Source organism: Akebia trifoliata, chromosome 2, assembly GCF_017979445.1.
Source record: "Akebia trifoliata isolate Shusen 1 chromosome 2, ASM1797944v1, whole genome shotgun sequence".
NCBI lineage: Eukaryota > Viridiplantae > Streptophyta > Magnoliopsida > Ranunculales > Lardizabalaceae > Akebia > Akebia trifoliata.
Window position 1 is genome coordinate 22,310,957 of NC_141376.1, and position 144,179 is coordinate 22,455,135.

Here is a 144,179-nt window from a genome sequence, read left to right on the forward strand (position 1 = left end):
AATTCTGATGAGACTATTATTGTTCTTCTCACCGGAGTTAATAATAATCTTACTTTTACCTTACTTGTGGGACAAGTAGGGGATCGAACTCAAGAGAAAGGAGGAATAGAGTTAAGCTAAGAAGATAAAATTCAAATTAACTAAAAGGAATTAAAATTATATTTCTTTGTATTTTTGAACTTATAAGAAGATGTAAAATTGCTAGAAAATAAATTAAAGTAAATGAAATTAAAAGCAAGTAAACTTATGAAATTAAAACACCATTGGAGGTGGATCTACCTAGAACATGTTGATAAGCAATTCCTAGTTTCTAGTCTTTTTATAACTCAATCATAAGGGCTTGGTGTTAGCTCCTTAGGTCGGAAAGTTTTGCAAATGAAATGAAATAAGGGAATATAAACAAAATAGAATTCTTTGAAAACTTCATACTACCAATTATCTAGTTTAAGCATACTTTATCTTGATCTAATCTAAGCATAAAGTATCTATATTAAGAATAAAAGGTGCAAGAAATCTAAAGAGAACTTATAAGCATTTTAAATAAAAGAAAGCCATGAAATTAGAAATAATACAAGAACTTGCTCTAGGCTTTTTCACTCTCCAATGGAGGGGAACTTAGCCTAATGTTATTGCAAGAGATGGAAGATAAGAGATGAAATAACTTTCTTCATTTCATAGAGAAACTTATAACTTTTTCTTCTTCTAGTTCTTACAAAACTATTTAGCTATAAGAAAATAACTAGAAAATGAAAATACAAAAAATAAGAGAATAGGCTAAGAGCCTTAGATTAAAGGAGTCTTTGATAAGAGAACTAAGATTGGACCCTTTCTCTAGAGTTTGAGACTTTATTTATAGAGAAAAATGTGTGTAAAAGAGTCTAAAAGTAGCCTCCACTTTTTTTTTGCACAAAAAGATAAAAGAGGAGAATATGAGTTAAGGATTAGGGCATTGCAAAGTGGGTCCAAATGCTTTTACCTTTAGATTTTTATTCTAAATTGTTGATTTTTTGTACAAGAAACACACGTAATTAGATTTATCTAGTAAATAAATTTATTTATATATATTTAAGCCTAATTAACATGCAACATGGTATTTTGAGGCTTATCATGATTATTACCTTAATATGAAAAAATAGGTACAAAAATAAAGATAAATATTCGAAAAATGTGTGAATAATTGAGTGTTTGGAGATATTCATCACATACATCAGTTATTGGAAGAATGAAAGACTAGAGATGAAAAGTTGAAGCATTATCATGAGTATCTGTTAAACTTAGTGAGTAAGTTTAAAGCTATCCTGTTCCAACACTTGTCAAGGGAAGATAATAGATTTGCTAACTCTTTAGCCACTCTATTTTCAATGATCCATTTACCTTCTGGTATGGAATTGAGGCTGATCACTGTCGAAGTAAAAAACAAACCTACATATTGCCATCAGATCAACATTGCTACTCGATTACCTGATGCAAAATCGTGGTACATAGACATTAAAAGAATATTAAAAAAATAAGAATTCTCGGAAGAAGCATCGAGGAAGGAACGACAAACCCTACTAAGATTGGCATCTCAATTCATCTTGTGCGCATGAAGTTTATACAAAAGGTCTTATGATATGATTCATTTGTCGTGTGTTGATGAAGATTAGGCGGAACAGATAATGGTTGAACTACATTCAGGGGAGTATGGCCCTAGTATAAGTAGGAAAATGTTAGCTAAGAAAATTATGAGACAAGGGTATTACTGGCCCACGATGAAAACAGATTGTCATCACATGGTCAAGACCTGCCACAAATGCCAAATACATGCAAATCTCATACATGTGCCATCTTCTCAATTAGTTGGCCTGACTTCACCGTGGCCATTCTCAGTTTGGGGAATTGACATTATTGGTAAAATATCGCCTAAGGCATCAAATAGGCATGAATACATTCTAGTTGCTATCGATTATTTTACTAAGTAGGTTTAAGCTGCCTCTTATGCTATCCTCACTGCGTCTCGAGATACAAAGTTATCCAAAAGAACATCATTAGTCGGTACAAGGTACCTTCGGAATTGATTTCTGATAACGGGTCACATTTCAAAGCTGAGGTTATTACATTGTGTTCAAAGTTCAAAATCTCATACGACAAATCATCTCCTTACCGCCCTCAGACCAATGGAGTAGTCGAAGCAGCTAATAAGAATCTTAAGACTATTATCATGAAAATGTGTCAATCACATCGAGATTGATCAGAAAAATTACCATTTGCACTATGGGCATATCGAACTTTAATTCGATCCTCTACTAGAGCTACTCCCTACTCCTTAGTGTATGGCATGGAAGCAGTCTTACCAGTTGAAATGGAAATTTCGTCTCTTAAGGTCTTGTTGGAAAGTCAGCTGTTAGAAGCATATTGGGTTTGTCAATGGTATGAAGAATTAAATTTGATTGAAGAAAAATGACTAAGAGCTTTGCATCACGTGCAAGCTTATCAAAGAAGAGTCGCCTGTACGTTTGACAAAAAGATTAAGGCCCGTCACTTACAAGTCTGGGATTTAGTACTCAAAGAGAATCGGGTACCTATCTTTGACCCTAGAGGGAAGTTCAAACCAAATTAGGGAGGTCCGTTCATCATCAAAAAAATATTACCAGGAAAAGCTGTCAGGCTTCAAGATCATGATGGAATCGAATTACCAGAACCAACCAACCTTGACCAAATCAAACGGTACTTCATTTAAGGAGGCCATCTTTGGCCGAATCAATTCTCCTATTACCTAGTTCAATATATCCTTTCTCAACCCCTTTGTAGTCTTTTCAAACAGAAAAAAATTGTACATTTTTATTTCTTAGCCGGTTTACCTAACCTAAGGAAGGGAAGATTTCGAACTACGTTTTGGTCTAATCCCTAAATTTTGGGGTACGTAGGCAACCTGAGAAGTTACTTCACGCTCGACCACATCAAAATAAAAAAAATCTATTTCCCCACACAAAAAAAAATAAAAAAAAAAATTAAAAGAAAAAAAAAAATATATCTTCAAAATAGAGAAGAAAATTCAAAGAAATGCCATACAAGGGACATTCAGGTTTTTGAGCCTCAAAATCCCTTTATTTTTATATCCAGTCTTAAGCTTACCAATAAAGTCCTCCTATGTACCGTGCAAAAAGTCAAGGGAGATAGCAAAGCATAATCATAAAGCCATTCCATAAGGAAGAAAAGAAAAAAAGGCCTGCTAGGTTCAAAACCCCAAAAGGGCGACTTAGGCAAAAATTAAGGCAAGTTCGCAAGGTTGAAAATCTGAAAGGACACCTTTGACAACAATTAGAGCAAAGAAAAAAGAAAGCTCACTAGATTGAAAACTTGAAAAGGCGATCTAGGCAAAAGTTAGAGCAAACTCACTAGATCGAAAATCTGAAAAGGCGATTTAGGCAAAAGTTAGAGCAATAAAGAGAAACAGAAGAAAATGTAAGAGCAGTCCGAGTTGAAACATCACAAGTCCAAATAATCAAGTTCAATACTTAGCTTAAACCAGGCACGGACTCAGAAGCCACAAGTATCTTGTCTATGATCGATTTAAAAATTTTTACTTCTCGAAGTGAACTAAGGGAGAAAATGGTGAATTCTATGATGAGTCTCAAAATGAAATATTTTATTTTCTTAAGCCTGACTCAAAATCTTCTATAAAATTAATCAAAATTAAAAGTTGGATCTTTATTGCACTTGTGGTAATCAAATATTTCAAACCTTCACACAAGGGGCATTTTCTTTTTTCTCTTAATATGTAGTTTCCCCCTTATGCTAGGGGTATTTTTTTTATAATGTACTCAATTATCTCCAATGCCATGTTTATTGTCAAACTAGGGGCATTTTGTTTTTGAACAATGTTAATCTTAAAAGATAATGAGAACCCCAAACTTAAAGTTACCCTCTTGATAACAGTTTTTCGAAAAACCCTTGAGGTTCAAACAAAAGCATTTTGGATCTCACATTTGGTTGTGCCAAGAGATTAACTCATAACCCTTTCACCTAGAATAGGAAATAGGGCATTCATTCCCAGATTCAATTACTATTTTCCAGATTCATTTTCAATCGTTCTTTCCCAGATTATTCCTTCATTCTCAATTTTACTCAGCCAGATACAGCCGAGGGTTTCTCGAAATTTTGCTCAGTTATCGCTGAGGATTTTCTCAGAATTATGCTCAGAAACGCTCGAGGGTTTTCTCCAAATTATGCTCAATAACCGCCTAGGATTTTCTCAGAATTATGGTCAGTTATCGCCGATGGTTTTCTCGGAATTATGCTCAGTTACCGCCGACGATTTTCTCGGAACTATGCTCAGATGCCGCCGAGGGCTTTCTCGTAATTATGCTCAGTAACCACCGAGGGTTTTCTCATAATTATGCTCAGTTACCACCGAGGATTTTCTCGGAACTATGCTCAGATGATGCCGAGGATTTTCTCAAAATTATGCTTAGATGTCGTCGAGGTTTTCTCGGAACTATGCTCAGATGCCGCCGAGGGTTTTCTCGGAACTATGCCGTCGAGGAATTTCTCGGAACTATGATCAGATGCCGTCTAGAATTTTCTCGAAACTATGTTTAGATGCTGCCGAGGGCTATCTCAGAATTATGCTCAGATGCCGCCGAGGGTTTTCTCGGAATTATGCTCAGATACTGCTGAGGGTTTCTCGGAATTATGCTTAGTTTATGCTCGGTTGATGCTTAGTTTATGCTCAATTTATATTCAATTTATGCTCAGATTTGACTCAGTTCTAACTTAAACTCTTTGAAATTTTTCTCAGATTTTAAGTCCACATTTGCACAGTTGTTACATTAGTCAAGGAGAATTTTCTAAAATTCAAGGATCTAACAATATTAGTGAGAGCTCTCGCTTAAGGACCTGACAACTTTTTAGTTCGGAGAGAGTTTTACCCTCAAAGATCTGAACGTCCTGACGAATTGCTAAATCAGACTGCAAAATGAATTGTCACTAGCTTTGGCATTCAGATATCACACTATCTATCAAAATAGATTTGGTATCTTGTTTGCTTCAACCCTCTGCCAAAGAGGGGCATCTGTAGACACCCCTTTTTTTGCACTCGCCTGATTAATCAACTCGTTAACCCAATTGCAACGGTTCTCAATGATGGATGATATTCCAATGCTTTATTTATTACTAGATGTGTTTCAGAAATCCAGATGAGGTATCTCAAATTATCAAAACCTTAGAAACCATGCTACGCTAGAAAAATATAACTCCCAAAACATAGAAATTATTATTTTTTAACAAAAATAAACTTTACGATAAAAATCACTAAAAAATGACCAAATTACCAAAATATCCCTAACCTCAAAACATCCTTAGAACCTACATTACGCTTAGAAAAACCCTTTCAAACACATAAAACAACAAATCGAAACCAAATAAGTAATTTCACCAATTTTCACAGAATTCTACAAAATTATGACAATGCCCCTCATAAAGTTCACGACCATTTCACACAAATTTTTTTTATATAAATGATAAAAACTAACATTCCTATTGAATTCCTTACGAAAAATCGATCTCAAAGCATCCTAAAACATCAAAAATCGATTTAAAACGTAAAAAGTCCTCTTCGAGGATAAAACGGTAATTTTATAATTTTAATAATTAAAAATTTTGAAATTAATAATTAAAACATTAATTAATGTATAGAGAAATCCTAATTAAAATTAAAGTCAATAAAGTAAGACTAAATTCAAAATCTTAAAAGTCAATCAAGTTAGACTAAAGTCAAGACCTTAAAGTCAATCAAGTAAGACTAAAGTCAAGATATTAAAGTGAATCAAGTATGACTAAAGTTAAAATTTTAAAGTCAATCAAGTAAGACTAAAGTCAAAATATTAAAGTCAATCAAATGAGACTTAAAGTCAAAACCCTAATAGAATTCTAATTAAATAATAACTCTATCTAAAACAATCCTAATTCAATAATAAGTCTATTTAAAATAATTCTAATTAAAATATAACTCTACCTAAAACAATTATAATTAACAATAACTCTTTTCAAAAGAATTATAATTAAATACTAACTCTATCAAAACAATCACTTAAAAAAAATCTATAAATAGGGGTCCTTACAACCTATTTTCGTATAAAAAAATAATCCCTAGTTTCCCATAAACCCTAATTTTGAAGTCCTAACTCCTTACCTAACACCCATACGTCAACTTTAGCTCAAAAAACACCTAGAAGCCTTTTAAAAACACTCAGAAATTCATAAACAGATTCGAAGAATCCAGATCTAAGAAAGAGATACCTTGCCTCGGAGCTCAGAAATCAGATCAGGAGACAGAACGAAGTGAGGAGTACTGTACAAGGAGTTACTCTATCAGATCTGAGGGAACAAGACAGTTGTCTTCAGAAAGGTATCTATTTATCATTATTTTTTATTACTTAGGTCTTTTAGTAATGTAGTTTATTTGGGAATTAGTAGAGATCGGTGTTTGTCGAGCGGGGTTGGTGCCTAACACCTTCCAAACTCATAATATGATCTCTGAACTCAATATTTGTTAGTAGATTAGTTGATTTATCCGTTTAGAGTCGATGATCGATTCGTAGACCATAATAACTAGGTGGCGACTCCCAAACCTCAAAGGTCAAAAGCGGATCCGTGCACCCCGCGGATCAATGGCGCTTTCATTATCATGGGTGTTCCTAAGTTGTTTATTGAATGGGACCTTGTGAATGATGAATGTATGTAAGTAATGAGATCAGAGTGTATGTGAATGATTAGAATGTATGGTTGTCCTCAAAGATTAAAGTTTTTTGCTTTACCTGATTAAAATGGGTGCACCGACCCAATAAAGAATCAATTTCTTGCAATAATTCATAATGACCCAGTCCATCTCGATCCAATAATCTTGATGGGCCGAGCCATTTAAATCAAAATGGAAATCAAATTCTTCTCTAAATTTGGGTTTCAACCCATTTCCAAAGAAGAAAAATGATTTCCAAAAGGAAAGTATTTTCCAGGAAAAATGTTTTCTAGAAAAAGTATTTTTTAGAAGAACAAGATTTTCCAAAAGAAAATGTTTTACGAAACAAAGAAGATAAAGGAAATTACAAATTTATTTCTTTAAATAAATATTTTACATGGACCTTGGAAGTGTACTAAAATACCCTTTTGTGTCAAACCAGGATATTAGCCGTCGACAATAACCCAATCGATCAATTTGTCAAAACAACCATCATAGGGATGCACTTTGTAGAGAAGATCAATTTTGGGAGATTCGTATTGAGGAGTACTCTTTACTTCCATGAATTTGAGATAGATTGGAACCTCTTACGTGTTGTGGCTAAGCGTTGGAACCCTTACCTTCACATATTCCATATTGGGCATATGACTTGTGCTCTACTCACGATGATTATTATGGCATTATGGGGATATCCACTTCAGGACCTCTAGTCAAGCCCTCATTGAAGACATGATATTCTGGTGACCTTGTCACAGGATTGAACATTTCAAAGGAAGAAGCCAAGGCTCTAGTCCATAACGGGAAATTGAACTTAGTACCTTTACTGGGCCTGTATCCTTCTCGCAGTCATCCCGTCAATGTAAAACTAGAAACCTGGCGAGCCACTAGAGACTATCGATAGTGCCTAGGAATCCTAACCCGATACATACTGACCTCCAAAAGTGATGGCCAAACCATCATTGAGTCCTTCATAGATATAGCCTCTCAACTCTCAAAGAAAGCCAACCCAATACCTCTAATCCATGCTGAAACTTTCTCAGGTTTAAATTGCATAAAGAATGGTGAGAGGGTAAGCTTCAAAGGAAGCACACACCTACTTTATATGTGGTTGTGTGATCGTCTCAAAATATTGGATGTCCCTTCAAACCTCAAGTATGGGCCAAAATACTTTTCTAAAAGAAACCTGTTAGTGCATCACAACTTAATCAAGGCTTGGACCAAATGGTTGGATTCTCGCTTAGCCCGTTATATCGGTTTAAGATGCCCTTGGTGGTGACTGATTTTCCTGTTCTAGGAACCAAAGGACCTATTATATTCGTTTGATCAGACTAGAATAAACATCTTTTTATAAATCTACATTGATCCCAGAGTAGTACGACGTACCTATAGAGTTATCTATACCTCGACACAAAGTTTTTTTCCCTCCTGAGCCATTGACTGAAAAGTTAGTGCATCTCATTGAGAAGGTTTTGAACAAACGTACCTTACGGTATCCAGACGGACCAGCAGAATTCAAAGAACTAGTTGTTATAGCCAAAATGATCAAGCCCGATAGCAATCCTAATGACCATTAAGAAAATGCTAAGCGTCCATGTAAAACATAGTTTAAGTCAGATTTATTAAAAGATGTTATAATGCGAACATTTCTTTGTTAATAATTTTCAATAAAGTTATTTTTTCTTTGGAATAAATATTTATTTCTCTTTTGAATGATCATTGCGTGAATGGATTAATTAATGGATTGGTGTACAAACTTCAATAAAATGACTTATTAAAATGTTATCAAGGGGGTAACACTGAAATTGATTAAATTTATCTTTGATGGGGTATATAGGATTATCATTGCACCCAAACTTAAGCGTCCACCTCCTAGTTGGAGTCGTAAGTCCAAGCAGTTTGAACGAACGACAACACCAAGTCAACATACAGAAATGGCTTCCAAATCTGAGCCTATAGAGATCCGTAAGATTTTGGTAGCTTTTGCCAATGATATCAACAGTATAAAAAGGCAAAGTGGAAGTTTTAGAACAGATTTCAGAATCAACTGGTAATCCCCTTGATGATCCACACAGGGAAAAATGGTAGAAGAAAATGCAATGAGACGTGCACATGAGGTCTTTGAGCTTGACGGAGATGAAGAACATTTCGATGAAAATCCGGTATTAGCCAACAGGATGTCTCAGTTAGAGTTAGTTATGAAGAGTATAAAGGGTATCGATAAAATTGCAATGGGCATTGAAGCTCTGAACCGTATCCCTAGAATTTATTTACCAGAGAAGTTTGTGATGCCTAAAATGGACAAGTTCAATGGGGTAAGATGTGCAAAAATGCATCTTAAGGTGTATGTTACTAACATGGGCGTTATGGGGTTCAATGATGAACATATGACATTGCTATTTCAGCGAACACTATCAAGATCAGCTCTACGATGGTTGATGTCTCAAGATTCAACTGTAGTAAGTACATGGGTGAAGATGTAAAAGGCTTTCTAGCATTAATATAAGTACAGTACCAAGATTAAAACTTCAAGAAGAGATTTGGAATCAACTAAATAGAAAAATAGGAAAACTTTTACTGATTTCATTGACCATTGGAGGGCCAAAACTGCCCAAATGTGGGATATGCCATCAGAAAAGGAACAAGTAGTCATTATCCTGAAAAACCTTACCTAAGGATATGCTTAACACCTAGTCACCCAATATCTCCCTACTTTTGAGTCATTATTACAAGTCGGAAGCCAACTCGAGAACGCCTTTGTCTCTGGGGTTCTTTCTAACCCCTCTGACAACAAGTCTAAGAAACCCTATGTTCCCAAACCTAGTGCCAACCATGTTTACATAGCCAACACATCAGCTACCCCAATTAAACCTCCAGCCTGATCTAATAATCAAACTCACCCAGGTCAACCCCGAACTCCTCGTCAATTTACCAATTTAGGGATGACTCTTACTGTAACCTTTCAAAATTGTTGAAAAAAGGTCTTCTCACATCGATACAACCCCGACCATTACCAAATCCCCTACCAATCAGACATAATTCTAATTTGATTTGCGAATTCCATCAAAATACTGGCCATCACACTGATCGTTGTATCATTCAACGTCATGCCATTCAAAATCTTATCGATGCCAAAAAGGTCACAATCCCTAGCCCAACATCACCAAATGTCACCACTAATCCACTGCCTACCTATCAACCTCCACCAACCCTGAACATAGTTTCCAACACCCAGTTACCATTCGACTATGTCTCTCTCATCCATCCCATCCAAGTCAAACCACCCAATTACCCCATTGTCAGAATAACGTTCACCGACGAAGTTTTCACCATAAGTTATGAACCTCTCGATCTAACCCCAGATGATGCATACCGTCTATCCCCACCTCGTTATGATAGCCATGCATTGACTAATTATCTTTTGGCTTAAATGAATTTGAAAAATCCTATTTCATTGACAGAGGAAGATCCATACTTACTGATTGAAGACAATGAGTCTTTCTTCCTTTCTTATGATAAAGTCAGACATGTGACTCGAGGGGGAAGAGTTTTTAAACCACAAGAACTTTGTGTCGATAATCTTGCAGCCTTGGCTAGAAAAGGAAAAGAAGATCCTATCAAATAGAACATCGAGGAAGATGACACTGTGATCAAGCAGTTGAAGAATCAGGGGCCAATATCTCAGTTTGGGGTTTACTCATAGTTTTCATGTCCATAGGGAGGCTGTTCTCAAAGTATTAAACACAGCCCAAGTTTCCCTTGATACTTTCCTAGATCAGCTAGCCAGTATAGTAGGGGCGACTTATGTAGAAAATATCATATCCTTCTCAGACTTAGATCTCCCAAAAGAGGAAGTAAGTCATACTAAGCCGTTGTACATCACAGTCGACTGTAACGGGATGAGAGTACCTCTAATTTTAATTGATAATGGAAATGCATTGAATGTTTGTCTTTTGAAGACTGCTACTTACCTTGGATTTAAAGTTGAAGATCTCAAGCCCACTAATCAGGGTGTTAGGGCATATGATAACACCAAGAGGGATGTATTGTGAATTTTACATCTTCGATTGTCCACAGGCATAGCTGAATTTCTTGTGGAATTTCAGGTTATTGATATCCAGTCTTCTTTCAAGTTACTATTAGGAAGATCATGGTTACACCAGATCAAAGCCATACCTTCCACGCTACACAGAAAGTTAAATTTATCAAAGATGGACTAGTAATTACCTTTCATGGAGATACTGAGATTGTGGGGATTGTAAATAGTACTGAAGTCAAGAATGAACCGTAACTCGAGATTTAACCGGAACAACATGGGTAGAGCTCAGTGGGTTTGAATTTGAAAAGATATGCCTAATCCAATGGGATAACTCGGTGAAAGAATATTTCTCTATCGAAAATACCTCTAACTGTTACATGGCCAATATGTTCAAAAAAATGAGATTTTTTCCTGGTATGGGCCTAGGTCACAAGCAACAAGGTATTAAAGAGGCACATTGATTAAATAAGTCATCGACACATTCGAATTAGGACATAAGCCTACTAAGGAAGATTGGGTGCAATATTGGAAGATAAAACGGGACAAGGCAATTGCAAAAAGGCAATGGTGCACCACGGATCTAATTAAAATGAAGTCTTATCGTAAAACCCTTAATGACTATTTCGTGAAAGAATGAAAATATTTTCGTTATTGTGGGTTCCCAGAGCCGTTCATTGATTACATCATAGGTACTCGTTTGCCGGGGTTTGAAATCTTCTTTGGTATGGATTGGCCTGAAAAGGAAGCAAGCACAAGAGCAGAATAAAAGAAAACTGAAGACTAACAGCTCAACCTGGACTCTCTGAACATTGATTAGTTGTTTATTGATGATCGTAGTGTCTTAGTGTTGTCAATTGGGAAGGGGACCTCAAATCCTCAATCTATAATCAAACCCACGGTCGGGTTTTTGGCTAATTATCATGTAATAAGTCATGTGCTACATGTCGAGACTGGTTCTGTCAGTCCTGTTCAGTCCGACACGATTGATGAGTCCTCTATTTCTGTTGAGTCAGGTAACTTAGTTGATTATGCTGAGTCAAGTGAGTCTGTTATTTCTATTGAGTCAAGTGAGTTCGCGAAGTCTGCAATAAATCCTATTACCCCATATTTTATTAATGAAATGAAAAAATTTTGTATTACCTTGAGCGCAATGATAATTTAACTAATAATCTAGCTTCGGAGGGAGAATCTTTTGACGAAGAACCTCCTCTTGAAATAATCAAATTACTTGAACAAGAAAATGAACATTGGGCTCAACCTAGAGGAAGTAGATGTTATCAACCTCGAAATAAAAGAAAGTCCTCAAGAGATGCGGATTGGAATCACCTTATCTCCTAATGAACGTAAATGGATAGTAGACTTGCTCAGAAAGTTCAAAGACGTGTTCGCGTGGTCTTACGAGGATATACCAGGAGTAAGCACAGATATTGTTCAACATCGGATTCCATTATATCCTGATGCTCGACCAATTAAGTAGAAATTTTGACGTATGAAGCTAGAATGGACTCTAAAGATCAAAGAAGAAGTTACAAAGCAAATTAACGCATATTTTTTGGAAGTAGTAGAGTACTCTGAGTGGATTGCTAATGTCGTCCCAATGCCTAAAAATGATAAAAAAGTCAGAATGTGTGTAGACTTCAGAGACTTAAACAAAGCGAGTCTAAAAGACAGATTTCCTTTACCACACATAGATGTTCTAATAGATAGTACGACAGGGCACGTTTTGTTGTCCTTCATGGATGGTTTTTCAAGGTACAATCAGACAAAAATGGATCATCGGGATATACTAAAAATGTTCTTTATCACACAGTGGGGAACTTTTTGCTACAAGGTTATGCCTTTCAGCTTGAAGAACGCTGGAACCACTTATCAAAGAGCAGCTACTACTTTACTGCACAACATGATACACAAAGAAGTCGAAGTTTATGTAGATGATATGATAGTCAAGTCTAAGGAACGATTGGGACACGTTGTTGCAGTAGAAAAGTTTCTCATAAGGATTCAAAAGTATGAACTCCGACTCAACCCGTAGAAATATGTATTTGGAGTAACTTCTGAAAAATTATTGAGATTTGTGGTTAATCAAAGAGGGATCGAAGTGGACCCTGTGAAGATTAAAGCTATCCAAGAAATGTCATCGCCTGAGACTGAAAAGTAGATTCGAGATTTTTTAGGCAGAATCCAGTATGTTAACAGATTCATTGCTCAACTCATTCATGTCTGCAAACCTATTTTCAAGCTTCTCAAGAAAAATGAACCAACAGCTTGGAATGAACAATGTCAAAAGGCTTTCGATCAAGTCAAGGAATATCTCTTGAACCCACCTATTTTGGTTCCACTTACACTGGGTGAACCACTTCTTCTTTATCTGTCAGTCATAGAAGAAGCTATGGGATGCATGCTTGCACAATATCAATAAAAAGATGTTAGAGTATGAATAAAAGTATTCAGTCATAGAAAAAACTTGTTTGGCACTGGTATGGGCTACTCAGAGACTCCGGTACTATATGCTATCTCATTTAGTTATCTTGTTATCTTAGAGGGATCCTCTCAAATATCTTTTCGAGAAACCAGCACTGAAAGGGAGAACCGCTCGATGGCTGTTGTTGTTATCAAAATTTGACATTACGCATGTCACGCAGAAATCTATCAAGGGGAGAGCTGTGGCAGAATACTTGGCAGATCATCCAGTGGTAGAAGGAATAAGGCCTGTTGATCAGTTCCCAAATAAGAATATCTTGCATGTTGAAGAAGAACCACTCAAACATTGCAGCTATACTTTGATGGGGCCGTCAATCAGAATGGTGTGGAATAGGGGCAGTTCTATTTTCTTTGGAAGGATGCCACATTCCTATCGCTATTAAGTTAGCCTTTTCTAACAGTAATAATACAGCGGAATATGAAACGTGTATCATTGGGCTTGAAGTTGCTTTGAATCTAGGCATTACAAAAATTGAAGTTTTCGGGGATTCAGCCTTAGTCATACATCAATCGTTGGAAGAATAAAAAATTAGAGATGAAAAGTTGAAGCCTTATCATGAGTATTTATTAAACTTAGTTAGTAAGTTTAAAGTTATCCTGTGTCAAGGGAAGATAATAGATTTGCAGACGCGTTAGCCACTCTTTCTTCAATGATCCATTTGTCCCCTAGCATGAAATTGAGGCCGATCACCGTCGAAGTCAAAGACAAACTTGCATATTGCCATCAGATCAACATTGCTACTCGATTACCTGAAAGCCATGGTATACAAATGTCAAAAGAGTATTGGTAAAACCAGAAGTCCTAGAAGAAGCATCGAGGAAGGAACGGCAAACTCTACTAAAATTAGCATCTCAATTCATCCTGTACACAGGACGTTTATACAAAAGGTCTTATGATGGGATTCATTATTCATGTGTTGATGAGATCAAGCTGAACAGATAATAGTTGAACTACATTCAGGAGACTGTGGTTCTCATATTAGTGGAAAAATGTTAGCCAAGAAAATTATAAGACAGGGGTATTACTGGCCCACAATGGAAACAGATTGTCATCACATGGTCAAGACCTGTCACAAATGCCAAATACATACAAATCTCATGCATGTGCCACCTTCTCAATTAGTTGGTTTGACTTCACCATGGCCATTTTCAGTTTGGGGAATTGACATTATTGGTAAAATATCGCCTAAGGCATCAAACGGGCATTAATACATCTAGTTGCTATCGATTATTTTACAAAGTGGGTCGAAGTTTCCTCTTATGCTTTCTTCACTACATCTTGAGTTGCAAAGTTTATCTAAACAAACATCATCAGTCAATATGGGGTACCTTCGGAACTGATATCTGATAATGGATCATACTTTAAAGTCGAAGTTGTTACACTGTGTTCGAAGTTCAAAATCTCACACCACAAATCGTCTCCTTACCGTCCTCAGACCAATGGAGCAGTTGAAGCGGCCAATAAGAATCTAAAGACAATCATAAGGAAAATGTGTCAATTACATTGAGATTGGTCAGAAAAATTGCCATTCGCACTATATGCATATCTGAAAGTGCCCTCAATCAGTGGAGTATGCGGATTCACTTTTGACCTTTGAGGCTTGGGAGTTGCCACCCAGTTATTACGGTCTAGAAACCGAACATTGACTCGAAACGGATAAACAAACAACTAATCTACTAAAAAATACTGAGTCCGGGGATCACGTTACGGGATTGGAAGGTATTAGGCACCAACCCCGCCTGGCAAACACCGGTCTCTACTAATTTTTTCAAGAATATTACCTTGCAAAATAGACCAAAAATAACAAATAATAATAATAATAAATAAAAGAAAGTTACCTTGTGGGTTACAACGATTCCCTCAGCACTGACAGAGAGCATCCTCGTATGTATTTCCTTGCTATTCTCCTGTCATCGTACCTGCTTCTGATCTCTGAGTTGATGTATCTTCTTCTTAGATATGTGAGTTTTCTGATTTTTTTTATAGATTTATGGTTGTTTTAGAAGGATTTTTGGCTATTTTTTGAACAAAATTTGAGGTTTGAATGATAGGTAAGAAGTTAGGGGCTCAAAATTAAGATTTTGGGAGGGTTGGGAAAACTTTTTGACTACTTTTTCTAGGGTTTATTTTTCATACGAAAATAAGTTGTAGGGACCCCTATTTATAAATTTTTTAAGTGCTTGTTTTGATAAAGTTATTGTTTAATTAGAATTGTTTTAGGCAGAGTTAGTGTTTAATTGGAATTATTTTAAATAGAGTTAATGTTTAATTAAAATTATTTTAAATAGAATTATTGTTTAATTAGAATTATTTTAAATAGAGTTATTGTTTAATTAGAATTATATTAGGGTTTGACTTGACTTTAAGATTTTGACTTTAGTCTTACTTGATTAACTTTAAGATTTTGACTTTAGTCTTACTTGATTGACTTTAAGATTGATTGTAGTTTTACTTGATTGAATTTAAGATTTTAACTTTAGTCTTACTTGATTGACTTTAAGATTTTGACTTTAGTTTTACTTAATTGACTTTAATTTTGACTTTAGTCTTACTTGATTAACTTTAAGATTTTGACTTTAGTCTTACTTGATTGACTTTAAATTTAATTAGGATTTCACTTTACATTAATTAATACTTTAATTATTAATTTGAAAATTTTTAATTATTAAAATTGTAAAATTACCGTTTTGTCCTCGGAGAGAATTTTTTGCGTTTTAAGTGGTTTTTCAATGTTTCAAGATGTTTTGGAATCAATTTTTCGTAAGGAATTCAATGGGAATATTGGTTTGTGTCATTTATGAAATTTTGTGTGTGAAATAGTCGTGAACTTTATGAGGGGCATTTTCGTAATTTTGTCAAATTTTGTGAAAATTGACGAAATAGATTATTTTATTTCGATTTTTTATTTTATGTGTTTGAAAGGGTTTTCCTAAGCATAATTTAGGCTCTAAGGATGTTTTGAGATTAGGGGTATTTTGGTAATTTGATCATTTTTTAGTGATTTTTATCGTAAAGTTTCTTTTTGTCTGAAAAATGAAGATTTTTATGTTTTTGGGGTCATATTTTTCTAGTGTAGCGTGATTTCTAAGGTTTTATTAGTTTGAGATACCTCATCCAAATTTCTTAAACACCTAATAAAAAATAAAGCATTGGAATAAACATCCATCATTTGGAACCGTTGCGATCAGGTTGACGAGTTGATTAATCAGGCGAGTGCAAAAATGGGGTATCTACAGTTGCCCCTCTTTGACAGAGGGTTAAAGCAAACTAGATTGTAAATCTATTTTTGTAGATTGTGCGATAACCGAATGCTAAAGGTAGTGACAGTTCATTTTGCAACTTGATTTAACAATTCGTCGGGATGTTCGGATCCTTTAGGATAAAACTCTCCCCGAACTAAAAAGTTGTCTGGTCCTTAAGCGTGAGCTCTTACTGACAGTGTCAGATCCTTGAATTTTAGAAAATTCTCCTTGACTAATGAAACAAATGTGCAAGTGTGTGCATTTAAAATATGAGATAAATCTTAGAGGGTCTAAGTGAAAACTGAGTAAAATTCGAGAAAACCCTCGACGGCAATTAGTTAAGCATAACCCTTGGTAGCAATTGGCTGAGCATAATTTGAGCAAACCTTCGGCAGCAACTGGCTGAGCATAATCCGAGCAAACCCTTGGCAGCAGCTAGCTGAGCATAATCCCAGAAAACCCTCGGCGGCAACTGACTGAGCATAATCTGAGCAAACCCCCGACGGCAATTGGCTGAGCATAATTCGAACAAACCGTCGGAGGCATCTGGCTGAACATAATTCGAGCAAACCCTCGGCAGCAACTGGCTGAGCATAATTCGAGCAAACCCTCGGTGGTAACTGGTTGAGCATAATCCGAGCAAACCCTCGGCGGCAACTGGTTGAGCATAATCCGAGCAAACCCTTGGCGGCATTTGGCTGAGCATAATCCGAGCAAACCCTCGGCGGCAACTAAGCAAAATGAATAAATCTGGGAGATAATGGAAGAATCTGAGAAAGAATGAATAAATCTGAGAAAGAATGAATAAGAAAAAGAAGGATTGAATCTGGGAATAAATAGATCTAGGAAAGAATGATTGAAAATGAATTTGGAAAAGAATGATTAAATCTGGAAAAAATCAGGGAAATAATGAATGAATCTGGGAAATAATAAATTAGGGAAAGAATGATGAATTTGGAAAATTTTTGAGTAGAATAAAACTTGATGGTTGAGAAAACCTCTGGGAAAAGATCTGAGTTATCAACAAGTCTGGCAATAATTTTATCCCTAAACAAAAAATTAAATAATCAATAATGAAAAGAAAGTTTAAAAAGAAAAACCTTGAAAACTTCTGTTCAAAACATATTAGGCATCTCATTCTCTTTGGGCACATGTTTCAAATCGATCTTTAAATCAGAATTTCTTTTTTTTTTTATAAACTTGGTTGACAATATCTGGATTTATTGAGATGGTCAATTTTTATTAGGTCAAGATTGCTCAACGAACACCTTGAACACATGAAACTTAACAAGAACTTCTACGACTGAGATAAAAAATGCCCTTATTTAAAGATGATAAAGAATAGACGAACATGCTTGACTCAAATGACCCCATCCTTTGAAATTCTGAGACTCTTAAGAGCTTCATATTTGCAACTTTGAATAGATGAACATTGTTTGGAAAACTCAAAATTTGATGAACATTGAAAGTTTGAAATTTTCTTTTCAAGTTTGAAATTAATCCGTCTTTCTCCCTTTTAGATCATTTAATCAGATGAACATTCCTTCGAAAATTAAAGATGATTTTGATGTCTTCTGAGTTTTTATCAACTTTGACTTCGATATTGTCCTTAGTCTGATCTTTCTAATACGGCACGAACCTTGAAGGAAGTTTATTAGATTCTCTTCTCCGACTTTTCTTTTATGGTGCCTTAACTTTTGAAAGTTTGAATTTTTATATGTTCTTCTTTTTGCTTAGATCGTCCTTTCAGATTTTCAACCTAACGAGCTTTGAATTTTTTTTTTTTTTTTGCCTTGACTTTTGCCTAAGTCACCCTTATGGATTTTCAACCTAGTAGGCTTTTACTTTTCTTCATTAAGAGATCCTTATTGGCGATAGCACAAACTTCCCTTGACCATTTTGCGTAATACCCAGGAGGACTTTTTAGGTGGGCTTAGGAATGTTTAGAAAGAAAGGATATATGGTTCAAAATCCCAAAAAAATGCCCCTAGTCTAATGTACTCTCCATTTCTAAGTATTTTTTTTCTTTGATTTTTTTTTTATTTTAAAAAAATGCCCCTAGTTTGGCATTCTTGATTTTCTTTCTTCTATACTTTGGATGAAAGATTTTTCTTTGAAAAATACTCCATTCTTTATTCATTTTTTCTGTGTTTATTCTGAGAGTAAAGATTTTTTTTTTCTTTTAAAAAAAAATCGGGCTTTAAGTAACTTCTCAGGTTGCCTACGTACCCCAATTTAGTTTGGGATCAGGTTTAAACGTAATTCGAAATACCCTCCCCTAGGTTAGTTGGTTGGTGTGGTTAAGAAAAAAATGGTTATCTTTTCATATTGGATAGAGGGGCTAGCAAAAGAAAAAAAAAATATATTTTTTTGAAAAAGGGTGAGATCGGGAAAAGTGCATCGATCAAAGAAAGGCCTCCTTAAATGGGGTATCACATAATTTGATTGAGGTTAGTTAATGTTTTACCTTGTAAGGTTTCTTTGATGATAACTGATCTGCCCTAGTTGGGCTCAAACTTTCGTTGAGTACTTGAGCTGGCCTTCTCTTATAGTGTTGACTTTCAATTCTAGCTCTTAGAAATAGTAAAGGCATCCATTATATAATGTTCATTTCCTTGATACCTGTTCTGACTCTTAGAAATAGTAAATGAAAAAATCTTTGCCCCTTGCTTGATGTTTCCTTTTTGGCATCCATTATATAATGTTCCTTTCCTTCATACATGGGATGATAAATTTTGAACATTATAATGGAAAATTCATTATCTTGAAGTGTTTAATCCATTTTGATGGATTACTTTGAGTATTTGAACTCATAGGTGACATTCAATTCTTCTGAGTGTAATTCATGCTTTGAATTTCTGTCTCTTGATCGTGACTCCCTCGAGGTGCGATGTGTCTTCGAACTATCAGAATAACCTTCAATTCTAGAGATATATGCCTTGCCCATATCACTAGACCAAAGATTCATTGTTGAAAAATATTAGTGCTCACATTAGGCGTATCCTCATAAGGTCATGCGAAAACATCTCTGAACTCCTTAAGTAAGTCTATTATTTTCTCATGTTCCTCTAGGGATTGAACAGTTTTGATTCGCACTTCTAAAGAATTATCCTTAGATTCAATTTTTAATCAAATTCATTTTCAAAAATTTGAAGAATTGTTACACACATGATAATCGAAATAATCTTTTTATTTCATTAGAATGGAAGGATTCACTTATTAACCTAGAACAATGACTCTTGTAAAAAGAAATACTCTTTGAAACTTGACACTAATTGAAAATTAACGAGACAAGAAATAATGAAAAGACTAACTTGATGGTGTTTTATCCAACAGACTCAACATTTCACTTAAAGATTATCTTCTCGGCGTCGACGAGGTCTTGAATAGCATGGCGGAGAGATATACATTTATCGGTGTAATGACTTGTAACTTGGAGAAACTCGCAGAACTGGTGACTTTCGTCATTACTTTGAAGGGCATTGGTTACGGACTTAGGCCATAATAGTCATTTCTATGTTAACATCCTCAAGGCGATACTCAAGGTCATCCCGAGATTATCAAACTTTCTTTTAGGCTTGGATAGCTTAACATTAACTGTCGATTGTGTTGGATTTGAATTAGCGACCTTCAGACTAAAATGCTTTAGAAACTCTTCCATGATTTCTTCCCAAGTATGAAGTCGAGACTGTATTAGCAATGTAAGACATTCAAGAATGGGTCCTTTGAGAGTAGTGCAAAATGATTATGCCATTTTTCACTCCCTAAACCTCGAAGATGCATGTCCTCGACATACGAGTATAGGTGAGTTCTTGGACAGGAAGTTCCGTCGTATTTAGGCATGCTTAATAATTCATATTTTTTTGAAGTATCGATTCTAGTCATTGAATCCCCTCTATGTTTGTCTTCGTTATCTTGGTATGCCTTCATCGGATGGCATTGGCAAGTATGATTCATCTGGTTTATAAAATTTTGCATGGTTTGACGTAGATTAGCCGTGTTAAAGATTGATGATCCTTCGAAAATAAATTAGAGATCACGATCAACAAGGGCAAAGGATTTGACCAAACATAGAGACTATGCTTAGACGGCTGAAAGCGCCCTCGATTCGCGGGGTGCGCGGATCCGCTTTTGACCCTTGAGGTTTGGGAGTCGCCACCTAGTTATTATAGTCTAGGAACCGATCAATGACTCTAAATGGATAAAAAACTAATCTAAAATAGAAAAACTGAATTCGGGGATCACATTACGGGGTTGGAAGGTGTTAGGCACCAACCTCGCCCGGCAATGCCAGTCTCTACTTATCCCAAATAAGACTACATTGCTAATGACAAAACCTAGATAAAAAATAACAAAAATTTTACCTTCGATACGCAAAGGTTTTATTCCCTCAGATCTGATGAAACTGTTCCTTGTATCGTACTCTGTGCTTCGTTCTGTCTCCAGATCTGATTTTCGATCTCCGAGGTAAGGTATCTCCTTCTTGGATCTGGATTCTTCGAATTTGTTATAGATTTTGGGGTGTTTTTGAAAGGCTTCTAGGTGTTTTTCAGGCTAAAATCGAAGTCTGGGTGTTAGGTAAGGAGTTGGAGCTTCAAAATTCAGATTTTAGGGAGGTTGTGGAGGCTTCTTCACCTACTTTTTCTAGGATTTTTTCTTTGATACGAAAATAGGGTGTGGAGGCTCCTATTTATAAAGTTTTTTTAGGAAAATTAGGGTTTGATTATGGTTTCTTTAAGGGTTTCAATTAGGGTTTAGATTTTGGTCTTATGAGATTGACTTAGTCTTTAGAATTTTAATTTAGGGTTTTGATTTTAGTCTTATGAGATTGACTTAATTAGTTTAGATTAGAGTTTTGATTTAGGGTTTTGGCTTTAGTCTTTTGATATTGACTTGATTAGTTTAGATTAGGATTTTGATTTAGGATTTTGACTTTAGTCTTATGACATTGACTTTAATACTTTGACTTTAGTTATCTTGGTTGGCTTTTAATATCTTGACTTTAGTCTTACTTGATTGACTTTAAGATTGACTTTAGTCTTACTTGATTGACTTTAATTTTTTAAACCCCCTTTTATTATATCTTTAATTCCTTAGCCTCCAGATGGAGGGGTCCTTGAATAAATATCCTAGCAACCATCAACAATTTTGCCCGAAAGTCTGATTGATTGATTTTTTTGTTCAAATTTTTAAATTAATTTTATTAATATTTTTAAATTAATTTTATTAATGTTTCACTTTACATTATTTAATGGTTTATTTATTAATTTCAAAAATTTTCATTATTAAAATTATGAAATTACCATTTTAGCCTCGGAGATGATTTTTTCCGTTTGAAGTCGTTTTCAATGTTCTAGGATGTTTTGGAATCAGATTTTCATAAGAAATTCAATGGAAATGTTGGATTTTATCATTTATGAAGTTTTTTGTATGAAATGGTCGTGAACTTTATGAGGGGCATTTTCGTAATTTTGTCAAATTTTGTGAAAATTGGCAAAATGATTTATTTGATTTCGATTTGTTGTTTTATGTGTTTGAATGGGTTTTCTTAAGTGTAATGTAGGCTCTAGAGTTGTTTTGATGTTAGGGTATTTTGGTAATTTGATCATTTTTAGTGATTTTTATCCTGAAGCTTCTTTTTGGTTTGCAATATGATGATTTCTACGTTTCTGGGGTTGTATTTTCCTAGCGTAGCGTGATTTCTAAGGTTTTGTCAGTTCGAGATACCTCATCCAGATTTCTGAAACACATCTAGTAACAAAATAAAGCACTTGAATAAACATCCATCATTGGGAACCGTTGCGATCGGGTGGACGAGTTGATTAATCAAGTGAGTGCAAAACTGGGGTGTCTACAGATGCCCCTCTTTGGCAGAGGGTTGAAGCAAACTAGATAGCAAATCTATTTTGGTAGATAGTGCGATATCCGAATGCCAAAGCTAGTGACAGTTCATTTCCAGCCTGACTTAGCAATTCGTCAGGGCGTTCGGATCCTTGAGGGTTAAACTCTCCCCGAACTAAAAGGTTGTCAGGTCCTTGAGCGAGAGCTCTCACTGATGGCGTCAGATCTTTGAATTTTTAGAAAAAATTCTCCTTGACTGATGTAACAACTGTGCAAGTGTGTGGACTTAAAATCTAAGATAGATTTCAAAGAGTTTGAGTAAAATCTAAGTACAAAGTGAAAATGAATTAAGTATAAACTGAGCATAAACTGAGCATAATCTGAGCATAGACTGAGCATAAACTAAGCATAATTCTGAGAAAACCCTCGGCGGTAACTGAGCATAATTTCAAGAAAACCCTTGGCGGCATCTGAGCATAATTCTAAGAAAACCTTTGGCGGCATCTGAGCATAATTCCGAGAAAACCCTCGGCGGTAACTGAACATAGTTCCGAGAAAACCCTCGGCGACATCTGAGCATAATTACGAGAAAGCCCTTAGCGGCAACTGAGCATAATTCAAATAAAACCCTTGGCGACATCTAAGCATAGTTCTGAGAAAATCCTCGACGACATCTGAGCATAATTCCAAGAAAACCCTTGGCGGCATCTGAGCATAATTTCGAGAAAACCCTCAGTAGCATCTGGCATAGTTTCGAGAAAACCCTCGGCGGCATCTGAACATAATTCTGAGAAAGCCCTCGGCGGCAACTGAGCAGAATTCCAAGAAAACCCTTGGCGGTATCTGAGCATAATTCCAGGAAAACCCTTGGGGATATTTGAGCATAGTTCGAGAAAGCCCTCGATGGCATCTGAGCATAATTCTGAGAAAATCCTCGGCGGTAACTGAGCATAGTTTCGAGAAAACCCTCGGCGACATTTGAGCATAATTCCAAGAAAATCCTTGGCGACATCTGAGCATAATTCTAAGAAAACCCTCGACGGCATCTGAGCATAGTTCCAAGAAAACCCTCGGTGGTATCTGAGCATAATTCCGAGATAGCCCTCAGCAGCATTTGGCTGAGTAAAACTGAGAATGAAGGGATAAATCTGAGAAAGAACGATTGAAAATGAATCTGGAAAAGAGGGGTTGAATCTGGGAATGAATTGATCTGGGATAGAATGAATGCCCTATCTCCTATGTGAGATCCAAAATGCATTTGTTTGAACCTCAAGGTTTTATCCTAAAGTTTTATGAATCTAAAACCTACGTTTGAACCTCAAGAGATTTTCGAAAAACTATTATCAAGAGGGTAACCTCTAATTATCTTTTAGAATTAACATTGCTCAAAAATAAAATGGCCCTAGTTTGACAATAAACATGGCATTGAAAATAACTAGACACATCATGCAAAAATTAAAAAATGCCCCTAGTATAAGGGGGAAAAGTTACATATTTAGAGGAAAAAGAAAATGCCCCTTGTATGAAGGTTTGAAATATTTGATTACTACAAGCGCGATAAAGATCTAACTTTTGATTTTGATTAATTTTATTGAAGGTTTTGAGTCAGGCTCAAGAGAACAAAATTATTTCCTTTTGAGACTCATCATAGAATTCACTCTTCTCTCCCTTAGTTCGCTTGGGGAAGTAAACATTTTCAGATCGATCGTAGATAAGATACTTGTGACTTCTGAGTCTGTGCCTGGTTTAAGCTAAGTATTGAACTTGATTATTCGAATTTCTGATGTTTCAGCTCGGACCACTCTCAGCTTGGGATTTTCTTCTGTATTTCTTTATTACTCTAACTTTTGCCTAGATCCCCTTTTTCAGGTTTTCAATCTAGCGAGCTTGCTTTAGCTTTTGCCTAGATCGCCTTTTCAGGTTTTCGATCTAGCGAGCTCTTTCTTTATTCTTGGCTCTGATTGTTGCCAAAGTTATCGTTTCAGATTTTCAACCTTGCGAGCTTTCCTTAATTTTTGCCTATGAATAATGGCCTATCATAATTAATTAGATCTAATCATCGCAATAGGCACAAATTTTGCAATTTTCATAGTCCAATCAAGGGTCATTTTGGGGTGACCCTAACCAAATTGATATTTCTGAGGATATTGGATCAATAATGAAGTGACAGTTGTTGGGATAAGAAGTTATGATGATCTTTAACAAATTGAGAGAGAGAAAAAGAATACAAAAGAAATGAGACATTTTAGAAAACAAATCGGTTTTTTTTTTTTTTATAAACAAACTTAAAAGAACACATTTTTTTTTAAACAAAAAACTATTAAAAGGACAACAAGCAAAAACAGTAAAAAAACTAAAAAATAAATAAAACAAGAGGCAATTTGGTAAGGTGCTAATAGCAACCATCGTATTCAATAAAAGAGGGTGTGTCCTAAGTAAAATGAAGATTTTATTTAACCCTCACACCATCTTCTCCATCTGTTTTCAGCCATGTTCATGTTTATTTTTTTTACAAAAACTGATCTAGACTCTCAATTCGATCGGTTGAGGTTAGTTTGATCGATTTAAAACTCCTCGTTTATCACCGATCTCCTGTGATTTCAAACCTGGATTAAAGAAAAACCGCTGCCATTAATGATTTTTAAAACTCAAAACCGATGCAGAAAACACAATGGAACCCACGGTTTTCGTTCAACCTCTAACATCGACTACAAGATCCCTCTTTTTCGATCGAAACACGGCAAGATTTAAATTCAAAACCCACAATCAGATTTTCGCTAAGACCCGAAACAAACCAAAATGATTTTTTTATAGTGATCTCTTAACCTTCATCTGCCATTACCGTTCTGTTGCAACCCAAAACCGTCGCAAAAAACTCAATGGAACCCACAGTTTTCAATCTCTATCATCGATTACAAGATCCCCCTTCTTCGATCGAAACATGGCAAGATTTAGATTCAAAACCCACAATCAGATTTTCACTAAAAGCCCGAAACAAACCAAAGGATTTTTTTTTCGGTTGATCTCTTAATCTTCCACTCAAAGTAATAGGAAAAAATCGATCAGATTTAGGGGTGAACATCAATCGGCTGAAACTTCTCCAATCTTTGTTAGAGACAACAGAAACGTTTGGGAAAGACAAAGTAATCAAATGAAAATTGATTTTTAAAAAAGGGTTTAATAATTAAAAAATCAATTTTCACTTGGGACACACCAACCAATAAAAAAAACGTTACTGTCCTTAATTACTTGTTGGGATTTTTTTCTTCTCTTTTTTTATTAAAAAAAAAACCATCTAGAAACCTTTTAAAAAAAAAAAAAAACTTGCTGCTATTGCTAACAGCATGTTGGTCATGCAAATTTTTTCTAAAACAGCCCACCATCCACCCTTTTTATTTTTTAGTTAGGAACAACATGACACAAGTAATAAAAAAAACGATTTGAACATTGAGAAAGAGGGCTTGAAGACAGAAGAATAAATATTTATTTTTTCTTTGATGCTATTCATTATGTACCGATTGAGAAAGGGGAAAAAGAGAGAGAGAGAAAGAAAAAAAAATGAGACAAAAAAATAAACTAAAATAAAAAATAAAATAACTGCATGACGAAAAGAGAAATTTTTTTTTATCACTCCCTATCCCAACCACCTTTATTCCATCCTTCAATAAAATGAACCTCTTGAAATCTTACATCATTTAGGGTCACCCTAAGTAACCATCGATTGAACCAAAGAAAATAATATGGCAGGATAACATACTCTAAATCGAACCAAATAATACTAAAGATGATACAATCCAAAAATTATAAAATAAACAAAATAAAAAATAAAATAAAATAAAATAAAAAAACTAAGTCTAAAACTAGGTCTAAATGGCAATGTTCCCTTATTTGGGGTTTTTCAAGTTTGACCCTCAAAAAGTCCCCAACGAAGTTGCCACTGAAAGCGCCCTCGATCTGTAGGATGCGCGGATCTGCTTTTGTCCCTTGAGATTTGGGAGTCGCCACCTAGTTATTACGGTCTAGGAACTGATCAATGACTCTAAACGGATAAAAAACTAATCTAGAACAGAAAAATTGAATTCGGGGATCACATTACGGGGTTGGAAGGTGTTAGGCACCAATCCCGCCCGGCAATGCCGGTCTCTACTTATCCCAAATAAGACTACATTGCTAATGAAAAAACCTAGATAAAAAATAACAAAAATTTTACCTTCGATACGCAAAGGTTCTATTCCCTCAGATCTGATGAAACTGTTCCTTGTACCGTACTCCTTGTTTCGTTCTGTCTCCGGATCTGTTTTTTGATCTCCGAGACAAGGTATCTCCTTCTTGAATTTGGATTCTTCGAATTTATTATGAATTTTGGGGTGTTTTTGAAAGGCTTCTAGGTGTTTTCAGACTAAAATCGAAGTATGGGTGTTAGGTAAGGAGTTGGGACTTCAAAATTAGGGTTTTGGGGAGGTTGTGGAGGCTTCTTCACCTAATTTTTCTAGGGTTTTTTCTTTGATACGAAAATAAGGTGTGGAGACTCCTATTTATAAAAATTTTTAGGAGAATTAGGGTTGATTAGGATTTCTTTTAGGGTTTCAATTAGGGTTTAGACTTTGGTCTTATGAGATTGACTTAGTCTTTAGGGTTTTGACTTTAGTCTTATGAGATTGACTTGATTAGTTTAGATTAGGGTTTTGATTTAGGATTTTGACTTTAGTTTTATGAGATTGACTTGATTAGTTTAGATTAGCGTTTTGACTTTAGTCTTATGAGATTGACTTTAATACTTTGACTTTAGTCTTTTTTGGTTGGCTTTTAATATCTTGACTTTAGTCTTACTTGATTGATTTTAAGATTGACTTTAGTCTTACTTGATTGACTTTAATTTTTGGAGAACCCCCTTTTATTATATCTTTAATTCTTTGGGCCCCTAGATGGAGGGGTCTTTGAATAAATATCCTGCCAACCATCAACAATTTTGCCTGAAAACCTGATTGATCGATTTTTTGGTTCAAAATTTTAAATTAATTTTATTAATGTTTCACTTTACATTATTTAATGATTTATTTATTAATTTCAAAATTTTTAATTATTAAACTTGTGAAATTACCGTTTTGCCCTCAGAGAGGATTTTTTACGTTTTAAGTCATTTTTCAATGTTCCGGGATGTTTGGAATCAAATTTTCTTGAGGAATTCAATGGGAATATTAGATTTTATCATTTATGAAGTTTTTTGTATGAAATGGTCGTGAACTTTATGAGGGGCATTTTTGTAATTTTGTTGAATTTTGTGAAAATTGGCGAAATGATTTATTTGGTTTCGATTTGTTGTTTTATGTGTTTGAATGGATTTTCCTAAGCGTAATGTAAGCTCTAGGGTTGTTTTGATGTTAAGGGTATTTTGGTAATTTGGTCATTTGGTCATTTTTAGTGATTTTTATCGTGAAGCTTCTTTTTGATTTGCAATATGATGATTTCTACGTTTTTGGGGTCGTATTTTCCTAGCGTAGCGTGGTTTTTAAGGTTTTGTCAGTTCGAGATACCTCATCCGGATTTCTGAAACACATCTGGTAACAAAATAAAGCACTGGCATAAACATCCATCATTGGGAACCGTTGCGATCGGGTGGACGAGTTGATTAATCAGGCGAGTGCAAAAATTGGGTGTCTACAACGGCAAGTTAGATGACTTGATAGAATGATCAAGGTAAAGACACAAAATAGGATGATGTAGAATGTCTTAGAGCAATTTCGATCAAATAAAATATTTCCTTATTTATTGAATCTGGATGCATCCTTTATCATTACCAAGTTTACCAAAATAAGAAATTAATATAATGACCTACAGTCCGATGGGCAAAGTGATGTGACCAATTTAATTCATTTGATTAGATACAATAATAGAAACCTGTTGATTTAACTAGTTCCATGAATGAAACCACGCGTCCAATCAAGTTGTTAATTCTATTTAGACTAATCTAACCTAATGGACTAAATTAGACTTTTCCTTGCTTGTAATCAATTGATCCATTTGATTTTGTAAAAATTGATCAAAATGCTTGTTCCAAATGGGCCAATTGATTAGTTACGAACTATTCAGATCTATTGAGAGGAATGGAGTAGTTTATCACCAAAAACCAATCAGTCTAATTGATTCGATGTAATTCAATAAGACCTATTTTCAATTGGGCTGACTGGTTGGTTTGATGTAAACTAAGTTCAACCCAATGGATTGGCAGAGTTAATCTATTAAGATGATTTTATTGGGTCAGACCGATATTGCAGATTTAGTCTGAACGTTCTGGATCGGTCCACCCACTTACTAGTTGGTTGGATTGAATTGAGCAACCCGGGAACACCCATGATAGGTTCGAGTCGTGACCTATAGGGAGGTTTCTAGACTCTAAGTTAACTATGTGCAATGCATTTTTATTTGGCCACCCTTGTCCAAGTATACCTATATACCTTTCGAGCGTACTTAATCAGACGATACGTGGTGACTTGGTTTGATATACCGTATAGGTGATAATTTAAAACTTCAACTCACTTCTCTAAAGCTAAAAGCAGCCAATTTAATCCCCAGATCAGAGGTGGCGCGCGATGCTTGAGCAAAGGCACTCTTAAATCACCTCTTTTCTAGAATAGACGTAGTCTATCCTCCTAGTACCGTAGTACATCGAAGCAGGATCTAGTTTAGGCACTGGTTTTGACCAAGAAGTGCAATTGATGTATTTATATTATCTTTGATATACCTATGAGTACGAGTCAAGAGTTGTAGTTTTCATAAATGGTTTGACATTCCACGAGGGAACCGACCACGTTCTAGTACTACGTTGGCAAACGAGACATGTGACTGTGCGGCTTACAATAGGTCAAAGGCTCAGGTCGCTCCAGCCTGGGTGCATCGATATACCTTTCAAAGTCACCTGATCAGACGGTACTAATGCCCCAGTTTAATACACCCTAAGGTACATGACTGGAGTTGTGGTTTTCATGAATGTCATCGTATCTCCGAAGAGACTAGGCCATGCACTAGTGCCACGTTAGCTATATTGGGACATGCAAGCGTGCAAAATAGTAAACATGCATGTGGTGTGTGCAAAACAAGGTGGGGTGTGCCCGGGGCCTTTTCTAAACAAATGGGCCCATAGGCTAGATCAAATCATTAAAATATGAATATTAGAAAAATATGATCACCAAACATAATAATATCCATAACATCAATCAATATTAATGCACACACATCAAAGATACATATCAATCAGGATTACGACATATTAGATAGGCAATCACAAGATATTCAATCAGATCTAACATTGAAATTAGCATAGAATGAATCAAAATTTTTTTTATGTTTTTATGGTCCAATCAATGATCACTTTTGGTCAGGATCAAACTCGGTTGACTAACATGATAAGATTTCAAAAGTTTACTAAGGGTCATTAGGCCATGTGGCCGTTCATGTAGGCAATCCAATGTCGTAACCTTCTAGATTTAATGGAAAAAAATATGGATCTGAGAATAAAATTCAATTAAAATAATAATAATAATAATAATAATAATAATAATAATAATAATAAATAATACTTAGATCCAATGTTCTGGAAAATGGGTGGCTAAGAAATTCTATTGAAATTTAGAATCAAAATTGTATCATGAAGTATACAATTATAAATGATAAAATTCTAAGAACTTTAAAAATGATAAATTTTCAGCATCGGACTTCTATTTTCAAATTTGTAGATCATAGCCTAACTTTCAACATCTAAGATTAAGATTAATATTTTATTTTATTTTATTTATTTATTTAAAAAACTGAGTTTTTTTTTCAAGAAATCTAAAGGCTGCGACATTAAATTTCTAATTTGATGTTCCATGTGGACCAATGACACCTAGTAAGATTTAATATCTTACTAAGTGAGCCATGATAGTATGGCCAACAAAATGAGTTTCTATTCAATTTTTTCACTATTGTGTGGCTAAAATACACACAACGTGTTGCCAGCATACAACACATTCAGCATTTTTTTCTCTTTTCTTTTAATGTTGCCAGCAACACTCCAACACATTCAACATTTTTTTTATTTTCTTTTAATGTTGCTGCCAGCATAACACCTACAAATAGAAAAACATTTTTTTATGTGTGTTACTGCCCCAAGAGTATGTTCATATGCTTCAACAATCATCATCCTTGTTGATGTCCCGTTTCGTGCTATACCGTAGTCCACAAGTTTCACCTTTTGGTGGTTTTTAATCGAGACAAACTTCAGATCACTATGAACGATCTCATGCGAGTACAAGCACTTCCTTACTTGGACATCGTTGAATGCAAACATGCATCAAAAGTATAAAATTTGAAAGTAACAACAGATAGTCCGAATAGGAATTTCAAGCTGATGAATCCTTCTCTGTCAACCTATTTTTTCATATATTCTAACCATATCAGAAAACGTCAGTTTCTGCTTTGAATCAGATTATAGAAGCTGTACTGAAGTTTTAAATACCATATTGAAACATGTTCAAATAGATCCAATTTATATTCTTCTGTTGAATGTGAAAACAGATGAATCCAAAAATTGAAAACCACAACGGATCACTATTGTCCACTTTAAATCACACTTCAAAACTGCCTCATACGGCAAAACGTCGAGGTTGAGTCTCCTCCAATGGATTTTTTTCAGAAAAAATTAGATTTTAAAGTTTCAATCAGAAAAACTATTTTTTTTTCACAAATCCAACCATTGAAACAGCCCTCGATCTTACAGCAAAGGCAGGGCTTAAAATTTTTCAAAACCTGAAATTTTCAATGGATTTTTCAATAAAGAAATCACGTTTTTTTTTTCTTTTTTAATCGACTTGAATCGCAAAGGGAAACCGGATCGTTTAGGATCGAAAGAGAAGGAAAAATAAAACAAACAGAGTGTGAAGATTTTGTTATCACCCTTTGAATCCACGAAATGGGTTAATGACCCACCTCAAAATCTGCTCAAAACTCTAAAACAGCCACGATCCATTGCTTTTGATCCCTTTTATCTCTCTATATAGAATCAAACCATGCTCATGGACGGTTTACCGAGCTTTGCTCTTCTAAGTATACTCCCTCAGCTATGATTTTTCTTCTTAATAGAGGCGCACAACAGAGAGAGAGAGGGAGAGACGAAGAAGAGAGGTGTCACCTCCCTACTGTTTCTTCTTTCTCAAGTTGAGAAGAAGATAGAAATAAGAAAACCCATCTTATTATAATGGCACACCACATATCTATTTAAAACATTAAGGGTTTTACACTTAAAAGTGAGTTTCTACTATGGGCACACCATTCTGAAAATTGATCTTAACCCAACGAGAGGATGCGGTTTGCTAAAAGCATAAAAAAAAACCTTTTTTTTTAAAAAATTTGCTGTCAATGGACAACACGACTTGTCTAAAAAATTATTAAATATTTTGAAAAAAATCAACCAACAGTTTAAACGCACACTAACAAAATTTTTAAAAACTAAAAAAAATTGTCGAAAGATGAATCGCACACACCTAAAAAAAAAAAATCTACACATGTTTCTTAAGAGAAAAATAAAAATAAAAAATTCATTGTCCAACCATCATCATCCCATTTTCAATGAAACCAACCCTTGAAATCTCACATTATTTAGGATCATTCCGAATGGTACCAAGTAGAGAACCGAATGATTAATGATCGGACCAACAAGAATAAAAAAATTGATAAACAAACAATAAAAAAGAAACTAACTAGAAATTAAATAATAAAAAAAAAACTAGGTCATTGGCAATGTTCTCCTACTTGGGACTTTTCAAGTCTAATCCTGAATAGTCCCCAGTGGAGTCGCCACTGAAAGCGCCTTCGATCCGCGGGTATGCGGATCCGCTTTTGACCTTTGAGGTTTGGGAGTCGCCACCTAGTTATTATGGTCTAGGAACCGAATATTGACTAGAAATGGATAAACAAACAACTAATCTACTAAAAAATACTGAGTCCGGGGATCACGTTATGGGGTTGGAAGGTGTTAGGCACCAACCCCGCCCGGCAAACGTCGATCTCTACTAATTCCCAAGAATATTACATTGTAAAATAGATCAAAAAAATAACAAATAATAATAATAATAATAATAATAATAAAAAGAAAGTTACCTTGGGGATTACCACGATTCCCTCAGTACTAACAGAAAGTATCCTCGTATGTATTTTCTTACTAATCTCCTATCACTGGATCTGCTTCTAATCTCCGAGTTGATGTATCTTCTTCTTCGATCTGTGAGTTTTCTGATTTTTTTTTTTTATGGATGTAGGTGTTTTAGAAGGGTTTTTGGGTGTTTTTTGAACAAAATTTGGGGTTTGGATGATAGGTAAGAGGTTAGGACTTCAAAATTAGGATTTTGAAAAAGTTGGGGAAGCTTTTGGCCTACTTTTTCTAAGGTTTATTTTTTCATACGAAAATAGGTTGTAGGGACCTCTATTTATAGATTTTTTTAAGTGCTTGTTTTGATAGAGTTAGTGTTTAATTAAAATTATTTTAGGTAGAGTTAGTGTTTAATTAGAATTATTTTAAATAAAGTTATAGTTTAATTACAATTATTTTAAATAGAGTTAATGTTTAATTAGAATTATTTAAAATAGAGTTATTGTTTAATTAGAATTCTATTAGAATTTTGACTTTTAGTCTCACTTGATTGAGTTTAAGATTTTGACTTGAGTCTTACTTGATTGACTTGACTTTAGTCTTACTTGATTGACTTGACTTTAAGATTTTGACTTTAGTCTTACTTGATTGACTTTAATTTTGACTTTAGTCTTACTTGATTGATTTTAAGATTTTGACTTTAGTCTTACTTAATTGACTTTAATTTTGACTTTAGTCTTACTTGATTGACTTTAAGATTTTGACTTTAGTCTTACTTAATTGACTTTAATTTTAATTAGGATTTTAGTTTACATTAATTAATGTTTTAATTATTAATTTTGAAATTTTTAATTATTAAAATTGTAAAATTACCATTTTACCCTCGAAGATGACTTTTTGCGTTTTAAGTCATTTTTTTATGTTCCATGATGTTTTAGAATCGATTTTTCATAAGGAATTCAATGGGAATATTAGTTTGTGTCATTTATGAAATTTTTTATGTGAAATAGTCGTGAACTTTATGAGGGGCATTTTCATAATTTTGTCGAATTTTGTAAAAATTGGTGAAATGGTTTATTTGATTTCGATTTGTTGTTTTATGTGTTTGAAATGGTTTTCCTAAGCGTAACGTAGGCTCTAAGGATGTTTTGAGGTTAGGGGTATTTTGGTAATTTGATAGTTTTTTAGTGATTTTTATTGTAAAGTTTATTTTTGTCTGAAAAATGATGATTTTTATGTTTTTGGGGTCATATTTTCTTAGCGTAACGTGGTTTCTAAGGTTTTGTTAGTTTGAGATACCTCATCCGAATTTCTGAAACACATCTAGTACCAAATAAAGTATTGGAATAAACATCCATCATTAGGAACCGTTGCGATTGGGTTGACAAGTTGATAAATCAGGCAAGTGCAAAAATGGAGTGTCTACAATATCGAACTTCAATTCAATCCTCTACTGAAGGTACTCCCTACTCTTTAGTGTATGGCATGGAAGCAGTCTTGCTAGTCGAAATAGAAATCCCATCTCTCAGGGTCTTGTTGGAAAGTCAGTTGTTAGAAGCAGATTAGATTCGTCAACGGTATCAAGAATTATATCTGATCGAAGAAAATGACTAAGAGCTTTGTACCACGTGCAGGCTTATCAAAGAAGAGTCGCCCGTGCATTTGATAAAAAGATCAAGACTCGTCACTTACAAATCAGGGATTTGGTACTCAAAAAGAATCAGGCACCTATATTTGACCCTAGAGGGAAGTTCAAACCAAATTGGGGAGGTCCATTTATCATCAAGGAAATATTACTAGGAAAAGTTGTTAGACTTCAAAACCATGATAGAATTAAATTACCAGAACCAACCAACCTTGACCAAATCAAACGGTACTACGTCTAAGGAGGTCATCTTTGACCGAATCAATTCTCCTATTACCCAATTCAATATAGCCTTTCTTAACCCCTTTGTTGCCTTTTTTTCAAAAGAAAAATACATTTTTTTTTCTCAACCTGATTACCCAACCTAGGGGAGGGAAAAATTCGAATTACGTTTTGGTCTAATCCCAAAAGTCTGGGGTACGTAGGCAACTTGAGAAGTTACTTCAAGCCCGACCACATCAAAATAAAAAAAATATATATATATTTTCCTAAAAAAAATAATAAATAAATAAATATATTGTCAAATAGGAAAAAAATTCAAAGGAAAAGAGAAAATGCCACACAAGGGGCATTCGAGTTTTTGAGCCTCAAAATTTCTTTCTTTTTATATCCAGTCCTAAGCTTACCTATGAAAATCCTTCTAAGTACCATGCAGAAAAGTTAAGGAAGGTAGTAAAGAATGATCAGATAGTAACTCTAGAAGTTTAGAAGGGAAGAAAAAAAAAGAAAAAAAAAGTCTGCTAAGTTAAAAACTCGAAAAGGGTGACTTAAGCAAAAATTAAGGCAAGCTCGCAAGGTTGAAAATATTAAAGGACGACTTTGGCAACAATCACAGCGAAGAAAAAAGAAAAGAAAGCTCACTAGATTGAAAATCTGAAAAGGCGATCTAGGAAAAAGTTAGAGTAAGCTTGCTAGATCGAAAACCTGAAAAGGCGATCTAGGCAAAAATTAGAGCAACAAAGAAAAATAGAAGAAAATCTTAAGAGATTCGAGCCGAGACATTTGAAGTCTGAATAATCAAGCTCAACACTTAGCTTAAACTAGGCAAAGACTCAGAAGCCACGAGCATCGTCTACGATTGATTTGAAAATTTTCTACTTCTCCAAGTGAACCAAGAGGGAAAATGGTGGATTCTACAATGAATCTCGAAAGGAAGTATTTTGTTTTCTTGAGCCTACTCAAAATCTTCAATATAAAAATTTAAAATTAAAATTGGATCTTTATTGCGCTTGTGGTAGTCAAATATTTCAAACCTTCATACAAGGGGCATTTTCTTTCTTCTCTAATATGTAGCTTTCCCTCCTTATACTAGAAGCATTTTTTTTTAATTTGTATATGATGTGTTCAATTATATCCAATGCCATGTTTCCTGTCAAACTAGGGGCATTTTATTTTTGAGCAATGTTAATCCTAAAAGATAAAAGGAATCCCAAACCTATGGTTACCCTCTTGATAATAATTTTTTGAAAACCCTTGAGGTTCAAAAGAAATAAAAACTCAGATTTTAAATTCGTAAAAATTTTGGATAAAATCTTGAAATTCAAACAAAAGTGTTTCTGATATTATATTTGATTTTTCTCAAAAAATAATTCAGTACTCTTTCACCCTGAGTAAGTAGAGTAAAACTTCTTGATCCAGTCATTCTTTCCTAGAATTGTCTATTCTTTCTTGAATTATGTTGTCATCGAGGGTTTACTCGATGCCATCGAGGTTTTGCTCAGATTATGCTCAACTAGATGCCACCGAGGGTTTGCTCGGATTATGCTCAGCCAATTGCCGCCGAGGGTTATCTCGAATTTTGCTCAATTGTCGCTAAGGACTTTCTTGGATTTTGCTCGGATTATGCTCAGCCAGTTGTCGCCGAAAGTTTTCTCGAATTTTACTCAGTTTTCACTTAGACCCTCTAAGATTTATCTTAGATTACCTAACATCCATATCCCAACTTTAGTTCAAAAAACACCCAAAAACCTTTCCAAAACACCTTGAAATTCATAAAAAATCAAAAAACTCACAAATCTAATAAGAAGATACCTCAACTTGGAGATCAAAAATCAGATCTGGTGACGGGCAAATAGTAAGCAAGTACATATGAGGATACTCTCCACCAATGCTGAGGGAATCGTTGTAATCCGCGCGATAATTTTCTTTTTTATTTTTTATTATTTGTTTTTTTGGTCTACTGTGTAATGTAATCATTTTTGGGAATTAGTAGAGATCGACGTTTACCGGGCGGGGTTGGTGCCTAACACTTTCCAACCCCGTAATGTGATCCCCGGACTCAGTATTTTTTTAAGTAGATGAGTTATTTTTTATCTGTTTCAAGTCGATGTTCGGTTCCTAAACCATAATAACTAGGTGGCGACTCCCAAACCTCAAAGTCAAAAGCGGATCCGCATACCCAGTGGATCAAGGGCGCTTTCAGATACAATCAGATTGGATCAGACCAATGATGAGATTGCCTAACAATTTGCGAAGTTAAGGCATATGAAATATAAGATGGTTGAGGATGGAAATCGTTTAGTGACCACATAGTTGCTTTACGACATTGTCACCCATCTAAAGAAAGTTTTGGTGATTGTTTCTATTTTCGACATCTTTAAGTTCTCTCTGGGGACCAGCTTGGCCTTGGAAATTATGTTGTCATAGGCTCTAACAAAGAGAAATGAGGTATTGTTTGCGAATGAATTCTAGAATCCATTAAACCTAGAAAGGAGGTTTTATTTACCAAGTACGTGAGAAAGTCAAGAAATTTGTTTAGTTGATGAAGAAAGGTCAAGTTTCCAATATGGAAAATATGACCAACAAAAGGGGGTTGATCTTTTTTTCTAACAATGGTTTGTCTATGCAACTTCCCTGCAATATGTCTCTATACATCCAAGTAATAATAAGTGATGTGCTCATGAAGTGAGCCCTAGTAGACACTAAAAGTTCTAGGAATATTCTCTTTGTCTATGCTAAAAGTTTTTTGATTCCCCACTAATAAGATCAAGGTAAAGGGTTCACAGATTATCCAAGGTATTGGTAAAATGTTGTAATAGACTAAAGGGACCATATAATTATTCCCCCTTTAAATTGATCTATCTTTAAATATGGAAATTTTATTTTTGTGAATTGGAGGGGGGTAACATGAATAGTTCTTGATTAATCTTGTCCCCATTACAAAGAGAAAGGATTAAGGATCCAACCTCGCAAGTAATAAGGTGATCGGATTCATTTTAAATTCTGATTACTTTATATTCTAAGATTTAAGGCTAGATTAGGAAATTTGACCTCACCATTGGATTCAAAATGATCGAAAAACATACTTTAGCCTATAAGCAAGTTCAAATGCGAATTCGAACATAAAAATTATAAAATCCTCGATTACTGAGTCGGACTAGGTTAAAATAATGACTTTTTGCTAGAACAATAATGATTAAGATTCGATTATACCATTGGGTTTGTAACGAAAAATTATTGAACAAGGACTAGCTACTTATCATTTTTTGAGCACAAAAAGTCAAATTATTATCAAAAACAAAAATGACGTCAATTTTAGAGTTCCATTGGGCTAAAAATGTAAATTTTTTTAGAGAAACAATTTGTAGAAATTGACCATGCCATTAGATCCAGAGAAAAATTAGATAAAATAGAGTATTCATTTATTAGTTTGGAGTCCGGATGGTCAAGTTATCATCGATCAAAACAATAGGCAAAATACTGATTTCGTCCCAAAATTTATATAAATAAATTTTTTAATTTTTTTTTCATCATCTTCCCCAACTCGTTTAAACAGCCACAATATTTGAAACAAAATTTTTATTTTTTTTACCGATCTTCCACCCTAGATTTATTACAAACGGCTTGCCGTCAAGTTCAGTCGTAGAAAAGAGAAACGTCCATAAGCTCGTTCTCTACAAAATCCACCCAACCTCTTTTCGTTTCACTTTCTTTTTCACTCCATATTGTTAAAAATCAATCGTATTTATATACGGGAGTTTTGAAACTTCGACCTCGGATTTCATCCGTATCTAGATTAAATCGTCCTCCGTCGCAGAAAGGAGAAAAGACGATGGCGTCGAGATATTCGAAACCACCCGGTTAGATTCGAAAATTAGTCGTTTTGAAGTTCAAGTCATCTCAATTTTTGTGCCAATTATCTCGATTTTCGTGTACATGTTTCAATTTCATTTTCTAGAGATTGTAAGGAACTCTCAATTTCTATTAGTAATTGTAGATTGTGAAAATTGCATTTAGAATTTTATTAAAAATTTGTGGTGTGTTTCTAAAAATATAAAATTCTTTTTGTTATTTTAAATTCAAGCCAGAACTTGCATGTTTGATATGTTTAATTGTATTTTATAATAAAATATACGTGGGTAGGATATCTCACTAGGTTATTTCCGTCAGTTGGGTCCTATGCACCGTTCGAACCCCGTTTTGATTTAAGTTTTGATACTTTTCCAATGTTATTGATAAAAATGAATTTCATAGTTGAAAAAATGATTTAATATTCAATGAACTCAAATTGAGTTGATGAATATCAGAAAGTGGATTTTTTATTTGAAAGATTGTAAATGATAAAAATTAAAAAAAGGAAAAAAGGGTATGAAACGATAAAATGTCAGAGTCACACCCGAGGGGTGATGTCTGCATTTTACATTGTTGTATTGTGTGTAGGTTGGTGAACGAATATCCATGGATAACGTTACTGGTTGCATGTTTATTACTTTCTATTAGCGCGAGGCGCTGTTTACTTTTCTGTTCCGTAATTTATTTTAGGTTGGGTGGCTACACTTGCATGGTATGAAACTGGATATCCATTCTCAACCTTGTATTGTTAATTTTTCTTTTGTTTTCAAAAGAAAATAATATATATATATATAATATATATATATATATATATATATATATATAATATATATATATATATATGTAGTTATTTTATGAGTTGGTAAAGAGTCTGTGAATGCCTAAAGGGATAGTGCGTCATATCATCTGGAGTGGTGTACTATCCTGGGATGTACGGTAGAGACCACCAAGCTCATACGTGGTATGGGACGCGTATGAGAGTGGAGTCACAACTGGAATTCCAGTTATTCCTCTCTATCTTTACCAGTGAACTTGTAATGTAAAGGTGATCGTATACGAATGGTTTGTATATTTGAGAATCACATGCACGCTTGATAGGCATAGACGAAGATGATTAGTTAGTGATCACTAATAATCTATACTAGTCAAATGTTCTGACACATCGAAAAGAGACCCATTACTTACGATCAAGTCAAACGGCCAGCCTGAGCCAGATAAATGGTCCCGCAAGTGTGCTAAACAGCGACCATCCACAAAATTAGGAACTAATACTTTATTATGAAACATTATGTCCCAACTGGGAACGATCCAGTCGTGAATCCCAACTCTCTAATTCCACTACTCCACCATTATGTATTATGTATCTGTTGTCTTATTTTGATATATAAAATGAAATGCTTGTTTAATATTTTCACTTGATCAATTAGTCTTGTATAAAAAGAAAATGTTATAGTGAGTACTGCTGATCGATGTAATGTGAGTTTTAAAATGTTTAGTTGCTTATCCCTGATTATATGTACCAGTTAATCGTAGTTTATTCGATAAAACTTTACTTATTTTAAAATGATTCAGTACGTTTATTCGTTCATGTTTGGAGAGATTATTGGTAGAAATTATTTTCTTTCTTACTGGGTAACTATTGTTACTCACCCTTTCCTTCTCTATTTTTTAGTTTCAGATCCGTAGCCTGACGAGGCAGGTATAGAAAATGAGTGAGAATCATCTGGTGGGTCAGATAGACAGCCATAGCTGTCACATTTGGTAGTATTGGGGTTATACCCCTAATGGTGTCAGATTCGTCTAGGAGTATTATGGGTTTTTTTTATCGAGCGTTAGGACTTTTGTTAGAGTGAGGAAATAGTTGTATAATTTTGTATTTTTTATCTTTCCACACTCTGATCTATCATACGTTATTAGATGTATGTAGGCTTTCGCTATTGTGATATTTTGTATGTATATATACAGGATTGTATGTCGTTTATCAGGTGTAGGTTGAACGCCTTGGAATACTAACATAAACAGAAGGGACCATGCCGAAATTTCAAGGCGCCACCTTGTTCCTCGAGATCTGACATGGGGCTTTGTATTAGTGTTTGGCGGGGCGCCACAATGAGAAATCAGAATTCATGATTGGAAATCAAGATTAATGATGAAAAATCAAATTGGTAGTTAAAAAATCTGAATCGATGGTGAAAAACAGATTTAATAATAAAGAAATTAAAATTCTTGATGAAAAACAAGAATTAAATATGAAAGATCAAGATTAATGAATTTTATCACACATTTGACTTTACCTTTTCTCATTTAGAGGAATTATGATAGATTTGAACGAAGACCTTTATTTGATTCTTTTTTACAAAGATTCTCCATGATTATTGGGGAAAATTCTCTCAAGATTTGAAAATCTCTCCATAGATATGGATTTGACGGTTTAAAGGATTAAGCCTCAATCTACAACGAGTTTTAGAAGTTGCCATTATTCAAGATTTAAGGTGGTAGGCACCTTATCATACTCATCAAATGATGGTTACCAAAATATGGCCACAAGTGAAGTAGAATGTTTTTTTTATTATATTTTTTTGAAGTTAGAATAGATAATAATGGAGTTAAGAGCAAAATGGACTACTGTTAGGTTTGTTAAATCAAACAAAAGAGGTCATGAGCCAACTAAATATGAAAGAGGGCACTTGCTGCATTTTTTTGTTGGCTTGAGATTTGAGTGCAAATCCATTTGGATTTCACTCTTTTGGGTCCCGAAGCACTAACATACACTTACATACTCATTTGAGAGTAGTTCTTTGTTGGTTTAGTTCTTAAGGAATATCCATGAGTTGGACACAACCTTGGTAGAAGTAGAAATCTTATGCATGAAGATGTGTTCCTATGGGGATTGTTTTTGTTGGCTTAGAGAGTTAGGTGTAGATCTAAAAAGGCCTCCACCTTTGACTCTTAAACCTTCTTAACAAATAAGCAAAATGGTGTGTGCTCAAATTGTATGCATGAATACTCTCAAATGAACTTATTAATGGACTTAGAAAGGGGGATTACTTCACATAGTGAATACTTAATCTACTATCCTTAAGTCATTTACAAGAAAAGAAGCAAAATAAAAAACATAAATAAAGTGTTAGAAATTTAAATAAGATGGAAATAACTTCTTTTGAATATTAAGATACACCTTTCAAGAGTTTATTTGTGGACTTAAATAAAGGAAGATGGCTTCATAAGGAAGATTTATTCTCTTTTACCTTATGCCACTAACAAGAAAATGAAAAGAGCTACATTGTATTGAACTTGAACTTAAAAGTGTACTAAATAAAGAGAAATATTAGAAAGAAGGAGTTGGGGGATTCAAGCACACAAAAACATAGAAAATGGTGTCCAACATCACACCTTAATCTTCCATTATTTTCTTTCTTGTTTTCTTTCATATCTTAGGCTTTTAGGATAGGTTAAGGAATAAATGAACATAATTTTGGGACTGAAGGAAGCTCTTAAGAGGGTATTTTGATAGAATTTTATTGCTCTCCCAAGTGCATAATAACATCAAAAATACCTCCATGGGTGGTCTTCATTTCCTTTTATACCCTTATCCCCAATAGTCATTTTCAAGTACTTGAGTCTCACCAATCAAGATTCTCCCCAAGCAAAGAGGTAAAGGTGCAAGAGATTCTAGAAGATTCTTCTTGGGATTAAAAAGTTGAAGGTCACTTGGCTTTGGTCAATTTACTTTGAACTTGAGTAGAAAGAACTTGAAATTAGGAATGGGTGAGGAACTCAATGATTTTTGGCCATAAAGTTGTCTCAACAAAGTAAGGGTATGAAAGTCATTGCTCATTTATGAGGACTAATTGTAATTAAGTTCAACGGTGGTGGAATGGGTAATATTACTATAAGGCCAAGGTATTGAGTAATAAAAAAGTGTAAACTAAGGTCCTTGTAGTAAAAATGTCATTGGTCCCCAAAAGCTAGAAGAGTTAGTGGAATGTAAGGTAGCAAAGAAGAGAGCCAAAGTTAAAAAACTTTGCCAAATTACCTTGGACCCAAAGGGTGGAGTGGTAGGTGAGGTAAAAGTGAGGGCAAAATGATAAAAGGGAGTGGTCTCAATAAAATGAGGTTTGAAAGTGAGCAAGGGAAGTGGTTGCCCCTCCAAAAACATTTTGTACTATGTGTAGGTGAGGTGGGGAAATGAAGAAGTCAAAGCTATCTAAAGGTGGAGTGCTGGAAGGTTTTAAAAATAGCATGTCCACACCTTAGGTACAAACATGCCTGATTCTGGGCTTTTTGGAAGTCCTATGGGCCTTGGTCTTACTTAGTGGTAAACTCTTGATCTCTTTGTGTTCCAACCTTAGATCAAATCCTTTTTGTCACTTATTTTTTTATCTCTTAGGCTTGATCCAAATAAAAATGGGGTGTCTATACTCTCAAAATCTGAAATTCTCTCCCTCTCTCTCTATAAATTTCTCCCCCCCTCTCTCTCAATATCTCTAAACTCTAAGTTTTCCCAAGTTATAGAGTCTAATCATTTTTTTGTCCTCAAGAATAGAGACCCCCCTTTATGTATGGATTCATAGAGGGGAGGTTCTACAAAGAGACAAAACAACAAAATCAAAAAAATGCAAAAAATGGTTAAATAACCAAAAATCTTAATCTCTAATTGTTATATAGCGATCATAAGCAATTCCTTTGGCTTTTGCACCTTGATTTCTTCAACACCTCCTCATTTTAAATCTTCAATTCCTTCAAATTTGAAATCTTCAATTTCTCAAGTTAATGGACTTTGCTTATAAGACTTTGATAATCCAACCTGGTATTTGATTCCCAGACAAAAATCCTGAATTGTGATTTGAGTTATGGGCCCAACTTGATGTATAACAATAACCTAAGTTTTGGGTCCAACTTTATGCACAACAATAAAGTCCCCTTGATGCTTGTCTACCAGAGGAAAACTCAAAGGCAAATATCACATCCAAGATCAGTGCAAGGCCAATGATTGGAGATGTCGAAAAGGAGGTTGAGGATATCAGCCCAAAATCAAAAGCCCAATGGTCCAAGAAGCCTAGTATAAAGAAAATGAGTAAAAGACCTACTATCACGCAATGTGCATTTTGAGAAAAATTAAAATGGATATAAAAGTGCCAAAACAAGATTCAAATGATTTGCATTAGGCGTCACTTCACATTCATGATAATTGGATAATGGATAGTGATCCAAGTGTGTGTGAAAATAACAATTAACAACCAAAGTCAAAAAGTAACTCACTAGCACAAGAGTTATGGGTGAGAAGAGCAATACCTCCCATTCTAGAAGTTTTAGATGGAGGATGTCAAGTTGAGTCAACTTAGGTCACAACTCTGATTTTGGTGTACGAACCCAATGAGCCGAGATGGTATAGTCCAACCCTCCTACTTCCCTAAACTATTACAATCCAAGCCTTCTTGGATAATTAAAGAAGATTAAGGTTTACAATTGTGGTGGGTTGAACTAGTGAGCTCGCAACTGGAATTTTTCCAATAATCTAAGAATGCCTCAGTGATTGTAAGTAGAATGTTGAATTTTTGTTCTGCAAATTTCTGTGCACGAGAACAAAATAGAACAAAGAAAATGCAATAAATGAATTGAAACTTCCTTTTTTGACTTGGAACCGTATACTTATCCCTGGATACGAATTTGTTCGTTAATCTTTTTCTAATGATTGATGATTGACTGCTTGAGATTTTTAGATGAGCAAGGCTAATTCGAACATATAAAATTTACCTTACTTAATAGGGCAAGTAAGGGCCGAACCAGAAGGATAAGTTTTGGACTTAATAGTTTGAAAGTAAAAGATTCAAAACAAGATTAAATACAAATTTGAATGTTGTTGAAGCTGAAACATATAAATGAAGGAATTAAAAAAAGTAATTTTAATCAGTAAAAAATCCCATTGAAGATTATGATCCTAAACAATTCAAATTCAATTTTCTAGAAACTGGATCTAAGAGCATGCCAATGCCTTTTATGTTGAAAGATTTAATTTTAAATAACACAAGATTGGGATTTCTTCATTCAAAGGTGTGAATCCCTACTACCCAATATCTAAGTTAAGCATAAATCATCTTGAGGTTATCTAAGTATGGCCTATCTCGATTAAGCATAAAATATGTAAGGTATTCAACTAAGGATCTTGATCCATAAGAGTTGGTTAGACCTTGAAGATAACCCAATAAATATTAAGCATAAACAATAGAGAAAAGAAATTAGAGTGCATAATTAAACTTACTCAATACTTCACCTTTCCAATGAAGGGGAAAATTAGCCCATGCTTGTTGTAAGAGAAAGAAAACAAGTAAAATAAAAGATTAGATCATTCATTTATAGATCAAAGTTATACCCTCTTCTTTGTTTCTCACATTTTACAAGAAAATTTGTAGAGAAAATAAAACCTAAACTAATATGGAAGATACCTAAACTAAGGGAGAAATTGGCCAAAGGAAAGACAAATTACAATGGACCTACGGTCCTATGTATAGACAATTCTATCATTCTAGAAAGATCTGATACGTGTAATCACAGGCAATTAGACCGTCCTTGCGTGTGTAGTAAGGCCATGCAAAATCAACCTAATTGATAAACTTTTTACCATGGTGTGGTTAGGGTCCATCTTGGCATGGTTAGTGTAGGCACCTCAATTTGAACGGGCCACTACTCGAAAGGGTTCAAAAATACAGATTTTTCAAATAAATGGGCCAACGGGCCTCAAGGGCCCAAGTAATTGAAAAGTGACATTTTGATTTAACCAAGGCCCCTAAGACCTCCTAATGGTTTGGGAGGCCCGCCAAGAGGACTCGTCCAACCCTCTGCTTTCCCAATATTCATTGCTCCACTTCCAAAATCAAAAACGCCAAATTTTTGATAAAGTTCACCAACGGGCCTAAAAAGCCCAATTTGCCAACACGTGGCATTTCGATCAATCAAATAATTCTAAAAATTCCTAAAAAGATAAAAAAATATAAAATGAGACTTGGGACCATCTCCACCTTCCTTACCCCTCACCGCTCCGCTCTTAATTTGAAGAAATTCTAAGCCCATTTACGGCCCACTAACCTTCATCTCTCTAAAATCAATCCCTCACCTTACCCCTTAACCTAAACTCCAAAATATCTCCAACATATCTAAATCAAATAACCTAAAACCATTCCATAACTCAAGCCCAATACACTAAAAAGCCCACAAACCTTTATCCATATCCAATTCACCTCCAACTCATAATCCTAACCCACAAACCACTACCCACATCAACCAATCACCATATTGATAATCAAATATGACACATGTCATCACCCCATCTCACCTCCTTCATTCAACTACGTACCCCATTAAATTTCTTTAAACCTCATCTACCCACACATCAACCCGTCACCATTTCTCTCAAATCAAACACATCTACCCACACCCTTAACCTATACCTCCCCGAATCTACCATCATCATTCCCTAGAAAACCCACATCTACAACCTAAACCTACACCCATCTTCTCAATTCAAACACTCAACTTCTCCCTTCAACCCATCTCAACCCTTCATTTCCACCCATTTTAACACATGGCATCATCTCCTACACCCTCCCAAAATATCATCAACCACCCACTTACACAACCCTTCTTTTAATTAAAATCCCATCCCCTCAATTCATTTCATCAATTAATTACTCTCTTAACAATCCCATCCTCTCAACCACTCTCATTTATTTTATTCCATCTAATACTCAATCCAAATGGGTTGAAAGATTCAACTCATTTGAGTTGTTTTACAACCCATTTGCCCTTCTTACACAAATGCCCTTCAATTATCTCTAATTTACCCCCACCTTTCTCTTAAACCCACACCATTCTACCACTTCTCTTCATTTTACCCCATTATATTCCTAAAATAACTCCTCAACATCTATAAATACCCTCTTCCTCTTCCCAAAAAAGCCCCCCAACTTTTCACTACAAAAATTTTCCCCAACTCTCACTACTAACAACTATCACTATCTCACTAAGAAAAATCTTACCAATTCTCTCTCACTAATCCTCCCCAAGTCTCATACAAAAAAATTACATACTACACTCATCTCTTTCATCATCTCTTCTATACTCTTTCAACAATATAAGAGTTGTATTTTCATAAAATACTAAGGACTCAAGAAGACTCAAAGAAGAAGAAGAAAAGAAGAAAGAATATACAAGGTGGGTGCAACAAAAATAACTCCCTTCTCTTCTACACCCTCTCCTCCTCCCTCTTCTATCATCCCCCTCCTCTTCACTTTGTTCAAATGGATTTGGGATGAATGGACCTCAAGGAAAATGATCCATTAGGATCATCTCTTTCAATGAGATGATCCTATGATCGAGCCGAAAGTAAATCCCTACTTAGGGTATAAATACACACACATGGCACTTTGTTTTTATTCTTGTATTTTCAATCGAAATGACCGAGTTGAGTTGAGGTTACCACTATTTAGTGGGGAGAAAAGGGTGCCTAACACCTTCCATTTTCTCCAACCGAGCCGCTTACCTCGAATCTCAAAGATTTGATCCGTACCTTATCCATCGAGAGTCACTAAATGCCAAAATGTCATTTTTTTTAAAAAATGCACATCGGGTGACCATTTACACCCACTTACAAAAATGAATGGTGGCGACTCCTAATCTTAGTAGATGTGGTCATCGTAATGACGAAATCACGTGTTTACAACTTGGCAACTCCACTGGGGAATAAAGGCTTTACCCTCGTGTCAACTCAGTCATTTTGAAAAAAAATTCAAAATATTCTTATTTGCAAGCTAACATTATTTGTTGTATTTGTTGTTTAGGTAGGTTTCTTTTGTTTTATTTACTCTCTTAGGTTTTTTAAAATTAAAAAAAAATCAATTTTTACTTTATTTATCTGATTATATGACTTTTAAGCATGCATATCATAAAAAAAAATGAAAAAAAATTTCTTTTTTTTTGGCCTAAGCCAAAAACTAGAGGCAATGTGCCTCAAAATGGGTATAAAAAAAAAAAAAAAAAATCGTTTTTCTTTTTTTTTGCCAAATAAACAGTCTTACTTAAACTGATTGTAACTTTCTCGTCCGATCTCTGATTAGCTATTAGTGCATATTGATTTGGGGTAGAACAAAATTTTCTTCCAAATGTGACAAAGTTAGCAACATTTTGTTAAGTCAGAATCGGTTTTTGAGCCCGTTTACTATCGTTTACACTAGCATTTCTGTTTGACGTCTCGTCGGGATACAAAATGAGTAGGAAAAAAGACCATAAAAAAAAAAATTTGGCCCAAGCCAAAAATCAGAGGCAATGTACCTCAAAATGAGCACAAAAAAAATTAAAAAAAAAAAAATTGTCAACTTGTTCCTTACGTCAGTTTTGGAAACTTTCCTCTTGGAATTTTTTTTTTCAAGTTTTAAAGCTTCAAAAGATCAAACTGATCATTTTTTTAAAAAAACTTAGGGCGTACCGCTCGCCACTATTTGATTGATCAAAATGAAAATTCAAAACGATCATCGATTGGACCATAAAAAAATATAAAAATAAAAAGAGAAGTCCTTTTATTATTAGTTCATTCGTTAAAAAAAATGAAAAAAAAATGATGAAAAAAAAAAATTCGATTGGTTGATGCGTAACCATGAATGTGCTATCCTTGTGGACTGATTATCTAAAACGCCATGATGTCTATAGGTATATTTAATGTGCCTACAGGATTGAAATGTGGATGTAATAGATTTGGTAGTCTTTGAGCTATGTGGTATCCATGTAGAAATGGTTTGATCTGGCCAGCGGGCCCACTCATCTAGAAAATGTCCCGGGTACACCCTATCCTATTTACACACACCACTAGCACGTTTACTTTACTGCATTGCACGCTTGCATGTCCCTAATAGCCAACGTGGCACTAGTGCGTGGCCCGATCTCCTCAGAGATGCGACGTCATTCATGAAAATCACAACTCCAATCATGTACCGTAAGGTATATAAAACTGGGGCATCAATACCGTTTGATCGGGTGATTCTGAAAGGTATATTGATACACCCATGTTGGAGCTACCTGAGCCTTTGTACTATTGTAAGCCACACAGTTACATGTCCCGATTGTCAACGTAGTACTAGTACGTTGTCGGCCCCCTCGCGGGATGCGAAAACCATTTATGAAAGGTACAACTCTTGACTCATACCCGTAGGTATATAATAGATAATCCAAGTACATCAGTTGCACTTCTTGGTCAAAACCAGTGCCTAAGCAAGATCCTGCCCCGCTGTACCCTACTGTATAAGGGGGATAGACTACGTCTATTCTAGACGAGAGGTATTTAAGTGGGCCCTTACTCAGCATCGTGTGCCACCTCTCAACTGGGGATCAAATTGGCTGTTTTTGACTTCAGAGAAATGGGTTGAAGTTTTAGATTATCACCTATACGGTATATCAAACCAAGTTACCACGTACCGTCTGATTGAGTACGCTTCAGAGGTATATAGGTGTGCCTAGGCAAGGGTGGTTAGATAAAAATGCATTGCACGTAGTAAGCTTAGAGTCTAGAAACCTTCCCTATAGGTCACTACTCGAACTTATCGTGGGTGTTCCCGGGTTGTTCATTAAATGGAACCTGATGATTGATGTATGTGAATGATGTTAATGATGAGATCAGAGTTTATGATTGTCCTTAAGGATCAAAAATTTTGTTTTCAAAAATTAAGATGGGTGCACCGACCCAATAAAGAATCCATTTCTTGCAAAAATTCAATAATGACCCAGTCCATCTCGATCCAACAATCATGATAGGACGGGCCATTTAAATCAAAATGAAAATCAAATTTTCAAAGAAGAAAAGTGGTTTACAAAAGGAAAATATTTTTCAGAAAGTCTGTTTTCCAAAAGAAGTATTCTTTAGGAAAAAATGTTTTCAAAAAAAAAAAGTGTTTTCCATAAGAACAAATTTTTTTAAAAGAAAAGTAATTTTACATGGACCTGGGAAACGTACTGAACTATTCTTTTGTGTCAACTCAGGATGCTGGCTGCAGGCAATAACCCAATCGACCAGTTGGTCAAAACAACCATCACAGGGATGCACATCGTAGAGAAATTCAACTTTGGAGAATTCATGTTGAGATGCGCTCTTTACTTCCATGAGTTTGAGATAGATTTGAACCTTCTGCACGTTATGGCTAAGCGTTGAAATCCTTATCTTCACATATTCTACATTGGGCATATGCACTTGTGTCCTACTCATGAAGACTATTGTGGCATCATGGGAATATCTACTTCAGGTCCTCTAGTCAGGCCTTCATTGAAGATAGGATATTCTGGTGACCTCGCCACAGGCCTAAACATTTCAAAAGAATAAGCCAATGCCTTAATCCACAACAGGAGATTGGATTTAGTACCCTTATTGAGTCCATACCACTCCCGTAGTCATCCCATCAATGTAAAACCAGAAGCTTGGAGAGCCACTAGAGACTATCGGTTATGTTTAGGGATCTTAGCCCAATACATACGGACCTCCAAAAGTGAGGGTCAAACTGTTCCTGAGTCCTTCATAGACATAGCTTCCCAGCTTTCCAGGAAAGCCAATCCAGTACCTCTCATTCTAGCTGAAACCTTCTCAGGTTTGGATGCCATAAAAAATGGTGAGGGAAGGGATTTCAAAGGAAGCCCTCATCTACTTTATATGTGGCTTTACGACCGTCTTAAAATTGTGAACATTCCTTCAACCCTCGAGTATAGGCCAAAGCACTTTTCCAAGAGAAATATGTTAGTGCATCACAACTCAGTCAAGGCTCGGAGCAAATGGTTGGATTCTCGCCTTGCCCGTCATATTAGTTTGAGATGCCCTTGGTGGATAACGGATTACCCTGTTTTAGGTACCAAAGGATCCTATTATGCCCGTTTGATTAGACTGGAGGAGACATCTTTTTACCAACCTACTTTGATCCCAGAATAGTACGGAGTACCTATAAAGTTTTCGCTACCTCAACACAAATAATTCTTTTCTTCCGAATCATTGACTGAAAAGTTAGTGCATCTCATTGAAAAGGCTTAGAACAAGCGCACCTTAGGATATCTAGAGGGACCAGCAGAGTTCAAAGAGCTAGTTGTTAGGACCAAGAGAAGCAAGCCTAATTGTCCCAACAATCCTGATGACGATCAAAACATATCCAAACGTCCATGTAAAAGAATGTAAGACAGAATTATTGAAAATTATTATTCAAGGAAAATCTTATCTGTCAAGCAATTTTCAATTGTTTAATAAAATTTCGTTTAGTGGATAATCATGGCATAAATGAATTATTTAATAGGTTGGTGTACAAAATTCAAAATGTAATCTTCTTTTTCAAAATGTCTTACCGACTCCATGTCGATGCCAGCCTCGTGCTGATAAAATTTTTTCAAAATGTTTTACCAACTCAATGTCGATACCAGCTCCGTGCTGATGAAATTTTTTTAATTTTACCGACTCCGTGTCGATGCCAGCTCTGTGCTGATGAAATCTTTTTAAGTTTACCGACTCCGTGTCGATGCCAGCTCCGTGCTGATGAAATCTTTTTAAGTTTACCGACTCTGTGTCGATGACAGCTCCGAATAATGTAATTCTTTTTCAAAATCCTTTTTACTGGCTCCGTGTCAATGCTAGCTTTGTGCTGATGTAATCAATTTTAAATTTTACCGACTCCGTGTCGATGCCAGTCCCGTGCTGATGAAATCATTTTTTTTTAAAAAAATTTACCGACTCTGTGTCGATGCCAACTCCTTGCTGATGAAATCATTTTTTTAATTTTTTTCGACTCCGTGTCGATGCCAGCTCCGTGCTGATGTAATCACTTTTAATTTTACAGGCTCCGTGTCGATGCCAACTCCGTGCTGATGTAATCATTTTTAAATTTTACCGACTCAATGTCGATGCCAGCTCCGTGCTGATGAAATCTTTTTAATTTTATCGACTTCGTGTCGATGCCAGATCCGGCTGATGTAATTCTTTTTTAAAATCTTTTTTTACCGACTCCGTGTCGATGCCATTTCTGTGCTGATGAAATCTTTTTTATTTTACCGATTCTGTGTCGATGCCAGCTCCGACTGATGTAAATTTGTTCAAAATCTTTTTTACAGGCTCCGTGTCGATGTCGGCTCTGTGTCGAACCAGCTCCGTGCTGATGAAATCTTTTTAATTTTACTAACTCCGTGTCGATACCAGCTCCGACTGACATAATTCTTTTTTGAAATGTTGTACCGGCTCCGTATCGATGCCAGCTCCATGCTAATGAAATCTTTTTAATTTTACCGAGTCCGTGTCGATGCCAACTCCAGCTGATGTAATTATTTTTCAAAATATTTTACCGACTCCGTGCTGATGCCAGCTCTGTGCTGATGTAATCATTTTAATTTTCACCAGCTCCGTGTCGATGCCAGCTCCGGCTGATGTAATTCTTTTTCAAAATATTTTGCCAGTCCCGTGTTGATGCCAACTTCGCGTTAATGTCGGCTCTGAACCAAAGAACTCTTTCTTTAAAACTCGTTTACTTTAAAATAAATAATTTTACCCGACCTAATAAAATGTTAGGCATATTTCTTTTTGTAAACAAGATAGTAATGCTTGGTCTTCTGTACCCAAAGGTGGCCAAACGAAAGAAGTACAAACACCCTGAGAAGCCTTCGTATTTCCTTCGATCTACATCAACTATGAGCAACTCAGAGGACCAACAACCTGCGACAAGTGAACTTGCCGAAGCTAATGCAATGATAGTAAAACTAGTAGAAACAACGAAAAGACAAGAACAAATGTTGATGGTTATTTTTAGTAATACTAACTTCTTACAAGCGCAACCCACTCAGCACCAAGCATCTGGATCAAATCCGGAACCCCTTGAACAGACACGACCAGATCAACAGACCACCCCACCTCCTACGGTGCCAATGTATCAAGGCCCTCCACTTTACATCCAACAGAATCAACCACTCCCGGTGGTAATCCCAGATGATGAATGTGACTTCAGGGTGCCTGAGGCCAAAAATGCTACTGATAACAAAATGGCCCAGCAGATAGAGTCTCTCCAAGAGGAAATGAGACGAATGAAGGGTACAAATACTTTAGGAGGGACAAGATTCAGGGACCTTTGCTTTTATCCTAATGCACAGTTGCCGGCCAAGTTCAAATGTCCAGAGTTTGAGAAGTACAGTGGGGTGGGGTGTCAGCTGTCACACTTGAAATTATACTGTGGATCTATGTGCCAATATGGCGAAGATGACAGGCTATTGGTACAGTTATTTCAAATAAGCTTAACAGGGCCGGCCCTCAAGTGGTTCTCTGGATTGGACCATACACTCATCAAGAATTGGCAGGACCTAGCTGAGATGTTCTGGCACAACTATCGGTTCAATACGGATGTGGGACTGGATCGAAACGACATGGCTAAGATGGTGAGAAAACAAAGGGAAATAGAAAAAGAGTGTGCCCAGAGATGGCGGCAGTCTGCTTCACTAGTGAGGACTGTAATGACTGAACAAGAGATGAACACCACGTTCATCTCAACACTAGGGCATGCCTTTTATACTCATCTGGTTGGACACACCACAGGCACCTTCTCAAATTTAGTTCAAGTGGCAGACCGGGTCGAGGACGGGATCCGAACTGGTCTAATATTCGATTTTACAGCCTTGAGTGCAGTAGTAGGGACATCGGCATAGAGGAAGTTAGTGTCTTTTGTAAAAAAGAAAGAGGAAACTCAAATCAACAATGTACAACCCAGCCAACCTCTTTTCATTCAGGCACCAGTTCAGAGGTCGCAGGCACCACAAGTCCCTTGGGCGCTAGTACCTCTAGCTGCTTGGGTTCCAGCACCGCAGAATCCCTTTCAGACAGTTCCTCTGCAAGCACAACCAGCACCACAGTATGGGCAAAATCAACAAGCACGACCCAACAGGGTAAATAGAGTGTTCACCAGATTGCCTATGACGCTGACAGAATTACTTTCACTCTTGCTTAGGGGAGAGTACCTCACGAAACGACCACCAAATCCAGAGGCTGCGAAAGGACCAGGGTATAATCCCAGCTTATTTTGTGAACTTCATATGGGTGCACCGGGGCACTCTACTGATCAGTGCTGACAACTCAAGCACCAGGTGCAAAATTTGATAGATAAAAAAGCACTCATATTGGATGGACCAGTGAATCCCACTCAGCAGCAGAACATCAACCAAAACCCCCTACCTACTCACAATGGAGAGGGGAGTGGGCATAGGGTAAATGTTGTCTGTGGAGAACTCGACTTCAATCCCTTAGATTTAATAGCGCCTATCGGAGCAAGAATCAGGGTCCACTTAACAAAAGAATCAAAAGTACCGACGGTTAACACAGTCAACCACCACACAACAAACTCATCCCAAAATTCACTACCACCTCTCAGATTGTCTAACCTCACCATCCATCCCACTCATCAAACTCCCAATACTACTACTCGACAACCTCTCATTATACCATATACATCGCAAGGTTCTCAATATATGACTCGACTACCCCTTCATATACCTTACACTCCATAACCACCACTAGTCATTCCTTACACTTCACCAATCCCTCAAGCAGCTTCTCCCATCACCACAACAGCCAAAACACAACCACCACCCCTCATTCTCAATGTGAAACCCAATCCACCTCCCATGACCATATGCTCACCTAAACCATTCCCCTATAGCTCTGATCAGGCAATTCCCTGGAGTTATGAGACCACCATCACCACAACCTCAGGAGTTGAGACTATGAAGAAAACGATGGTGGCTGATATCGATCATATGATAAGGGCAGGGCGATACAAAAAAATATCAAAAAAGGGGGTAAGCATCAGGGAAGAGATTGAAGAAACAACAAAAGGCATGACAGATGAAGAGAAAAGAAAAATAAAAGGAAATGACAAAATGAGCGAGAGTGAATAGAAAAAAGAGAAGGTGAAAGTGACAGATACGGAAGCTGCAAACTTCATTAAACTCATTCTCAAGAGTGAGCATAATATAGTGGACAGATTGAACAAATAGCCAGCTCAAATCAGTATCTTGGGTCTGATCCAAAAGTCAAAAGAATATCAAGAGGCATTACTGAGAGTTTTGGGAAAATCGCATGTACCTGCAACTACCTCACCCGCGCAACTAGAACAAACGATTGGCCAGATAATGGCCCCCAATCCCATTATTTTCATTGAAGATGAATTTGTGCCTGGAGGAATGGGGATCATATGCGAGGGTATGATGATTGCCAAGGTGCTGATTGATAATGGCTCAGCGCTTAATGTTTGTCCGCTTGAGACCTTCCGGAAACTCAATGCTAATTGGTCACATGTCAAGCCAAACAACAAGGTTGTCCGAGGCTTCGACAGTTCAAGAAGAGATTCCTTGGGAGAAGTGGATTTACCGATCACAATAGGTCATTGCACCTTTGAAGTGACATTTGAGGTCATGGAGATACCGACAACCTTCAATTTATTACTAGGAAGGCCATGGATCCATATAACAGGGGCTGTACCGTCTTCGTTGCACCAAAGAGTCAAATTCATTATGTGGCAGAGAATGATATCGATACTGGCAGAAAATCTTATCCCAGCTGGGAGAGCTCCAGATGTACCATTCATCGACATTGAGATGACGAAGGATAAGGCGATGTACCACTCTTATCAATTCACTGCTGTCAATCATATTGAGAAGGGGAAAGAGAAGGTAAGGGCAAAGCTATCAAGAACAAATCTGATGATTGGTTGGGTTATGAAAAGGGCAGGTTATCGACCCAAGCAAGGGTTGTGACCAGGAGGAAAAGGAAGAGCTACACCGGTCGAAGCGAAAAAACACGATCCTTACTTTGGTCTGGGGTTTAGGCCCACAAAAAGGGATATTGCAGAAATGAATGACAAGAAAAAAGAGCTTCGACTAGCGAGAAGGCAAAATCGTGAATCGAATGTCTGGAATCTAGGCATAGTTCCACATATCAGCGTTAGCTTCCCAAAATCACATATCAGACTCGACAGCTTATCAGAACCACCACCAGCAAAAAAGTCAAAAATGGTAAATGTCGTACCAGTGCACATTCATGAAGACTTAGTTGGTGAGTCCTAATCATCCTTCGTAGAAGGCATTGATGTTCTATTCAAATGGGATTCTGATTAAAGTCTATCAAAAACGGCTCCAGAATCCACCAACGTGGGGATCACTACCAACCAAAAGGAAGACTCGCCCTTCCCCACTAGCATCGACTGGGCATCAATCGTCATCCCACTGAGTTTGGGAAGGACTATGCCCCAATCTGACAACAACAATCAATCGGAGATCATGGTCATCTCCGAACCACCGACCAAATCACCCAACAAATCACTTTCTCATCTCATCCGCCCCCTCATAGAAGGGGAAGTTCTGAACAATTGGGAGGAATTCCCATTGACCCTTGAGGCTGTTGACGCCTAAAAAAAAACGTCATTAAACGAATCTAGTTTGCCCGAGGATCATAACAAGCCTGAGTCCTCGGGTAAAGACTGTTTTGAGGGCTCCCTATCTTTATTAATGAATTTGCATGATTGTTCTTCTTATTTCAAGTATTCGAAAAGCAACAAAAAAACAAATATTCTTCAAAAAGCAAAAAAATCAAAAATTTCTCAAAAGTCAAAAAAATCAAAAAGCTTTCAAAATTGCAAAAAAATAGATATTTCTCAAAAGCCAAAAAAAGAGTTTTCAAGGGATCTGTCTCAATCAAATGAGTATCCAGATAACATAGAGTTTGAAAAGGACGAGTATGATTTCGATCTTGAACTCGACTTTGACCTCATGGGGATCGAAGAAGAGTCTAAGGACAAAATGGAGTACCCGCCTAAAGAAATCAAAGACTTGGTGGAACATCATGAGAAAGGTGTTAATCCAAACATTGAGGATACAAATTCAATCAATCTTGGTACCTAAGAGGACCCACGAATTATCAAGATCGGAGTCTTATTAACGTCCCAACAGAAAGAAGAAATGGTCGAACTCTTACGAAATTATCAGGACATTTTCGCATGGTCGTACAGGGATATGCCGGGATTGGACACAGATTTTGTTGTGCACAAGCTACCAATTACCTCTGGAAACAAGCCGATCAAGCAGAAATTGAGAAGATTAAAGCCAGAATGGACCCTCAAGGTCAAGGACGAAGTCATGAAACAGTTCGAAGTCGGATTTCTTGCAGTCTCTACGTACCCTGAGTGGTTGGCTAATGTCGTCCCAATACCAAGAAAGATGGGAAGGTACGCATGTGTGTTGACTATCGAGACTTGAACAAGGCTAGTCCTAAGGATGATTTCCCACTTCCACACATCGACACTCTAGTCCATAGTACAGCAGGGCATGGCATGTTCTCGTTCATGGACGACTTTTCAGGCTATAACCAGATAAAAATGGGGGAAGAAGACCAGGAAAAAATTGCATTTATCACACCATGGGGTACTTTCCACTACAAAGTCATGCCATTCGGACTGAAGAATGCAGAGACGACTTACCAACGGGCAATGACCACACTATTCCACGATATGATCCACAAGAAAATTGAGGTCTACGTAGACAACATGATTGCTAAATCCGGCATTAAAGAAGATCATTTGGTGAATCTAAAGAAGTTGTTCAACAGGCTGAGGAAATACAGTTTAAGGCTAAATCTTGCAAAATGTGTATTCGGGGCAACATTGGGCAAACTACTGGATTTCATCATCAACAGAAGAGGCATCGAGATAGATCCGACAAAAACTAAGTATATCCTCGAAATGAAGGCACCTGTTTTAGAAAAAGATGTTCGGGGCTTTCTAGGGAGGATACAATATATCAATCAGTTTATAGCTTAACTCATGCCTATCTGTGAGCCAATCTTCAAGCTACTGAGGAAGGACACGCCAGAGAAGTGGAACAAGGATTGTTAGGAAGCATTCGACAAGATTAAGTAGTATCTGCTCAATCCACCAGTCCTAGTCCCTCCTACTCTGGGACGACCTTTGCTGATGTACATCTCAGTGCAAGAAACGTCAATAGGGTGTGTATTAGGACAACACGATAAATCAGGACGGAAGGAACATGCCATTTACTATCTCAGCAAGAAATTTACCGAGTATGAAGTAAAATATTCGACACTTGAGAAGACTGGCTGTGTATTAGTCTAGGCATCTCAACTACTACGTCACTATTTGCTTAGTTACTCAACTATGCTTATTGCTAGAATGGACCCCCTGAGTACCTTTTCGAGAAACCGGCATTAACAGGTCGTACGGCGAAGTGACAATTATTATTATCTGAGTTTGACATCACCTATGTCACTCAGAAGGCCATCAAAGGGCAAGCCATCACCGATCACCTCGTCGAACACCCATTGCCTGATTACGAGCCATTAAAGACAAACTTCCTCGATGAAGCCATACTAATCACTGAGGTTGAAGACGATAATGAGGAGCCAGGCTGAAAAATGTACTTCGACGGAGCAGCCAATCAGAAAGGAAACGGAATAGGTGCAGTTCTGATCAAGCCAGATGGATCCCACGTGCCAATCACAATCAGACTAAAATTTCAATGTTCCAACAATGAAACTGAATATGAAGCATGCATAGTAGGGTTGAAGGCAGCACTACATCTCGAGGTAGATGAGATCGATGTTTTCAGAGATTCAAGCTTAGTAGTCTATCAGACGACTGGAGAATGGAAGACCCGAGAGCAGGGACTGGTCCCTTACCACGAATATCTGGAAGAACTAAGCTCACGCTTTGATAGGATTTCATTCACGTACATGCTGAGAGCTAAGAATCAGTTTGCATATGCACTAGCTACAGTTGCCTCTATGATCAACATCTCGGAAGACCTAATCATCGACCCTATTGAGATTGGAATTCAAGATAAGCCAGCCTATTGCTTACCCGTCGAAGTAGAAGAATCTGAAGAAAAGCCATTGTATTCTGACATCAAGGTATATCTTGAAGATCGAACGCTCCGCTCAGATGCAACACCAAATGATAGAAGGACCATTCAAAAGCTAGCAGGGCAATTTTTCTTAAGGAACGGTATTCTGTACAAGAAGTCGCACCATGAGATCTTACTCAGGTGTGTGGCAGACACAGAAGCAAAATGACTAATTGAGACTGTACATGGGGGAGTCTGTGGGCCCCACATGAATGGTCATATGCTGGCCAAGAAGATCATAAGGATGAGATATTATTGGTCGACAATGGAGAGTGACTGCTACCAACATGTCCGCAAATGCCATCTATGTCTGATCTATGCCAATAAGATCAATGCCCCACCGTCAGAACTACATAATATGACCACTCATTGGCCCTTCTCACTCTGGGGCATGGACGTCATTGGGCAGATCTCGCCAAAAGCTGCAAACGGGCATCGTTTCATCCTTGTTGCTATCGATTACTTCACCAAGTAGGTAGAAGCGGCTTCATACGCCAATGTCACTAAGAGCAACGTCATGAAGTTTGTCAAGAACAACATCATTTGCCGATATGGACTTCCAAGCAGATTGGTAACTAACAATGCCAAGAACTTCAAGAACAAAGATATGATCAAAATGTGCAAAGACTTCAAGATCACTCATCACAACTCTGTACCCTACAGACCTAAGATGAATGGAGCAGTCGAGGCAGCCAACAAGAACATCAAGAAAATAATCGAGAAGATGGCAGCTACATACAAAGATTGGCACGACATGTTACCCTTTGCACTACACGCCTACCGAACCTCGTTTAGAACTTCAACTGAGGCAACTCATTGGTCTACGGAATGGAAGCAGTCTTACCCGTAAAGGTTGAGATTCCCTCCCTCCGAATCTTAAAAGAAGCAGAGTTAGATGAAACTGAATGGATTCAAGCTCGGTTCGATCAGTTGAATCTGATTGATGAGAAACGCCTTGCGATCATTTGCCATGGACAGATCTATCAGCGACGAATAGCTCCTGCCTATAACAAGAAAGTTAAGCCTAGGGATTTCTCGTCAGGAGACCTGGTCTTAAAGAAGATTCTGTCAATCCAAGAAGACACCAGAGGAAAGTTCAGACCAAACTACGAGGGACCATTCATCGTGCAGAAGGTAATGACGGGAGGAGCTCTGATTCTCACAGAAATAGACGGACAAGTCTTCCCCAACCAATCAATGCTGACACTATCAAGAAATACTACACCTAAAACTGATCCTGAGACAACGAAAGGCCATCTTTGCTATTCTAAACCAACTATCAACCTTAGTCAACCCTTTTAAGCTATCACGTTCATTTCTTAACCTAAGACTGGGGCAAGTCAACAACTATAAAATGATACAAAAAAAAATCAGAAAGATCAAAGCATCAAATTACTCCTAGCCCGCATGAGTATAAACTGTGAACGGTTAAAAATACAAAAAAATCAAAAAAGTCAAAAACTTGGACACTTGATCTAAGCTCGACCCAAATCTTCAGCCTAAACAAGTTCGAGAGACACTGAGAGAAGACATAGATCACCTTTTCAAAATAAAATAGATGAACCCCATGTCTATCTCACTTTAGATAAACTAATACTCAGACTTTAACCTTTTGTATCCTTCCACTACCATTAGCCTAAGCCAACGTTTCATCCTACTTAAAATCCTTTTTGATCAGGAAATGTTCTAAGGCAACATAACGACAATAGTAGCACCAATGATCTTGCGACTTGGTCTGGACCACAAAGCCTTGTTAGTTAGAAGACTCGAGAGGGGAATCCAGATCGGATATTCAAAAAAAAAAAAGTACTCGAAGTGTAGAGCATCCGATCTTGCAGCTCAACTTGAGTTGCCGAACCACGAATAGTCATCAGCAAACTTGAGAGGGGAATCTAGATCTGTTACTCAAGAAAAAGTGCCATTACAAGAGTAGAGTCGTCAATCTTGCAGCTTAACTTGAGTCACCAAGCCACAAAGACACAGAGACTCCGAGCAGAATTGTAATGAAAAATCTAGAAAAATACAAGCATGGTCTGAAAGGGCATAGTGAAAATCTGAAAGGGCGCTATGTGTAAAAGAATCAGACTATGGCAAGATCAAAGCCACCAGCACGATGAAAATCCCAAAAAGGACGTCAATGCGTAAAAATGTGGAAACCAGGTCTGATGAAAATCGTAATTGGCATCAGAGGCAATAAAGGTTATAAAAAAAAAACAACTCCTGGTCCGCAAGAGTATAAACTGTGAATGGCAAAAATCTTTCCAAAATCCCGAGACCTAGACAGATAATAGTCTTCCAATACCAGGGCACTGGGAATGACTCTAAAGGAATCAAAAGAGCAATTGACGTTTATATCTTCTATGGTTGGCAAAAATACCAAGATCGTCGCAACTAAAGATTTTACAAACTTTGAATTTATTGTACTCATTTGATAAAGATATTTAATAAAATTTCAAAAAAGAAAAACTACTATTTTGACCGATGATGAAGATTCTAAAACTTATTCAAACTTTAAGTTTTCAAAGCATTAGATACACCTGAGGCCAAGTAAGTACAAAACCTATTTTCTTTGCATTAATCTTTCAACATTTTGCAATGAAAAGAAAATACAAAAAGAGTTAATACAACGCAGTCAATCAAACATCATGAAAAAAAAGTCAAGGCGTTCTTCCAAAGCACGGATCCGGGCAACCTGACTCATCATCACTTTTCAGCTTCCGAAGCATCACGACTCACTAGTAGTCTTGATCATGCTTATGAGATTCTAAGTGAAAATGAGTACATGCAAACATTCCCGAGAGAATTGGACCAAAACCATTTGGATTGAAGTCAGAAGCTTCTCGAGAAACTACCATTGTTATCATGAATCACATTCACCTTGTTGAGATCCTTATGGATGTGAATCAGTGGTCCACCGTGTTTTCTAGCATTGTTACAAAAGCAACGACTCTTGAGGTCGTATCAACAGGCTAGCAGAAAACTATAAAGGATCCCTTCAAGTGATGACAGCAGAATTTCAAGTCCCACCAAAGAGAGTTTTCAATTTCCTTCGCGATGAGAACTTCAGAAGTAAGTGGGACATTCTTTCAAATAGCGGTGCTGTTCAAGAAATAACACATATTGCTAATGGCAAAGATCTTGGTAACTGTGTCACTCTACTGGGAGTTAATACTTCAAATTCTAGCCAGAGCAACATGTTGATATTACAAAAGAGTAGCACTGATACAACGGGCTCTTTTGTAATCTATGTTCCTATTGATATTGTTGCAATGAACGTAGTTCTAAATGAGGGAGACCCAGACTGTGTAGCACTCCTTCTCCTTGGTTTTGCTAGACTCCTCGATGGGCTAACAGTAAATAGAGGTAGAATTACTGAAGTTGGGTCTGGTAGATCTCTATTGACTGTCACATTCCAGATCTTGGTCGATTCGATTCCAATCGTAAAACTCTCTCTTAGATTTGTGACGACTGATAAACAACCTCAGTGCTTGCACCATTGAAAGGATCAAAGGTATCATTACAAGGGACAATGCATGAATTGATAGGGTTAACGTATGATAGAAATAGAGCAAGATCAACAAAAGAAGGCGATGAAGAGGAAATTATAAAAAAAAAAAAATTCAAAATATCAAAAAATCAAAAAACCAAAAAATGAAAAGATTTTCAAAAACCTTTCGAGTTATACTCAACTCCGATGTACGATCGAAGAAATAGTCGGATTTCAAAACTCATCAAAATTTCATCAAATCCAAGATCTCACACGAGCTCCGCGCCATCGAGATCAATAAATTAATAAGGCAAAACTCTGTCAGACCCCGTGCTTGAGTAGCCATTTTCCACAAAAACCTTCAATACAATCGATAATTCAAGATCGCGTTTTTACAGAATTTTTTATGGCCTGTACAAATAGGGGTTTAGTATATTCTTTACAGTTCTTTGCACGTAATTCCTGCAAAGAAGGACAGCTGTAGACACCTCAATTTGAACGGGCCACTACTTGAAAGGGTTCAAAAATACAGATTTTTCAAATAAATGAGCCAAAGGGCCTCAAGGGCCCAAGTCATTGAAAAGTGACATTTTGATTTAACCAAGGCCCCTAAGACCTCCTAATGGTTTGGGAGGCCCGCCAAGAGGACTCAGCCAACCCTCTACTTTCCCAATATTCATCGCTTCGCTTCCAAAATCAAAAACGCCAAATTTTCGATAAAGTTCACCAACGGGCCTAAAATGCCCAATTTGCCAACACGTGGCATTTCGATTAATCCAATAATTCCAAAAATTCCTAAAAAAATATAAAATGAGACTTGGGACCATCTCCACCTTCCTTACCCCTCACCGCTCCGCTCCTAATTCGAAGAAATTCTAAGCCCATTTACGGCCCACTAACCTTAATCTCTCTAAAATCAATCTATCACTTTACCCCTTAACCTAAACCTAACTCCACATAACCTAAACTCTAAAATATCTCCAACATACCCAAATCCAATCCAAAACAAACTCTACCTAATCCAATAACCTTAAACCATTCCATAACTCAAGCCCAATACACTAAAAAGCCCACAAACCTTTATCCATATCCAATTCACCTCCAACCCATAATCCTAACCTACAAACCACTACCCACATCAACCAATCACCATATTGATAATCAAATATGACACATGTTATCACCCCATCTCACCTCCTTCATCCAACTACCTACCTCATTAATTTTCTTTAAATCTCATCTACCCACACATCAACCCATCACTTTTTCTCTCAAATCAAATACATACCCACACCCCTAACCTATACCTCCCCTAATCTACCCTCATCATTCCCTACAAAACTCACATCTACAACCTAAACCTACACCCATCCTCTCAAGTCAAATACTCAACTTCTCCCATCAACCCATCTCAAACCTTCATTTCCACCCATTTTAACACATGGCATCATCTCCTACACCCTCCCAAAATATCATCAACCACCCACTTACACAACCCTTCTTTTAATTAAAATTCTATCCCTTCAACTCACTTCACCAATTAATTACTCTCTTAAACAATCCCATCCTCTCAACCACTCTTATTTATTTTATTCCATCTAATACTCAACCCAAATGGATTGAAAGATCCAACCAATTTGAATTGTTTTACAAATCATTTACCCTTCTTACACAAATATCCTTCAATCATCTCTAATTTACCCCCACCTTTCTTTTAAATCCCACACCTTTCTATCACTTCTTTTCATTTTATCCCATTATATCCTTAAAATAACTCCTCAACATCTATAAATACCCTCATCCTCTTCCCAAAAAAGCCCCCCAACTTTTCACTACAAAAATTCTCCCCAACTCTCACTACTAACAACTATCACTATTCTCACTAAGAAAAATCTTACCAATTCTCTCACTAATCCTCCCCAAGTCACACAAAAAAATTACATACTACACTCATCTCTCTCATCATCTCTTCTCTACTCCTTCAACCATACAAGAATTGTATTTTCATAAAATACTAAGGACTCAAGAAGACTCAAAAAAGAAGAAGAAAAGAAGAAAGAAGATACAAGGTGGGTGCAACAAAAATAACTCCTTTCTCTTCTACACCCTCTCCTCCTCCCTCTTCTATCATCCCCCTCCTCTTCACTTTGTTCAAATGGATTTGGGATGAATGGACCTTAAGGAAAATGATCCATTAGGATCATCTCTTTCAATGAGATGATCCTATGATCGAGCCGAAAGTAAATCCCTACTTAGGGTACAAATACACACACGTGGCACTTTGTTTTTATTCTTGTATTTTCAATCGAAATGATTGAGTTGAGTTGAGGTTACCACTATTTAGTAGGGAGAAAAGGGTGCCTAACACCTTCCCTTTTCTCCAACCGAGCCGCTTACCCCGAATCTCAAAGATTTGATCCGTACCTTATCCATCGAGAGTCAAACGTCAAAATGTCACTTTTTTCAAAAAATGCACATCGGGTGACCATTCACACCCACTTACAAAAATGAATGGTGGAGACTCCTAACCTTAGTAGATGTGGTCATCATAATGACGAAATCACGTGTCTACAGTTAGGGTGGAATAGAAATAGATCATCTTTGGTCCAATGCTCTAAAATTCAAATTTGATTGATCTAGTGTAGCTAAATTGCTTCATTTTGTTCATTTTATTCTTCTAACCCGAAGCCTACACAATCAACCACATGCTCTTCATATTTCTTCAGTTTATTTAATTATTCATGCATTTATACCAAATTAATATGATAAAGCATGTAATGAGATGATATGAGGCATAATCATGATTATTTTCTAACAAAAGGTAAAACTATAGTCTAAACTGTAATAAGTGCTTATGAAACATGCATATAAATCAGTATTTTGAGATCCTGATCAGTTGTTTATTGCACTCTAAAGGTAATGGATGGTATCCTCTTAGATTTATATCTCTCAATCAATGCCACTTTTCGGTGTATCTTCAAGTCAAGAAACGTTTGGAATCTTCTGTGATTTTTTATTGTCTTTCACGTCATTGCGGAAACTCGGTTGCATTAAGTACTACATTTTTTTATGGATAATTAAGCTACGCATTTGAGCTAGTTTATTTATTCTTTCTCTCTCTTGTTTTCTCTTTCTAGTGTCCTATTCCATTTATTTTTTTAATAAAATTTGATTTAATGTTTATTTTCATATATTAACTATTGAATATCTCTATTTCCTTTCACCTGTTTTTATTTTCGAAGCGTAAAGATGAAGATAACCTGTATTACCTAGCATGAGCTTTCTATTATCTATTAACATTGCCTTTTCTCCATGCTGAACCCAAATATTTAGAAAAGGCTTTGATCATGATAATGATTTACAAATGCTCCAAGCGTAATATTTAGGTGTGGGCAAGGTGGCTTTTGTTCTGCTTGAACCTTGAGACATAATGCTTCGGTCGAACCTTAGGTTAGAATAGAGAGGGGCCTAAAACTGCATTATATGCACCTTAGGTGTGGGCAGGGTTGCTTTTATCATGTCCGTACTTGAGGTATTTACAAAGTAATTCTAGTGTGTCCACATTAGGGGTAGAGATTATAACTTTTCTACACTCCATTCTTTTTTGCATTTTAAATTGATACATTTGTATTATAGAGTGACGACTCCTAGGGGATACCAATTAGTAATCTTCAAGAATGCGAGTAAGATTAGCGAAATGGAGGCTCCCTAAGGATACAAATTAGTAATCTTTGAGATAATGAAGATTCCTTAGGGACAAAATTCATTTTTTATTTATCTTTCTTTTCCACCTTCTTTTTATTTTATTTTAATTTTTTAGAACAATTTATACTCATATTGAGGAGTGACATGCAATTTTGGCTATTACTGAGGAGTAACATAAAATGGAGGCTCGTGTTTGAGAGGAAAGACTTGGCAATGAAGGATTCTTGCATTGAGCAATTGTTGTAAGATCTATGTTGTACTTTCGAAAGTGTGAGCTCTTCGTGTCAACATCCTTCTATATTATTGGATGCTCAATCTGTTTGTAGGTGTAAAACTTCTCTTGAATTTTATAGTGTATACTCCAATGGGGATAAAAGTATTTTATAGCTATTTCAACATAAACCAATATATATTGGATTTTTTTTTGTAATTTTTGTTCTTCTGCACTCTTGTCTTTCAGTGCACACTTAATCAAATGGTGTAAAATTTATGCAATGCATGGAAAAAAAATATTTTTTTTTATATATTATTGGTTGTACGTATATCTACATTTTGTTTGAAAATTGTTGTTTAAGTCAAAATCATAGATTTTTTCTCATAGGCCAAAAATAATATTTTTATGCTTTTTTTAGTTTTATATATTTGTTTTTTTTACTTTTCAAAATATGATCAAACCGAAAAAAATTCAAAATAGAAGGAAATATCTTTGTAAATTTTGTGATGAATAGTCAGTAGGGATTGAGGTATGGTGTCTCAGTTAAGTAATTTCCATTCACCCTTCTGTCTCTCTCTAGGTCCTTTAGACTCATCCCTAGAAAAAAAATGGAAGTTGGGTTTAGAATGGTGGTAAAGTTTTGATTATGTTTGGGGTTGGTAGGATTGGGACTTTGAAAGTTTTGGCATTTTTTTTTCTTTTTATTTTACCATTTTCTCCTAGAGCTAGTTATAGTTTTCACTAGGTCTAGTTTTCTACCTTTTTTGCATATCGATACCCTTTTCGAGATTTTAATCGTGTTGATAGTTTCTTTAACTTACTGTAATTTGATTCTTTTATTCACAACACCCTTTTGGGTTTTCATTGTGCCCTTTCAAGCTATGTTTTATTTATTAATGTTTTTTTGAATACCTGACTCATGCTTATTCGGAGTCTCAACAATTCTGGTGGTCTGGTGATTCAAATTGAGTTGCAAGATCAAAGTCTCTACTTTGTAGTTGCATTTATTTTTGTAATTTGACCTGATTTCGCTTATCTAGTCTTCAAACAACTTTCGTGGCTTGACAAGTTTAGTTGAGCTATAAGATCAAACCTTTATTCTTATAGTTGCATATACTTTTAGAATTTCGATCTAGTCTTCCCTCTCGAATCCTCCAATGACTCTTGTGACTTTAGTTCGAGGTGAGTCACGAAACCAAGATATCCTCAATTTTTCTACTACCAAAAGTTTACCTGAATTCTTCCATTATTGACTAGCTGAGTGTTGAATTGACCACCTTCAATTCCTTACTTGATCAGAAAGGTCTCTAGAAAATGGCCAAAAGCTAAAAAACAAACTAAGATGAACTAGGTGGGACTAAATCATGTCCTTCTTTCTTTTTCCTAATCAAAGCTCTTTTGTTTAGAATAATCAATCACGTTATCCTCTCAACTTTCTCAAAGTCTGAGATGCTAGTCAAGCCCAGGATTAAGAAGTTTGCTTTTTGATTTTTTTTTTTTGCATTCTTAGTTGTTCATAGTTTATCCTCATGTGGGCTATGAGTATTGAATTTGCTTTTTTGTTTTGGATAACCCTAAAACTACTTGCTTGGTTTTGCCATAATGTATTTTAAGACATGCCCTAGTTCTAGGTGGTCAAGGGAAATATTTTTTGCTCAAAGGGGGGTTAACTAGGGGTATAATGGTTTTGTGGGAAGTGGAAAGATGACCTCTCATCTTTTCAGGTATCAGACCCTAGGCGTAATACTTTTTTACTGTGTCAATGTGTATTGGCTCTAGAAAGACTTCACCATCTATTTTGATAAAGAGAAGTGCATCTCCTATTATCATCTTCTTTACTGCAAAAAGACCATCATAAGTTGGTATGAACTTGTTTCTTGGATCTTCTTGTATCGACAAGATCTTCTTCAAAACCAAATTATTCAGTTGAAACTCTCTCGGTCTGACCTTCTTATTAGGTTCGTGCCATCCATTTTTGGTAAAGCTGACCATGAAAGATAACTGCAAATCTATTTTCTTTGATTAGGTTCAATTGATCAAACTATGTTTTGATTCACTCTACTTCCTCCAACTCTACTTCCATGAAGACCTTGAGAAAAAATAATCTCAACTTTAACTAGTAGAGATGTTTCCATCCCGTAAATTAAGGAGAAAGGTGTTTTCCTAGTAGAGGTTTTGATTGACTTTATGTAGGCATGAAGACCAAATGGAAACATCCTGTGCCAATCTTTGTAGGTTAATGTCATCTTCTTAATGATCCTTTTGATGTTCTGAATTTTTATTTTCATGGATCCGTTCATCTTTGGTCTGTAAAAAATTGATCTATAGTATGTAATATGAAAGTCTTCACAAAGCTTCATCATATCCTTATCCTTCATATTGAGGGCGTTAGCAAATACAATGTCGTTGGGTAGGCTATATCGACAAATAATGTTCCTTTTGAGGAACTTGATAATATGTCCCTTGGTGACATTCACATAAGACATGGCTTTAACCCACTTAGTGAAGTAGTTGATTACAATCTAGATAAATTTGTGACTGTTGAATACTATTGGATTGATCGGGCCGATGATGTCTATGCTCCACAGTGAGAAGGGCCACGATGACATCATGTTGTGTAGTTCATTCGGTAGTGTATTGATCTTGTTAACATAAATCTAATAGAGGTGGCATTTTTTGACATGTTTGAAATAATCACTCTCCATCGTTGACTGGTAATGACCCGTTCGCATGATTTTTCTGCCCAACATCTGCCCATTCATGTGAGAATCGCAGATCCCTCCATGAACAACTTCTAAAAGATGTTTAGCTTCAGCTTTCGTCACACACTGAAGTAGAACCTCACAATGTGATCTTTTGTTCGAGTCAATTTTGATAATGGATTTGTATATGTAGCTTTCGATTTAAATATATTTCAGACGTAAATTAAGATCTAATACTAAAAAATAAAATATCTATGACGTCGAGATCTACATAGTCCCAGAATATTTTATCAAATTACCAAGGAAATTAGTTGAAAAAATTACTTTAATATCGTAGGGACACGTAAAATCCAACTGCAAAGGTAGGAAACTTATAATTTCAAATTCGTATCATCATTTTCAATGAAGCCTATTTTATTTACATTTTGATAGTTAGTTTTAAATTTATTATGATTTAAAATCAAATTTCATGTCTCAAATTGTAGAATAATTTATTTTATATACTTTCTATTATATTTTAATATTTTGGATCAAAATGAAATAAATTTGTGTTAGTTTAACCAAGAAATCAATTCGAAATAAATTGATTTTCATAGAATATTCATTTAAAAATTGTTAAGATGAATTTTTTTTAAAGATTATTTTCATTGGATAATAATTTATAATAAAAAAAATGAAATGTTTAAGCTTAAATTGGAATCAAGAATGGGATTCTAGATTAGTGGCATCGAGAATGAGATTCTCTGCTGTATGTGTTTGCGTTGAGGAATTTCCAGGTTGAAAGTGTGTTTGAGCACTGTGTAATAAATAAATGAGATGCAATTAGGACAGTAACCGTAGGACGGTGTACTTACATGTTTATTGTTTTATGATTTACTACTTTCGATATAATACTGCATATTTATAATTCTAGAATACTTGGGAAGGTTATCATATTTAAAAATTTATTTTAATTTATTTCAAATAAATTTTGAACAATACAAATTATTATTTTTGTTATAAATTGAAGGGATAATGAATTCCTATATAATTAATCGGTAGCTCTTTCTAGAAATAGCCAATTAATTTAAAATAATAAGATTTTGATATTCTCTTAGATAGTATGAGATACCGTTTGAGAATACTATTGTACTTACTATTCAGGAAATTCCTATGTTATTTTTATTAAAAATAATCCCTTATGGCTAAATACTTAATGTCGATGTGTTTACTTCAACTTCCACTTTTGTTGTTCTTAGCCATGAAAACAGCAGCTGAATTGTCGCAATACATTCTCAATGGCCTAAAGATAGAATCCATAATTCTAAGCCTAGATATGAAACCCTTAAGCCATACACCATGCGAAGTAGCCTCAAAACAAGAAATGAACTCGGCTTCCATAGTGGAAGTGGCAGTCAAGGTCTACTTGGCACTTCTCCATGATACAGCTCCACCGGCCATCATAAAAACGTAACTTGATGTTGATTTGCGTGAATCAACACAGCCAGCAAAGTCCGAATCTAAGTAGCCAATTACTTCCAGATTGTCCATCCGTCTATACATAAGCATGTAATTCTTAGTTCCTTGAAGGTACCTCATCACTTTCTTTGCAGCTCTCCAGTGGTCTAAACCTGGATTACTCTGATATCGTCCCAACATTCCCACAACAAATGCAATGTCAGGTCTTGTGAAGACCTAAGCATACATTAGGCTTCCAACAATAGAAGCATATGGAATGTTTTTCATTTGTTCCCTCTCAAGATCATTCTTCGGGTATTGGATCAAATTGAACCTATCACCCTTCACAATGGGAGCAACACTTGGTGAACAATCCTTCATCTGAAATCTCTCTAAAACCTTATTGATATAGGTTTCCTGCGACAGACCCAAGATACCTCAAAATCTGTCTCTATGGATCTTAATGCCAATGACATAAGACGCCTCACCCATATCCTTCATATCAAAGTTTTTAGAGAGGAATTGTTTCACCTCATGCAGCAAACCCTTATCATTGGTTGCTAGCAAAATATCATTCACATATAAAACAAAAAAACAAATTTTACTCCCATTGACCTTCTGGTATATACATTGATCCATAATATTTTCAACAAAACCAAATGAAGAAATTACATTATGGAATTTCAAATACCATTGGCGGGATACTTGTTTTAAACCGTATATGGATTTCTTGAGCTTGCAAACCAATTGCTCACCATTACTAGAGGGGAATCCTTCAGGTTGTTTCATGTAAATCTCCTCCTCTAGATCTCCACTAAGAAATGTTGTTTTCACATCCATTTATTGTAACTCCAAGTCAAAATGGGCTACTAATGCCAAAATAGCACGCAATGAATCTTTCTTAGATACATGAGAAAAAGTCTTCGTGTAATCGATTTCTTCCTTCTGAGTGAATCCCTTAGCAACGAGTCTTGCCTTGTATCTCTCAATGTTGCCTAATGAGTCTTTCTTTGTCTTAAAGACCCATTTACAACCAATGGTTTTTACACTATTAGGCAACTCAACAAGGTTCCAGACTCCGTTACTCTTCATAGAATTTATCTCTTCCTCCATTGAATTGTACCATAATTCTAATTTTTTGCAACTCATGGCTTGTAAAAAAGATTCAGGATCATTTTCAGCTCCAATGTTGTAGTCAGTTTCTTACAGATACACAACACAATCACCAGAAATTACTGACCTCTTACTTCTAGTAGATCTTCTTAATGTCGCACCATCATCTTCCTCAGAAGTATGAGGTTCAACTCATTGTTCAGAAGTCTTGGACAACTCTTGAACAATCTGATCTACCAGAATGTTGTCAACAGCTTGTGGAACTTCAATGATTGGTTGTTCAACACTAGTTTGTACTTGAGGGGTGTTGTGAACAATAACCAATCTATCACCTGAAGTGAAAGGTTGAGACTCTGAATGATCATTCTCAGAACCTATAGTCCTGATTTGATCGCTCCCACTGATCAAGTCATTTTCAAGAAACTTTGCATTTCTTGATTTCACAATTCTAGTGCTGTAAGATGGACAAAAAAATCTGTAACCTTTAGACCTTTCGGCATATCCAATGAAGTACCCACTAATGGCCTTTAGGTCCAGCTTCTTTTCTTGTAGATTATAAATTCTTACTTCAGACGGACATCCCCAAACGCGCATATGTCACAAACTCGATTTCCAACCTTTCCATAATTCAAATGGCATTTTAGAAATAGCCTTGGTTAGAACTCGGTTTAATATATACACTGCCATCTTAAGTGCTTCAGCTCACAAGGTATTAGAAAGATTGGAGTTGCTTAGCATACTTCGCACAATGTCCAATAATATTCGATTTCTTCTTTCTGCTACACCATTCTGATCTGGTGAACCAGGCATAGTGTATTGGGCAACAATCCCATGTTCTTAAAGAAACTTTGCAAATGGCCCAGGTGCTTGTCCATTCTCTATGTATCTACCATAATATTCTCCACCTCTATCTGATCTCACGATCTTAATTTACTTGCCGCATTATTTCTCTACTTCAGCCTTAAAGATTTTAAAGGCATCTAATGCTTCGTTCTTATTATGAAGCATATAGAGATACATATATCATGAATAATCATCTATGAAGGAGATGAAGTATTTCTGATCATGTGAGTCCATGTTTGAACTACATATATCAGTGTGTATGATTTCTAATATAGTTGAACTCCTTTTAGCACCTTTTTTTGACTTGTTGGTCTGTTTTCCCTTTATGCAGTTCACACAAGTCTCAAAATCAGTAAAATCCAGAGTACTAAGTACTCTATCATTTACTAATCTTTTAATTATTTCTATGGAGATATGACCTAATCTCCGGTGCCATAATGTAGAGGAATCCTCACTGATAACACATCTTTTAGTGCCAGTTTGAATATGTGGGTAAGTTATGAATAATTTAATATTTTATCATAATTAATTATATAAATATAATAAAAATTCCTGTGGGATAAAATTTATTATATTAAGTATAATTAATTACAATTAATGTCTAAATAAACTTTATGTGATCCTAATTAATTATAGTTTTATTTAATTAAAGATGTTGTGGCTATTCTCTAATTAACTAAAATTATGTAGATTACTTAGACATTATTGTATTGTGCTTAAAATTTAAGTTTTATGATAATATATTACATAGTTTAACTATAATTATGTTAATCTTATGCACTTAATTATTCTCATAATAGAACTTAATAATTTATATAATTAAACATAAAAATATGTAAAAACAATATTTTAAGCATTATTCATTTATACTTAAAAAATTATTTTGCATAAAAAATTAACTGAACCTAATGTGTCATTATTATGCATAATCAATCCTATAATTTCAAGCATAAATATTCATCTAAAAAATTTGCATAATTAATTTAAGTAAAATTATTAATTCATGCAAACATATATAAATATGAATAAATTGCATACAGTTAAACAAACTGAATATCATATGCAAAATAAATAAATAAAAGATAGGCATGTTGCTAAATAAATGCCTAAATAATTTTAGAATTTATTTTATTTATTTATTTTATTTATAGAAATTTGTCTTCAACTTTCAGTCTATCCGAACTTTATCCGATTTGTATCCGATTTTTATCCGAATTGGATCTGATACAACTCATCAGATAAAACTCCAAAAGATTGTTTAAAAATTACAAAAAAATTAGAAATCTAATTTCTCAACCGATTTCTATTCGATTTCTAACTGATTTCTATCCGATTTGGATCTGATACAACTCATCAGATAAAACTCCAAAAGATTGTATAAAAATTACATAAAAATTAGAAATCTAATTTCTCAATAATTTTTCTAGCTCCAGTATGTATCAAAATCAAATTTTAAATTAAAATTTCAATCAAAAACAGAATATATATATATTTTTGGACAAAAATATATATATTTTTGGAAAAAAATAAAAGTTAAATTATCAAGGCAGAGATTTAGATGTGCTCTGATACCAAATGTTAGCAAAATCTGAATCTGAAATATTGATTCTCTAAATAAATGCAGAAATAAAATCAAGAGAATCAAATCTGAAATTACCCAAAATTCGTATAAATAAATACATACTTCCAGCCATTGATTTTGACCCTCTTACGCTGAGGCGATCGGTCGATCTTGTTTTGGTACTTCCAAACTCTAAATCACTCTTGATTGATGTTGTAAAAATGAAGGAGAGATTAAAAGAGAGTGAGGAGTTTGGGGACCAAAACCAATCTTAAATAACCAACCTTAAACGAAGCTTCCATCAAGCACTCGTTCATGATCTGATTAGTTGCCACACTTCGACCATTAGTGGGTCACGTCTTTAAGCCTTAAGAGACGTGATGAAGAAAACGTGGACCACCTCATGTGCTCCAAAAATAAAGGATTTTATGCATGCGAGATTAAAGGGTAGTAGAGAAATCGGAGCTAACATAATCAACTTAAAAATAATCCAATTATCTAAAAATCTAAAATTTAGGATTTTTAATCTTATTCAAAGGAAACCACTTTCATCAATTCAACTTTGGTTGAATCCGTATCTACGAACGACAGTAGTTCTGGAAACAATCCAATCTTAAAAAACGTGACTTTTCGTGATCTTGTTGATGTTTACCGTGAGCTTCACAGTTAGATCTGGGATGGGAGAAGCAGTCCATGTAGGGCCCATATGCAGTGATAGGTGCTGTTTTGCTAGATTTTTGGAATAGAGAGAGGGAGTGAAGGTGATGGTGGCGGTGCCAAAGAGCGCCGCCGAAAGTATGAGTATTTGCTAATAAGCCTTTGATCTTGATTTTATTTTGTTTTCTAGTACAATGGGTTGATTTGACTATTGCATTTAATTTGATAATTTGACTTTTGAAAAATTTGTCAAAACGATATAATTTTCATAATTAATTATCAAAACGATAAACTATAGAAATTAATTCCGTGATGCATGTTTTGGTAAATCTGCCTTGACTTTTTCTTATTTTGCTCAGGTTCCACTTTTGATACAATAAAGAGACTAGATCTTTACTTTTGATATAGTAAAGAGAATTTGATCCAAAATAAAATAATAATAAAAAAATGTTTTTCTTTAAAACCCGAATTCAGTTTTTATTTTTTTTTTAAATATTTTTTTTCTATCTCTTTTGAAAAAATAGTTTTTTTTAATAAAACAAAATTCAGTTTAAAAAAGAAAAAATGTTTTTTTTTTATAAAATATAGAATTCGGTTTTTTTCTTTTTAAATTTTTTTTTTATAAAACTAAATTATGTTTTTCTATTTTACAAAAAAAAAAAAAAAAAAAAAAAAAAAAAACATTATTTTAAAACATAATTCAGTTTTCTTTTAAAAAAATAGAATTTGGTTTTTTTTTTTTTTTTTAATTTTTTATAAAACAAAATTCGGTTTTTCACTTTAAAATAAAAATTAAGCCTCTCTCTTTCTCTCCCTTGCATTCTGGATTTGAATATGGGCTAGACAGAATAAATAAAAGGGATGGGGAGAGAAATGATTGGTGGATGAAACATTAGCCGGATGTTAACCCTTGACAATGAAGCAGTGGAAATTACAACCTCAGTAATGGACATGATCAACAAAGGCCAAGGGCTTTAATTGGTGCTTATGGACATTATAGAGGAAAAAACACTCTGAATGAGAAGAAGCCTCTTAAAGTCGAACGTCTTGATGTAAATGGCATTAACGATGAGAATGCTACCAATGTGGACCCTTCATTGCGTGAAAGATATATTGTTGTTTTTTATTCATTGGAGGGTTCCTCTAACATCGACTGTGATGTTTCCATTGGAACCATATTTGGGATTTATACGGTGAAAGATAAAAGGTGCACCAAATCTTCATGATGTATTGCAACGTGGGAATAATATGCTTGCAACTGGCTATTTCATGTACGTTTGTATTGAACACTGGAAATGGTGTCAACGATGTCACGCTTTATCCATCCCTTGGGGGAGTTCATATTGGCTCATCCAGATAAAGATTCCAAATAAGGGATTGCTGGCCAGCCCGCTCTATCAAGATGTTGAGAGTTTTTATTATTATTATTTTTTTTGTTTTTTGAACTTCTATTGACACACTAATTTTTACCTATAACACATTGCATCGAGATTTTACTTCTTATTGTAAACATAGAAGTTGGTGTGGCAGTAGAGTTTTTTTTGGGACGGTTTTTTTCTTTCAGGTTTCTCAAATAATTAGTAATTTTTTTTTTTTTTGAAAAAAATATATATGTATATGTATATATACATATATAATAATAAATAAATAGAAGGAATTTCAAAAAAGAAAAAAATTTGCTTTTGTTTTGTTTGATAAAATTCATTTTTTTATAAAAAAAAAATCATTTTTGTTTTTGGTCATTAAAAAAATAAAAAATAAATAAAAAAAAATTTGTGCCTATTTCACCGATTGATCGATGATTGATTATTTTATGCTATAATTTTTTGCCTAGATTGTTATATATTTTGAGGCACATGCCTTGATCTTGATTTCGATGCTATGAATTTTGTGTGTTTTGATCAATATTTATGTGGTAGTCATATGGTGTGATCAGGCTCATGGGCCCATTTATCTAAAAAATGCCACGAACACACCCCATCCTATTTTGCATACACCATTACCATGTTTATAAATTACAATGCATTGCACGTTTGCGTGTCCTTTATAGCCAACGTGGTACTAGTGCATGGCCCAGTCTCCTCGTAAGACGCGACGTCATTCATGAAAATCACAACTCCAATCACGTACATTTATGGTATATAAAACTGGGACATCACTACAGTTTGATCAAGTGATCCTGAAAGGTATATCAATGCACTCACATTGGAGTGACCTGGGCCTTTGTCATATTGTAAGTCCCAAAGTCACATGTCCCGATTTTCAAACTTGTACTAGTACGTGGTCGGTCTCCTTATGGGGCGCTAAACCATTTACGAAAGCTACAACTCTAGACTCGTACTTATACGGTATATCAAATCAAGTCACCACGTATCAACCGATTGAGTAAGCTCGAAAGGTATATAGGTGCACTTGGGCAAGGGTGGCCAGATAAATTGTATTACACGTAATAAACCTAGAGTCTATAAACCTTCCTATAGGTCACAACTCAAACCGATTATGAGTGTTCCCAGGTTTCTCTATTTAATCCAACCAACAGGTTAGTGGGGGGACCGGTCCACATCACTCAAATTGAACCCGCAATATCAGTTCGACCCAATAAAATCAACTTAATTGATTAACTATACTATACTATCCATTAGGTTGAACTTAGTTCACATCAAACCAACCGATCAGTCCAATTGAAAATGGGTCTTATCAAATTACACCAAATCAGTTAAATCGATTGGTTCTTGGTCATAAACTACTCAATTCCTCCCAATAGATCTAAATAGTTTGTAGCTAATCAGTCGGCTTATTTGGAACATGCATTTTGATCAACTTTTACAAAACCAAATGGACCAATTGATTATAAGCAAAGAAAAAGCTAATTTAGCCCATTAGGTCAGATCGGTGTAAATAGAACCAACAACTTGATAAGACTCGTGGATTCATTCATGAAGTGAGTCAAATCAATGGGTTCTTATTATCTCATTTTAACTGATCTGATCAAATGAATTAAACTAGTCACCTCACTTTGCCCATCTGACTGTGGGTAATTCAATTAATTTCTCATTTTGATAAACCCGATGATGATAAAGGATGAATACAAATTTAATAAGGAAGGAAATATTTTATTTGATCGAAATTGCTCTAAGACATTCTACGTCATCCTATTTTGTGTCAAGTCATCTAACTGGTCGTCTAAGCACAATCTTTATTATTTGGTCAAATCCTTTGCCCTTATTGATCGTGATCTTCAATTTTTTTTTCAAAGGATCATCAATCTTCAACATGACTAATCTACGTCAAATCATGCAAGGTTTTATGAACCAAATGAATCATGCTTACAATGCCATCCGATGGTTATATGCTAAGACAACAAAGACAGACATGGAGGGAATTTAATAACTAGAATCGATCTTTCAAAGAAATATGAATTATTAAACATGCCCAAGTACGACAGAACTTCTTGTCCAAAAACTTACCTATGCACGTATGTCGGAGACATGCATCTTTGAGGTTTGGGGGTGAACAAATGACCCGATAGTTTTGCACCACTCTCAAAGAACCTGTTCTTGAATGACTTATGTTCTTAATACAGTCTCACCTTCACACTTGGGAAAAAAATGTCAAAGAGTTTATGAAGCAATTTAGTTTGAAGGTCTCAACTCAACTCCAATACAATCGACAGTTAAAATTGTCAAGCAACCCATGCCTAGAAGAAAGTTTGATGATCTCAGGACAACCTTGAGTATTGCCTTAAGGATGTTGACCAAGAAAGAACTGATCTCGCCATTATAACTTAAATCTTAACGCCCTTCAAAACAATCACAAAAGTCACTAGTTCTGTGAGTTTCACCTGGTTATAGGACATTACACCAACAAATGCATATTTCTCCGCCACGCTATTCAAGACCTCATCGACGAAGGGAAGATAACTTTTAAGTGAAATGTTGAGTCTTCTAGGTAAAACACCGTCTAGTTATTCTAGTCTTTTCCTTATTTCTTGTCTCATTATGTCTACCTTGTCTAATAAATTTTTAAGTTGTGTCAAGTTTCAAACAATAGTTCTTTTTACAAAAGTCCTTGTTTTAGTTTAATAATGGAATCATTCCATTCCATTGAAATGAAAAGATTCTTTCGATTATCATGTGCGCAACAAGTCTTCAAATTTTGAAAATAAATGTGATTAAATATTTAGTTTAAGGATAATTCTTGAGAAGTGCGAATAAAAACTATCAAATCCTTAGAGGAACATGAGAAAATAATGAACTTACTCAAGGAGTTCAGAGATGTTTTCGCATGATCTTATGAGGATATGCCTAGTGTAAGCACCGATACCCTCCAACGATGAATATTTTTTACGTTCAAAATGGAATTTCCCCTATGAGTATATGTATCCTTAAAATCAAAGGTTATTTTGACAGTTCATAGACACATCGTCCCTCGGGGGGGTCATGAACAAAATTCAGAGTTTGAATTATACTCAGAAGAATTGAATGTCACCAATGAGTTTAAATACTCGAAGTTAATCCATCAAATTGGATCAAGCATTTCAAGATATGGAATTTATCATCTTAGGTGCAAAGCACAATGTTCAGAATCTATCATCCTAGGTATCAAAGAAAGGAACATTACACAATGGATGTTAAAAAAGGGGACATCAAGGCAAACAAGGGGCAAATATTTTCTCTTTAGAAAAAAATACTTTCTATAAGAGCCTTAATTGAATACCAACACTGTAAGTGAAGGCCAACTCAAGTACCCAATGTTAGAAATTAAATTACTCGACCAAAACAAGTAGAATTCTACTAGAGAAAGTTTTAGCCCAAGTAGGGTAGATTAGTCATCATCAAAGAGACCTTACAAGGCAAAACGATTAATCGACTTTGACCAGATTATGTGATACCTCATTTAAGGAGGCCTTTCTTTGGTCGATGCATTTTTCCAATCTTTGCTAGCCCTTCTATCCTAGATGAAAAGAAAGTCATTTTTTTCTAAACCACACCAACCAACCTAGGAAAGGGTATTTCAAACTAGGTTTAGACCTAATCCCAAATTAAATTGGGGTACATAAGCAACCTGAGAAGTTACTTCAGGCCCAGCCTAAAAAAAAAAGTATTTTCCAAAAAAATAGAGATCTATACTCCCAAAATGAACATAAAGAAAAAATGAATAAAAAAAGAAGTATTTTTCAAAGAAAAATCATTCATCCAGAGTATAGAAGAAAGAAAAACAGGAATGCCAAACTAGGGACATTTTGAAAAAAAATTACTAAGAAATGAAGAGCACGTCACACTAGGGGCATTTTTTTGGGATTTTGAACCATATATCCTTTCTTTCTAAATTCATCCTAAGTCCACCTAAAAAATCCTCTTGGGTATTGCGCAAAATGGTCAAGGAAAGTTTATGTTATTGTCAAGAAGAATCTCTCAGAAAAGAAAAGTAAAAGCCTGCTAGGTTGAAAACTCGTAAGGACGACTTAGTAAAATCGCATCGACCTCGACCGATTGCTAAATAGTGGAAGAGGTCCAATTACGTAAATCGAAGATTTTTAAAAGAATTGGGAGTCGCCACCTAGTTTAGGTCTAGGAACTAAAATTTACTCCAAATGGATATGGATTGGTCCGCGGATCAGAGAGATGGGTAAGGGGTCAGGTTACGGGTTTCGGAAGGTGTTAGATGCCGAACCCGCCTGATCAAGATGATCAGTCTCTACTGCGATTCAAAAATATCCTATGGTCAATACTCAAAGACTAAGGATCAATCTAGGGTCCCATCATCATCAAATTGCATCGGATTTACTAAATAAATCTTACGGCTACGATAATTACATGGTTTCTCAAATTTCACATGATAAAATCTCACGATTTAATAAGGCTTACGTGGCACTAAAAAATTAATGGATCAATTCGATCACATTTTGAGGAGTACGAAACCGATTTAATGCCATGTACACAAAAATTAGAGAGTCGACTAACATGCCCCAATTTCGTAGGAAAATTCAATTTTAAATTTTTAATGTACACAAAATCAGTGAATCAACTCAATAATTTTGATAAAATAAAATTTTTTAATTGTCACATGCATCAAAATAAGTGAACTAACCCATGCATTTTTTAATCAACAAAATTTGATTTTTTTTTTATGTTGCCACATGTACCAAAATCAGTGAGTCAACTCGCAATTTATTAATCAAAAGAATCTTAATTTATTTTGGAATCGCCACGTGTATTAAATCGGTGAGTTAACCCACATGCCCAATTTATAAAAAAAAAATCAATTCAAATTTTCAATGTCCTTAAAATCAGGGAGTCGATCAAAAGAATTTTGATTTTTTTTTAATCGCCACGTGTATTAAATCAGTGAGTTAACCGACATACCCAATTTATAAAAAAAATCAATTCAAATTTCCAATGTCCCTAAAATCAGTGAGTCGACTCACAATTTATTAATTAAAAGAATCTTGATTTTTTTTTGGAATCGCCACATGTATTAAATTAGTGAGTTAACTCACACATTTTTTATCAAAGAAATTTTGATTTTTTTTAATTCTCCACGTGTGCCAAAATTAATGAATTTATCTGTGCATTTATAATAAAAAATTTTGGTTTTTGAGTCACCACGTGTACCCAAAATCAATGAGTTGATTAATGTCAATCTTAGCGATTTGGTTCAGTCAATCTATCAACAAAAATGAGCGAATCGATTCATTAATATTTCAAAATTTTAAAGGTTACCATTAATGCCACGTATACCAAAAATCAACGAATTAATGTAGATGCATACGAAACCAAGAAACAATAAAAATAAATAAAATAAATAAATAAATAAAATAAAAAGAAATATTACCTTTGCCAAATAATTTCGGATGATTGGATCCTTAAAAAAAAAGAACTCAAAATAGTGTGTGCATAGTTGTTGTATCAACTGCTAAGGTTGATGGATATAATGGATTGAGTATTGTATAGATCCTCTAAAGTCAACTCTATAGTAATTTGCGAGAACACGTGATAGAGAAGATGGTATGGTTGTTGCTATAAGGGTGTTAACGTGATGAAGGGATAAAGATGGTAACGACTGCAATGAGATTCAATGGAGAGATGAAACGAGGAAGGTGTGGCTGATGTGATAAGGGCGTTAATGTAATGAAACAATGAGGATAGTGGCTAGGCGACACGTGGTTGTATTGTTATGTTGTGAAGGATAAGGGGGCTGAAAAAAAAATATCCTTTGAAGAGGAGGACACTTGCTGGTTTTATTTTATGAAGAGTGTTGGCTGGGCTTTTATGGAGAAGAGGGTGAGTGGTTGTTGTCCGACGTGAACATGGGAGAGAGAGAGAGCAACGTGGGGTAGAGGGCGTAGTTAGAGAGAGGGAAATGGGGCTGGACAGAGGAAGAAGAAGATATTACAAATTTTAATGGAGAAGACGTTGGCTGTTGGGGAAGATGTTTAATGACAAAAACATAGGCTATTGGAGTGAAGGAGAGTGGCTGGAAAAAGTTGGGGCAGCAATGAAAAGAGAAGAAAATGGATTGGTTTATGGTTGCTGTAAAAAATCAGAAAAATGAGTATGTGTGTTGCAGGTTTAATGGAATTTTTTCCTTTTGTTTTTTGTCAATCAATAAAAAAAACCTCTCCCCATGAAATCATGGTGGTTGTTTCTTTATAATCAAGACAGGGAGAGATGGAAAAAGAAGTGAGGTTGAGGACGTGGGTTGATGGAAGAGATCAAGGGAGAGAGAATGAAGAGTGTGGGTTGTTATAGAAGGAGTTGGAGAAAGAGAAGAAGAAGTCGTTGGGGAAGAAGTTAGAAAATGTGATTTTTTTCATTTTTTATCTTTTTTGTATTTTGTATTTTGTATTTTTCTTATTTTTCTTTTAATAGAATGGGGGAGGAATCCCACGTTACTCGTACTATGGTAGCCTATGATCGTTGAGTTATGATTGGTTGATTATTTAGTTTTCAGTTTTGAATTTTGAAATTATTTTTTATCCGATTTTGAATTGAATTTCGATTGGATTTTATTGATATTTTAATTTGATATTTAAGTTTGATGTTTAAATTTGAATTTACATTTTTTTTTTAAATTTTGATTGTTTAATTAATTTCAATTTGATTTTATTTTGATCGGTTGATCGATTCGATTTAATTGGTTGAATGATTTTTATCTTGCTTTTCAATTCGATTTTGATTTTGTATTTTAATTTGTTATCTTGCTTTTCAATTCGATTTTGATTTTGTATTTTAATTGGTTTCTTGATTTTTAATTTATACTTAATTTTTATTTTGTATTTTATTTGAAATTTAATTTGATTTTTGATTTTAAATTGATGTTAAATTTTGAATTTAATTTGATCTTGGTTAAATTTTAGTTTAATTTTCAATTTGAATTTTATTTTGATTTTCGATTTGAATTTGATTTTAATTTTAAATTAGTTTCTCGGTTGAATTTTATTTTCCTAGAGATCAGGGTCTCTATGTTAGAGTTGGATATTGAGGAACATTTCGGTCATTTTTATGAATTTTTCAGATTTTTCTTGAATTTCTCTATTTTCGTCGATTTGGGTCTTGTTAAACTCGAAATCATATTCTGAATGCAATAGAGGTACTTTCAAGATTTTTCAAATGTTCAAAATTTATGAGGAGTATTTTCGTCATTTTGGTGATTTTTACATATTTTTCTTAAATTTCTCTATTTTCGTCGATTTGGGTCCCGTTAGACACGCAATCACATTCTGAGTGTAATGGAGGTACTTTCAAGATTTTTCAGGAGTCCAAAATTTATGAGGGATATTTTTGTCATTTTGGTGATTTTTACAGATTTTTATAAATTTTAGTGTCAGATTTTCTTTCAGTCCCGGTGTGATTATTTCTAAGTTTTGATGTTATATTTTCCTAACATAGCGTTATCTCTAAGTTATCAAACTATGTATCGAACCTAAGCATACGTGCTTGCTAAGTCAGGTGTAAGATGTAACAATCATAAGCGTGCGTAAACTTTTATGTCGAGTCGTGATGAGTAGGGGGATGAAAAAAAACTAGAAACAAAAGGAATCAAAAATAGTATTCACAAGCCTTCGAATTCTTTTATGCTCATCATTAGGAATCACAACAACCAAGTGACAAATTGTCGAATTAGGCAAATGCAAAAATGGGATGTCTACACTAAGGCATAAGTCAAGGAAAAAAATCAAAGCTCGTTAGGCTAAAAACTAGAAAGGGTGGTCTAAGCAAAAAGAAGAGCATCAAAAAAATAATTCGTAGTGTGCTAGATTGAAAACCTAAAAGAGCGATCTAGGCAAAAGTTAAGGTACCATTCGTTTGACTAAATGATTTGAAATAGAGAAAGACAGATTAATTTTAAATCTCGAAAGAAAAATCTAAATTTTTAATGTTTATCAAATTTTGAGTTTTTCAAAAAATGTTCTTCTATTCAAAATTGCACATATGATACTCCTAAGGATCTCAAAATTTCAAAGGATGTCGTCACTCAAGTCATATGTGTTCATTTATTATTTGCCATCTTAAGATAGGGGCAATTTATTTTAAGAAAAAGTTCATTACATCTCAATCATAAAAATCCTTGTTATGTTAGTAATGTTCCAGGTGCTCAAGTTGTCCGATGAGCAATCTTGACCTAATAAAAATTAACCATCTTAATAAATCCAAATATTTTCGAACTAGGTTTATCAAAAGGAGAAAAATCCCGATATTCTTTAATTTAAAGAAAAAATGGAATAATCCAAGCGCCACAATTGAATGAGATGCCTAATATGTTTTGAACAGAAGTTTTCAATATTTTTGAACCTTTTTTGCATCAGTGTTTATTCAATTTCATGCTAGGGGCTTAAAGTATTTTCGAACTCATTGGTAACTCAAACTTTTTCCCAAAACATGCACAGTATTTTTCTCAAAGGTTTTCTCAGCTTTCAAGTTTTGTTATTGTTTTACGCAAAATTTTCCCAGATTTTTTCTGAGAATTTTCAAAAAAAAAATTATTTCAGATTTTTATCAAAGTTTACTAAAAAAATTTCTCAGGTTTTTTTGTAGACTTTTCTCAAATCTTTTTCAGGCTTTTATTAAGTTTTTCTTAAAAAAAATTAGATTTTTCTCAAAATTTTCTCAGATTTTTTTAAACCTTATTAATATTTTTCTTAGATTTTGCTCAGACTTACTCAGAACTTTCTCAGGTTTTACTCAGACTTACTCAGACCTTACTCATATTTTGTTGAGATTTTTCTCAGATTTTTGCTCAGACTTACTCAGACCTTTCTAGATTTTACTCAAATTTACTCAGACTTTACTCGGATTTTGCTGAGATTATTCTCAGATTTACTTAGACATTACTCAGATTTATCATAGTCAGTTTCCCATTTTGAAGTTCATCATTCTCCTATCATGAATGCACAAAATGAAGGTGAACCTTTTCAACATCATCATTACTTTATTACACACACGTGCACACTAATTACATTTGCATCAGTTAAGGAGAATTTTCTAAAATTCAAGGATCTAATGTTGTCAATGAGAGCATGAGCTCGAGGACCTGACAACTTTTAGTTCGGAGAAAGTTTTACCTTTAAATTTATGAATGTCCCGACAAATTGCCGAATCTTACTACAAAATGAATTGTTACTAGCTTTGGCATTCGGATAGCACACTATTTACCCAAGTAGATTTGCTATCTAGTTTGTTTCAACTCACTGCCAAAGAGAGGCATATGTAGACATCCCATTTTTGCACTTGCCTGATCAATCAACTCGTCAACCCGATTGCGATAATTTCCAATGATGGATGAATATTCCAATATTTTTTATTTGTTACTGGATGTGTTTCCAAAGTTCGGATAAGATATTTCAAACATGTAAAATTTAAAAATCATGATACGTTATGAAAATATGACCCAAAACATAGAAATAATCATTTTTTAGATAAAAAAAACTTTACGAGAAAAATCATTAAAAATGACTAAATTACCAAACTACCCCTAACATCAAAACATCCCTAGAGCCTACATTACTCTTAGAAAAATCCTTTCAAACACATAAAACAACAAATTAAAATCAAATAAACTATTTCGCTAATTTTCACAAAATTTGATAAAATTACGAAAATTCCCTCATAGGATCCACAATCATTTCACGATGAAAACCCATAAGTGACAAAAACCAATACTCTTATTAAAATTCTTATGAAAAATTAATTTTAAAACATTCCAAAACATTGAAAAACAACCTTTTAAACGTAAAAAACCTTATTGAGGGCAAAACGATAATTTTTCAAATCTTAAAAATCAAAAATTAAAAATTAAGAATTAAAATATTAATTAAAATAAAGTGAAATTTAATAAATTGAATTAAAATTTTTAAACAAATAAAATCAATTAATTAAGCTCACAGGTCAAATTGTAAGTCATAGTCCATTTATTTAAGTGGGGCCCGCATGATATTTAATAGAAAAACCTTCCACCAGGGGTCCAAAAGAATTAAAAATATAATCTAACAAAGAACCTGAAAGTGTACTCGATCCGCGGGGTCTGCGGATCCACTTTTGACTTTAAGGTTTGAGAGTTGCCACCTAATTATTATGGTCTAAGAACTGAACATCGACTCTAAACAAATAAGGAAAACTAATCTATAAAAGAAACTAGATCTGGGGATCATGTTACAGGATTATAAGGTATTAGGCACCAACCCCGCCCGGTAAACACCGGTCTCTACTATTTCCCAAAAAATAGATTACATTGCTAAAAGACCAAAAACAAATAAAAATAAATAAAAAAGTAAAAAAGAATACCTAGAGTTCGCAACGATTTATTCCCTCGATACTAGGGGGAGCAACCTTGTACGAGTTTCCGTGTTTTTCCTCCATCACTAGATCTACTTCGGATCTCCAAGATGAAATACCTCTTTCTTAGATCTGAGTATTTCCTAAGGTGGTGTTCGTTACCGCTTCAAAACGCGGCTTTCACTGTGTTTGCGGTGAAAAGTTGCGGTTCAATCTCTAATTACCGTTTGGTAAAAACAGCGTCAAAAATTTACGATTTGTAATTACGTTTGGAAACGCAAATTTTAGAAGCACTTGCAACCCATTTTTTTTTCCTATTTTTTTGTGTTTGCGGGAGAAGCAAACATCGAAAAAAATGGTTCAAGCAAAAAGACATTAATAGCCCCTGATCTTCTCTTCTCTGCCGACGGCTCTCGCATAGCTATCTTTCACGCAGCTCTCTCTCTCTCACAACTCTCTCTCCCACAGCAATCTCTACCTCTCTCTCTCTCTCTCTCTTCATCTCTTCGCTGTCAATAGAATCTCGATCACGCACGCATAGCTCTCTTATGCTTAAACTCACAGAGAGGGAGGGAGGAGAAAAAGTATGAAATGTTAATTGAGTTAAAGTTGCAGGCAACCAATATGCACCACATATTCAAAGCTTGGAAAACAAGTTTCATGTGTTCTTATTTTATAAGAAAAGCTACAAAATGTGTTCAGATCTGGACACATCATATCTAAAAGCACAAGTATATTATTTCTATAAAAAAGTAATAATCTTTTGATACTCTCTTTCTAAGAATGTCTGCCATATATTTAATTAGCTCATTAGCCTCATGATATTTGAAATATCTCTACGATTTTGAAGAAAACTCAATATAAAAATAAAATGATTAAATTTACAATTAAAAATTATTAAATCTAACAAGTAAAAGTCATTAATCGAACTATAGATTAGAAGTGTCAATAAGTCAATTTTGTTGATTTGATTTGGTTTCACACATGCCTAGAATTGAAACTTAAATAAAACCTTGATTTTGGTTAGGTTAATGAGAACCTTGGAATCATACCCAGCCCAAAGTTACAAGTACTTTATATACAATAGACAATCATTAAGATGGGCATATTTTTTTAATTAAGAAAAAAAGACGAGTATATGATAAGATAAATAAACATTTTTGGATGAAAAAATCCAACTTGTAGTATGTCGAATGAGAATTGATACCAACAATGACTTTTTTAATTAAATCAAATGTCTTATAAAATATATTAGAAAATTATAGTATGGTGTAAAAAATAAGAGAGATAAAAATAAAAATAAAAAAAAATTATATATATATATATATAGTTTTATATTTTAATTAAAATATGTTTATTTAAAATATTTCTTAGGTTTTTGTTTTCTAAATGATAAACCTATTTTTAATGAAATTGGTTACTTTGTACTGACTCGATTGTACCAAACATATCGTACCATCAACCAAAGATTTTACTCACTAAGCTAACTAGCAGTGGCATTGTTGGTAAGTGGGAGGAGGGCAACACGAGGAGATGCTGCCGAAATTTCTACAGAATTATAAATTTGTTATAATATTTGAAAGAATTTTTTTAAAATTAAAATAATTATTTTTATAAATTTTTAATATAAAATTATTATATTTATATATATTTAATGTAATTATATATTTATAAGGGTATTATGATAATTTTTTATGCATTCTGGGTGCACTATCAACCTTAAGGGTATTCTGATCATTTTTCCCTAATACAGCAGATTCTAGAAGCTGTATCAAACAATAATTACCAGATTCTGGTCAACAGCACAACACTTTTACAAAGCTCTATCAAATAAGATTTTTTGTCTTTTAGTTTCTGACAGTAGAAGCTGACAGTAGATTCAGGCGATTGAATCAAACGGGGCCTAAATTTTTTGATGGATTTCTAGGTGTTTTTTAAGGGTTTTTTGATGTTTTTTGAGTAAAAGCTAGGGCTTGGATGATAAGTAGGGAGTTAGGACTTCAAAATTAGTGTTTGGGGAAGGCTAGGGAGACTTTTTAACTTATTTTTTCTAGGGTTTATTTTGACCTACGAAATTAGGTTGTGGAGGCTCTCTATTTATAGAGTTTTTTGGGTAGAGTTAGTGTTTGATTAGGTTTCTTTTAGGGTTTTAATTAGGGTTTTGACTTTAATCTTATGAGATTGACTCGGTCTTTTTAGATTATGATTTTAATTAGGATTTTGACTTAAGTCTTATAAGATTGACTTGGTTCCTTTAGGGTTTTAATTAAGGTTTTGACTTAAGTCTTATGAGTTTGACTTGATTGTTTTAGATTAGGATTTTAACATAAGTCTTATGAGATTGACTTGGTCTTTTTAGAATAGGGTTTTGACTTAAGTCTTATGAGATTGACTTGGTTTAGGTTTTAAAATTAATTTTATCAAGGTTAATTAATATATTATTTATTAATTTCGAAACTAAAAATTTTAAAAATCAAAAAATTATTGTTTTGCCCCCGAAGAAAACTTTTGCGTTTCAAGTCAGTTTTCGATATTCCGGGATGTTTTGGAATTGATTTTTCGTAAGGAATTCAATGGCATTATTGATTTGTGTTATTTATGAAATTTTTTGGCGTGAAATGATTGTCAACCCTTATGAGGGGCATTTTCGTAATTTTATCGAATTTGGTGAAAATTAACGAAATGGTTTACTTGATTTCATTTTGTTATTTTATGTATTCGAATGGGTTTCCCTAAATGTAAGAAGGGCTCTAAGGATGTTTTGAGGTTAGGGGTATTTCGGTAACTTGGTCATTTTTTAGTGATTTTTATTGTAAAACTTCTTTTTGTCTGTGAAATGATGATTTCTATATTTTTGGGGTTATATTTTCCTAGCGTAGCGTGGTTTCTATAGTTTTGTTAGTTTAAGATATCTCATCTGAATTTCTGAAACATATATGGTTACAAATAAAGCATTGGAATAAACATCCATCATTGGGAATCATTGCGATCGGGTTAACGAGTTGATTAATCAGGCAAATACGAAGATGGGGTGTCTACAGATGCCCCTCTTTGGCCGAGGGTTGAAGCAAACTAAATAGCAAAATCTATTCTGGTAGATAGTGCGATATTCGAATGCCAAAGCTAATGATTGTTCATTTTGCAACCTGATTTAGCAATTTGTCGGGACGTTCGGATCCTTGAGTGTAAAACTTTCCTCGAACTAAAAGTTGTCAGGTCCTCGAGCGCGAGCTCTTACTAGCAATGTCAGATCCTTGAATTTTAGAAAATTCTCCCCCTGACTAATGGAACAAATGTGCACGTGTGTATTTGAGATTAATCTCAAAGGATCTGAGCAAAATTTAAGCAAAAATTGTGTAAAATCTAAGCATAATTGAGCATAATCTGGGCATTATCTGAGTATAAATTGAGCATAATATGAGCATATCTGAGCAAAAGTTGAACATCTTACTCTACATACCCTGGGTGAAAGAGTAATGAACAATTTTTTTTTTGAAGTCCTACTCTACCTACTTGGGGTGAAAGAGTAATGAACTATTTTTCTGGAAGTTCTATTCTACTTACTCGGGGTGAAAGAGTAATGAACTAATTTTCTGGAAGTTCTACTCTACCTACTCAGGGTGAAATAGTAATGAACTATTTTTTTGGAAGTTCTACTCTACCTACATAGGGTGAAAGAGTAATGAACTATTTTTCTGGAAGTTCTACTCTACATACTCAGGGTGAAATAGTAATGAACCATTTTTCTAGGAGTCCTAATCTACCTACTCAAGGTGAAAGAGCAATGGACTAATTTTCTAGAGTTCTAGTCTACCTACTCAGGGTGAAAGAGTAATGAACTATCTGAGTAAAATCTGAGCAAAATCAAAGAAAACTCTTGGCGGTATATGGCTGAGCATAATCCAAGAAAACCCTCGGTGGCAACTGGCTGAGAATAATCCGAGAAAACTCTTAGTGGCAACTGAGCAAAATTCGAGATAACCCTCGACAGTATCTGAGCAAAATCCGAGATAGCCCTCGGCGACAACTGAGCAAAATGCAAGAAAACCCTTGGCAGCATTTGTACAAAATCCGAGATTACCCTCAACGACAACTAAACAAAATCCAAGAAAACCCTTGGCGGCAACTGAGCAAAATCCGAGATAACCCTCGGCGGCATCTGAGCAAAATCTAAGAAAACCCTTGGTGGCATCTGAGCAAAATTCGAGATAACCCTCGACGGCATCTGAGCAAAATCCGAGATAACCCTTGGCGACATCTAAGAAAATTCTAAAATAACCCTCGACGACATCTGAGCAAAATCCGAGATAACCCTCGACAGCATCTGAGCAAAATACAAGAAAACCCTTGGCAGCAACTGAGCAAAATCCAAGAAAACCTTTGGTAGCAACTGAGCAAAATCCGAGATAACCCTCGGTGGCAATTAAGCAAAATCTGAGATAACCCTCTGTAGCATCTGAGCAAAATCTGAGATAATCCTCGGCAGTAACTGAGCAAAATCCTAGATAATCCTCTACGGTAACTGAGCAAAATTTGAGAAAACCCTCAGTGGTATCTGAGCATAATTTCGAGAAAACCCTCGACGGCATATGATTGAGTAAAACTGAAAATGAATGAATGAATCTGAGAAAGAATAATTGAAATTGACTCTAGAAAAGAATGATTGAATCTGGGAATGAATTGATCTAGGAAAAAATGATTGAAAATGAATCTGGAAAAGATGATTAAATCTGGGAATGAATAGATCTGGGAAAGAATGATTGAATCTGGGACTGAATAGATCTGGAAAAGAATGATTGAATCCGGAAAAGAAAGAATGCCCTATCTCCTATTCTAGGTGAAAGGGTAATGAGTTAATATCTGGGCAAAACCAAATATGAGATCAGAAACACTTTTATTTGAACCTCAAAGTCTTTCAAAATTTTATGAATTTTAACTTCTTTTGAATCTCAAGGATTTTCAAAAAAAAATTGCTATCAAGAGGGTAACCTTAAATTTGGGGTTCCCATTATCCTTTAAGATTAACATTGATCAAGTTTGATAACAAAATGCAATTAGTTTGACCGGAAACATTGTATTGAACACATCTTGTAAAAATAATGCCCCTAGTATAAGGGGAAAAACTACATATCAGAGAAGAAAGAAAGTGCCCTTTGTATGAAGGTTTGGAATATTTGATTACCACAAGCGCAATAAAGATTCAACTTTTAATTTCGACTTTTTATATTGAAGATTTTGAGTCAGGCTCAAGAAAACAAAATATTTCCTTTCGAGATTCATTGTAAAATCCACCATTTTCTTTCTTGGTTCACTTGGAAAAGTAGAAAATTTTCAGATCAATCATAGACGATGCTCATGACTTCTGAGTATTTGTTTGGTTTCAACTAGGTATTGAACTTGATTATTCGGACTTCAGACGTTTCGGCTCGAACTGTCTTTCCGTTTTTCAACACTATGGAGATTTTCTTCTGTTTTTCTTTGTTGCTCTAACTTTTGCCTAAATTGCCCTTTCAAGTTTTCAAACTAGCGAGTATGCTTTATCTTTTGTCTAGATCACCTTTTCAGGTTTTCAATCTAGCGAGCTTTTTTATTTACTCTGATTGTTGCCAAGACTGTCCTTTCAGATTTTCAACCTTACGAACTTGCCTTAATTTTTGTCTAAGTCGCCCTTTCGGGTTTTCAACTTAGTAGGTCCCATTTTTTTTCTTTTCTGAACTTCTGGAATTACAGTCTGATCATGCTTTACTATCTTCTTTGACTTTTCGCACGGTACTTTTGAGGACTTTTATGAGTAGGCTTAGGATTGGGTATAAAAATGTTCAAAATCTTGAATCCCCCTTGTGTGGCATTTTCTCATAAATTTTCTTTTTTCCTTTAAATTTTGTTCCCCATTTTGACAATATTTGAATTTTATTTGTGGGAAAAAATTTTATTTTTATTTATTTTTTATTTTTTATTTTTGATGTAGTCGGGCCTGAAGTAATTTCTCAGGTTGCCTACGTACCCCAGAATTTTGGAATCAGACCAAAACGTAGTTCGAATTCTTCCCTCCCCTAGGTTAGGTGATCGAGCTGAGAAAGAAAAAAACATTTTTTTTAACTGCAAAGGGCTGAGAAAGGAGATATTGAATTGGGTAGCAGGAAAATTGATTCGGCCAAAGATGGTCTCCGTAATTGTAGTACCACTTGATCTGGTCAAGGTTGGTTGGTTCTGGTAATTTGGTTCCATCATGATCTTGAAGTTTGGTAGCTTTTCTCGGTTATATTTTTTTGATGATGAACAGACCTCCCCAATTTGGTTTGAACTTCCCTCTAGGATCAAAGATAAGTACCCGATTCTTTTTGAGTACCAAATCCCCGACTTGTAAGTAACGAGCTTTGATCTTTTTCTCAAATGCACGGGTACAAAGCTCTTAGTCATTTTTCTTCGATCAGATTTAATTCTTCATACCATTGATGAACCCAATCTGCTTCTAACAACTTACTTTATAACAAGACCCTGAGAGACGGGATTTCTATTTCAACTAGCATGACTGCTTCAATGTCATACACTAAGGAGTAGGGAGTAGCTCCAGTAGAGGATCGAATTGAAGTTTGATATGCCCATAGTGCAAATGATAATTTTCTGACCAATCTTGATATGATTGACACGTTTTCCTGATGAATGTCTTCAGATTCTTATTGGCCGCTTCAATTGTTCCATTGGTTTGAAGACGATAAGGAGATGATTTATGGTGCGAGATTTTAAACTTTGAAATAGAGTAATGACTTAAACTTTGAAGTACGACCCATTATCAGAGAATCAGTTCAAAAGGTACCCCCATATCAATTGATAATATGTGATTTGCAACTCAAGATGCAGTGAGGATAGCAATGATACATTCTATTGAAATTTTCATCTCATCGGGCGAGTATATATTCCGTGTTGAACAATACCCAAGCTTGCACTTAACATATCCTCATCAGACCACGTGAATAAGTCTTTTGAAATTTCTGAGTAAATTCATTATGCCCGACTCTTATCTTCTTGTTCAGGAGAGAAATCTATCAAATTATTAGTTAATTAGTTAATATGCTCGAGGTATTCAAATATTTCCTTTATCCAATCAAATTCAGATGGGATGACAACACTTCTATAGAATCGACAAACTAACTCGACTCAACAGGAAAAGAGTAGACTCGATCTAAAGAAGACATAACTTGACTGAAAAAATGACACAAGCTAACCCAAATGAATCATGAAAACTCAAGACAACTACCCACAACGGGCTTGATTAAGACTGAGGATTGAGACATTACTTACAACCGGCAGAACTGAGGTACTGTGATCTTCTGGGAACAACTGTGTAATTTTACAAGATTTTGGGGTAATTTCTAACAATTCACTTGGTATTGACGTTCGTTCTAACTGACCGGATTTACAACCCTATTTAGACGATGGACGATTGAGCTTAGGTACAATGATAACCTTGTAACCCAATCAAATGTGGATTATAAATTTCAGTATTACCCCTTGATAACATTTTAAATGAATCCCGAGATTTTATCAAATTCTGTGCACCAATTCATTTAGGAAAATAATTTTATTGCAATATAGAATAAAAACTTTTACAAATCTGATTATTTTTTTGCAAGTCCTTTTCTTTTTAGAAAAATACATTTTGATAATTTTTCAAAGTCCATGCAAAATATAAATTTTTTGTAAACATATTTTAGAAATTTTCTAAAGTATATGCAAAAAAATAGATCTTTTGTAAATCATTTTTCCTTCATTCTTTTCTTTGGAAAAATATTTTCTTCTAGAAAACATTTCTTTTAAAATGGGTTGAAACCCGAATTAGAAAAGAATTCCTATTCCATTTTGATTTAAATAGCCTAGCCCACCATAATTGTTGGATCAAGATGGAGTGGGTCATTATCAATCATTGCCAAGTTTTTTTTAACATGAACTCTTTATTGGGTTGGTGCACCCAGTAATACAGTAATTTTGAATAAGTTTTAAACAAAAAGATTGCTCCTTGATGACAAAATTGTACATTCCGGATCTCATCATTTGTAATGTCCATTTCCAACAAACAACTGGGAACACCCATGATAAGTTCAAGTCGTGACCTATGGGGAGGTAGACTCTAGGTTTACTACATGCAATACAATTTATCTGGCTACCCTTGGCCAAGTGCACCTATATACCTCTTGATACGTGGTGACTTGGTTTGATATAACGTATAGGTGATAATCTAAAACTCCAATCCACTTCTCTAAAGTAAAAAACAGCCAGTTTAATCCCCAGATCAGATGTGGTGCGCGATGTCTGAGCAAAGGCACTCTTAAATCACCTCTTTTCTAGAATAGACGTAGTTTATCCTCTTATTATCGTAGTACATCGGAGCAGGATCTCGCTTAGGCATTGGTTTTGACCAAGAAGTGCAATTGATGTACTTATATTATCTTTGATATACCTATGGGTACGAGTAAAGAGTTGTAGCTTTCATAAATGGTTTGGCATCCCACAAGGGGACCGACCACATACTAGTACTACGTTGGCAAACGGGACATGTGACTGTGCGGCTTACAATATGTTAAAGACTCAGGTCGGTCCAGCCTGAATGCATCGATATACCTTTCAGAGTCACCTGATCAGACGGTACTGATGCCCCAATTTAATATACCCAAGGTACGTGACTGAAGTTATGGTTTTCTTGAATGACGTCGCATCTCCAAAGAGATCGGGCCACGCACTAGTACCACGTTTGCTATATGAGACATGCAAGTGTGCAAAACAATAAACGTGCTAGTGGTGTGTGCAAAACAGGGTGGGGTGTGCCCGGGGTATTTTTCAGATAAATGGGCCCATAGGCTATAGCAATCAATTGACATTCCAACATGTAATATCAATCAAGATCACAAAAGATATCTAACAATGCATAATCAAGATCAAGATAAGAAGATATTATCAAACATGATATCACTTATCATAACATGCCTTAAAGCACTTATAAGGATCAACTATCAAAAATTCAACCACATGATCGAATCAAACAAGGCATCAAAAGGGGCCATCCGCCCAAGTTAGCACATGATATGTAAAAGCATGGGTTTTTTGAGTCCACTAAGTTGATTTGACAATTTTTTTATTGGGCACACCCATTTGTCGAAAATTTTATATAAAATTCCCTTACTTTATGAAGTTTGTCACCCAACAAACCTAGGATGAAAACAAAGCTTTCCCAACTAGCACAATATAATTTCAAATTTTACTAAGGGTCAACTCGTCAATGTGATCAGCTCATCGATAATCCAATTCCAAAACTTTTTTTTTCTTGAAAATTTTATTTTAAATATTCTTAAAAATTTGTCCGCCACAAACATGTGACATTGGATCATGATATTAGATGCCACGTGGCTAGATCAATGACCTTTAGCAATATTTGAAATCTTACTAACTAGTGAGGAAAGTAATTTTTTTTGTTAAATGTGTTGCTGCCAGCACAACACTCACAACTCAAAGAATGTGCGTGACATCATCCTATTATGATTTTTTTTATTGCTATCAACCCATAGCACTCACAGCAACATGTTTTTATGTTTTTATATGCTGCCAGCACACATCAAAAGAATGCAATTCTTTTTTCCTTTTTTTTTTCTTCATTTAAAAAAACTCACTAGCTGTTGCTAGCACACATGCATACGTTTGGTAGCATCATTGTGTCGTCATAGACTTGGTCTATTGTTTCTAGCATCATTGGAGATTGTGGGTCCAATATACCTCAATCATCCAACGCCTTGGCCTCCTCTCCATAGCAGAATTTCCTTAATTTTGTTGAGGTGTTGCACCACAACAAAGTTTTCTTTGTTCTCTTCTTTCTTGGGCTCGGCTACAGCATGTGCAGCACCACCAACGTTGCTGCCACAGCTATCGAGGTACCATCAACAGAAGGAATGGAAGCCAAGTTCTCCCTCGCTCTCTCCACTGATCTCGATTCTTGTTCTTCGAAGAGGAATCAAAAAAGTATTTTAAGGAATCGATAAGGAATTTGGATTCCGTGAACCTTAATTCCGCTATTAATTTGGATTTCGATTCTCTCTCGATAATCCGAGATTTTTTTTCTCAATCTTTTCTTTATAATCCTAATTCTTGGAAGTGGATTCAAGAAAGATCAACTTTCTGTGTGAGTGCTTTAGTTCAATTCAACAACGACGTTTTCATGGGTGAAATTTTAATGTGACCATCTGTTCAAGCCCCAATTTGAATTTAAGTTTTTTTTTTATTCACATTCTCTGTACCCCTAATTAGATCAATCAAAAGCCCTCTCGTTGATGAAATTGAATCCAATAAAGAAATCCCCACAGTCAAAATCTGAGTATAAGTTGAAAGAAACCTCCAATCGTTTATAGATTGAAGACAACAAAGACTTGATTTGAGTCAGAAATCATGGATGATTACGTAAATTTGTTCTGAATTCGAAAAACCAAGAGATAAGGATCCTACTTGCCTAGAAGATTTACAGATTTTGGACCCTAATTGAGATAGAGAGAGAGAGAGAGAGAGGTTAGAGAGGCGTCCTCTCTGTTTGTTGTTTTTCATCTTCTTCTTTGTGGAGAAGAAGATAAAAACAGTAAAAACTGTTTTCTACTAACGACATCATGAAAAAAAAATTTTGATTTTGATTTTTTTTTTCTTGAAATCCTCTCATCATCACGAACAACATTAAAAAAGGCAAATTTTTTATTTCTTAACGCATCACTCAGGAATAATTTATTTGATAAGAAGATGAAATATAAAAAATCATTTTCTGCTAACGGCACATCACGAAAAAAAAAAAATTATGATTTTTTTTTGTGATTTTTTTTTCTTCGAATCCTCTCCTCATCACGAACAACATTAAAAATGATAATTTTTTTATTTCTTACCATATCACTCACAAATAATTTATTTTCATAACTTACCACCCATACATATTAATGTGCTAAAAAAATTCATCCAAGAAAAAAATCCATAACTTTCATTCCATCCTCAATTCATATGTCAATCTGAATATTTCATTGTTTAGAGTCATCCCAAAATGACCCTAGATTGAACCATAAAAAAAAATGTGCCAAAACAAAATATTCAAAATCTAAACAAGTGATTAATAATTAAGCCAAGAAGGGTGATAAAAAATAAAAATAAACAAATAAACAAACAATTAAAAATTAAAAATAAAATAAAAATAAATAAATAAATAAATTAGGTCGTCTTGGCAATGCTTCCCATATTTGGGACTTTTCAAGTCTGATCCTCAATAGTCCCCAGTGGAGTCGCCACTGAAAGCGCCCTCGATCAGCGGGGTGAGCGGATCCACTTTTGACTTTGAGGTTTGGGAGTCGTCACCTAGTTATTAAGGTCTAGGAACCGAACATCGACTCTAAACAAATAAGGAAAACTAATCTACAAAAGAAACTAGATCCGGAGATCATGTTACGGGGTTGGAAGGTATTAAGCACCAACCCCGTCCGGCAAACGTCAGTCTCTACTATTTCCCAAAAAATAGTTTACATTGTTAAAAGACCTAAAACAAATAAAAATAAATAAAAAGTAAAAAAGAATACCTAGAGTTCACAACGATTTCTTCCCTCAGTAATAGTAGGGAGCATCTTTGTACGAGTTTCCTTATTTTTCCTCCGTCATTAGATCTACTTCGGATCTCCAAGATGAAGTACATCTTTCTTAGATCTGAGTATTTTCTAAATTTTTTGATGAATTTCTAGATATTTTTGAAGGATTTTTTGATATTTTTTGAGTAAAAACTGGGGCTTGGATGATAAATAAGGAGTTAGGACTTCAAAATCAGGGTTTGGGGAAGGTTAGGGAGACTTTTTGACTAATTTTTCTAGAGTTTATTTTGACCTACGAAATTAGGTTGTGGAGGCTCTTTATTTATAGAGTTTTTTTGCGTAGAGTTAGTGTTTGATTAAGTTTTTTTTAGGATTTTAATTAGGATTTTGACTTTAGTCTTATGAGATTGACTTGGTCTTTTTAGATTAGGATTTTGACTTAAGTCTTATGAGATTGACTTGGTTCCTTTAAGGTTTTAATTAGGGTTTTGACTTAAGTCTTATGAGCTTGACTTGGTTGTTTTAGATTAGGGTTTTGACTTAAGTCTTATGAGATTGACTTGGTCTTTTTAGATTAGGATTTTGACTTAAGTCTTATGAGATTGACTTGGTCTTTTTAGATTAAGGTTTTGACTTAAGTCTTATGAGATTGACTTGATTTAGGTTTTAAAATTAATTTTATCAAGGTTAATTAATATTTTATTTATTAATTTTGAAATTAAAAATTTTTAAAATTGAAAAATTATCGTTTTCCCCCAAAGAGAACTTTTGAGTTTCAAGTCAATTTTCGATGTTCTGGGATTTTTGGTATCGATTTTTCATAAGGAATTCAATGGGATAATTGGTTTGTGTTATTTATGAAATTGTTTGACGTGAAATGATTGTCAACCCTTATGAGTGGTATTTTTGTAATTTTGTCGAATTTGGTGAAATTGACGAAATGGTTTACTTGATTTCATTTTGTTGTTTTATGTATTCGAATGGGTTTTCCTAAGTGTAAGGGGGGTTCTAAGGATGTTTTGATGTTATGGGTATTTTGGTAATTTAGTCATTTTTTAGTGATTTTTATCGTAAAGCTTATTTTTGTCTGTGAAATGATGATTTCTATGTTTTTGGGGTTATATTTTCCTAGCGTAGCGTGGTTTCTATAGTTTTGTTAGTTTAAGATACCTAATCTGAATTTCTGAAACATATCTGGTTACAAATAAAGCATTGGAATAAATATCCATCATTGGGAATCGTTGCGACCGGGTTGACGTGTTGATTAATCAGGCAAGTACGAAAATGGGCTGGCTACAGAACCCTCCACTGGAGGTTGTTTAAAAACTAAAAAATTCTCATTCTACATAGGTCAAAATTCAAAATTCAAAATTTAAATAAAACCTAATTAAATCCTAATCTAAACAAACCTTATCTCTAAGAGACCAAATCCCCTAGTCTCCCAAAAAAACTCCTTAAAAAGAAGCCTCCACCACCTTAATTCGTAAGTCAAGAAAAATCATAACAAAAAGAGGCTAAAAATTTTCCCCAGACTTTCCAAAACCTTAAATCTGAAGCCCCAAGTCCATACGTAATACTTAAACCCTATTTTTTTACCTAAAAAACACATAGAAATTCTTAAAACACCCCGAAAAATCAGAAAATATTCAGATCTAGAAGAAGAAAATATCATCTAGTAGATCGAAAGCAGATTTAACGATAGATTTAACAAAAGTAGGAAGATTTACACGAGGAATGCTCTCCGTCAATTTCTGAGGGAATCGACCGTCACAATCACTCAGGTAAAAAAGGTAATTTTTTAATTTCATTTTTAATTCTTAGGTCGTTTTTTCTTTACAGTGTAAATTTTTTGAAAAAAGTAGAAACTGGCGTTCGCCTAAAAAGATTGGTGTCTAACACCTTCCAATCTCATAACGTGATCCCCAGACTCATAGTTTTTTTTTCATGATTTAGTATCGCTTATCCGTTTAAAGTCAATGTTTTGGTTCCTAAACCGTAAAACAAGGTGGCCACTCCCAAAAAAATAAAAAACAGATCTGCACTCGTGGATCCTCTTGCTTTCAATTATATTCATTTAGAACAGTCTTTTAGAAAATAAATTGGCTAATCGAATAGGGTTGGACCAGACCCATTAGCTTCGACGATTTGAGTCAATCGAAGAAACTTAATTTTAAGAAAACCAATTGACCTACCTAGTTCTACCATTTCAACTGGTTTAACCAGGGTTTGTGAAAAGACTAGTCCAATTTTTGGGTGATGTTTAAATACCCCCTCACAATTTATGTGGTGCTCCGCCAAATGTTAACACAAATCCCCACGTCAGATCTCGAGGTACTAGGTGGCACCTCAAAATTTTAGCATAGTCTTATATGTTTATGTTAGCATTCCAATGCATTCAACTTGCACCGGATAAACGACATACAATCCTGCATATAAACGTACAAAATAGAATACTAACGGAAGCCTATATACATCTAATAACGTACAAAAATTAGAGTGCGGAAGAAGAAGTTTATATACACGATTATACAGAAATTCCTCACTCTAATAAAATTCCTAACACTCAAAACCAAAATCTATATTATTCTTGGACGAATCGACACCACTAGGGATAATAACCCAGTACTCACCAGGTAATGGACTCTGGTAGTATATTTGACCCACCAGATGGTCCTCACTCACTGGTTCTACGCCCGTCTCGCCAATTACAGGCTTTGAAGCTAAAAAAATTAGGAAAGAACGGGTGTGTAACAATGGTTACCTAGTAAGGAAACAAACAATTTCTACCAATAACCTTTTCTAGCATGAACGAATAAGCATACTAAATCATTTTAACATATGCAAAATTTTACAGAATAAACTATGATTAACTGGTACATATAGTTAGGGATAAGCAACTAAACATTTTAAAACTGACATTACATCAATCAACAATACTTATTATAGCATTTTTTTCATATACAAATCTAATTGACTAAATAGAAACATTAAACATATATTTCATTTTATATATCGAAGTAAGACAACAAATACATAATACACTATGGTGGAGTATTGAAATTAGAGAGTTGGGATTCACGACTGGATTGTTCCCAATTGGTACATGATGTTATAATTCTTCTTTGGCTTTTAGTTCCTGATTTTGTTGTCGGTTGTTGCACTTATCACGTTTGATTGACCATTTATCCGGTTCAAGCTGATTGTTTGACCTGACCATAAGCAATGGGTCTCTTTTCGATATGTCAGAATGTTCGACTACTATAGATTGTTAGTGATCACTGACTAATCATCTTCGTCTATACCTATCAGGCGTACATGTGATTTCCAAATATACAAACCATTCGTATATGACCACCTTCACATTACAAATTCAATGGTGAAGATAAAAAAGGAATAACCCGGATTCTAGTTGTGATTGCACTCTCAATAACGTCCCATACCACGTATGAGCTTGGTGGTCCCTACCGTACATCCTAGGAGAGTATACCACTCTGGATGATATAACGCACTATCCCTTCAGGCATTCACAAACTCTTTAACAACTCACACAATAGCTATATATATATATATATATATATATATTATTTTCATTTAAAAATAAAAGAGAAATTAATAAAACAAGATTGAGAATGGATATCCAGTTTTCTACCATGCAAGTGTTGCCACCCGACCTAAAATAAATAACAGAACGGAAAAATAAATAGTGCCTCGCATTAATAGAAAGTAAATAAACATGCAACCAGTAATATTATTCTTGGATATCCATTTACCAACCTACACACAACACAATAATGTAAAATGCAGACATCACCCCTCGGGTGTGACTCTGACATTTTACTGTTTAATACCATTTTTCCCTTTTTTCGATTTTTAAAATTTTCAATCTCTCAAATAAAAATTCATTTTCTGATATTCATCAACTCAATATGAGTTCATTTAATATTAAATCATATTTTCCAATTATGAAATTCATTTTTATCAATAACATCGAAAAAGTATAAAATTTATATTAAAACATGGTCCGAGCGGTGCATAGGAACCAACTGACGGAAATAACTGAAAGCACCCTCGATCCACGGGGTGCGCGGATCCGCTTTTGACCCTTGAGGTTTGGGTGTCGCCACCTAGTTATTAAGGTCTAGGAACCAAACTAACTCTAAGAAAGGCAAACATTACTAATTTACGAAAGAAAAAAGGATTCGGCGATCAAGTTACGGGGTTAGAAGGTGTTAGGCACCAACCCCGCCCAGTCAAAGCCGGTCTCTACTAACTTCCCAAATAAATTACATTGCTAAAAAAACCTAGATAATAAAAAAAAAGTAAGAAGTTATACCTTTCCGATAGCAAAGACCTTGTTCCCTCAGATCCGACAAAAATTGCTCCTTGTACCGTACTCCTTGCTTCGTTTTATCTCCGGATTTGATTTCTGATCTCCGAGGTAAGGTATCTCTTTTTTTTCTGATCTGGATTCTTCGAGTTTGTTATGGATTTTGGGGTATTTTTGAAGGCTTTTAGGTATTTTTTAGGCTAAAATTGAAACATGGGTGTTAGGTAAGGAGTTAGGACTCCAAAACTAGGGTTTATGGGAGGCTAGGGGGGCTTTTAGACCTACTTCTCTTAGGGTTTTTGATTTGATACGAAAATAGGGTGTGGGAACCTCTATTTATAGATTTTTTTTAAGGGTTGATTTGGAAATAGTTAGTGGTTAATTAAAGTTCTTTTAGTTAGAATTGTGTTTTAGTTAGAATTATTTTGGGTAGAATTGTGTTTTAGTTAGAACTCTATTAGAAAGAATAGAGTTATTATTTAATTAGAACTCTATTAGGGTTTTGACTTTTGGTCTTATTTGATTGACTTTTAATATTTTGACTTTAGTCTTAATTGATTGACTTTTAATATCTTGACTTTAGTCTTGCTTAATTGACTTTAATACCTTGACTTTAGTCTTGCTTAATTGACTTTAAATTTTTGGAGAACCCCCTCTATTATATCTTTAATTCTTTGGACCCCCAAATGGAGGGGTTCTTAAAAAAATATCTCACGAACCCTCAACAATTTTTCATAAGAGTCCGATTGATCGATATTTTTTAATTCAAAATTTTAAATTAATTTCATTAATGTTTCACTTTAATTATTTAATATTTTATTTATTAATTTCAAAATTTTTAATTATGAAAATTGTGAAATTATCGTTTTGCCCCCGGAGAGGACTTTACACGTTTTAAGTCGGTTTTTAATGTTCTAGGATGTTTTAGAATCGATTTTTCGTAAGGAAATCAATGTGAATGTTGGTTTGTGTCATTTATAAAAAATTTTGTATGAAATGGTCATGAACTTTATGAGGGGCATTTTCATAATTTTGTCAAATTCTGTGAAAATTGACGAAATGATTTATTTGGTTTCGATTTGTTATTTTATGTGTTTGAATGGGTTTTCCTAATCGTAACATAGGCTCTAGGATTGTTTTGATGTTAGGGGTATTTTGGTAATTTGATCAATTTTTTTATCGTGAAGCTTCTTTTTGTTTATAAGATGATAATTTCTATGTTTCTGGGATTGTATTTTCCTAGCGTAGCGTGATTTCTTAGTTTTATCAGTTCGAAATACCTTATCCGGATTTTTGAAACATATCTGGTAACAAAGTAAAACAATGGAAATAACATCCATCATTGGGAATCATTGCGATCGGGTTGGCGAGTTGATTAATCAGGCGGATGCATAAATGGGGTGTCTACAGATGCCCCTCTTTGGCAGAGGGTTGAAGTAAACTAGATAGCAAATCTATTTTGGTAGATAGTGCGATATCCGAATGCCAAAGCTAGTAACAGTTCATTTTGCAGCCTGATTTAGCAATTCGTTAAGGTGTTCGGATCCTTGAGGGTAAAACTCTCCTCGAACTAAAAAATGTCAGGTCCTTGAACAGAGCTCTCACTGACGGTGTCAGATCCTTGAATTTTAAAAAATTCTCCTTGACTGATGTAACAACTGTGCAAGTGTGTGATTTAAAATCTAAGAGATTAAATTGGAACTGAGTAAAATCTGAGCATAATTTGAGCACAATCTGAGCATAAACTGAGCATAATTTGAGCATAAACTGATCATAATTCCAAGAAAACCCTCGACGGTAACTGAGCAAAATCCAAGATAACCCTTGGCGGCATCTGAGCAAAATCCAAGATAACCCTTGGCGGCAACTTAGCAAAATCCAAAATAACCCTTGGCGACAATTGAGTAAAATCCAAGATAACCCTTGGCGGTAACTGAGCAAAATCCAAGATAACCCTTGGCGGCAACTGAGCGAAATCCAAGATAACCCTTGGCGGCAGAGGAATAAAGGAATTTTGGGAAATAATGAATGAATTTGGAGAAGACTGATTAGAATGAATCGGAAAATGAATAAATCAGGAAGATAATGAATCTGGAAGAGAAATGATCGAATCCAAGAATGATTGGATCTGGAAAAAGAAACTGGAAATGCCATATTTCCTAATGAGTCAAATGTGAGATCCGAAGTGCTTTTGTTTGAACCTCAAGTTTTTATCCAAAAAGTTTCATGAATTTAAAACCTGAGTTTTTATTTCTTTTACACTTCAAGGTTTTTTTTTTTTTTTGAAAAACTGTTATCAAGAGGGTAACCTTAAATTTGGAGTTCTCATCATCTTTTAGGATTAACATCGCTCAAAAATAAAATGCCCTTAGTTTGACAATGAACGTGGCATTAGAGATAATTGAACACATCATGCAAAAATAAAAAAATACCCTAGTATAAGGGGGAAAAAGTTACATTAAAGAAGAAGAAAAATACCCTTTGTATGAAGGATTGAAATATTTGATTACTACAAGCGCAATAAAGACTCAACTTTTAATTTTGATTAATTTTATTGAAGGTTTTGAGTCAGGCTCAAGAGAACAAAATATTTCCTTTTGAGACTCATCATAGAATTCACCCTTCTCTCCATTGGTTCACTCGGGGAAGCAAACATTTTCAGATTGATCGTAGACAAGATACTTGTGGCTTCTGAGTCTATACTAAGTATTGAACTTGATTATTCAGACTTCTGATGTTTCGGCTCGGACTGCTCTCAGTTTGGGATCTTCTACTATTTTTCTTTATTGCTCTAACTTTTGCCTAGATCGCCTTTTCAGATTTTCAATCTATCGAGCTTACTCTAGCTTTTGCCTAGATCGCCTTTTCAGGTTTTCGATCTAGCGAGATTTTTTTTTTTTTGACTCTGATTGTTGTCAAAGTTGTCCTTTCAGATTTTCAACCTTGCGAGCTTGCCTTAATTTTTGCCTAAGTCTCCCTTTTCAGGTTTTCAACTTTGCAGGCTTCATCATTTGTTATATTTTTTCTTCTCCTCTGAACTTCTAGAGTTGCTGTCTGATCATACTTTGCTATCTTCCTTGACTTTTCGTACGGTACTTAGGAGGACTCTTATAGGTAAGCTTAGGACTGGGTATGAAAAGAAAGGCATTTTGAGGGTCAAAAATCCAAATTCTCCTTGCGTGGCATTTCCTTTTAAATTTTTTTCTTTTTTCTTAAATTTTCTTCTCCATTTTGGATTTCTTTTTCTTTTGAATTTATTGTGTGGGGAAATAGATTTTTTTTTTGATGTGGTCGGGCCTGAAGTAACTTCTCAGGTTGCCTACGTACCCCAAATTTTTGGGATCAAACCAAGACGTAGTTCGAATTTTTCCCTTCCCTAGGTTAGGTGATCGGGCTGAGAAAGAAAAAAACATAATTTTTATTTTTGAAAAAGGCTGCAAAGGGGTTGAAAAAGGATATGTTGAACTGGGTAATAGGAGAATTGATTCGGCCAAAGATGGCCTCCTTAAATGTAGTACCGTTTGATTTGGTCAAGCTTGGTTAATTCTGGTAATTCAATTCCATCATGATCTTGAAGCCTGACAGTTTTTCCTGATAATATTTCTTTGACGATGAACGGACCTCCCTAATTTGATTTGAACTTCCCTCTAAGGTCGAAAATAGGTGTCCGATTCTCTTTGAGTACTAAATCCCCGACTTGTAAGTGACGAGCCTTGATCTTTTTGTCAAATGCGCGGGTGACTCTTCTTTGATAAGCTTGCACATGATACAACGCTTTTAGTCGTTTTTCTTCGATCAAATTCAGTTCTTCATACCGTTGGCGAACCCAATTTGCCTCTGACAACTGACTTTCTAATAAGACCCTGAGAGATAGAATCTCCATTTCAACTGGCAAAACTGCTTCCATGCCATACACTAAGGAGTAGAGAGTAGCTCCAGTAGAGGATCGAATTGAAGTTCGATATGCCCATAATGCAAATGGCAGTTTTTCTGACCAATCTCGATGTGATTGACACATTTTCCTGAGGATAGTCTTAATATTCTTGTTAGCTACTTCGACAACTCCATTAGTCTGAGGGCGGTAAAGAGATGATTTGTGGTGTGAGATTTTGAACTTTGAACACAATTTGATAACCTCAGCTTTGATGTGCGACCCGTTATCAGAGATCAACTCTGAAGGTACCCCGTATCGACTGATGATGTTTGTTTGAATGAACTTTGCAACTCGAGACGCAGTGAGGACAGCATAAGAGGCAGTTTCGACCCATTTGGTAAAATAATCGATGGCAACTAGAATGTATTCATGCCCGTTTGACGCCTTAGGCGATATTTTACCAATAATGTCAATTCCTCAGACTGAGAATGGCCATGGTGAAGTCAGACCCACTAATTGAGATGGTGGCACATGTATAAGGTTCGCATGTATTTGGCACTTATGACAGGTTTTGACCATGTGATGACAATCTGTTTCCATCATGGGCCAATAGTATCCTTGTCTCATAATCTTCTTAACTAATATTTTTCCACTCATGTGAGGGTCACATTCTCCTGAATGTAGTTCAATCATTATCTGTTCAGCTTGATTTTCATCAACGCACGACAAGTAAATCCCATCATAAGACCTTTTATATAAACTTCCTACGCACAAGATGAATTGAGATGCTAATCTTAGTAGGGTTTGTCGTTCCTTTCTCAATGCTTCTTTCGAGAATTCTTATTTTTCCAACATTCTCTTTATATCTGTGTACCATGGCTTTCCATCGGGTAGTCGAGTAGCAATGTTGATCTGATGACAGTATGCGGGTTTGTCTTTGACTTCAACAGTGATCGGCCTCAATTCCATGTCAGGGGGTAAATGGATCATTGAAGATAAAGTTTCTAAGGAGTCAACAAATCTGTTATCCTCCCTTGACAAGTGTTGGAATAGGATAGCTTTAAACTTACTGACTAAGTTTAACAAATACTCATGATAAGATTTCAGCTTTTCATCCCTAGTCTTCCATTCTTCCAATGACTGATGTATGACCAAGGCTGAATCCCCAAGAACTTCGAGCCATGCGATGCACGCCTCATATTCAGTCGTGTTATTAGTGTTCGAAAAGGCTAATTTAATAGCGATAGGAATGTGGCATCCTTCCGGAGAAAATAGGACTGTCCCTATTCCATACCCATTTTGATTAGCGGCTCCATCAAAGTACAACTGCCATGTTTGGTTCTGCGGTTCTCCTTTAACGTGCAAGATGTTCTCATCAAGGAATTGATCAACAGGCTTTATTCCTTCTGCTATAGGGTGATCTGCCAAGCATTCTGCTACAGCTCTTTCTTTGATAGACTTCTATGTAACATGCGTGATGTCAAACTCTGATAGCAATAATAACCATCGCGCGGTTCTCCTTGTCAATGCCGGCTTCTCGAAAAGGTACTTGAGAGGATCCATCCGAGATAACAGGATAATTGAATGAGACAGTATATAGGGCCGGAGTCTCTGAGTAGCCCATACCAGTGCTAAGCAAGTTTTTTTCGAGAGATGAATACTTTCGTTCATATTCTAACATCTTTTTATTGATGTAGTATATAGCCCTTTCTTTGCGAGTATCTTTATCATACTGTGCAAGCATGCATCCCATAGCTTCTTCTGTGACTGACAAATAAAGAAGAAATGGTTCACCCGGTGTAGGTGGGACCAAAATAGGTGGGTTTAAGAGATACTCCTTGACTTGGTCGAAAGCCTTTTAACATTGCTCATTCCAAACTGTTGGTTCATTCTTCTTGAGAAGTTTGAAAATAGGTTCACAGACGTTGGTGAGTTGAGCGATAAATCTGCTAACATACGGGATTCTGCCCAGAAAACCTTGAATCTGCTTTTCAGTCTCAGGCGGCGGCATCTCTTGGATAGCTTTAATCTTCACAGGGTCTACTTCGATCCCTCTCTGACTGATGACAAATCCCAATAGTTTTCCAGAAGTTACTCCAAATACACATTTCTGTGGGTTGAGGCGGAGTTGGTACTTTTGAATCCTTGTGAGAAATTTTTCTAGCGCAGTAACGTGCCCCAGTCGTTCCTTAGATTTGACTATCATATCATCTACATAGACTTCAACTTCCTTGTGTATCATGTCATGTAGTAAAGTCGTGTCTGCTCTTTGATAGGTGGCTCTAGCGTTCTTCAAACTGAAAGGCATGACCTTGTAGCAAAAGGTTCCCCACTGTGTGATGAATGAAGTTTTTTGCATATCTCGAGGGTCCATTTTTATCTGATTGTACCCTGAAAATCCATCCATGAAGGACAACAATGTGTGTCCTGCTGTACTGTCCACTAGAACATCTATGTGTGGTAAAGGGAAACTATCCTTTGGGCTTGCTTTAGTTAAGTCTCTGAAATCCACACACATTCTAACTTTTTCATCTTTTTTTCGGTACTGGGACGACATTAACAATCCACTCAGGGTATTCTACTACTTCAAAAAATCCAGCGTTAATCTGCTTTGTAACATCTTTTTTGATTTTCAAAGTCCATTCCGGCTTCATACGTCGAAGTTTCTGTTTGATTGGTCGAGCATCAGGATATAATGGAATCCGATGTTGGACAATATCTGTGCTTACCCTCGGCATATCCTCGTAAGATCACGCGAATACGTCTTTGAACTTTCTAAGCAAGTCTACTATCCCTTTGCGTTCATCGGGAGATAAAGTGACTCCTATCCGAATTTCCTGAGGACTTTCTTTTGTTCCGAGGTTGATAACCTCTACTTCTTCTATTAGAGGTTGAGCCCGAAGTTCCTCTTCTTGTTCAAGTAATTTGATTATTTCAGGGGGAGGTTCCTCGTCAGAAGATTCTCCCTCCGAAACCAGTTTATTAGTTAAATTATTATTGCGCTCGGGGTAATCAAAATTTTTTTTCATTTCATTAAAAAGAGATGGGGTAACAGGACTCATTGCAGACTTGACAGACTTACTTGACTCAGTAGGAAAAACAGACTCACTAGAAATAACAGACTCAACAGAAATAATTAACTTACTCGACTCAATAGAAATAAAGGACTCAACTGGCATGTCAGACTGAACAGGACTAATGGGACCGACAGACCCAGCCTTGACATGCAACACAGGACTGATTACATGATAATTTGATAGAGACCCAACAACGGGTTTGATTACAGACTGAGGATTTGGGATCCCTTTCTCAACTGACAACACTAAGATACTATGATCTTCAATGAATAGCTGATCGATGTTGAGGGAGTCCAGATCGAGCTGCCAGTCTTCAACTTTCTTCTCCTTAATTTTTGTGCTTGCTTCCTTTTCAGGCCATTCCATGCCAAAAAATATTTCAAACCCCAGCAGACGAGTACCTGTGATGTGATCAATGAAAGGCTCTAGGAACCCACAGTAACGGAAGTCTTCTCTTTCTTTCACAAAATAACTATTGAGGGTCTTTTGATAAGACTTCATTTTAATGAGATCTGTGGTACGCCTTTGCCTTTTAGTAATGGCCTTATCCCATTTTGTCTTCCAGTATTGGGCCCAATCTTCCTTAGTAGTCTTATATCCTAGTCCGAATGTGTCGATGGCCTCTTTAATCACTGGTGCCTCTTTAACACCTTGCTGCTTGCGACCCAAACCCATACTAGGAAAAAATCTCATTTTGTTGAATATATTGGCCATGTAGCAATTAGAGGTATTTTCCATTGGAAAATATTCTTTCATGGCTTGATCCCATTGGACTGAGCATATTTTTTCGAATTCGAACCCACTAAGTTCTATCCCCTGTTGTTCTGACTGAATCTCAAGCAGTGACTCATTCTTGGCTTCAGTACTATTTACGATCCCTACAATTTCAACGTTTCCATGAAAAGTAATTACTAGCCCATCCTTGATAAACTTGACCTTCTGGTGTAGCGTAGAAGGGATGGCTTTGATTTGGTGTAACCATGATCTCCCTAACAGTAAATTGAAAGAAGACTGGATGTCAATAACCTGAAATTCCACAGGAAATTCAATTATGCCTGTGGACAATCGAAGATGCAAAATTCCCAATACATCTCTCTTGGTGTTATCATAGGCCCTAACGCCTTTATTAGTAGACTTGAGATCTTCAGCCTTAAACCCAAGACAAGTAGCCTTTTTCAGCGGGCAGACGTTTAGTGCACTCCCGTTATCAATCAAAACTAGAGGTACCCTTCTCCCGTTACAGTCAACTGTAATGTGCAACGGCTTAGTGTGGCTTGCCCCTTCTTTTGGGAGATCTGAGTCCGAGAAGGATAGGATATTCTCCACGTAAGTTGCCCCTACTATACTGGCTAGTTGATTTGGAGAAGTATCGAGGAAGACTTGGGCTGTGTTTAGTGCTTTGAGAACAGCCTCCCTATGAGTAGTGGAAACCATGAGTAAATCCCATACTGAGATATTGGTCCCTGATTTTTTCAACTGCTTGATTACGGAGTTATCTTCTTCGATGCTTTCCTTGGTGGGATCTTCTCTTTCTTTTTTTGCTAGGGTTGCGGGATTATCAACACAGAGTTCTTGTGGCTTAAAAACTCTTCCTCCTCGAGTCATATGTCTAACTTCATCACAGGAAAGGGAGAAAGGCTCATCTTCTTCAGTCAACAAGTATGGATCTTCGTCTGTCAAAGGTACAGGGTTTTTCAGATTCATTTGAGCCAACAGGTAACTAGTGAATGCAGGACTATTGTAATGGGGCGGGGATAAACAATATGTATCATCCGAGGTTAAATCAAATGGTTCATAGTTCGTAGTGAAAACCTCATCAGTGAAAGCTATCCCGGCAAGGGGGTAACTAGGCGGTTTGACCTGGATTGGATGGATAAGAGAGATGGGATCAAATGGCAATGAGGTGTGAGAAACCATATTTAGGGTTGGTGGAGGTTGGTAGGTAGGTAGTGGATTAGTGGTGACATTTGGTAGGCTAGGGATTGTGATCTTTTTGTTATCAATAAGGTTTTGAATGGCATGTCGCAAGGTGATACATCAATCCCTCAGAAAATGTTAGTTCCCTCACTCCCCTCCCTGATGCAGCGTTTCCTACCACACCAGCCCATGATTTGGTATTACCTATCCCATTTTCTTTTGCTGGTTTACCTCCGTCAGATTCTTTCCCCACCGAGTTTTTCTCAATGTTCCCCTTCTTAAAGCCAGAAACTTGCTGCTCCCCATTCGGTCCTCCAAAAATCATGCCACATTCTGTTTCAAGGCTTGTGCCCACAGCCTCGTTGAGAACTCGATTTATCCTTTGCTATCTAAAGTCTTAGCCCTATCAGCCCTGGTTTCCTCTCCTCCTTCCTCCCCTACTCTGTTTTCGAATCCATCTCCAAAACCCGCGCCTATGCCAAATCTGTGCGAGTAAGGCTCCATTGGGTAGTTCAAACCCCTTTAATTTCGTTGGAGGTGTTTTGTCGTAAGACCATTAAAGAACAAAATAATCATCTTCGTATATGCTTACCAGGTGTACATGTGATTCCCAAATATACAAATCATTCGTATACGACCACCTTTACATTATAAGTTCACTAGTAAAGATAGAAAGGAATAACCCGGATTCCAATTGTAATTCCACTCTCATATGCTTTACATACCACGTATGAGCTTGGTGGTCACTACCGTACATCCCAAGATAGTACACCACTTCGAATGATGTGACGCACTATCCCTTCAAGCATTCACAAACTCTTTAACAGCTCACAAAATAATTATATATATATATTATTTTCATTTAAAAATAAAAGAGAAATTAACAATACAAGATTTAGAATGGATATCCAGTTTTCTACCATGCAAGTGTGGCCACCTGGCCTAAAATAAATAACAAAACAGAAAAGTAAACATCACCTCGCGCTAATAGAAAATAAATAAACATGCAACCAGTAACATTATCCATGGATATCTGTTCACCAACCTACACACAGCACCAACAATGTAAAATGCAGACATCACCCATCGGGTGTGACTCTAACATTTTACCGTTTCATACCCTTTTTTCCTTTTTTTGATTTTGAAAGCGCCCTCAATCCGCGGGGTGCGCGGATCCGCTTTTGACCCTTGAGGTTTAGGGGTCGCCACCTAGTTATTAAATTCTAGGAATCAAACTGACTCTAAAAAAAGGCAAACTAATCTTGAAAGATAAAAGGGTCCGGGGATCAAATTACGGGGTTGGAAGGTATTAGGTGAAAGCGCCCTCGATCCGCGGGGTGCGCGGATCCGCTTTTGACCCTTAAGGTTTGGGAGTCGCCACCTAGTTATTACGGTCTAGGAACCGATCAATGACTCTAAACGGATAAAAACTAATCTAAAACAAAAAAAAAACTGAATTCGGGGATCATGTTACGGGATTGGAAGGTGTTAGGCACCAATCCCGCCCGGCCGAAGCCGGTCTCTACTAAATTCCCAAGTAAATTACATTGCTAAAACCTAGATAAAAAAATAAATAAAAAATAAAAGGTTTACCTTTCCGATGGCAAGGACTTGGTTCCCTCAGATCTGACAAAAAGAACTCTTTGTACCGTGCTCCCTTGCTTTATTCTGCTTCCGGATTTGACTTCGGATCTCCGAGGCAAGGTATCTCCTTGTTTTTTAATCTGAACTCTTCAAGTTCGTTGCGAATTTTGGGGGTGTTTTTAGAAGGCTTTTGGGTGTTTTCTAGACTAAAATTGAAGGAGGGATGTTAGCTAAGGAGTTGGGGCTCCAAAACTAGGGTTTATGGGGGGCTATGGGGGCTTCTAGACCTACTTATCTTAGGGTTTTTAATTTTATACGAAAATAGGGTATGAGCACCTCTATTTATAGATGTTTTTAAGGTTGATTTGGATAGAGTTAGTGTTTATTAGAGATCTTTTAATTAGAGTTGTGTTTTAGTTAGACTATTTTAGGTAGAATTGTGTTTTAATTAAAATTGTTTTAGGTAGAATTGTTTTTAAGTTAGAACTCTATTAGATAGAGTTATTATTTAATTAGAGTTCTATTATGACTTTTGGTCTTATTTGATTGACTTTTAATGTTTTGACTTCAGTCTTAATTGATTGACTTTTAATATCTTGACTTCAGTCTTGCTTAATTAACTTTAATTTTGACTTCAGTCTCACTTAATGACTTTAATACCTTGACTTCAGTCTTGCTTGATTTAATTTTTGGAGAACCCCCCTGTAAAATATCTTTAATTCTTTGGACCCCCAAATGGAGGGGTCCTTAAAGAAATATCTCACGAACCCTCAACAATTTTGCTTGAGAGCCCGATTGATCGATTTCTTTGGTTCAAATTTTTAAATTAATTTCATCAATGTTTCACTTTAATTATTTATATTTTTATTTATTAATTTCGAATTTTTTAATTATGAAAATTATGAAATTACCGTTTTGCCCCCGGAGAGGACTTTTCACGTTTCAAGTCGGTTTTTAATGTTCTAGGATGTTTTAGAATCGGTTTTTCGTAAGGAATTCAATGAGAATGTTGGTTTGTGTCATTTATGAAAATTTTTATGTGAAATGATTGTGAACTTTATGAGGGGCATTTTCGTAATTTTGTCAAATTCTGTTAAAATTGGTGAAATGATTTATTTGGTTTCGATTTATTATTTTATGTGTTTGAATGGGTTTTCCTAAGCGTAATGTAGGCTCTAGGGTTGTTTTGAGGTTAGGGGTATTTTGGTAATTCGGTCAATTTTTAGTGATTTTTATCGTGAAGCTTTTTTTTGGTCTGCAAGATGATGATTTCTATGTTTCTGGAGTCGTATTTTCCTAGCGTAGCGTGGTTTCTAAGGTTTTGTTAGTTTGAGATACCTCATCCGGATTTCTGAAACATATCTGGTAACAAAATAAAGCAATGGAATACACATCCATCATTGGGAATCATTGCAATCGGGTTGACGAGTTGATTAATCAGGCAGATGCAAAAATGGGGTGTCTACAGATGCCCCTCTTTGGTAGAGGGTTGAAGCAAACTAGATAGCAAATCTATTTTGGTAGATAGTGCGATATCTGAATGCCAAAGCTAATGAAAGTTCATTTTGCAGCCTGATTTAGCAATTCGTTAGGGCGTTCGGATCCTTGAGGGTAAAGCTCTCCCCGAATTAAAAGGTTGTCAGGTCCTTGAGTGTGAGCTCTCACTGACAGTGTCAGATCCTCGAATTTTAGAAAATTCTCCCTGACTAATGCAAAAGTGCACGTGTGTGCAATGGTGTGATGCTTACTGAGTAAAAATGTGTCAGGTCCTAGAGATCTTCTCTCACTGACAATAATGATTCAAAATTGAGATGCACTTATGCAATGAAAACAATCATGGCAAGGTTTAACAATGTGGTAATTAGAGTCATAACATTGTAGGAACTTCATTAAATCCTATTTGAAATTTTTTTTTAGAGTTCAAAAAAATGAGTTTCATTTATCGAATTTGAACCTATTGTAACCACGCTTCTCGGGCTAAAGGACTTAAATAATCTTGTTAATTCAATATGATTCAAATAAAGCTGGAGTCTCGTTTCTCAGACTCCGACTAAGGTTTAGAGGAACTTAAACAATCCTATTAAAATTGGAGTTTCGCTTCTCGCACTCGAACCTAGTTTTGTAGGCACTTCAAAAAACCTACTCATTCTATGATTCAAAAAGTTGGAGTCTCGTTTCTTAGACTCGCACTTAGGTTTGTAAGCACTTCCAAAAGCCTACTCATTCTATTATTCAAAAAGTTGGAGTCTCGTTTCTCGGACTCGAACTTAGGTTTATAGGCACTTCGAAAAGCCTATTCATTCTATGATTCAAATAGTTGGAGTCTCGTTTCTCAGACTCGAACTTAGGTTTGTAAGCACTTCAAAAAGCCCACTCATTCTATGATTCAAGAAGTCGGAGTCTTGTTTTTCGGACTCGAACTTAGGTTTATAGCACACTTCAAAAGTCCATTCATTCTATGATTCGAAAGTTGAGTCTCGTTTCTTGGACTCGAACTTAGGTTTATAGGCACTTCAAAAAGCCTACTCATTCTATGATTCAAAAAGTTGGAGTCTCGTTTCTCGAACTCGAACTCGAACTTAGGTTTATAGGCACTTCAAAAAGCCTATTCATTCTATGATTCAAAAATTTGGAGTCTCGTTTCTCAAACTCAAACTTAGGTTTATAGGCACTTCAAAAGCCCATTCATTCTATGATTCAAAAAGTTGGAGTCTCGTTTCTCGGACTAGAAATTAGGTTTGTAGGCACTTCAAAAAGCCTATTCATTCTATGATTCAAAAAGTTGGAGTTTCGTTTCTCGAACTCGAACTTGAGTTTATAGGCACTTCAAAAAGCCTATTCATTCTATGATTCAAAAAGTTAGAGTCTCGTTTCTCGGACTCGAACTTGGGTTTGTAGGCATTTCAAAAAGTCTATTCATTCTATGATTCAACAAGTTGGAGTCTCGTTTCTCGGACTCGAACTTAGGTTTATAGGCACTTCAAAAAGCCTATTCATCTAGGATTCAAAAAGTTGGAGTCTCATTTCTCGGACTCGAACTTATGTTTATAGGCACTTCAACAAGCCCACTCATTCTATGATTCAAAAAGTTGGAGTCTCGTTTCTCGGACTCGAATTTAGGTTTATAGGCACTTCAACAAGTCCATATATTCTATGATTCAAAAAGTTGGAGTCTCGTTTCTCGGACTCAAACTTACTAAGCCACGTTTCTCGGGCTTAGATTTATAGGAACTTAAACAATCCTATTAATTCATTTTATGATTCAAAATCGAGTTCAAAATTTGAAAGATCAAGCCTTTATTGGCTTATCATGCATCTGGATTCATAATTATCATTGGGCTTCGCCGGACTTTTAAACTTTTGTATGATTTTATTTTTATCATGTGATTAAGAACAAAAACTTTGGAATTAAATGACCTTCAAAAATGCCCCTAGTTTCAAGGTTGGCTTTAACTGGGACTTGACTACGAGACTGATGGAATGGATTACGCTTGAAAAATATGGACTCTGACGTATGATAGATAGAAGAACTGACATTCTCTTAAATTTAAGACTCTTAAGATTATCATATGTGCAATAAAGAATTGATCATTTTCTTTCGAATTTCTTTTGAAAAATGCTTGAGCTGGACTTAAAAAATCTTGATAAATATTAGAATAAAAGATCTTCCTCTTCAAAGTGGTTGATGATTCTACATCTTCCATTAGCGAACACTTGAACAAGTAAACATACTTTTGAAGATCCTACAATGTTCAAGATGACTTCTGATTTTTTCGACTTCAATATTGTCTTTGTCGGATGTGAGCTCTTGGCTAAAAGACAAATATCGTGGCTTGAATGGTTCTGCAGTTTCTGCCACAAGCTTCCTTCTGAATTTTTCTTCTCGACGGGACCTTTCCTCCCATTTGATGATGCCCTAATTTTTACCTAGATCGCCTCTTCAGGTTTTCAATCTAGCGGGCTTTATTTTTCTTTTTCTGATGATGCCTTGATTTTTGCCTAGGTCACCTTTTCAGGTTTTCAACCTAGCAGGCTTTCTTTTTTATGGTTATGCCCTAAATTTTGCCTAAGTCGCCTTTTCAGGTTTTCGACTTAGCGGCTTCTCTTTTTTTTCTTGATGATCTTGTATAACCAACTCGACAACTTCTCAGTTCCCTGCACCTTAACCGAGTCAATTAGCCTCAGGAGGACTTAATAGGTGGGCTTAGGATATGGTTTAGAAAGAAAAGATATAAGGCTCAACTTCCCAAAATGTCCCTAGTTTGATATTCTAATTCTGTCAATTATTTTGATTTTTTTTTTCTAAATGACCTTAGTTTATTCTTTCCTTTTATCAATTCTTTTGATTTTTTTCTAATGCCCCTAGTTTGACATTTTTTCTTTTAAACCTTTCAATATGGGATTTTCCTTTTGAATAATACTTTCCTTAAGAGAATATATTTTTTTCATGACCGGGCCTGAAGTAACTTATCAGGTTGCCTACGTACCCCAAATATTTCTTTTCTCTTTTGGGATCAGGTCAAAACGTAGTTCATACCTAGATTCCCTCCCAAGGTTGGTTGGCGTGGTTTAGAAAGAAGATGCTATTGATTTTATTTTTCAAAGCTGCGAGGGGCTAAAGAAGGTTGTCTTTTTCTTGGTAAGACAGGAAAATGGTTCGACCAATGAAGGCCTCCTTTTGTGAAATACTAGTCGATTTGGTCAAGGTTTTAGAAACTCAATGTCTTGATTGCTCTATCGAGTAAGGTCTCTTTTGAAATGAGTATTCAATCTTCTTCTGAGAATGAATAATCTTCAGTCTTTTTCTGATAAAGAGAAATCTTTAGTCTTCTTTTACAAAGTTGAGTGTGATTGACTTCTTTGTATTTGACGTTGACTTGTTCAACATTTTTCAAACTTCAAAAAAAATCTTATATTCTTTTGTGAATGAGAACTCTTCTTCTTTTGAGTGAGAAACCATGGTAGATCCACTTGTAAGTCTTAGCATCTTTGTTGATGCTTTCAGCTATATCATCTTTGACCGATAATCTTTGACTTTGAAATCACTCTTGACTTCATCTATTTTTTGTGTAATTCATCCATATATCCTTATGAGATCATGGAAGAAATATTGTTGAATTTCTCAAGTAAATTTACTATTCTCTCATGTTCTCTTAAGGATAATGTATCACCAATTTGCACTTCTTGAGTGTACTATTTAATTCCAATATTTATCAAATTTGGTTAGTGAGCTTTAAGTCATTTCTCATGTTAGATATTATGCTCAAATCATTATTACACGTATGATAATCAGAAGCTTCTATATTTTATTGGAATTGAAAAACATTGATTGACAAACTCGACTACTGGATTTAAATACTGACAAAAACTGGATTGAAACTCAAAGAAAACTCAGGGACAATTATCTACAAAGAGATAAGGTCCTTCTGGGTGGATGGACTACTTGGACTTAACACTGGTACTTTGACTAGATAACTCTTTTGACGGATCCAAAATAACACAGATGAGGATTTAGAACATTTAGGGGCACCTAAGATTAATCATTGATTTTGAAGGTTTCACTCTTAACCACATGATTAAAATTTTGATATAAATTAGCCCTCTGGCGGAAAATCGAATCCAAATGCACCATAAGTCTATAGTGACTAAGAAAGTGAGAAAGGTTAGATGCGGGTTTACCCCTGATTGGGATTGAACCTTTGATCAGATAAATTAATTTGATCTTAAGATCGAATCTTTCTAGATAAAGTGGTCTGGATCTTTAAAAGTGAAACCAATTAGTCCAACTGATTTGGTATCGATCAGTTTGATCCATTTGTCCATTGGGTCAACTGGTTTAAGTGGTTCAAATTAATCGGTACATTTCACCGATTGGGTCGGACCGATATTGTGGGTTTTGTTTGATTATTCTGGATCGGTCTGCCCACCTACCTGTTGGTTGGATTGAATAAAGCAACCCGGGAACACCCATAGTCAATTCGGGTCATGACCTATAGGAAGGCTTCTAGACTCTAAGTTTACTACGTGCAATGCATTTTTATCTAGCCACCCTTGCCCAAGCACACCTATATACCTCTCGATACGTGGTGACTTTGTTTGATATACCGTATAGGTGATAATCTAAAACCTCAACTCACTTCTCTGAAGCCAAAAATAGCCAGTTTGATCTCCAGTTAGAGGTGGCGCACAATGCTGAGCAAGGGCCCACTTAAATACCTCTCGTCTAGAATAGACGTAGTCTATCCCCCTCGTACAGTAGGGTACATCGGGGCAAGATCTTGCTTAGGCACCGGTTTTGACCAAGAAGTGCAATTGATATACTTGGATTATCTTTTATATACCTATGGGTACGAGTCAAGAGTTGTAGCTTTCATAAATGGTTTGGCATCCCACGAAGGGACCGACCACGTACTAGTACTACGTTGACAATCGGGACATGTGACTGTGTGGCTTACAATAGGTTAAAGGCTCAGGTCGCTCCAGCCTGGGTGCATCAACATACTTCTCAGAATCACCTGATCAGATGGTATTGATGCCCCCAGTTTGATATACCCTAAGGGACGTGACTGGAGTTGTGGGTTTCATGAATGACGTCGCATCTCCGAAGAGACCGGGCCACGCACTAGTACCACATTGGCTAAATGGGACGTGTAATTGAGTAAAATAGTAAACGTGCAGGTGGTGTGTGCAAAACAGGGTGGGGTCTGCCCGGGACCTTTTTCAAACAAATGGGCCCATGGATCCAATCAAACCAATCATATATTTAATCAAAACCAAAATCATTCAAATCATATGAATACTCAATTAAGATCACATTATTCCCATCACATAAGCACATTAACATTACGATCAACATCAATCATGTATTTCAAGCAAGATCATGGTAAATTAATCAATAAATATGGCATATGATAATGATCAAACAAACATTGCAATAGGCATAATTTTTATAATTTTTAAGGTCCAATCAATGATCACTTTTGGGTGATCCAAAATAAATCGAGATTCTAATAGGTGTTACATTGATGATAGAATGACAATGGTTGAGATGAGCTCACTCTCAAGAACATTAATTGTGCCAACATTAGATAAATTCAGATTTTCTGTGAATTAGGAAAATACAATCTGAACTTGTATCGATGATATCTAAGGCTCCCGATAACGAATTGAGTGAACTCAAGTTCTAAATTAATCTACTCGATGAGATCTACATTTTATTAATAGGTGTCCAGACTTAGTTCTCACCAGAATATTCTGTAAAAACGTTTTAACGTTGCTATCCCAACTTTCATTCAGAAATAATTCTAGATTTACAGATTGATCTTGCATCGATGATATCTAAGGCTTCCGATAACGAAATTGAGTGAACTCAGATTCTAAATTAATCTACTCGACGAGATCTACATTTTATTAATAGGTTCCCAGACTTAATTCTTACTAGAATATTCTGTAAAAAAGTTTTAACGTTGCTGTCCCAACTTTCATTCAGAAATAATTCCAGATTTACATATTTAGCTTGCATCGATGATATCTAAGGCTTCTGATAACAAAATTAAGTGAACTCAGATTCTAAATTAATCTACTCGACGAGATCTACGTTTTATTAAGAGGTTCCCAGACTTAATTCTTAATAGAATATTCTGTAAAAAAGTTTTAACGTTGCTGTCCCAACTTTCATTCAGAAATAATTCCAGATTTACAGATTGAACTTGCATCGATGATATCTAAGGCTTCCGATAACGAAATTGAGTGAACTCAGATTCTAAATTAATCTACTCGACGAGATCTATATTTTATTAAAAGCTCTCAGACTTAATTCTCGCTAGAATATTCTCTAAAAACGTTTTAATATTTCTGTCCAACCTCCATCATTCCATCATTTTCATAGGTTAATTTGAATCTTTCATTATTTAGGAGTCATCAAAAAGTGATCCTTAATTGGAAAAAAAAATGCAATACCCAAAATCATCTACAATCAAGATAAAAAAAATAAAAAAAATAAATTCAACTAAATAAAAAAAAATTAGGTCATCTTGGCAATGCTCCCATACTTGGGGTTTTTCAAGTTTGATCCTCAATAGTCCCCAGTGGAGTCGCCACTGAAAGTGCCCTCAATCCGCGGGGTGCGCGGATCCGCTTTTGACCCTTGAGGTTTGGGAGTCGCCACCTAGTTATTACGGTCTAGGAACCCATCAATGACTCTAAACGGATAAAAACTAATCTAAAACCAAAAAAAAAAACTGAATTCGGGGATCATGTTACGGGATTGGAAGGTGTTAGGCACCAATCCCGCCCGGTCGAAGCCGGTCTCTACTAAATTCCTAAGTAAATTACATTGCTAAAACCTAGATAAAAAAAATAAATAAAAATAAAAGGTTTACCTTTCCGATAGCAAGGACTTGGTTCCCTCAGATCTGACAAAAAGAACTCTTTGTACCGTGCTCCCTTGCTTTGTTCTGCTTCTGGATTTGACTTCGGATCTCCGAGGAAAGGTATCTCCTTGTTTTTGAATCTGAACTCTTCAAGTTCGTTGCGGATTTTGGGGGTGTTTTTAGAAGGCTTTTGGGTGTTTTCTAGACTAAAATTGAAGGAGGGATGTTAGCTAAGGAGTTGGGGCTCCAAAACTAGGGTTTATGGGGGGCTTCTAGACCTACTTATCTTAGGGTTTTTAATTTTATACGAAAATAGGGTATGAGCACCTCTATTTATAGATGTTTTTAAGGGTTGATTTGGATAGAGTTAGTGTTTAATTAGAGATCTTTTAATTAGAGTTGTGTTTTAGTTAGACTTATTTTAGGTAGAATTGTGTTTTAATTAAAATTGTTTTAGGTAGAATTGTTTTTAAGTTAGAACTCTATTAGATAGAGTTATTATTTAATTAGAGTTCTATTATGACTTTTGGTCTTATTTGATTGACTTTTAATGTTTTGACTTCAGTCTTAATTGATTGACTTTTAATATCTTGACTTCAGTCTTGCTTAATTAACTTTAATTTTGACTTCAGTCTCACTTAATTGACTTTAATACCTTGACTTCAGTCTTGCTTGATTTAATTTTTGGAGAACCCCCCTGTAAAATATCTTTAATTCTTTGGACCCCCAAATGGAGGGGTCCTTAAAGAAATATCTCACGAACCCTCAACAATTTTGCTTGAGAGCCCGATTGATCGATTTCTTTGGTTCAAATTTTTAAATTAATTTCATCAATGTTTCACTTTAATTATTTAATATTTTATTTATTAATTTCGAATTTTTTATTATGAAAATTATGAAATTATCGTTTTGCCCCCGGAGAGGACTTTTCACGTTTCAAGTCGGTTTTTAATGTTCTAGGATGTTTTAGAATCGGTTTTTCGTAAGGAATTCAATGAGAATGTTGGTTTGTGTCATTTATGAAAATTTTTATGTGAAATGATTGTGAACTTTATGAGGGGCATTTTCATAATTTTGTCAAATTCTGTTAAAATTGGTGAAATGATTTATTTGGTTTCGATTTATTATTTTATGTGTTTGAATGGGTTTTCCTAAGCGTAATGTAGGCTCTAGGGTTGTTTTGAGGTTAGGGGTATTTTGGTAATTCGGTCAATTTTTAGTGATTTTTATCGTGAAGCTTCTTTTTGGTCTACAAGATGATGATTTCTATGTTTCTGGAGTCGTATTTTCCTAGCGTAGCGTGGTTTCTAAGGTTTTGTTAGTTTGAGATACCTCATCCGGATTTCTGAAACATATCTGGTAACAAAATAAAGCAATGGAATACACATCCATCATTGGGAATAATTGCAATCGGGTTGACAAGTTGATTAATCAGGCGGATGCAAAAATGGGGTGTCTACATTAGGCACCATCCCCGTCCGGCCAAAGTCGGTTTCTACTAATTTTCCAAATAGGTTACATTGCTAAAAGAACCTAGATAAAAAAAAACAAGAGATTATACCTTTTTTGATAGCAAGGACGTTGTTTCCTCAGATCCGACAAAATTGCTACTTATACCGTACTTCTTGCTTCGTTCTATCTCCGAATTTGATATCTGATCTCCGAGGCAAGGTATCTCCTTTTTTTGATATAGATTCTTCAAGTTCGTTATGGATTTTAGGGTATTTTTTAAGGGTTTTTAGGTGTTTTTTAGGCTAAAATTAAAGAAGGGATGTTAGGTAAGGAGTTGGGGCTCCAAAACTAGGGTTTATGGGAGACTAGGGGGCTTTTTAACCTACTTCTCTTAGGATTTATAATTTGATATGAAAATAGGGTGTGAGGACCTCTATTTATAGATTTTTTTAAGGGTTGATTTAGATAGAGTTAGTGTTTGATTAGAGTTCTTTTAGTTAGAGTTGTATTTTAGTTAGAATAGTTTTAGGTAGAGTTGTGCTTTAATTAGAATTGTTTTAGGTAGAGTTGTATTTTAGTTAGAACTCTACTGGATAGAGTTATTATTTAATTAGAACTCTATTAAAGTTTTGACTTTTGGTCTTATTTGATTGACTTTTAATATTTTGACTTTAGTCTTAATTAATTGACTTTTAATATCTTGTCTTCAGTCTTGCTTAATTGACTTTAATTTTGACTTAAGTCTCACTTGATTAACTTTAATACCTTGACCTTAGTCTTGCTTGATTGACTTTAATTTTGTGGAGAACCCCCCTCTATTATATCTTTAATTCTTTGGACCCCCAAATGGAGGGGTCCTTAAAGAAATATCTCACGAACCCTCAATAATTTTTCATAAGAGCCCGATTGATCGATTTTTTTTAGTTCAAACTTTTAAATTAATTTCATTAATGTTTCAATTTAATTATTTAATATTTTATTTATTAATTTCAAAATTTTTAATTATGAAAATTGTGAAATTACCGTTTTGCCCCCAGAGAGGACTTTTCACGTTTTAAGTCGATTTTTAATGTTCTAGGATGTTTTAGAATCGATTTTTCATAAGGAATTCAATGAAAATATTAGTTTGTGTCATTTATGAAATTTTTGGTGTGAAATGGTCATGAACTTTATGAGGGCCATTTTCGTAATTTTGTCAAATTCTGTTAAAATTGGCGAAATGATTTATTTGATTTCGATTTATTATTTTATGTGTTTGAATGGGTTTTCCTAATCGTAACGTAGGCTCTAGGGATGTTTTAAGATTAGGGGTATTTTGGTAATTTGGTCATTTTTTAGTGATTTTTATCGTGAAACTTCTTTTTTGTCTGCAAAATGATGATTTCTATGTTTCTGGAGTCATATTTTCCTAGCGTAGCGTGATTTCTACAGTTTTGTCAGTTCGAGATACCTCATCCGGATTTTAGAAACGTATCTGGTAACAAAATAAAGCAATGCAATAAACATCCATCATTGGGAACCATTGCGATCGGGTTGACGAGTTGATTAATCAGGCGGATGCAAAAATGAGGTTTCTACAGATGCCCCTCTTTGGCAGAGGGTTGAAGCAAACTAGATAGCAAATCTATTTTGGTAGATAGTGCGATATCCTAATGTCAAAGCTAGTGACAGTTCATTTTGCAGCCTGATTTATCAATTCGTCGAGGTGTTCGGATCCTTGAGGGTAAAGCTCTCCCCGAACAAAAATGTCAGGTCCTTGAGCAGAGCTCTCACTGGCAGTGTCAGATCCTTGAATTTTAGAAAATTCTCCTTGACTGATGTAACAACTGTGCAAGTGTGTGGACTTAAAATCTGAGATAAATTTGAGTAAAATCTGAGCACAAAGTGAATATAAATTAGACATAAACTGAGCATAGACTGAGCATAAACTGAGCATAACTGAGCATAATTTGAGCATAAATTGAGCATAGACTGATCATAAATCCTAGAAAACCCTCGGCGGCAACTGAGCAAAATCCAAGATAGCCCTTGGCGGCATCTGAGCAAAATCCAAGATAACCCTTGGCGGCAACTGAGCAAAATCCAAGATAACCCTTGGCAGCAACTGAGCAAAATCCAAGATGACCCTTGGCGACAACTGAGCAAAATCCAAGATGACCCTTGGCGGCAACTGAGCAAAATCCAAGATAACCCTTGGTTGTAACTGAGCAAAATCCAAGATAACCCTTGGCGGCAACTGAGCAAAATCCAAGATAACCCTTGGTTGTAACTGAGCAAAATCCAAGATAACCCTTGGCGGCAGAGGAATGAAGGAATTTTGGGAAAGAATGAATGAATTTGAAGAAGACTGATTAGAATGAATCGGAGAATGAATAAATCGGGAAGATAATGAATCTGGAAGAGAAATGATCAAATCCAAGAATGATTGGATCTAAAAAAAGAAACTGGAAATTCCATATTTCCTAATGAGTCAAATGTGAGATCCGAAGTGCTTTTGTTTGAACCTCAAGTTTTTATCCAAAAAGTTTCATGAATTTAAAACCTGAGTTTTTATTTCTTTTGAACCTCAAGGTTTTTTTTGAAAAACTGTTATCAAGAGGGTAACCTTAAATTTGGAGTTCTCATCATCTTTTACGATTAACATCGCTCAAAAATAAAATGCCCCTAGTTTGACAATGAACGTGGTATTGAAGATAATTGAACACATCATGCAAAAAATAAAATAAAAAACCCCTAGTATAAGGGGGAAAAAGTTACATTAAAGAAGAAGGAAAATGCCCCTTGTATGAAGGTTTGAAATATTTGATTACTACAAGCGCAATAAAGACACAACTTGTAATTTTGATTTATTTTATTGAAGGTTTTGAGTCAGGCTCAAGAGAACAAAATATTTCCTTTCGAGACTCATCATAGAATTCATCCTTTTCTCCATTGGTTCACTCGGGGAAGCAAACATTTTCAGATCGATCGTAGACAAGATACTTGTGGCTTCTGAGTCTATGCTAAGTATTGAACTTGATTATTCAGACTTCTGATGTTCCGGCTCGGACTGCTCTCAGCTTGGGATTTTCTTCTGTTTTTCTTTGTTGCTCTAACTTTTGCCTAGATCACCTTTTCAGGTTTTCAATCTAGCAAGCTTGCTCTAGCTTTTGTCTAGATCACCTTTTCAGGTTTTCGAGCTAGCAAGCTCTTTCTTTTTTCTTGGCTCTGATTGTTACCAAAGTTGTCCTTCAGATTTTCAACCTTGCGAGCTTGCCTTAATTTTTGCCTAAGTCGCCCTTTTCGGGTTTTCAACTTAACAGGCTTCATCATTTTTTTTTATCTTCTTTTTCTTTTCTTCCTGTTTGAACTTCTGGAGTTACTGTCTGATCATGCTTTGTTATCTTCTTTGACTTTTCGTACGGTACTTAGGAGGACTTTAATAGGTAAGCTTAGGACTGGGTATGAAAAGAAAGGCATTTTGAGGCTCAAAAACCCGAATGCCGCTTGTGTGGCATTTCCTTTTAAATTGTTTTCTTTTTCCTTAAATTTTCTTCCCCATTTTGAAGATATTTTTCTTTTCTTTTAAATTTTTTCTTGATTTTTTTTATCATGTGGGGAAATAGATTTTTTTATTTTGATGTGGTCAGGCATGAAGTAACTTCTCAGGTTACCTACGTACCACAAAATTTTGGGATCAGACCAAAAACGTAGTTCGAATTTTTCCCTCCCCTAGGTTAGGTGATCGGGCTGAGAAAGAAAAAAGCATAATTTTTATTTTTGAAAATGCTGCAAAGGGGTTGAGAAAAGATATGTTGAACTAGGTAATAGGAGAATTTATTCGACCAAAGATGGCCTCCTTAAATGTAATACCGTTTGATTTGGTAAAGGTTGGTTGGTTCGGGTAATTCGATTCCATCATGATCTTGAAGTCTGACAGCTTTTCCTGGTAATATTTCCTTGACGATGAACGGACCTCCCCAATTTGGTTTGAACTTCCCTCTAGGGTCAAAAATAGGTGCCCGATTCTCTTTGAGTACTAAATCTCCCACTTGTAAGTGATGGGCCTTGATCTGTTTGTCAAATGCGCGGGCGACTCTTCTTTGATAAGCTTGCACGTGATACAAAGTACTTAGCCGTTTTTCTTCGATAAATTCAATTCTTCATACCGTTGGCGAACCCAATCCGCTTCTGACAATTGACTTTCTAATAAGATAGACGGAATCTCCATTTCAACTGGTAAGACTGCTTCCATGCCATACACTAAGGAGTAGGGAGTAGCTCCAGTGGAGGATCGAATTGAAGTTCGATATGCCCATAATGCAAATGGCAGTTTTTCTGACCAATCTCGATGTGATTGACACATTTTTCTGAGGATAGTCTTAATATTCTTATTAGCTGCTTCGACTGCTCCATTAGTCTGAGGGCGATAAGGAGATGATTTGTGGTGTGAGATTTTGAACTTTGAACACAATTTAATAACCTCAGCCTTGAAGTGTGACCCGTTATCAAAGATCAACTCTGAAGGTACCCCGTATCGACTGATGATGTTTGTTTAAATGAACTTTGCAACTCGAGACGCAGTGAGGACAGCATAAGAGGCAGCTTCGACCCATTTGATAAAATAATCGATGGCAACTAGAATGTATTCATGCCCGTTTTTCTTTGATCTGACAGCAATATGCAGGTTTTTCTTTGACTTCAACAGTGATCGGACTCAATTCCATACCAGGGGGTAAATGGATCATTGAAGATAAAGTTGTTAAGGAGTCAACAAATCTGTTATCCTCCCTTGACAAGTGTTGGAACTGGATAGCTTTAAATTTACCGACTAAGTTTAACAAATACTCATGATAAGGTTTCAACTTTTCATCCTTAGTTTTTCATTCTTCCAATGACTGATGTATGACTAAGGCTAAATCACCAAAAACTTCAATTTCTGTAATGCCTAGGTTCAAAGCAGCTTCAAGCCCCGCGATGCACGCCTCATATTCAGCCGTGTTATTAGTGTTCGAAAAAGCTAATTTAATAGCAATAGGAATGTGGTATCCTTCCGGAGAAAACAGGACTGCCCCTATTCTATACCCATTTTGATTGGCGACTCCATCAAAGTACAACTGCCATGTTTGGTTCTGCGGTTCTTCTTTAACGTGCAGGATGTTCTCATCTGGGAATTGATCGACAGGCCTTATTCCTTCTGCTATAGGGTGATCTACCAAGTATTCTGCTACAGCTCTCCCTTTGATAGGCTTCTGTGTAACATACGTGATGTCAAACTCTGATAACAACAATAACCATCGCGCGGTTTTCCCTGTCAACGTCGGCTTCTCGAAAAAATACTTGAGAGGATCCATCCGAGATAACAAGATAATTGAATGAGACGGCATATAGTGTCGGAGTCTCTGAGTAGCCCATACCAGTGCTAAGCAAATTTTTTCGAGAGTCGAATATTTTCATTCATATTCTAACATCTTTTTACTGATATAGTATATAGCCCTTTCTTTGCGAGTATCTTTGTCATATTGTGCAAGCATGCATCCCATAGCTTCTTCTGTGACTAACAGATAAAGAAGAAGTGGTTCACCCGGTGTAGGTGGGACCAAAATAGGTGGGTTTAAGAGATACTCCTTGACTTGATCGAAAGCCTTTTGACATTGCTCATTCCAAACTGTTGGTTCATTCTTCTTGAGAAGCTTAAAAATAGGTTCACAGACGTTGGTGAATTGAGCGATGAATCTACTAACATACTGGATTCTGCCCAGAAAATCTTGAATCTGCTTTTCAGTCTCAGGGGGCGACATTTCTTGGATAGCTTTAATCTTAATAGGGTCTACTTCGATCCCTCTTTGACTGATCACAAATCCCAATAGTTTTTCAGAAGTTACTCCAAATACGTATTTCTACGGGTTGAGGTGGAGTTGGTACTTATGAATCCTTGTGAGAAATTTTTCTAACGCAGCAACATGCCCTAGTCGTTCCTTCGATTTGACTATCATATCATCTACATAGACTTCGACATCCTTGTGTATCATGTCATGTAGTATAGTCGTAGCCGCTCTTTGATAGGTGGTTCCAGCGTTCTTCAAACCAAAAAGTGTGATGAATGACGTTTTTTGCATATCTCGAAGATCCATCTTTATCTGATTGTACCCCAAAAAACTATCCATGAAGGGCAACAAAGCGTGGCCTGCTGTACTGTCTACTAGAACATCTATGTGTGGTAAAGGGAAACTATCATTTGGGCTTGCTTTGTTTAGGTCTCTGAAATCCACACACATTATAACTTTTCCATCATTTTTCGACACTAGGACAACATTAGCAATCCACTCAGGGTATTCTACTACTTCCAAAAATCCAGCGTTAATCTGCTTCATAACCTCTTCTTTAATTTTCAAAGTCCATTTCGGTTTCATACGTCGAAATTTCTGTTTGATTGGTCGAGCATCAGGATATAACGAAATCCGATGTTGAACAATATTTGTGCTTACCCCCGGCATATCCTCGTAAGACCACTCGAACACGTCTTTGAACTTTCTAAGCAAGTCTACTATCCCTTTGAGTTCATCGGGAGATAAAGTGACTCCTATCCGAATTTCCTGAGGACTTTCTTTTGTTCCGAGGTTGATAACCTCTACTTCCTCTATTAAAGGTTAAGCTCGACGTTCCTCTTCTTGTTCAAGTAATTTGATTATTTCAGGGGCAGGTTCTTTGTCAGAAAATTCTCCCTCCGAAACCAGATTATTAGTTAAATTATTATTGCGCTCGGGGTAATCAAAAATTATTTCATTTCATTAAAAAGAGATGGGGTAACAGGACTCATTGCAGACTTGACAGACTCACTTGACTCAGCAGGAAAAACAGACTCACTAGAAATAACAGACTCATCAGAAATAACTAACTTACTCGACTCAACAGAAATAAAGGACTCAACTGGCATGTCAGACTAAATAGGACTAATGGGACCGACAGACCCAGCCTTGACATGCAACACAGGACTGATTACATGATAATTCGATAGAGACCCAACAACGGGTTTGATTACAGACTGAGGATTTGGGATCCCTTTCTCAACTGACAACACTAAGATACTATGATCTTCAATGAATAGCTGATCGATTTTGAGGGAGTCCAGATCGAGCTGCCAGTCTTCAACTTTCTTCTCCTTAATTTCTGTGCTCACTTCCTTTTCAGGCCATTCCATGCCAAAGACTATTTCAAACCCCGGCAGACGAGTACCTGTGATGTGATCAATGAAAGGCTCTAGGAACCCACAGTAACGAAAGTTTTCTCCTTCTTTCACAAAATAACCATTGAGGGTCTTTCGATAGGGCTTCATTTTAATGAGATCTGTGGTACGCCTTTGCCTTTTAGCAATGGCCTTATCCCGTTTTGTCTTCCAGTATTGGGCCCAATCTTCCTTAGTAGTCTTATATCCTAGTCCAAATGTGTCGATGGCCTCTTTAATCACTGGTGCCTCTTTAACACCTTGCTGCTTGCGACCCAAACCCATACCAGGAAAAAATCTCATTTTCCATTGAAAAATATTCTTTCATGGCTTGATCCCATTGGACTGAGCATATTTTTTCGAATTCGAACCTACTAAGTTCTATCCCCTGTTGTTCTGGCTGAATCTCAAGCAGTGACTCATTCTTGGCTTCAGTACTATTTACGATCCCTACAATTTCAACGTCTCCATGAAGAGTAATTACTAGCCCATCCTTGATAAACTTGACCTTCTGGTGTAGCGTAGAAGGGATGGCTTTGATTTGGTGTAACCATGGTCTCCCTAACAGTAAATTGAAAGAAGACTGGATGTCAATAACCTGAAATTCCACAGGAAATTTAACTATGCCTGTGGACAATCGAAGATGCAAAATTCCCAATACATCTCTCTTGGTGTTATCATAAGCCCTAATGCCTTTATTAGTAGGCTTGAGATCTTCAACCTTAAACCCAAGACAAGTAGCCATTTTCAACGGACAGACGTTCAGTGCACTCCCGTTATCAATCAAAACCAGAGGTACCCTCATCCCGTTACAGTCAACTGTAATGTGCAACGGCTTAGTGTGGCTTGCCCCTTCTTTTGGGAGATCTGAGTCTGAGAAGGATAGGATGTTCTCCACGTAAGTTGCCCCTACTATACCGGCCAGCTGATCTGGAGAAGTATCAAGGGAGACTTGGACTGTGTTTAGTGCTTTGAGAACAGCCTCCCTATGAGTAGTGGAAGCCATGAGTAAACCCCATACTGAGATATTGGCCCCTGATTTTTTCAACTGCTTGATTACAAAGTTATCTTCTTCGATGCTTTCCTTGGTGGGATCTTCTCTTTCTTTTCTTGCTAGGACTGCAGGATTATCAACACAGAGTTCTTGTGGCTTAAAAACTCTTCCCCCTCGAGTCATATGTCTAACTTCATCACAGGAAAGGAAGAAAGGCTCATCTTCTTTAATCAACAGGTATGGATCTTTGTCTGTCAAAGGTACAGGATTTTTCAGATTCATTTGAGCCAACAGGTAACAGTGAATGCAGGACTATTGTAACGGGGCGGGGATAAATAATATGTATCATCCGAGGTTAAATCAAATGGTTCATAGTTCATAGTTCATAGTTCGTAGTGAAAACCTCATTAGTGAAAGCCATCCCGGCAAGGGGGTAACTAGGCGGTTTGACCTGGATTGGATGGATAAGAGAGACGGGATCAAATGGCAATGAGGTGTGAGAAACCATATTTAGGGTTGGTAGAGGTTGATAGGTAGGTAGTGGATTAGTGGTGACATTTGGTGGGCTAGGGATTGTGATCTTTTTGTTATCAATAAGGTTTTGAATGACATGGCGCAAGGTGATACATCGATCCGTGTGATGGCCAGGATTTTGATGAAATTTACAGAATAAATTGGGGTTGTGTCCGACTGGCAAGGGATTTGGTAAAGGACGAGGTTGAATCGGGGTAAGCAACCCTTTTTTCAATAATTTTTGCAAAGCTATGGTAAGGGTCATCCCTAAATTGATAAATTGACGTGGAGTACGAGGTTGACTTGGGTGAACCTGGTTATTAGTCCGGACCGGGGGTTGAACTAGGGTAACTGAGGTATTGGCGATGTAAGTATGGTTGATATTGGGTTTGGGAATATATGGTTTCTTAAGCTTGTTGTCTGAGGGATTAGAAAGGATCCCAGAGGCAAATGCATCCTCGAGTTGGCTTCCGGCTTATAACAAAGATTCAAAAATAGGGAGGTATTGGGCCACTAGGTGTTGAGCATATCCTTGAGAGAGGTTCTTTAGGATAATTGCTACTTGTTCCTTCTCCGAAGGTCTATCCCACATTTGAGTAGCCTTGGCCCTCCAGCAACCAATGAAATCAGTGAATGTCTCCCCATTTTTCTGTTTAGTTGCTTCTAAATCCTTCTTGAGGTCTCAATTTCAGTAATATATTTATACTGAAGCCAGAAGGCCTTTGACATGTTCTCCCATGTACCACAGTAACTAGATCTTGAGACATTAGCCAAGTAGTGCTGATCCTGATAAAGTCCTTTGGAACAATAATGTCATTTGTTCGTTGCTGAGCCCCATAGTGCGCATGTTGGTAACATACACCTTAAGATGTGTTTTCGCACACCCTGTCCCACTGAACTTGTCCATTTCATGCATCACAAACTTCTCTGGCAAATAGATTCTGAGAATGCGATTCAGAGCTTCAATGCCCTCTGCAATTTTATCGATACCCTTTATACTCTTCATAGCTGATTCCAATTGAGACATTCTGTTAGATAACGCTGGATTTTCATTAATATATTCTTCGTCTCCGTCGAGTTCGAAGACTTCACGTGGACGTTTCTCTTCTACCTTTTTCCCTTTTAGGTCATCTAGAAGATTACCCGTTAATTCCGAGGTCTGTTCTAACACTTCCACTTTGCCTTTTATACTGTTGATATCATTGGCAAAATCCGTTAAGATCTTACGAATCTCTGTGAGCTCAGATTCTGAAGCCATCTCTGCTTGTTGACTTGGTACTGTGGTTCGTTCTAATCGACTGGACTTACGACTCCCACTAAGAGGTGGACGCTTGAGTTTGGGCGCAATGATAATCCTATACGACCCCATCAAAGGTAAATTTAGTCAATTTCAGTATTACCCCCTTGATAGCATTTTAGGAAATCATTTTATTGAGGTTTGTGCACCAATCCATTAATTAATCCATTCACACAATGAATATTTGAAAAGAAAATAGATATTTATTAAAAAAAAAAGATAGTTTTATTAAAAATGATTAACAAAGAATATGTTCTTATTAAAAAACATCTTTCAACAATTTTGACTTGAACTATTTTTACATGGACGCTTGGCTTTGTCTTGATGGTCATCAGGATTGTTGTCAGGTTTGACCCTCTTGGCTCTAACAACTAGCTCTTTGAATTCTGCTGGTCCGTCTGGATATCCTAAGGTGCGTTTGTTCCAAGCATTCTCAATGAGATGCACTAACTTTTCAGTCAAAGGCTCGGGGGAAAAAAAAGCTTTGGGTTGCGGTAAAGATAACTCCATGGGTACATCATACTGTTCTGGGATCAAATTAGGATGGTAAAAAGATGTTTCTTCTAAACCGATCAGACGGACATAGTAGGATCCTTTGGTTCCTAGAATGGGGGGATCAGTCATCTACCAAGGACATCTTAAACCGATATGACGGGCTAAGCGAGAGTCTAACCATTTGCTCCAAGCTTTGACTGAGTTGTGACGCACTAACAGGTTTCTCTTGGAAAAGTGTTCTTGCCCATATTCGAGGTTTGAGAGAACCTCTACGATTTTGATACGATCACAAAGCCACATATAGAGTAAGTAGGGGCTTCCTTTGAAGTTTTCCCGCTCACCATTTTTTATGACATCTAAACCTGAGAAAGTTTCAGCTAGGATGAGAGGTACCGGATTGGCTTTCCTTGAGAGTTGAGAGGCTATATCTATGAAAGACTCAGGGATAGTTTGGCCATCACTATTAGAGGTCAGTATGTATTGGGCTAGGATTCCTAAGCATAATCGATAGTCTCTAGTAGCTCGTCAGGCTTCAGGTTTTACATTGATAGGATGACTGCGGGAGCGATACGGGCCCAATAAAGGTACTAAGTTCAATCTCCCATCATGGACTAAGGCCTTGGCTTCTTCCTTGGAAATGTTCAGCCCTGTGGCGAGGTCACCAGAATATCTGATCTTCAATGAGGGCCTGACTAGAGGTCTTGAAGTGGATATCCCCATAATACCACAAAAATCCTCGTGAGTAGGGCACAAGTGCATACGCCCAATTTGGAATATGTGAAGGTAGGGGTTCCATCACTTAGCCATAGCATGAAAGAGGTTCCAGTCCATCTCAAATTTGTGGAAGTAGAGAGCACTCCTCAACATGAATCTCCCAAAATTGATCTTCTCTACAAGGTGCATCCCTATGACGGTTGTTTTGACTAACTGGCCGATCGGGTTATTGCCAGCGGCTAACATCCTGGTTTGACACAAAAGGGTATTTTAGTACTCTACCAAGGTTCATGTAAAAGATCAATTTTTTATTTTCTTTTGAAAAATCTTGTTCTTATGGAAAATATTTTTTCTTGGAAAATATTTTTTCTAGAGAACACTCTTTTTTTTTTTGGAAAATTTTCTTTTCTGGAAAATATTTTCTTTTTATTCTTTGAAAATTCGATTTCCATTTTGATTTAAATGGCTCGGTCCATCATGATTGTTGGATCGAGGTGGACTGGGTCATTGTTGTAAAAGAATGGATTCTTTATTGGGTTGGTGCACCCATTTTAATTTTCAAAAACAACATTGTTGATCCTTGAGGACAATCATATACTCTGATCTCATCATTCACATTCATTCATCAATCAAAAGGTTCCATTCAATAAACAACTCGGAAACACCCACGATAAGTTCGAGTCGTGACCTACTGGGAAGGTTTCTAGACTCTAAGCTTACTACGTGCAATGCATTTTTATCTGGCCACTCTTGCCCAAGCACACCTATATACCTTTCGATACGTGATGACTTGGTTTGATATACCATATAGGTGACAATCTAAAACCTCAATTCACTTCTCTGAAGTCAAAAATAGTCAATTTGATCTCCAGTTGAGAGGTGGCGCACAATGCTGAGCAAGGGCCCACTTAAATACCTCTCGTCTAGAATAGACGTAGTCTATCCCCCTCGTACAGTAGGGTACAGCGGGGCAAGATCTTGCTTAGGCACTGATTTTGACCAAGAAGTGCAATTGATATACTTAGATTATTTTTTACATACCTATGGGTACGAGTCAAGAGTTGTAACTTTCATAAATGGTTTGGTATCCCACGAGGGGACCGACCACGTACTAGTACTACGTTGGCAATCAGGACATGTGATTGTGTGGCTTACAATAGGTCAAAGGCTCAAGTCACTCCAGTCTGGGTGCATCAATATATCTCTCAGAATCACCTGATCAGACGGTATTAATGCCCCCAGTTTGATATACCCTAAGGTACGTGACTGGAGTTGTGGTTTTCATGAATGACGTCGCATCTCCGAAGAGACCGGACCACGCACTAGTACCACGTTGGTTATACGGGACGTGTAAGTGAGTAAAACAGTAAACGTGCATGTGGTGTGTGCAAAATAGGGTGGGGTATGCCCAGGGCCTTTTTTCAATCAAATGGACCCATGGGTCCAATCAAATCACTACAACATTGATATCACATGAATATTACATACCAATCTGATCACATTCCATCACATTATGATCAATATCAAACATGTATTTCAAACAAGATTATGGCATGTTAGAAGGGCGATTAAAAATTAATAATTAAATCGAATCATTGAAATAAGCCCCTAGTTCCAAGTCTCAAAGAATTATATGGTCCAATCAAGGTTATTTTGGGACGACCCTAACCAAATTCAATACTGAAACGTGCACACGGAAAGACCATTTATCCAAATCAAATGGATTTGCCCCATTTCCCTTTTTTCAATCAAAATTATTTTGGGTGATCCTAAAATAATTCAAAATTTCAAGGGACGTCGAATTGAGGATATAACAATGATTAAGAGGATGTTTTTATTTTTTTTATTTTTTTTATTTTTTTTTTATTTTTTTATTTTTAGAAAACAAGTTAATCTCAATGAAACCAAACAAGACAAAAAGATATACCCCCATGTTGTTGTCGGCAAACATTCAAGACTCGATTTTTCTTTTGAAAATATGATTTTTTTTTTAACTTTCTTATCGATTCAGGGCCTTGATGGAGGTATAATTCAATAAGTTAAACCCCTTAATTGACATAAAAAATGTCCGAAAAATTGTGTTAAATTTGCAAGATCCGACTCAAACTCTCGATCGATGCTTTCCAATTAATAAAAATCTATAAAATAGGATAGGATTGGCTTAATGGAACAACATGGTTATAACAGATTTTCGGAACTAAACACGATTGACATTTAATCCCAATGACCTAGGTCGTAAGAACCGCTTTATTAAATCGATATTTGGCCATTAACGTTGTTGGTTATCCAGAATCGAAAGCGCAAAAGAGAAATAACCGATAACTTGGACAGAGTTAATCAAGCAAAAATGCAGAGAAAACATAACATGTCCGAGTTGCAATCTTATAAACTCATGGAGTTTCATGAGGATAAATTTTCATCTCAGCCTGCTGCGATGAAAATTCCCTCCATGAACTGTCTCTTGATGATTTTGGTCTTTTGTTTGAAAGAAAGAGAGAGAAATCGAGATTGAAACAAATCTCCATAGAGATCCTCACATTCGAAATCGAGATCAACAGCATCTACCTCACAAAAATGACTGATCGGCAAAAAAAATAGCCACCAAACTCGAGACTTGAACTGATATTTGAGTGAAAAAGAAACTCAGGAACAGCGCCCTACCAGTCCCAAAAAACAGCCACAAAAATCAAGAAAGAAAAACAATGTTCGAGTTCTCTGATCTTAATCGAATCCCCCATCTCGTAAAGAAGACAACGCCCCCTACCAGTCCCTTAGTTCACCATTACTTGTTCGATCAAGAAAAAATCAGGATGAGGGCTACCCTGATCGGTTGATACTTAGATCGGCCGAGAATTGCAAACCAAAGCATGGTTTAGGAACACTCGGGGTGCAAGGTTCTTCAGTCTCTGTTGAAACCGATGGAACCAAGTGGGGAAGACGATGTTCTCTAAAAAGAACATATCAAATGGGTTGAAAACAAAGTAAAAGAGATTTTTTACTTATAACACCCCATCAATTAAGTTGAGAAGTTTTTTTGTTCACTTTTCTTTTGCTTGCTATCTAACAATAAAACTTGCAAAAAAATAAAAATAAAAAAAACTGAACACCTAAACAAACTAAAAAAACTCTTTTTTTATTTTTATTTTTTTTATTTTAAAAAAAAATAGTCAAATAACCGAAAAAGAAATCGTCCGTTATATAAAAAAAAACAAATCGACGTACCTAAAAAACTAAAAAACAAATAAGTAAAAGATCCCCTTTATTTCATTATTTCACCCTTAATAAAATTACCTTTTGAAATTTTGCATTATTTAAAGTCACCCTAAGTGACTTTTGACTGAACTACAGAATAATATGCCAGGTTAACGCACCGGCATCAAACCGAATAACTAATGATTGGACTAATAAACCTATAAATAAATAAAAACTGATAAACAAAAAGGAACAAACTAAAATTTAAATAAAACTAGGTCATTGGCAATGTTCCCATACTTGGGGTTTTTCAAGTCTAATCCTCAATGTCCCCAGTGGAGTCGCCACTGAAAGCGCCCTCGATCCGCGGGGTACGCGGATCCGCTTTTGACCTTTGAGGTTTGGGAGTCGCCACCTAGTTATTAAAGTCTATAAACCAAATTGACTCTAAAAAAAGGTAAACTAATCTACGAAAGAAAAAAGGGTACGGGGATCAAATTACGGGATTGGAAGGTGTTAGGCACCAACCTCGCCCGATCAAAGTCGGTCTCTACTAATTTTTCAAATAGGTTACATTGCTAAAAAAACCTAGATAAAAAAAAATAAAAGATTATACCTTTTCGATAGCAAAGACGTTGTTCTCTCAGATCCGACAAAATTGCTCCTTGTACCGTACTCCTTGTTTCGTTCTGTCTCCGAATTTGATCTCTGCTCTCCGAGGCAAGGTATCTCCTTTTTTTAATCTGAATTCTTCAAGTTCGTTATGGATTTTGGGGTATTTTTGAAGGGCTTTTAGGTATTTTTTAGGCTAAAATCAAATAAGGGATGTTAGGTAAGGAGTTGGGGCTCCAAAACTAGGGTTTATGGGAGGCTTGGAAGGCTTTTTGACCTACTTCTCTTAGGGTTTATGATTTGATACGAAAATAAGGTGTGAGGACCTCTATTTATAGATTTTTTTAAGGGTTGATTTGGATAGAGTTAGTGTTTGATTAAAGTTCTTTTAGTTAGAGTTGTATTTTAGTTAGAATAGTTTTAGGTAGAGTTATGTTTTAATTAGAATTGTTTTAGGTAGAGTTGTGTTTTAGTTAGAACTCTATTAGATAGAGTTATTATTTAATTAGAACTCTATTAAGGTTTTGGATTTTGGTCTTATTCGATTGACTTTTAATATTTTGACTTTAGTCTTAATTGATTGACTTTTAATATCTTGACTTCAGTCTTGCTTAATTGACTTTAATTTTGACTTAAGTCTCACTTGATTAACTTTAATACCTTGACCTTAGTCTTTCTTGATTGACTTTAATTTTGTGGAGAACCCCCCTCTATTATATCTTTAATTCTTTGGACCCCCAAATGGAGGGGTCCTTAAAGAAATATCTCACGAACCCTCAATAATTTTTCATAAGAGCCCGATTGATCGATTTTTTTAGTTCAAACTTTTAAATTAATTTCATTAATGTTTCACTTTAATTATTTAATGTTTTATTTATTAATTTCAAAATTTTTAATTATGAAAATTGTGAAATTACCGTTTTGTCCCCAGAGAGGACTTTTCATGTTTTAAGTCGATTTTTAATGTTCTAGGATGTTTTAGAATCGATTTTTCATAAGGAATTCAATGAAAATATTAGTTTGTGTCATTTATAAAATTTTTGGTGTGAAATGGTCATGAACTTTATGAGGCCATTTTCGTAATTTTGTCAAATTCTATTAAAATTGGCGAAATGATTTATTTGATTTCGATTTATTATTTTATGTGTTTGAATGGGTTTTCCTAATCGTAACGTTGGCTCTAGGGATGTTTTAAGATTAGGGGTATTTTGGTAATTTGGTCATTTTTTAGTGATTTTTATCGTGAAACTTCTTTTTTTGTCTGCAAAATGATGATTTCTATGTTTCTTGAGTCATATTTTCCTAGCGTAGCGTGATTTCTACAGTTTTGTCAGTTCGAGATACCTCATCCGGATTTTAGAAATGTATCTGGTAACAAAATAAAGCAATGGAATAAACATCAATCATTGGGAACCATTGCGATCGGGTTGACGAGTTGATTAATCAGGCTGATGCAAAAATGAGGTGTCTATAGATTTTTAAAATTTTCAATCTCTCAAATAAAATAATCATTTCCTGATATTCATCAACTAAATATGAGTTCATTGAATATTAAATCATATTTTCCAACTATGGAATTCATTTTTATCAATAACATTGAAAAAGTATAAAACTTATATTAAAACAGGGTCCGAGCGGTGCACAGGACCCAACTAGCATAAATAACCCAGTGAGATATCCTACCCACGTATATTTTATTATAAAATACAGTAAAACATATCAAACATGCAAGTTTTGGCGTGAATTTGAAATAACCAATTGAATTCTATATTTTTTGAAACTCACCACAAATTTTTAATAAAATCCTAAATGTAATTTTCACAATCTACGATTACTAATAGAAATTGAGAGTTCCTTACAATCTCTATGCAAAATGATTGAAGCACGTGCGCCAAAATCGAAGAAAATAACACGAAAATCGAGATGGATCGAATTTCGAGACGATTAATTTTTAGATCTACCCCGGTGGTTTTGAAAATATTGATACTGACATCATTTCTCTCTTTTGCGACGGAGGACGGTTTGATCCTGAAACGGACGAAATCCGAGGTCAAAGTTTCGAAATCCCCGTATATAAATACGACTGATTTTTGACGATATGGGGTGAAAAAGAAAGTGAAATGGAAAGAGGTTGGGTGAGTCTTTTAGAGAACACTGCTGCGGACGTTTCTTTCTTCTGCGTCATTCGACGACGGCGGCGAGTCGTTTGTCGTGAATCTAAGGTTGAAGTTAAAAAAAAAAAAATTAAAAAAAAAAATTCGTTAGCTGTTTTGAACGGGTTGGAAAAGACGAAGAATAAAAAAAAATTTAAAAATTTTATTTATATAAATTTTGGGACGAAATCGGTATTTTGCCTATTGTTTCGATCGATGATCACTTGACCATCCGTACTTCAAAACTGACAAATGAATACTATATTTTATTTAATTTTTCGTTCCAGATCTAACGATACGGTCAATTTATACAAATTTTATCTCTAAGAAAAATTTACATTTTTAGCCTGAGGTGACCCTTAAAATTGACGTCATTTTTGTTTTTGACAATAATTCGACTTTCTATGCTCCAAAAATGACAAATAAATAGTCTATATTTAATAATTTTTCATTATAAATCCAATGGTGTAATCAAATCTTAATAATTATTACTCTATTAGATCCGACTCGGTAATCGAGGATTTTACAACTTTTATGTTCGGACTCGCATTTGAGCGTGCTTACTGGCTAAAGTATATTTTTCATCATTTTGAATCCAATGGTGAGATTAGATTTTCTTTAAAATGATTAGAAACCTCCTAAGTTTTACCCCTAAATCCCACTTTCAAGATTTTCTCAAAATTCATTATTTATTTTTCCTCAAGATATGAATTGAAAACTCGGGGTTTTACAATTTAGTGAATATTTATTTGAAATACCCTCTGTGTTTTTGAAATTAATGTTATGCCCCTTTACCTAAGGTCTTCCTTCTCTTCTTAACTAATGAAAAATATTCAAACATAGTAGGATTTTAATTAATGGCCCTAATTAGGGGTGTCAATGGGTCAGTTCCAATTTGATTCCTAAGGAACGAGAACTATAACCATTATATTTATTTCGGTTTTCGACTCCGATTCTAAAATAAATGAAACTAGAACTGGAGCCAACCATAGACATACTATCCACTATTTCCAATTCTCAAGAATCAAATAAGAAAAAAAAATTCAAATAAAACTTTTTAACTTTCAAAAATAACATATCAACTTAGTTATAATTTGTTATATTAATGATTTTTTTCAAAAATAAAAATTTATCTTAGTTAAAAGTAATAATCTTTAGAAGATATAACTTAGTTTAAGCTCCGATCGATAATTTATATGAAAAATTGAAGAAGTTTACATAATATGCATTAATTTTGATATAAGAGAATTCCTTAAATCATCTACATAGTATTGAAAATTAATGAGAAAATAAATCAGTTCCGAGTACCCCGCGGATATCCATTGGATATAACCTAACGATTCTAGTTCTTATCGATTTGGTTCCATTTTAAACCCAACTTTAATTGGTTCCAATAAAAAGGGAACTAGAACTGGGGTTTTCAGTTACGATTCGGTTTCAGTTAAATGGGTATTCATTGAAACCCCTAGCCCAAATGGATTGTCACGTAGGAAAATTTACACTACCAACCTCTAAAATTCATGCTTAGACCAGATTAAAAATAAAAATATATTTATTTCTTGGCTTCATCCATGGTTTGAAAATGGGCGACCACTAAATTCTTCAATTTCAATTCAAATCCAAATCCAAATCCAATAGTGGAAAATTTTCTTCTTTTAAAAGTTCATAAAATCTTGTAATGTATATCATATGGCATTTTATCGTGTTTTTGAAGTTGGAGTTACTTGATCCTAGGAAGAAATCGAAAATAGTTAATATTTCATTTTTGGGTCTGACCTGTTTGACTCACTGGTCGAACCGTTTTGGATCAACTCGATAAATTATACAGGTCAAAGTCTGGTCCGATTTTAAAACATTGATCCCAACGATCATGTACACATATCCGGAGTATAACAGCCATGTACCGAACAAGTATCTTTGCAGATATATTCATCCACTACCAACATCCTTCAATCTTGGATTTCTAGTAACAATTATGTAACATGGTCATTTTCGTCATAAAGGGAAAATTTACAATCTTGTAAATTGTGACTCCTAGAATCAGGTTAGATTACAAAAATATTCTTTTATTACGTTAATATCTTTACCCTCAACATATACATTAAAAGAGGATTTTATATTATGGGTAAGAATTCGATGACTAGTGGAAAATGATTCATGTGAAAAACATGTGATCCCAATCGTATAAACTTAATATTTAACAGTTGAGCTTTAACCACGAGTCAAGTATCCTTGAGATATATATTATCGAAATACTTATAAATTCCAATCGTTGGATTTCATGTTTATGTGGTCAAAGATTATTTGTTTTCACACAAGTCATTTTTCAATAGTCAGCGGACTTGAACCCTTATATTATATTTATGTAATAAAACACAATTATAAAGCCCACCTTACTACAGTTTTTGTGTGGGAGATAAACTTCCTATCAACTACAGTTTTGTTGGGAACAAACGTCCGTCGAGTTACAATTTTTGGTGAGATCAATTTATTATCTTTCTTTCTGTCACATCTCTAACTTACTATTTTTCATTTTTTTTACCTTTTTTTTATCCAATTTATTGTTTTTCATCTTTTTTACCCATTAACTTAAAAAATGTTTAATAATATCCTTCCAACTTTTTTTTCCATTTTACCCTCTTAACCCCAAAGAGGATGCCCGTGCCATTTACATAATAAAAACAATATAACTGTATTCTCCCAACGTTATCAATTTCACATGCATCTCAAAGAACCATTTCAACCTTATTCCATTTTCTCTTCTACTCCTTTCCAATTTTTTTCTTTCCGCTTATTTTTTTTTCAATAATACCCTTCTAACTTTATTGCATTTACTCTTCTACTTATTTTTTAATAATAACCCTACAACTTTATTTCCCCTTGCCTTTTACCCTCTAAACAAAGATGATCACATTGTAAGCACAGGCAAATTTTAGTTTATATAATAAAACATGATGATGATGGACCCCCACCCCTTTATCCCTCACTAAGAAAGGATAAGATTTAATCTCCCTAAGAATCTCGAGGATAACTATTATCATTATTGTATTTCCTCCAAAAAATCATCTCAACTTCATTGAATTTTCTTTTCTACCCCCCTTCCAAGAGTACGTCTCTAACTATATTTATTACTTTTCCACATCCCCTTTTGCAATAATACCCCTCTAGTTTTATTGTCTTTCATCTTTTATCCTTTAAACCCGATAGATGATGACAGTGCCTAAATTCAAACATAACCAAGATTTGGCTCAAAGTATAATGTCAACATTATGATTCTCGTTCAAACAAGTTTAGTAGTTGTTTACAATTAGATTAAGGTCATAAAATCCTAAACCCAAAAGATAAAAATCTAAAGAGAGAGAGAGAGAGCTCTCTTTTTAGGCACCCCAATATTTACTTATTCTCAACCATTTACTTATTTTCTTTATTTTTAATTAGGGTGAAATAAGTAAAAGTTGGGGTACCAATAGCAGTGCTTTTATAAAATAATGACATCAGAACAAAGGATCATTTAGACGCCGTAGAAGGAAAAAACCAAGCTCTACTAGGAAATATTGGATTATATTCCCTTGTTTTGCAATCATGCCTTGTTCTTGTTTCAATTGGAAATAATCACGATTCTCAATCCATGTGAAGAGTTACGTTCACAATAAATTGCTGCTTGGATATGGCCCCGTCCCATTGCAAATTCAAATTTTTTTTAACTTGTTATTTGCAAAATTGTTTATCCTTCAAATTGCTCAAAGCAGGCAGTATTCTCAGTCAAGTCTGTCGAAGAATCTTTGGTTCACCTCAACTTTGACACTACATCATGCCATACTTATGGGTTAGATGTGCTAACCTCGTACATACTACCTTAGCTTTTTGATCCCTCCAAGAACCTCGTTGCTTTGCAAGCACCTACAATCAAATAAAGACTAATTTACCAAAACATGCACTGAAAATTGAAAATTTACCAAAACGGTGCACATTCAATTTATTCACCAAGGGGGTAAAATTTGAACATAACAGTATTTTTTTTATAGTTTTTGTACCAAAAATACCCTTTACCTTAGTTTTATAAAACAATATACATTTATGCTATTTTGGTAATTTTCTCATCAAATAAAGTATGTGTTCGAACCTGAGTTCCCTTCGTTTAGACAAGAGATATGATTTTTAAAGGGCCAAGTGAAAGCTGTTAACTTTCACTTGTGAGGTTTTTTCCAAGGCCATCTTCGTTCGTCTCTTTCTTATCATTATTTTCCTTACTGTCATCCTCTAACATCAAATCCTTATTTGAAAGGATGGACGATTGAGTTGTCGGTGCTCCAAACATAGCTTCATCATGAGCCAGTAGCCTTGATTTGGTCCTCCCTTCTTGCCTTCAAAATATAATAAACTAATTTATACAAAAAATATTATTGGACTTTTCTCATTCCTTTCTAGTGTAAAATCGAAGGAATATATTAAAATTGTGGTAAACTAATGATATAAAATACCTCTACAGCTGAAAAACGGAAGTTTTGACCCATATTCTTGATCACCATTGCATCGTCTTCCGCAGCTGCATATTCAATCAAGAATTATGTTATCAGTACAAGTTCAATTGCGCATGCTAAAAGAGAATATAGGATAACATATGATTTGATCTGTTGTCCAAATGGTCTTAGTTACCATAATTTATTCAAATATATAAGAGACATTTACTAAAATAGTACATGAAAATTGAACAATTATCAAAATAGTGTACTATTCATTTTAATTCCAAAAATGAAATTACCTTTTTCAGAAATACGTGATTTTACTAAAACAGTAAAATTTCAAATGAACAATGATTAATGCCAAAAATGCCATTTTCCCATATTTATACACATCCCTTGTTTAAGTAAACAGAAATAAATATATTTGTTTTAGTACAATGATGTTTCCCCTCAAAATTTAATTTATTTGATCACTCTGTACTAAAACATTAATATTTCTATTTGTTAATTTACATAGTGTGATGTGTATACTATTTTATAAAAACATGGGGATGTGTTTTTTTTGGGATCAAAACACTACTCATTTCAAATTTTACCATTTTAGTAAAATTACTTATTTTCAAAAGTGGTGATTTACCATTTTTGGAATTAAAATGAATCGTGCACAGTTTTGGTGATTTTCAATTTTCGATGTACGTTTTGGTAAATTACCCTTTAATAAAAGTAATTATAATTATA

The 144,179-nt window shown here is 35.4% G+C and overlaps 1 long non-coding RNA gene across 1 annotated transcript; it reads right to left on the reverse strand.

The window, feature by feature from the left end:
* Nucleotides 1–142,500: 142,500 nt before the first annotated feature.
* Nucleotides 142,501–143,534, reverse strand: LOC147409914 (uncharacterized). The gene is made up of 3 exons (XR_015183205.1): nucleotides 143,460–143,534; nucleotides 143,102–143,342; nucleotides 142,501–142,878 (listed from the first exon to the last, which is right to left on the reverse strand). It is a non-coding gene; the product is annotated as an uncharacterized LOC147409914 (long non-coding RNA).
* Nucleotides 143,535–144,179: the final 645 nt, after the last annotated feature.